General features: G+C 44.5%; 2 protein-coding genes across 2 annotated transcripts in view; both read left to right on the top strand.

Moving 5' to 3' along the window:
* LOC127909421 (uncharacterized) overlaps positions 1-5,352 on the top strand; it is a 202,774-nt gene extending 197,422 nt beyond the window's left edge. The window contains exon 2 of the mRNA XM_052470799.1: positions 4,791-5,352. Coding sequence (XP_052326759.1) covers positions 4,791-5,337 — 547 coding nt within the window. The 3' untranslated portion in view covers positions 5,338-5,352. The remainder of the gene's footprint in view (positions 1-4,790) is intronic.
* A 23,399-nt stretch (positions 5,353-28,751) lies between these two features.
* Positions 28,752-139,202, top strand: LOC118371532 (potassium channel subfamily K member 12-like). The gene is made up of 4 exons (XM_052470757.1): positions 28,752-29,989; positions 132,579-132,942; positions 136,545-136,692; positions 136,847-139,202. The coding sequence occupies exons 1-4, from the start codon at positions 29,650-29,652 to the stop codon at positions 137,240-137,242; spliced, it is 1,248 nt and encodes a 415-aa protein (XP_052326717.1). The 5' UTR covers positions 28,752-29,649; the 3' UTR covers positions 137,243-139,202.
* The last annotated feature ends 4,977 nt before the right edge of the window (positions 139,203-144,179 follow it).

The raw sequence follows: 144,179 nt of genomic DNA, 5'->3' as shown, positions 1-144,179 counted from the left end.
TATATTTCACTGGTCATCCCCAAAGCTAACACCTGCTTTGGCCGCCTTTCCTTCCAGTTCTCTGCAGCCAATGACTGGAACAAATTGCAAAAATAACTGAAGTTGGAGACTTATATCTTCCTCACTAACTTCAAGCATCAGCTGTCAGAGCAGCTTACCGATCACTGCACCTGTACACAGCCCATCTGTAAATAGCCCATCCAACCAACTACCTACCTCGTCCCCATATTTGTTTTTGTCTTTTTCTGCTCTTTCGCACTCCAGTATTTCTACTTGAACATCCTCATCTGAACATCTATCACTCCAGTGTTAATTGCTAAATTGTCATTATTCTGTTTATTGCCTTACCTCCTTAATTAATTTGCATACACTGTTTACAGATTTTATGTTGCGTTACTGACTACGTTTCTTTATCCCATGTGTAACTCTGTGTGTTGTGTTTGTCGCACTGCTTTGCATTATCTTTGCCAGGTCGCAGTTGTAAATGAGAACTTGTTCTCAACTGGCCCTCCTGGTTAAATAAAGGTGAAATATATATATTTCAAATGGGTTTTTATAACTGATTGAAGTATTTTTAGCCAGATCCAAATTGGTATGTCAAATGTTATGTTCCTTTTGATGGCATAGAAAGCCCTTCATGCCTTGTCTCTCAGATCGTTCACAGCGTTGTGGTAGTCACCTGTGGCGTTGACGTTTAGATGGAATTTGTATTTGTGGACCTGGTGACTGGACCTTTCTTGGAAAAACATTATTTTGGTCCCAGGTCTGGCAGAATCTGTGCAGAAGATCTAGGTGCTGCTGTAGGCCCTCCTTGGTTGGGGACAGGAGCACCAGATCAGATCACCAGACACTTTCCATCAATCATCAGCAAACAGTAGACATTTGACTTCAGCTTCTTCTGCTGCAGACTGTTATAGTTTTTGGAAAGCAGCTGCGGTCATCCCCCTCCATGTGTAACTCTGTGTTGTTGTATGAGTCAAACTGCTTTGCTTTATCTTGGCCAGGTCGCAATTGTAAATGAGAACTTGTTCTCAACTTGCCTACCTGGTTAAATAAAGGTGATTTTTTTTATAGTCGCCAATTCGTTGATATATATATATATATGTTGAAGAGGGTGGTGCTTAAGCTGCTTCCCTGTCTCATCCCACGTCCCTATGTGAAAAAACATTTGTTTTTATCTATTTTAACCGCACACTTTTTATTTGTGTACATGGATTATATAATGTCAAATGTTTTTCCCCCAACATTACTTTCCATCAATTTGTATAGCAGACCCTCAAGCCAAATTGAGTCGAAGGAAAATCAAATCAACAAAGCATGAGAACACCTTGCATTTGTTTTGGTTTGTTTGTTTGTCAATTAGGGAATGCAGGTTGAATACGTGGTCTGTCGTACGATAATTTGGTAAAAGGACAAATAAGACTTTTGCTCAGTACATTGTTTTCTCTGAGGAAATGTATGAGTCTGCTGTTAATGATAATGCAGAGGATTTTCGCAAGGTTGCTGGGGAAAATCCCACGGTAGTTATTGGGGTCAAATTTGCCTCCACTTTTGTGAATAGTGGTGATCAGTCCTTGGTTCCAAATATTGGGGAAGATGCCAGAGCTAAGGATAATATTAAAGAGGTTTAGTATTGCCAATTGGAATATGTTGTCTGCACTGTAGAAACTATTACACTCGACTGAACGACTTGATTAGTGTAGTGTTAGCTAGCTACATAGTTGTCTTTGCTGTCTTCGTATCCAAGATAATTGTGTAGTTTAGAGTGTGTAGTCTTAGAGTGATTATCTTAATTTACCGAGGTTAGCTAGCCAGCTATTTGTCGTCCTTAACGTAGGAGACACTGCTAGCTAGCCAACAGCTAGCCAACGTCTACCGAATAGAACTTCCCACTCAACAACCCGGTCGCATTCCGCTTCGCTCCACAGGTAGTATCACATTTTAATTTCATTTCATTACAGCACAACGGTTTGATTTGTTTGATCGTAGCTAGCTACATAGCTAGTTACATAGCCGTCTTTGTATCAAAGATAATTGTGTAGTCTAGAGCGATTTTCTAGGTTAGCTAGCCAGCTATTGTCGTTCTTTTAACGCAACGTAACGTAATCAACACTGCTAGCTAGCCAGCTAGCCCCCGAATAGCAGCATTGTAGAAACTATTACACTCAACGGAACGACTTGATTAGTGTAGTGTCAACAACGCAGCCACTGCCAGCTAGCCTACAAAGTCAACAACGCAGCCACTGCCAGCTAGCCTACTTCAGCAGTACTGTATCATTTTAATCATTTTAGTCAATAAGATTCTTGCTACGTAAGCTTAACTTTCTGAACATTCGAGACGTGTAGTCCACTTGTCATTCCAATCTCCTTGCATTAGCGTAGCCTCTTCTGTAGCCTGTCAACTATGTGTCTGTCTATCCCTGTTCTCTCCTCTCTGCACAGACCATACAAACGCTCCACACCGCGTGGCCGCGGCCACCCTAATCTGGTGGTCCCAGCGCGCACGACCCACGTGGAGTTCCAGGTCTCCGGTAGCCTCTGGAACTGCCGATCTGCGGCCAACAAGGCAGAGTTCATCTCAGCCTATGCCTCCCTCCAGTCCCTCGACTTCTTGGCACTGACGGAAACATGGATCACCACAGATAACACTGCTACTCCTACTGCTCTCTCTTCGTCCGCCCACGTGTTCTCGCACACCCCGAGCTTCTGGTCAGCGGGGTGGTGGCACCGGGATCCTCATCTCTCCCAAGTGGTCATTCTCTCTTTCTCCCCTTACCCATGTGTCTATCGCCTCTTTTGAATTCCATGCTGTCACAGTTACCAGCCCTTTCAAGCTTAACATCCTTATCATTTATCGCCCTCCAGGTTCCCTCGGAGAGTTCATCAATGAGCTTGATGCCTTGATAAGCTCCTTTCCTGAGGACGGCTCACCTCTCACAGTTCTGGGCGACTTTAACCTCCCCACATCTACCTTTGACTCATTCCTCTCTGCCTCCTTCTTTCCACTCCTCTCCTCTTTTGACCTCAACCTCTCACCTTCCCCCTACTCACAAGGCAGGCAATACGCACAACCTCATCTTTACTAGATGCTGTTCTTCTACTAACCTCATTGCAACTCCCCTCCAAGTCTCCGACCACTACCTTGTATCCCTTTCCCTCTCGCTCTCATCCAACACTTCCCACACTGCCCCTACTCGGATGGTATCGCGCCGTCCCAACCTTCGCTCTCTCTCCCCCGCTACTCTCTCCTCTTCCATCCTATCATCTTTTCCCTCTGCTCAAACCTTCTCCAACCTATCTCCTGATTCTGCCTCCTCAACCCTCCTCTCCTCCCTTTCTGCATCCTTTGACTCTCTATGTCCCCTATCCTCCAGGCCGGCTCGGTCCTCCCCTCCCGCTCCGTGGCTCGACGACTCATTGCGAGCTCACAGAACAGGGCTCCGGGCAGCCGAGCGGAAATGGAGGAAAACTCGCCTCCCTGCGGACCTGGCATCCTTTCACTCCCTCCTCTCTACATTTTCCTCCTCTGTCTCTGCTGCTAAAGCCACTTTCTACCACTCTAAATTCCAAGCTTCTGCCTCTAACCCTAGGAAGCTCTTTGCCACCTTCTCCTCCCTCCTGAATCCTCCTCCCCCTCCCCCCTCCTCCCTCTCTGCAGATGACTTCGTCAACCATTTTGAAAAGAAGGTCGACGACATCCGATCCTCGTTTGCTAAGTCAAACGACACCGCTGGTTCTGCTCACACTGCCCTACCCTGTGCTCTGACCTCTTTCTCCCCTCTCTCTCCAGATGAAATCTCGCGTCTTGTGACGGCCGGCCGCCCAACAACCTGCCAGCTTGACCCTATCCCCTCCTCTCTTCTCCAGACCATTTCCGGAGACCTTCTCCCTTACCTCACCTCGCTCATCAACTCATCCCTGACCGCTGGCAACGTCCCTTCCGTCTCCAAGAGAGCGAGAGTTGCACCCCTTCTGAAAAAACCTACACTCGATCCCTCCGATGTCAACAACTACAGACCAGTATCCCTTCTTTCTTTTCTCTCCAAAACTCTTGAACATGCCGTCCTTGGCCAGCTCTCCCGCTATCTCTCTCAGAATGACCTTCTTGATCCAAATCAGTCAGGTTTCAAGACTAGTCATTCAACTGAGACTGCTCTTCTCTGTATCACGGAGGCGCTCCGCACTGCTAAAGCTAACTCTCTCTCCTCTGCTCTCATCCTTCTAGACCTATCGGCTGCCTTCAATACTGTGAACCATCAGATCCTCCTCTCCACCCTCTCCGAGTTGGGCATCTCCGGCGCGGCCCACGCTTGGATTGCGTCCTACCTGACAGGTCACTCCTACCAGGTGGCGTGGCGAGAATCTGTCTCCTCACCACGCGCTCTCACCACTGGTGTCCCCCAGGGCTCTGTTCTAGGCCCTCTCCTATTCTCGCTATACACCAAGTCACTTGGCTCTGTCATAACCTCACATGGTCTCTCCTATCATTGCTATGCAGACGACACACAATTAATCTTCTCCTTTCCCCCTTCTGATGACCAGGTGGCGAATCGCATCTCTGCATGTCTGGCAGACATATCAGTGTGGATGACGGATCACCACCTCAAGCTGAACCTCGGCAAGACGGAGCTGCTCTTCCTCCCGGGGAAGGACTGCCCGTTCCATGATCTCGCCATCACGGTTGACAACTCCATTGTGCCCTCCTCCCAGAGCGCTAAGAACCTTGGCGTGATCCTGGACAACACCCTGTCGTTCTCAACTAACATCAAGGCGGTGGCCCGTTCCTGTAGGTTCATGCTCTACAACACCCGCAGAGTACGACCCTGCCTCACACAGGAAGCGGCGCAGGTCCTAATCCAGGCACTTGTCATCTCCCGTCTGGATTACTGCAACTCGCTGTTGGCTGGGCTCCCTGCCTGTGCCATTAAACCCCTACAACTCATCCAGAACGCCGCAGCCCGTCTGGTGTTCAACCTTCCCAAGTTCTCTCACGACACCCCGCTCCTCCGCTCTCTCCACTGGCTTCCAGTTGAAGCTCGCATCCGCTACGAGACCATGGTGCTTGCCTACGGAGCTGTGAGGGGAACGGCACCTCAGTACCTCCAGGCTCTGATCAGGCCCTACACCCAAACAAGGGCACTGCGTTCATCCACCTCTGGCCTGCTCGCCTCCCTACCACTGAGGAAGTACAGTTCCCGCTCAGCCCAGTCAAAACTGTTCGCTGCTCTGGCCCCCCAATGGTGGAACAAACTCCCTCACGACGCCAGGACAGCGGAGTCAATCACCACCTTCCGGAGACACCTGAAACCCCACCTCTTTAAGGAATACCTAGGATAGGATAAGTAATCCTTCTCTCCCCCCCCCCTAAAGGATTTAGATGCACTATTGTAAAGTGGCTCTTCCACTGGATGTCATAAGGTGAATGCACAAATTTGTAAGTCGCTCTGGATAAGAGCGTCTGCTAAATGACTTAAATGTAAATGTAAATGTCTGTATATTTTATCATTTCATTTAGGATACCATCAATACCACAGGCCTTTTTGGGTTGGAGGGTTTTTATTTTGTCCTATAGTTCATTCAAGGTCATTTGAGAATCCAGTGGGATCTGGTAGTCTTTAATGGTTGATTGTAAGATTTGTATTTGATCATGTATATGTTTTTGCTGTTTGTTCTTTGTTATAGAGCCAAAAATATTAGAGAAGTTGTAATGGTTTTCTTCATCTGAACGAGAGGCGGACCAAAGCGCAGCGTGGTTGTTTTGATTCATGCTTTAATAAATCACTACACATGAACAAACTAACAAAAACAAGAAATGTGAAAACTCAAAACAGTCCTATCTGGTGCAAACACAGAGACAGGAACAATCACCCACAAACACACAGTGAAACCCAGGCTACCTAAGTATGATTCTCAATCAAAGACAACTAATGACACCTGCCTCTGATTGAGAACCATACTAGGCCGAAACATAGAAATACCCAAAACATAGAAAAACAAACATAGACTGCCCACCCAACTCACGCCCTGACCATACTAACTAAATATAAAACACAGGAAATAAAGGTCAGAACGTGACAGAAGTGGTTTACTCATACATCTCCATTTTGGATAGATAAGTCTTCATGTTGTTGTTTGTTTAGTGTTTTCCAATTTTCCCAGAAGTGGTTTGAGTCTATGGATTCTTCAATTATATTGAGCTGATTTCTGACGTGCTGTTCCTCCTTTTTCCGTAGTGTATTTCTGTATTGTTTTAGTGATCCACCATAGTGAAGGCGTAGACTCAGGTTTTCTGGGTCTCTATGTTTTTGGTTGGACAGGTTTCTCAATTTTTTTTAGATTAGATAGGGATGCTGAGAGGTCAAATATACTGTTAAGATTTTCTACTGCCAAATTTACACCTTCACTATTACAGTGGAATTTTTTGTCCAGGAAGTTGTCTCGAAGGGATTGAATTTGATGTTGCCTAATTGTTTTTTGGTAGGTTTCCACACTATATTCCTTCCATCAATAGCATTTCTTAATATTACTCAGTTCCTTTGGCTTTGATGCCTCATGATTACGTATTGCTCTGTTCAAGTAGACTGTGATCTTGCTGTGGTCTGATACGCTCTAAGAGAACGCTCTAAGAGACTCTGGATAGAGGTCAGTGATAAAGTAGTCTACAGTACTACTGCCAAGAGATGAGCTATAGGTGTACCTACCATAGGAGTCACCACGAAGCCTATCATGGACAATGTACATATACAGTGTGACAGAGTTGTGTTGTGATCCGTTTTCGTTGGTTATATTGTCACAGTTGTGCCTATGGGGGCATATGGGGGAGGGAATGCTGTCACCTCCAGGCAGGTGTTTGTCCCCCTGTGTGCTGAGGGTTCTTGTGCGGTTCTGGCATTTAAGTCGCCACAGGCTAGAACATGTCCCTAGGCCTAGAAATGATTGATTTGCCCCTCTAGGATGGAGAAGCTGTCTTCATTAAAGCATGGGGATTCTAGTGGGGGGATATAGGGAGAACACAGGAGGACATTTTTCTCTGTTAAATAATTTCCTTTTGAATTTCTGTTTTGATTAATTTAAGGGAGTGAGTTAGGTCTGCTCTATACCCAATTAGCATACCCCCTGAGTCCCTTCCCTGTTTCACACCTGGTTTGGTGGATGAGACTACCAGCTCTCTGTAACCTAGAGGGCAACCAGTGGGTCCGTCTCCTCTATACCATGTTTCTTGTAGGATGACAATGTCTGTATTTACAATTTCTTTGATGAAGTTGATGAAGTCCAGGTTCCTGCTCTTTAGGCCAAAGGCCATCTGCCTGGGATATTCCAGGATGAGATAGTTAAGGCTTTGTGTTTCATAAAGTGTCCAATGTTGTTGATTGTGTGGTTTGGCATGAGGCCAGTAAGTGTGAGCAGAACCCGCTGAGCATCTGGTACATGCCATTGGCTTGCGCTAGAAAGAGTGAGGGTTGGGCCTGTTTGCATGCTCACGGCCTGGCCGTATGTGTGACTTCCATGTTGAGGCCTCTTTGTGGGGGTGGGGTGCATGGGGTGGGCAGGAGAGGCATAGGTCTGATCTGAAGGGGCCTAAATGGGGTGTGGGCATGGTTGACTTGGAGGAGTGTTGATTGGTTGGGATGGGGCTGGGGATGTGGCTGGTGGTGTTGTGGTCTAGATGTAGGTCCTCTCTGCGTGGGTCCTCTATGTGTAGGTCCGGGGGGGCTCGCAGGTCATAAAGGCTGTTCAAGTCCAGAGTGGAGTGGTGGGCCAGGTAAACATTTCATTTTGAGGCACAGTCACGTGAAATACTTGTTTACCCATTGTATGGTAGCAGGGTGGAAGTATTTTTGTGGTAGCAGGGTGGACATAACCACTTGTGCATTGGGGAAAGTAGAAGAAGCATTTTCAGTCACTCCCTTGATTGCTGTGGCCACACTTTCCTGCTGTGCTCTCAGGTTGTTTGTGCCTGTGTGTATTATTATGTGACTGGGTGAATCTAGTTGGTCCTCAGACGGAAGGTCTAGGGCATGTCGGGTGTTTGGACACTAGTGTTTAGACACATTATGTTTGTGAAAAAGTTCATTTTCTTTAATACTTTTCCTATTTGAGTCCATCTCCTGACCCCTCCTGTCTCAGCCTCCAGTATTTATGCTGCAGTAGTTTATGTGTCGGGGGGCTAGGGTCAGTTTGTTATATCTGGAGTACTTCTCCTGTCCTATTCGGTGTCCTGTGTGAATCTAAGTGTGCGTTCTCTAATTCTCTCCTTCTCTCCTTCTCTCTTTCTTTCTCTCTCTCGGAGGACCTGAGCCCTAGGACCATGCCCCAGGACTACCTGACATGATGACTCCTTGCTGTCCCCAGTCCACCTGGCCATGCTGCTGCTCCAGTTTCAACTGGCCTGGGCCCTAGGACCATGTCCCAGGACTACCTGACATGATGACTCCTTGCTGTCCCCAGTCCACCTGGCCATGCTGCTGCTCCAGTTTCAACTGTTCTGCCTTACTATTATTCAACCATGCTGGTCATTTATGAACATTTGAACATCTTGGCCACGTTCTGTTATAATCTCCACCCGGCACAGCCAGAAGAGGACTGGCCACCCCACATATGCTCTCTCTAATTCTCTCTTTCTTTCTCTCTCTCGGAGGACCTGAGCCCTAGGACCGTGCCCCAGGACTACCTGACATGATGGCTCCTTGCTGTCCCCAGTCCACCTGACTGTGCTGCTGCTCCAGTTTCAACTGTTCTGCCTTATTATTATTCGACCATGCTGGTCATTTATGAACATTTGAACATCTTGGTCATGTTCTGTTATAATCTCTACCCGGCACAGCCAGAAGAGGACTGGCCACCCCACATAGCCCGGTTCCTCTCTAGGTTTCTTCCTAGGTTTTGGCCTTTCTAGGGAGTTTTTCCTAGCCACCGTGCTTTTACACCTGCATTGTTTGCTGTTTGGGGTTTTAGGCTGGGTTTCTGTACAGCACTTTGAGATATCAGCTGATGTACGAAGGGCTATATAAATAAATTTGATTTGATTTGATTTGATAAGGAGAACAATCTGTGTCTTGTGTATGTCCTCAGTCGGTGTGGGGGGGTTGTCAGGCAGGCTATCAGGGTGACAGACAGGGGGGTGCTCAGAGCGAGTGAGATCCCCTGGGCTTGGGGTTCTTCACTTGTCTGTCCCGCTGTGATGTCGAAGTGGTCAGGGTCTGGGGTGGACTGTTCTGCTGTGGTGTCGAGACTTTTGTAGGGAGCTGAGGTGGGCTGTTCTGCTGGCTTCTTTCTCTGTGGGGGTGGCCACCTCTCTAGTGGGTTGTTCACTGTCACACGCCCACCCCCTCACCCTCTCCTCCAGCAGTCTGATCCTCTCCTCTAGTGCTGTTCTTCTCATGCTTCTGCTTTTTCTCCTGTTGAAGTTGTCTCACCACAGTCCAGAGTGCAGATATGTCTCTCTCCACCTCCAGCTCTCCAGGTCTGGTTAAGGGGGTGCTGGACCGTTGTCTGGGTCTGTGCTGACTGGAGTGTAATCACCTGCTGTTCCAGCTCCACCTGCCTTACCTCCGGCAAGGTTTAATATATTCTTCATTTCAATGAGGGAGTAGTACTCTGTGCTGGGAGGTTGACTTTCTGCTTGGGGTTGCTCGTCTGTAGGGTTATATAATGAAGTGGTCTGGTCTGACCCGCTCGGGGTGGGGGTATCTTTCTCAAGTGAGAGCTTCTCCTGCTGAGCTAATTCTTTGATTAGGTGAAAGTCCAGCTGAAACTGTTTGGGGTTGCCCTGTACCAATACTGTTCCAGACTTACAGAGATTTATATTAGCTGACTCAGAGTCCTCGTTGTCTAGTATCCTGAATTTCCACCCCTCATTAACACCCCCCACCCTCTTAACAAAGCACTGTGCCATGCGAGGGGCATGGTCTGTGTGGTAGATGAGGTTGCTGATGTTCCCATTTTTTAATAGTCAGCAAAAAATTGTCTCTATATTTTCCATAAGGAGCTTAATTTTGTGCTATTTTCGTGTCTTATCATTCTTTATACACACAGGGTGCTGTATTTTAATTACCCCTGAACAGCGGGAGGCAGCTTCTAAGGCCTCTCCATTTGGTTGGAGTAGACAGTGCAGCACTCCTGCCATTGTTGGGCTAAAGGACTTTGACACCTCTCACTTGACACGTCAGCGCATATTTTTGTGTTTATTTTTTATTTTACCTTTATTTAACCAGGTAGGCTAGTTGAGAACAAGTTCACATATACAACTTCAACCTGGCCAAGATAAAGCAAAGCAGTGCGACACAAACAACAACACAGAGTTACACATGGGATAAAGAAACATACAGTCAATAACACAATAGAAAAAGTCTATATACAGTGTGTGCAAAGGAGGTAATATAAGGGAGGTAATGCAAAAAAATAGGTCATAGTGGCAAAATAATGACAATTTAGCAATTAACACTGGAGTGATAGATGTGCAGATGAGGATGTTCAAGTAGAAATATTGGAGTGCGAAAGAGCAGAAAAAGACAAAAACAAATATGGGGACGAAGTAGGTAGTTGGTTGGATGGGCTATTTACAGATGGGCTGTGTACAGCTGCAGTGATCGGTAAGCTGCTCTGACAGCCGATGCTTGAAGTTAGTGAGGGAGATATGAGTCTCCAGCTTCAGTGATTTTATCAATTAGTTCCAGTCATTAGCAGAAGAAAACTGGCTTGGGGGTGACCAGTGGAATATACCTGCTGGTGCGTGTGCTACGGGTGGGTGATGCTATGGTGACCAGTGACCTGACATAAGGCAGGGCTTTACCTACCAAAGACTTATAGATGACCTGGAACCAGTGGGTTTGGCGATGAATATGAAGCTAGGGCCAGCCAACGAGAGCATACAGGTCGCAGTGGTGGGAAGTAGTAAATGGGGCTTTGGTGACGAGACGGGTGGCACTGTGATACACTGCATCCAATTTGCTGAGTAGAGTGTTGGAGATTATTTTGTAAATGACCTTGCTGAAGTCAATGATCGGTAGGATAGTCCGTTTTATGAGGGTATGTTTGGCAGCATGAGTGAAGGATGTTTTTTGCGAAATAGGAAGCCGATTCTAGATTTAATTTTGGATTGGAGATGCTTAATGTGAGTCTGGAAGGAGAGTTTACAGTCTAACCAGACACCTAGGTATTTGTAGTTGTCCACATATTCTAAGTCAGAACCGTCCAGAGTAGTGATGCTGGACGTGCGGGCAGGTGCGGGCAGTGATCGGCTGAAGAGTATGCATTTAGTTTTACCTGCATTTAAGAGCAGTTGGAGGCCACAGAAGGAGAGTTGTATGGCATTGAAGCTCGTTTGGAGGTTAGTTAACACAGTGTCCAAAAAAGGTCCAGAAGTATATAGAATGGTGTTGTCTGCGTAGAGGTGGATGAGAGAATCACCAGCAGCAAGAGCAACATCATTGATGTGTACAGACAAAAGAGTTGGCCCGAGAATTGAACCCTGCAGCACCTCCATAGCGACTGCCAGAGGTCCGGACAACAGGCCATCCGATTTGACACACTGAACTCTGTCTGAGAAGTAGTTGGTGAACCAGGCAAGGCAATCATTTGAGAATCCAAGGCTGTTGAGACTGTGTCCGGATGTGGTGATTGACAGAGTAGAAAGCCTTGGCAGGGTCGATGAATACGGCTACACAGTATTGTCTTTTAACGATGGCGGTTATGATATCGTTTTTGGACCTTGAGCGTGGCTGAGGTGCACCCATGACCAGCTCGGAAACCAGATTGCATAGCGGAGAAGGTACGATGGGATTCGAAATGGTCGGTGCTCTGTTTGTTAACTTGGCTTTCGAAGACCTTAGAAAGACAGGGTAGGATAGATATAGGTCTGTAGCAGTTTGGGTCTAGAGTGTCACCCCCTTTGAAGAGGGGGATGACCGAGGCAGTTTTCCAATCTTTGGGGATCTCAGACGATACGAAAGAGAGGTTGAACAGGCTAGTAATAGGGGTTGCAACAATTTCGGCAGATAATTTTAGAGAGGGTCCAGATCTTCTAGCCCGTCTGATTCGTAGGGGTCCAGATTTTGCAGCTCTTTCAGAACATCCGCAATCTGTATTTGGGTGAAGGAGAAATGGGGGAGGTTTAGGTAAGTTGCTGTGGGAGGTGCAGGGCTGTCGACCGGGGTAGGTGTAGCCAGGTGGAAAGCATGGCCAGCCATACAAAAATGTTTATTAAAATTCTCAATTGTCGTGAATTTATCGGTGGTGACAGTGTTTCATAGCCTCAGCGCAGTGGGCAGCTGGGAGGAGGTGCTCTTATTCTCCAAGGAATTTACAGTGTCCCAGAACTTTTTGAGTTTGTGCTACTGGATGCAATTTTCTGTTTGAAAAAGCTAGCCTTTGCTTTCCTAACTGCCTGTGTATATTGATTCCTAACTTCCCTGGAAAGTTGCATATCGTGGGGGCTATTCGATGCTAATGCAATACGACACAGGACGTTTTTGTGCTGGTCAAGGGCAGTCAAGTCTGGAGTGAACCAAGGGATATATCTGTTCCTGGTTCTAAACTTTTTGAATGGGGCGTGCTTATTTAAGATGGTGAGGTAAGCACTTTTAAAGAGTAACCAGGCATCCTCTACTGACGGAATGAGGTCAATATCCTTCCAGGATACCCGGGCCAGGTCTATTAGAAAGTCCTGTTCGCTGAAGTGTTTTAGGGAGCGTTTGACAGTGATGAGGGGTGGTCGTTTGACGGCAGATACATTACGGACGCAGGCAATGAGGCAGTGATCGCTGAGATCCTGGTTGAAGACAGCAGAGGTGTATTTGGAGGGCAGGTTGGTTAGGATGATGTCTATGAGGGTGCACGTGTTAGATTGTAGGATGGCTGGGGTGTTACGAATGTCCCAGTTTAGGTCACCTAACAGCACGAGCTCTGATTTGATTTGATTTGAAGATAGATGGGGGGCAACCAATTCACATATGGTGTCCAGGGCACAGCTGGGGGCAGAAAGTGGTATATAAGCAAGAGGCAACGATGAGAGACTTGTTTCTGGAATGGTGGATTTTTAAAAGTTAGAAGCTTGAATTGTTTGGACACAGACCTGGATAGTAAGATGGAACTCTGCAGGCTATCTCTGCAGAAGATTGCAACTCCGCCCCCTTTGGCAGTTCTATCTAATTAAAGTTGTATCAAGCTTGGCAGCCTTAATTTAGCATTCAGTCATTATAAAGTAATGTCATAAAATATAGCTTCAGACTAAACAATACTCACTCAGTTCTAGGTTGGATGGTGTTTTCATGTTTCTGTTTTTTTCCAGAGCATTTGCTGTATGGCTTTGGAATAATAATCTTTGGTGGTGTAAACATTCCAGATGATTCCGTAATTCCGCCTAAAATCAGGTTATAGGTTTTGAGTTTAGATTTGCCGTCTCTCTCTCCCTCTCTCGCCTGAAGTCTCTCTCTCTATAGCCAGGCAATCTCTCTCTCTCTCTCTCTCTCTCTCTCTCTCTCTCTCTCTCTCTCTCTCTCTCTCTCTCTCTAGCCAGCCATCTCTCTCTCTGTCTCTCTGTCTCTCTCTTGCTTTCTCTCTCTAGCCTGCAATCTCTCTCTCTCTCTCTCTCTCTCTCTAGCCAGCCATCTCTCTCTCTGTCTCTCTGTCTCTCTCTCGCTTTTTCTCTCTAGCCAGCAATCTCTCTCTCTATCGCCATCTCTCTCTCTCTCTGGCTGTCCCTCTCTCTCTAGACATCTCTCTCTCTCTAGCCATCTCTCTCTAGCCATCTCTCTCTCTAGCCATCTCTCTCTCACTTTCTCTCTCTCTAGCCATCTCTCTCTAGCCATCTCTCTCTCTCTCTTTAGCCATCTCTCTCTCTCTCTAGCCATCGCTCTCTCACTCTCTCTCTCTCTAGCCATCTCTCTATTTCTCTAGCCATCTCTCTCTCTCTAGCCATCTCTCTCTCTGTTTAGCCATTTCTCTCTCACTAGCCATCTCTCTAGCCATCTCTCTCTCTCTAGCCATCTCTCTCTCTCTCTCTAGCCGGTCACAAATATTGCTGCTGTGATGGCACACTGTGGTATTTCACCCAGCAGATATGGGAGTTTATCAAAATTGGGTTTGTTTTCGAATTCTTTGTGGATCTGTGTAATCTGAGGGAAATATGTGTCTCTAATATATTCATACATTGGGCAGGAGGTTAGGAAGTGCAGCTCAGTTTCCACCTCATTTTGTGGGCATTGTGCACATAGCCTGTCTTCTCTTCAGAGCCATGTCTGCCTACTGTGGCCTTTCTCAATAGCAAGGCTATGCTCACTGAGTCTGTACATAATCAAAGCTTTCCTTAAGTTTGGGTCAGTCAGAGTGGTCAGGTATTCTGCCACTGTGTACTTTCTGTTTAGGGCCATCTCTCTCTCTGTTTAGGGCCATCTCTCTCTCTGTTTCGGGCCATCTCTCTCTCTGTTTAGGGCCATCAATCTCTCTGTTTAGGGCCATCTCTCTCTCTGTTTAGGGCCATCTCTCTCTCTGTTTAGGGCCATCTATCTCTCTGTTTAGGGCCATCTATCTCTCTGTTTAGGGCAATCTATCTCTCTGTTTAGGGCCATCTATCTCTCTGTTTAGGACCATCTCTCTCTCTGTTTAGGACCATCTCTCTCTCTGTTTAGGGCCATCTCTCTCTCTGTTTAGGGCCATCTCTCTCTCTGTTTAGGGCCATCTCTCTCTCTGTTTAGGGCCATCTCTCTCTCTGTTTAGGGCCATCCCTCTCTCTGTTTAGGACCATCTCTCTCTCTGTTTAGGGCCATCTCTCTCTCTGTTTAGGGCCATCTCTCTCTTTGTTTAGGGCCATCTCTCTCTCTGTTTAGGGCCATCTCTCTCTCTGTTTAGGGCCATCTCTCTCTCTGTTTAGGGCCATCTCTCTCTTTGTTTAGGGCCATCTCTCTCTCTGTTTAGGACCATCTATCTCTCTGTTTAGGGCCATCTCTCTCTCTGTTTAGGGCCATCTCTCTCTCTGTTTAGGGCCATCTCTCTCTCTGTTTAGGGCCATCTCTCTCTCTGTTTAGGGCCATCTCTCTCTCTGTTTAGGGCCATCTCTCTCTCTGTTTAGGACCATCTCTCTCTCTGTTTAGGGCCATCTCTCTCTGTTTAGGGCCATTCTCTCTCTGTTTAGGGCCATCTCTCTCTGTTTAGGGCCATCTCTCTCTCTGTTTAGGGCCATCTCTCTCTCTGTTTAGGGCCATCTCTCTCTCTGTTTAGGGCCATCTCTCTCTCTGTTTAGGGCCATCTCTCTCTCGCTCTCTCCTCACGCTTTAATTGAGTGCACCCTTTTTGCTGTCCAAAACCTTTGTTCGTTTTTTGGAGGACATTAGGTAGTGTTGTATATTTTCCTATGTTTGACTTGATTATACATTTGAGATGATAACGAATGGAGCAGTCCTATACTCCTGACTTTGTCAGCATCCCAAATGGCACCCTGTTCCCTGTATAGTGCTCAACCCCCCCAAAAGTACTATTTTGGAGGCACCCTATCTGTTTTTTGTTTGTCATTTCCTTTGTAGATTCTCCTAATTATAATGACTGTCAATTACTGTAATTCTGAAAGGCAGGCTGATGTTGCAATTTCAGATGACAGAGCAGGCAAAGGTTAGACATTTCCCAAAGCACAAAATAAAGGAATCTTGCATCTTAAGATGAAACTCTTACGTAAAAAATATAAATATTTATATCTGAGCTGTTTTACTGCTTGCTTAAACAACAACCAAAATAGGACGCCTTTATCTCATCCTGAAAAGTGACATAATTACTGAAAACCGGTTGATTACATTCTTAATAAATTACTTTTTCTGAACCAGAAAAACTGTTTAAAACCAAAGAACAATGTCATTAGGACATCCTGTGCCAAATGTTTCCTACTGGGCCTCATCTTTGACAAACAGACCGTTAGGCCTCAGGGTACACACACACACACTGGCACACACACACACTCCCTCTCCCACTCCCTCTCGCACTGCCTCTCCCTCTCCCACTGCCTCTCCCTCTCCCACTGCCTCTCCCACTGCCTCTCCCACTGCCTCTCCCTCTCCCACTCCCTCTCCCACTCCCACTGCCTCTCCCACTGCCTCTCCCACTGCCTCTCCCTCTCCCACTGCCTCTCCCACTGCCTCTCCCTCTCCCACTGCCTCTCCCTCTCCCACTGCCTCTCCCACTGCCTCTCACTCTCCCACTGCCTCTCCCTCTCCCACTGCCTCTCCCACTGCCTCTCCCTCTCCCACTGCCTCTCCCTCTCCCACTGCCTCTCCCTCTCCCACTCCCTCTCCCTCCCACTGCCTCTCCCACTGCCTCTCCCACTCCCTCTCCCACTGCATCTCCCTCCCACTCCCTCTGCCTCTCCCACTGCCTCTCCCACTGCCTCTCCCACTGCCTCGGCCTCTCCCACTGCCTCTCCCACTGCCTCTCCCTCTCCCACTCCCACTGCCTCTCCCACTGCATCTCCCACTGCCTCTCCCTCTCCCACTGCCTCTCCCACTGCCTCTCCCACTGCATCTCCCACTGCATCTCCCACTGCCTCTCCCACTGCATCTCCCACTGCATCTCCCACTGCATCTCCCACTGCCTCTCCCACTGCCTCTCCACTGCCTCTCCCACTCCCTCTCCCACTGCATCTCCCTCTCCCACTCCCACTGCTTCTCCCACTGCCTCTCCACTGCCTCTCCCTCCCACTCCCACTGCCTCTCCCACTGCATCTCCCACTGCCTCTCCCTCTCCCACTGCCTCTCCCACTGCCTCTCCCTGCATCTCCCACTGCATCTCCCACTGCCTCTCCCACTGCCTCTCCCACTGCATCTCCCACTGCATCTCCCACTGCCTCTCCCACTGCCTCTCACACTGCATCTCACACTGCATCTCCCACTGCCTCTCCCACTGCCTCTCCCACTGCCTCTCCCTCTCCCACTGCCTCTCCCTCTCCCACTGCCTCTCCCACTGCATCTCCCACTCCCACTGCCTCTCCCACTGCATCTCCCTCTCCCACTGCCTCTCCCTCTCCCACTGCCTCTCCCTCTCCCACTGCCTCTCCCACTGCCTCTCCCACTCCCTGCCTCTCCCACTGCCTCTCCCACTGCCTCTCCCACTGCCTCTCCCTCTCCCACTGCCTCTCCCACTGCATCTCCCTCTCCCACTGCCTCTCCCACTGCCTCTCCCTCTCCCACTGCCTCTCCCACTGCATCTCCCACTCCCACTGCCTCTCCCTCTCCCACTGCCTCTCCCACTGCCTCTCCCACTGCCTCTCCCACTGCCTCTCCCACTCCCACTGCCTCCCCTCTCCCACTGCCTCTCCCTCTCCCACTGCCTCTCCCACTGCCTCTCCCTCTCCCACTGCCTCTCCCACTGCATCTCCCTCTCCCACTGCCTCTCCCACTGCCTCTCCCTCTCCCACTGCCTCTCCCACTGCATCTCCCACTCCCACTGCCTCTCCCTCTCCCACTGCCTCTCCCACTGCCTCTCCCTCTCCCACTGCCTCTCCCACTGCATCTCCCACTCCCACTGCCTCTCCCACTGCATCTCCCTCTCCCACTGCCTCTCCCTCTCCCACTGCCTCTCCCACTGCCTCTCCCTCTCCCACTGCCTCTCCCACTGCCTCTCCCACTGCCTCTCCCTCTCCCACTGCCTCTCCCACTGCATCTCCCTCTCCCACTGCCTCTCCCACTGCCTCTCCCTCTCCCACTGCCTCTCCCACTGCATCTCCCACTGCCTCTCCCTCTCCCCTTACTTGCATCCCTCATCCCTTCATTTCGGGATTGTTTGATCAGGAGAGAGTGAGACTTAAAAGAACGGGCACTATTTCAACATAAACACCCATGAGATGTGTACAGCCTGATGGTATGTATGTCCTGTGGATAGCATTTGGCTTATCTGGAGAAATAAATGCTTTGTGTGTTTATAATTCCTTTCATTTATATGTACAGTATATTCTGACCCCTTTGCTTTTTCCACATGTTGTTACATTACAGCCTTAATCCAAAATTGTCAAATACATTTTTCTTCATCAATCTCCACACAATACCCCATAATGAGAAAGCGAAAACACGGGGTCCCCTGGCACTGGTCTGAGCTATACTGGGTCCCCTGGGACTGGGTTGAGCCATACGGGGTTCCCTGGGACTGGGCTGGGCCACACGGGACCCCCGGGACTGGGCTGAGCCACATGGGTCCCCTGAGACTGGGCTGGGCCACACGGGTCCCCTGGGACTGGGCTGAGCCACACAGGGTTCCCTGAGACTGGGTTGAGCCACACAGGGTTCCCTGAGACTGGGCTGGGCCACACGGGTCCCCTGGGACTTGGCTGAGCCACACGGAGTCCCCTGGGACTGGGCCGGGCCACACAGGGTTCCCTGAGACTGGGCTGGGCCACACGGGTCCCCTGGGACTGGGCTGAGCCACACGGGGTCCCCTGAGACTGGGCTGGGCCACACGGGTCCCCTGGGACTGGGCTGGGCCACACAGGGTTCCCTGAGACTGGGCTGGGCCACACGGGTCCCCTGGGACTGGGCTGAGCCACACGGGGTCCCCTGAGACTGGGCTGGGCCACACAGGGTTCCCTGAGACTGGGCTGGGCCACACGGGTCCCCTGGGACTGGGCTGGGCCACACAGGGTTCCCTGAGACTGGGCTGGGCCACACAGGGTTCCCTGAGACTGGGCTGGGCCACACAGGGTCCCCTGGCACTGGTCTGAGCTATACTGGGTCCCCTGGGACTGGGCTGAGCCACATGGGGTCTGAAGTAGGAAAGTAAATCTGGCAGGTGCGCTAGGCGTGTGTGTGTGTGTGTGTGTGTGTGTGTGTGTGTGTGTGTGTGTGTGTGTGTGTGTGTGTGTGTGTGTGTGTGTGTGTGTGTGTGTGTGTGTGTGTGTGTGTGTGTGTGTGTGTGTGTGTGTGTGTGTGTGTGTGTGTGTGTGTGTGTGTGTGTGTGTGTGTGTGTTTTCTGTGTGTGCCTGCGTTAGTGTGTAATGTGTGTAGCTAGACTATAAATCACCAAACACTAACTGCAATAAACCAGCCACCTTGGAGAGTTCATTAGTCTGGACCTCTGACATGATGCCAAGTTATGATTGGACTATTTTCAGAACTGCTCCATGGCAAGAAATGTGCTGTGGGTCAAAAAGTATTGCACTATACGGGGAATAGGGTGCCATTTGAGACGCAGACAATGTAATCAGTTGCTGGGATGAATTCCGTGAGTTCCAGTTCCACCAGCTGTCTGTTGAGCTGTTGTCAGGCCAGTAAGTGAGTTTTCAGGCCAGTAAGTGAGTTGTTGTCAGGCCAGTAAGTGAGTTGTTGTCAGGCCAGTAAGTGAGTTGTCAGGCCAGTAAGTGAGTTGTCAGGTAAGTAAGTGAGTTGTCAGGCCAGTATGTGAGTTGTTGTCAGGCCAGTAAGTGAGTTGTCAGGCCAGTAAGTGAGTTGTCAGGCCAGTAAGTGAGTTGTTGTCAGGCCAGTATGTGAGCTGTTGTCAGGCCAGTATGTGAGTTGTTGTCAGGCCAGTAAGTGAGTTGTCAGGCAAGTAAGTGAGTTGTTGTCAGGCCAGTATGTGAGCTGTTGTCAGGCCAGTAAGTGAGTTGTCAGGCCAGTATGTGAGTTGTTGTCAGGCCAGTATGTGAGTTGTTGTCAGGCCAGTATGTGAGTTGTTGTCAGGCAAGGAAGTGGCCATGTTTCAAGCTGAACTCGTTGCAGACTCTTTCTAGATCTCACAAGGCCTGGATAGGAGTTAACATATTAGCTAACCTTATCATACAATAAGCAATCTGATGCTGAACTGTGCAGTGGATGATGTGGCCATTAGTTACCAATGTAGTCTAATTTCATTTCTCATTTTCATTTTCCCAGTGGACCAAATAAATGAATCCCGCCGCTTAAGATGAAAGTATTATGTTAAAATATAAATATTTACGTATCTGAACAAAGTTACACTGTGTACATTACCGCCTATTCATATTTTTATTGTATTACACAGTACCCAGAGTCATGATCTATATATTTCAGAAAGTATATGTATTTTTGACAGGATAGGCTGAATATAGGCCTACAAGATAATAATTGACCTTTCGATTTTTTGCTTCACCTTTCTACACACTCGCACATACAGTTAACGGTAGAAACTTTGGATGAGGCTCCAGGAAATGGCCAAGCATGGGGATGCTAGGGGACGCAGTGACGTCATCTTGACACAATAGAACTGATGGAAACCTTCCCTACCTCCTAACTCCAAAACCATCCCTACCTCCTAACTCCAAAACCTTCCCTACCTCCTAACTCCAAAACCTTCTCTACCTCCTAACTCCAAAACCTTCCCTACCTCCTAACTCCAAAACCTTCCCTACCTCCTAACTCCAAAACTTTCCCTACCTCCTAACTCCAAAACCTTCCCTACCTCCTAACTCCAAAACCATCTCTACCTCCTAACTCCAAAACCATCCCTACCTCCTAACTCCAAAACCTTCCCTACCTCCTAACTCCAAAACCTTCTCTACCTCCTAACTCCAAAACCTTCCCTACCTCCTAACTCCAAAACCTTATCTACCTCCTAACTCCAAAACCTTCCCTGCCTCCTAACTCCAAAACCTTCTCTACCTCCTAACTCCAAAACCTTCCCTACCTCCTAACTCCAAAACCTTCCCTACCTCCTAACTCCAAAACCTTCCCTACCTCCTAACTCCAAAACCTTCCCTACCTCCTAACTCCAAAACCTTCCCTACCTCCTAACTCCAAAATCTTCCCTACCTCCCAACTCCTAAATATTATCAGAATCCACGATTCATTCCCTAACAAGCTTACAAATCTAATTGACTTATTGGAGGGTAAATCCCTTTCCTTTTTGTGGAAGAAAAAAATAGTTTTTCGCCAACCCAAATAAATCGGTTATAATCGGTCATAATCGGTTACAGCACCACGGACCGTGTGCGACAGCAAACAACCCCCTTTCCACCGTCTCTGCACTTCGTTCGATGGAAAAATACATGACCCGACTTGACTGTAAAGATAAAAGACACAGTAAAGAACGGAACCTGTAAGAAGGATACTTTTTCAGTAGACTATGTGAAAGCTCTTCCATTTGTATTCTGGACGAGATATTTAAAACATGGATTATTGATGAGAACCTTTCAACATAGATGATCCATGGTTTGATGTTATAGAATATAAATAACATGTTGCGTCGTTCCAGTTTAAACTGGTGGGAATACTACTTTAAACTAAAACTAAATGGGATCAAGATGCCGTTATTACTGGCAATATTTGTAACACCTTGATCTCACGTGTTGAACAGATTCCGTAGTTATACTGGGTATAGGAAGAGGGAAGAAAGAGAGAGGAGGGCAAAATGCTACATTTTTTTGAAAGGTTATGAATTAATTTAATTAGGCACAGTTTACTAATGGTTATGAATTCAGATAATTAGGCACAGTTTACTAATGGTTATGAATTCAGATAATTAGGCACAGTTTTTGGTTTTCACAGTGGTTGAACAGACTATTATTGACACACATTTTACTGAATCTACCCTTGACCCTGATGTTTAAATGTTGCCTTTCCACATAATTGGCTCTCAGAGCACCAGAATGACAAATGAGATTCCAGATTATCTCCGTGGGCCATTTTCCACACCGTCATTCTAATCAAATTAGATCATGATGAATATTCCTATCCTAGCCTCATACCACCCTCCCACGCTTCGCCAGTCATTATAACCTGACTGATGTGCTCCAGGGCAAGACTTGGGACACGCTTTGTATTGAAATTTGGAATGTAAATGCCCAATTAAAGTTATTATGAAAGTGACATAATATGAGACGATGATTGATGTCACCATATGTTCTCACACTGGATGACAAACTATCTCAGCAACAGTCCCCATCATCAAATCAAATTGTATTAGTCACATGCGCCGAATACAACAGGACCTTACAGTGAAATGATTACTTAAGAGCCCCTAACCAACAATGCAGTTTAAAAATAAATATGGATAAGAATAAAGAGATAAAAGTAACAAGTAATTAAGGATCAGCAGTAAAATAACTACAGTGAGACTATATACAAGGGCGTACCGATAGAGTCAACGTGCGGGGGCACCGGTTAGTTGAGGTAGTATGTACATGTAGGTAGAGTTATTAAAGTGGTTGTGCAAAGATGACAATAGACAGTAGCAGTGGTGTAGGCATTTGACTAGATGTTTAGGAGTCTTAAGGCTTGGGGGTAGAAGCTGTTTAGAACCCTCTTGGACCTAGACTTGGCACTCTGGCACCGCTTGCCGTGTGATAGCATAGAGAAAAGTCTATGACTAGGGTGGCTGGAGTCTGACAATGTTTAGGGCCTTCCTCTGGCACCGCCTGGTATAGAGGTTCTGGATGACAGGAAGCTTGGTCCCGGTGATGTACTGGGCCGTTCGCACTACCTTCTGTAGTGTCTTGCAGTCGGAGGCCGAGCAGTTGCCATACCAGGCAGTGATGCAACCAGTCAGGATGCTTTCGATGGTGCAGCTGTAGAACCTTTTGAGGATCTGAGGACCCAAGCCAATTATTTTCAGTCTCCTGAGGGGGAATAGGTTTTGTCGTGCCCTCTTCACAACTGTCTTGGTGTGCTTGGATCATGTTAGTTGTTGGTGATGTGGACACCAAGGAATTTGAAGCTCTCAACCTTCTCCACTGCAGCCCCTTCGATGAGAATGGGGGCAAACTCTGTCCTCTTTTTCCTGTAGTCCACAATCATCTCCTTTCTCTTGATCACTTTGAGGGAGTGGTTGTTGTCCTGGCATCACACGGCCAGGTCATCACACGACCTCCTCCTTATATCCTTATAGCCTGTCTCGTCGTTGTCGGTGATCAGGCCTACCACTGTTGTGTAATTGGCAAATGTAATGATGGTGTTGGAGTCGTGCCTGGCCGTGCAGTCACGAGTGAACAGGGAGTACAGGACGGGACTGAGCACGCACCCCTGAGGGTCCCCTGTGTTGAGGATCAGCGTGGCGGATGTGCTGTTTATCTACCCTTACCACCTAGGGGTGACCCGTCAGGAAGTCCTGGATCCAGTTGCAGAGGGAGGTGTTTAGTCCCAGGTACTTTAGCTTACTGATGAGCTTTCAGGGCACTATTGTGTTGAAAGCTGAGCTGTAGTCAACAAATAGCATTCTCACCTATGTATTCCTTTTGTCCAGGTGGGAAAGGGCAGTGTGGAGTACAATATAGATTGCATCATCTGTGGATCTGTTGGGAGGTATGCAAATTGGAGTGGGTCTAGGTTTTCTGGGATGATGGTGTTGAAGTGAGCCATGACCAGCCTTTTGCCTGTTTGATTGTTCGTCGGAGGGCATAGCTGGATTTCTTATAAGCTTCCGGGTTAGAGTTCCGCTCCTTGATGTACGTACGATCACTGTGGGGATGATGTCATCAATGCACTTATTGATGAAGTCAAAGACTGACGTGGTGTACTCCTCAATGCCATCGGCAGAATCCCGGAACATATTCCAGTCTGTGATAGCAAAACAGTCCTGTAGCTTAGCATTTGCTTCATCTGACCACTTTTTTATTGATCTAGTCACTGGTGCTTCCTGCTTTAATTTTTGCTTATGAGCAGGAATCAGGAGGATAGAATTATGGTCAGATTTGCCAAATGGGGAGCGAGGGAGAGCATTGTATGCGTCTCTGTGTGTGTGAAGTATAGGTCGTCTAGAGTTTTTTCCCCCTCTGGTTGCACATTTAACATGTTGTTAGAAATTTTGGTAAAAATGGATTTAAGTTTCCCAGCATTAAAGTCCCGACTACTAGGAGCGCTACCTCTGGGTGAACGTTTTCTTGTTTGCTTATGGCAGAATACAGCTCATTCAATGCTGTTGTAGTGCCAGCCTCTGACTGTGGTGGTATGTAAACAGCTATGAAGAATACAGATGGGTTATGTGGTCTTCAGCTTATCATGAGATACTCTACCTCAGGCGAGCAATAGCTCGAGACTTCCTTAGATATCGTGCAACAGCTGTTATTTACAAAAATACATAGTCCGCCGCCCCTTGTTTTACCAGACACCGCTGTTCTATCCTGCCGGTCCATCATATAACCAGCCAGCTGTATGCTGATATGGTCGTCATTCAGCCACGACTGCGTGAAGCATAAGATGTTTCAGTTTTGAATGTCACGTTGGTAGTTTAATCTTCTGTATAACTCTACGATTTTATTCTCCAAAGGTTGCACGTTTGCTAGCAGAATGGAGGGAAGTGGGGATTTATTAGATCGCCTCACCTACGAATTCTCAGAAGACAGTCTGCCCTTCGGCCCCTCTTTCTCCACCTCCTCTTCGCGCAGATCAAGGGAATCTGGGCCAGTTCCCAAAGAAGCAGTATATCCTTCACGTCAGGTTCCTCAGAGTCGTGAAAGGAAAAAAAGGATTCTGCTAGTTCATGGTGAGTAATCACAGTCCTAATGTCTAGAAGTTATTCTCGGTCATAAGAGACGGTTGCGGCAACATCATGTACAAAATAAGTAAAAAAATAAGTTAGAAACAACGCAAATAAACACAATCGGCTGGGGGCACGGACAACAACTACCTTCTTCTCTGACGCCATCTTCTTCATTCTCTCCCCTGCCTCCCTTTCTCCCTTTCTCCCTGTCTTGTAATGTGTGTGCTCCTCTCTTTCCTCGCATCTCCTCTACCTCCCCTCCCCTCCAAACCTCTCTTTCCTCTCCCTTCCTCTCCTCACATCTCCTTCCCCTCCCTTCCTCTCTTCTCCTTCCTCTCTCCTCTCACCTCTCCTTCCTGTGTACAGGTTCCTCCACCCTCTTTGCAGGACAGGCAGGGCAAACCGGTGACAGAGTGACAGTGAGTCAGGGTTGCATCCCAAATGGCACCCTATTCCCTATATAGTGCATTACTTTAGACCAGAGCCCTATACACCATACTGACAGTGAGTCAGGGTAAGGTATATGGCCCTTTCACCTTAGCACACTCTCACAGCACTTACAGTAATGACAGCACTGCAGCACATGATCTCACTATTTAACATCTCTCATCATTATTCACATCATCATTCTCCTTTTCGTTCTTCCTCTTCCTCATCACCATCATAATTCTTCTTCTTGTTCTCCCTCCTCCTCCTCTTCATCACTATTCTCCTTCTCATTCTCCCTCTCCCTCCTCCTCCTCCTCCCCATCATCATTCTCCTTCACATTCTCCCTCCTCTTGATCACCATCATTCTCCTCCTCCCCTTTCTCCTCCTCGTCATTATTATTGTGTGTGTCTGTGCATATGAGTGTGTGATAATTAAGTTTCTGTTTACTTTGATTAGTTAAGCTAATGGTGCAGGGCTTAGTAGCAGGGGATCCCCTGAACCAGAATCTGGGCTTTCAGGAGACGTTGAATATGGCAATTCTCCAGGAAGCAGCCATTCGACTTGCCATTCACCATATTTTCAAGCTTAATAATAAAAAATACATTTGGTTCTTCACAAAGAACGAAGTTTCGCTGAGCAGCTATCCTCATTACTATCGTTACGGCTGGTGTGTACTTCCAAATAAGTTCTAATTAAAAAGTTACCTGCATCCGTAAAAATGCCTAGAAAGAATTTAAGTATTATTTTTAATCAAGTGCATAGGCGCAAATCCACCTCTTCTGCACCTCCAATAAAATCCATCATTACTGCCATGCACAGGTTGGCTGATCCAGCAGCAGGAAAGGTCATTGATTTTATCACCTACAACAGTGTATGGACGTCATATCAATCTGTGGTTTCACCCGCTCTAAACAGAATGTAATAATATTTTATGTCAGTAGATTTAGTAGACACAATAGGGTATGTTTTTACAGTATATTTCTAGATAGGCTTTATTTGTGTATTTTAATTCCGAGAGGCAGATTTGGCGCATGCGCTGAGGGGACAATGAGAGGGTGGAGGAGACGCCTGCACACAGGAAGGAGAGATGAGAGGAGAGAAAATAAGAAAGGTAGGACTCAGACTCAGAGTAATTGGTTAGTTTGATTTGTAGTTAAAGGAAAGGGCAAGGAAAGGCACTGATACGTACAGGTGGCCCCTTTAAGGGAAAGCAAGGGGGTTGCAACCCCCCCAACCCAATGTTAGGAAGGTGTTCCTAATGTGTTGTATACTCAGTGTATATATCTGTTAAGTGAGGCTTACTTTTCATCCCTCACCTCCCTCATCCCTTCTTCCTGTATCACACTGATGTCTCCTTCCTCCTGTGTCAGAGACAGCATCCTGAGAAGAACAACAAAGCTATTCAGGGAGCTTAGATAACTGGATAATTGGTCTCAAGTTTTTTGCTCTGCATTCTATCTCAATCTTTATTCCCTAATTGGATTAGAGATAGTATCATTCATATTCCTTATTATTATGCAACCTACAGGGGTGAATGAGCTCCAGTCCAGTATAACTGGAGTCACTGTGCTAGCTCATCATATAACGTTGCCTCCCTATATAGGGCTGTCCTCTACCTCAAGAACACACGTGATTTCCCGCTTGACAACATGGAAACTAATTGAGCTATAGAAAAGGATCTCAGTCGATAGATCCATTAACGACATTTCAAGCTAGCACATTTGTCACGGTTTTCTTCTGTTGAAGGAGAGGCGGACCAAAACGCAGCGTGGTTATTTTGATACATCTTTAATAAAGATGAAAATGGAACAATATACAAAAACAAGAAACAGCAGGCGAACCGGGGACACCGTGCGCAAGGCTGGTGCCATGTAAGCCAGCCCAAGGAGACGCACTGGAGACCAGATGCGTAGAGCCGGCTTCATGGCGCTTGGCTCGATGCTCACTCTAGCCCGGCCGATACGCGGAGCTGGTATGTACCGCACTGGGCTATGCACCCACACTGGGGACACCGTGCGCTCCACAGCATAACACGGTGCCTGCCAGTTCTCTCTCGCCCCCCAGTAAGCACAGGAAGTTGCCGCAGGTCTCCTACCTGGCTTCGCCATACTTCCTGTGTGCCCCCAATACATTTTTGGGGCTGCCTCTCGGGCTTCCTTGTCAGCCGTGTTGCCTCATATCGCCGGCTCCTCTCTCCGGCTGCCTCTGCTCTCCTAGCTGCCTCCACCTGTTCCCATGGAAGGCGATCCTTTCCCGCCAGGATCTCCTCCCATGTGTAGCAACCCTTGCCGTCCAACACATCATCCCATGTCCATTCCTCCTTGCGCTGCTCCTGCTACCGCTGCCTGTCACCACGCCGCTTGGTCCTGTTGTGGTGGGTGATTCTGTCACGGCTGTCTTCTGTTGAAGGAGAGGCAGACCAAAACGCAGCGTGGTTATTTTGATACATCTTTAATAAAGATGAAAATAGAACAATATACAAAAACAAGAAACGTGAAAAACCAAAAACAACCCTATCTGGTGTAACAAACACAAAGACAGGAACAATCACCCACAAAACCCAACACAAAACAGGCTACCTAAATATGGTTCCCAATCAGAGACGATGACTAACACCTGCCTCTGATTGAGAACCATATCAGGCCAAACACAGAAACAGACAAACAAGACATCCAACATAGAATGCCCCTCAGATCACACCCTGACCAACCAAAACATAGAAACATACAAAGCAAACTATGGTCAGGGTGGGACAAAATTCTCAACTCTGTTACACCAGGAAACAAGTAACTTTAAATGCAGACCTATAAGATTAATAAGAGGGCTGAAGTCGCTCTAGATCAGAGATTCTGCTCAATGACCTAAAGGTAAATGTAATGTCCTTTAAAAGTCCTTTAAAAGACATCTATAGGGATTGCCTGCAGCAGGAGGTGGAAATGTTTCGCCACATTAGGCAACTTGACCTATTGGATATAGAACGATTCATACCATCAAATACAATTGTGGGAAACATTGGGAGTCAACATGAGCCAGCATCCCTGTGGAACGCTTTCCACGCCTTGTACAGTCCATGCCCCGACAAATTGAGGCTGTTCTGAGGGCAAAAGGCAGGGTGCAACTGAATATTAGGATGGTATTCTTACATTCTTATATTCAATGTATAACCCAATACCACATAATAATGGCCTAATATACTGCAGTTGAAAATAGTTGGAACAGAATAATATTGGATTGGAATATAATGATGTTCCAATCCGCACATGACATGACATGACTCTACGATGACGCCCGCAGTGAGGTTGTTTGGAGCTGGAGCTTATTGGATGCATCTCCCCGCATCCTTTCTTTTTTGAGCATTCGGGAACGCCTGTGGCACATGATGCGCGGCAGAAGCCAAGTCCGGGACAGGGTGTATCTGATTTGGTGTTTCATGGAGCCTATATTATCGGACCTTATTTTCATTTTTAATTGACAGTCGATATTATAGTATATGTTTTTCTTAAACGATTGCTGATATTTATCTGTGTCAAAGACTTTGGAAAGACACAGTAGCCTACTTTAAAAGTGTCGCTCGTCGCAGAGTGCTGGCTAATTGTTGCTAGTGGGGATTCATGCGTTAAGCATCGGGAACTCTCCAGTGTCGCTCTCCATAGACACATGTACTGAAGATGCATTGAAGAGAAAGACCACTGAGAGTTACTATGAATCATGTCTCGGGACCCTATGTATCCATGGGATTTAGTCAAACTGTAGTCAAGAAAAAAAGATAAACCTAAAGTTGGTTTGTGCTCATAGGGCCATAGACTAAACTATAAAGGACGTATCCGTTCAACTGCCATCAACTAAACCGCCCACGAATGTCTCATAACAGAATATCACCTCAAGTTTGACTGCTGATGTTTCGTCAGTGAATATTATTTTTCAACTGTGGTGTCCTCTTCAGGCTCTCCTCTCATCGGCTGTATCCTACGTGGACGCTGCTGCTAGCTATGCTGCACGGGACACTATATTCTCCGGCATAGCATAGCACAGCATGATCTCAGCACTGGTCCACAGATCCGATGCGATGTGCTGCCAGTGTCTGTTCTCGACTATCACTGGCTCATTAGGACTGCAGCTCCGCGTTAGACCAGCATCAGATAGCCTGTCATGGGAAGATAGATTGAGGAGCTGAGTAGGGTAAGGGAAAGAGGGGGAGGGAGATGAAGGAGATGCGCCCGCAGACTTCTTTCTATGTGTAGTAATTCGACCATGTCAAATGGTAGTGACAGAAAGTGATATAATAGCCCACCGCGATGAGCGGTTTGGTGCAGCTACCCAGCGGAGGACTCACATATCCGCTCCTATAGATTCCACAATGGACAAGGGGAACAGGAATAGCCGTACGGATGATTAGATTGGTTTTTGTTGCATTACCACTACTTAATGTAAAGATAATTCGATTGTTTTTGGATTGGGGGTTGATGAGTAGCCTTGCACTGACGTGGTATGCTCTGGATACCGCCCAAAAAGTCGTCGGTCCCAAACGAACACATAATAATAAGGTTCTAGCTAAGTAGGTTGGTTCTTCTCAGTTGTCCAGGTTAGCCTATACAATTAATAAGAAGGGAGATTGACTTGTGTAAATGTCCTAGAACGTTTTTGGAATGAGCTCTGAGCCCGTGGCAATATCAGTTGATATTTTCTAAAGATTCTAAAGTAGGACCATAAAGTGATTGTATGCCCCGTCTGTCGCGGGGTGGGTTGCTATCCGACGGGGAGGGGGTCGCCATCCGACACGGAGTGGGTCGCTGTCCGTTGAGCTAGTGGTGCTGAAGTCTGGATGATGCCTGTTCAGCGACTGCAAGGCTGCCGCTCCCTCCACTTAAACGAAGACAACGGCCGCTTCTTGCTACTAGCCATCCTGATCGTTCTGTATCTGCTGTGCGGTGCCGTGGTGTTTTCTGCTATAGAGCGTCCTTCGGAGGTGCAGGCGCACGGCAAATGGAACATAACACTTTTCAACTTCAGTGACACGTTCAATATCAGTTTGGAGGATCTGAACTCTTTCCTGCGGGAGTATGAGACTGCTATTGCCGCGGGCATCCGAGCTGATGCTCTCAGGCCGCGATGGGATTTTACAGGTGCTTTTTATTTTGTTGGGACTGTGGTGTCAACTATTGGTGAGTATAAGAAGCAATCTTATCAGTGATGTAATGCATTCCTGTCATTCAGACAGAAAGTGATGGCACGAGGAACATGAGGAACATGAGGAACAAAGAAACATATGCGAGCGTCAGTCTAATTTAATTAATGAATACGCTACAACTGTAGACATTATCCTGCTTTGCTCACAAGAGAGTGTGTACAATATCACACTACTCTTCGGGAATTTGCTGTACTGACTATGGCAACATATTCTTCCAGTCTTTAGATATTCAATGATTGATGTATATTTTATTTACGGTTTAATGTAATGCAACATCTAATGTTGCTATTAGCTATGCCTGGACAGTGTCCACAGATGTTCTCCAAATCGTTCTGTTTTGTTTACAGTACAGTTAGCCATCATATTGCATTAATGCATTGCTTTAAGTTTCAGTGTTTAAGATTTCACTGACTTTCTAGGAACCATCTTCATATCTCCATAAACAATGTATGTGTGCTGAACAGTGAGATGTGTGAGAGGGCTTCGGCATTGCATGTGTCCGTTCAACACAGAGAGATGATGACGTCTAAAATGGCAAGGGTGGCAGTAAGGGATGAACCATGGAGGGTTGTCCTCACCCAGAAAGGGGTGTCTTGTCCAAAAAGACAAAAACTCAATATGTAGAGACAGAAGCCCTCATGATAGCCGATTGTTCATCTGGCTTTCCTTAGGACGTTGTCATAATAGACCAACTCTATAATTATATCATCATTTACTAGACCTACTGTAAAAAGGGATGTATCAACACTGATCCTGCACCACCTCAGCCTCAGAATGCTTTCTCCAGATATTATTGCTAGACCCTCAATGATACTCCTCCTTACACAGTAAAATGACTGCATCATCACAATCTGGCTCAGAATCCTGTTTTTTCATTGGCTTGTAGCCTGAACATTGTCATAGGCCTACTACAACTATATAGTGCATCATAGTTGTCTGTAAATTTACCATATCATCAGCCTCATATTGTCATGACAAACTTCACCTTCTGTACATCTGGCATGCAGGCTGGCACACACACACACACACACACACACACACACACACACACACACACACACACACACACACACACACACACACACACACACACACGCACACACACACACACACCCAAATCTGGAAACCAGGCTGGTAAAGTATAATATGATTCGCAACTCCTCCTCCATGTAAAATGGCTGCGTCATCATCTTCCTTCAACCTCACAATCCTATTTTTTCCACTGGCTTTCACCCAGAACACCAGATTAGCAATTTTTCCATTCATGTGTTACATCTTAGCTGTGGAGGAGTCTTTGGCACGCAGGCGACATCCTATTTCTCTGCCATTTGGCTTGGCTCAGTTAGCTCTGCTCTCCATTCAGCGAGCTCTCCATTTTCCATTCTGAGAGGCAATGCACGTAAATCTGTATAGGACAGGACTCTCGGGTGCGTTTCAGGAACATTTTGAGCAATAGGAAAAAGAATGTTAATGAGAATCCCCCTCTGCTCCCCCTCATTTAACATTTCCTCCTGATAGGTCACTAAAGAGCAACTGTCCCCCCAGTACAGCCTGAGGGTTGGTGACGGCTGTGTGGCATAGCTGATGGTGACTGAGGTCTGATGGATACTGTGTGTGTGTGTGTGTGTGTGTGTGTGTGCGTGCGTGCGTGTGTGTGTGTGTGTGTGTGTGTGTGTGTGCGCGCGTGCGTGCGTGTGTGTGTGTGTGTGTGTGTGTGTGTGTGTGTGTGTGTGTGTGTGTGTGTGTGTGTGTGTGTGTGTGTGTGTGTGTGTGTGTGTGTGTGTGTGTGTGTGCGCGTGTGTGCGTGCGTGTGTGTGTGTGTGTGTGTGTGTGTGTGTGTGTGTGTGTGTGTGTGCGCGTTGCGTGCGTGCGTGTGTGTGTGTGTGTGTGTGTGTGTGTGTGTGTGTGTGTGTGTGTGTGTGTGTGTGTGTGTGTGTGTGTGTGCGTGTGTGCGTGTGTGTACCCTAACAGTCTGTGTGTCAAAGATGATGCCCAGTGGGAAACGTGGCATACAGGATGTCCTAATGACATTCTTCTCTGGTTTTTAAACCGTTTTTCTGGTTCAGAAAAAGTTATTTATTAAGAGTGTAATCAACGTGTTTCAGAAATTATGCCATTTTTCACGATGAGATCATGACATCATATTTTGGTTGTTATCTGGTCAGGTAATGTATTTTTCTGGTTGCTCAAAAAGACGTTAACAACACTTCTTCATACAACCTGTCCAATCCCAATTCATACCGTCCTCGTTCTGCTCCAGTGCACATTCTTGGGCTCTTCGTGTGTGTGTGATAAATACTTATTTTCTGTGTATTTTATTATTTTCAAATAATGGTGTCTGAATCAACGACTTCTATTGGAAGTATTTTAAAATAATTTCCAAATACATAGCTTACTTTTTGGGAGTATTTGAATATTTGTATAAATACTGTGTAATTTAATATTTTTGTAAAGCTCGTCTGAAGAAGAGGACCGAAGCGCAGCATGGTACGTGTCCAAGATAATTTATTCAAACTGAATACTGACGCAAAGTTGAACAAAATGAAACAGTTCTGTCTGGTGCAGACACAAAACAGACCCACATAACACAGGTGGGAAAAGGCTACCTAAGTATGGTTCTCAATCAGAGACAACGATAGACAGCTGTCCCTGATTGAGAACCATACCCTTCCAAAACAAAGAAATACAAAACCTAGACAAATGAACATAGAATGCCCACCCAAATCACACCCTGACCAAACCAAAATAAGAGAGCGAAGAGAGCAGAGAGCGAGAGAGGAAGAGAGAGAGTGGAGCAAAAGTGAAAGATAGAGAGGAGTGATAGAAAGAGAGAGAGATCAAGAGAGAGAGAGAAACAGACAGAAAGTGGGAGAGAGCGAGAAAGAGAGAGAGAGAGACAGAAAGTGGGAGAGAGAGGAAGAGAGAGAGAGAAGCGATAGAGAAAGAGAGAGGGGGAGAGAGAAAGAGAGTAAAGAGTGCGAGAGAGAAAGGAGCAATAGAGAAAGAGAAAGAGAAAAAGAGAGAGAGAGAGAGAGCGAAGAGAGATAGAGAGGAACAATAGCGAGAGAGAGTGAGAGAGCGAGAGCGAGAGAGCGAGAGAGAGAGACAAGCCAAGAGTGAGCTCTCCAAGGTTCTGACTCTAAAGAAGCTGGTGTTCTCAGGCCCCACAGGAGCTCAGTGTGTGTTAAAGCATTTTCTGTATGTCTATATCTACACCCAGCGCTATGAGAGAGCCTTGACATATCCCATTATTTGGTTTAGAAGAGGAGGTGGCATTTCTCTCTCACACAGATACAGACTCAGTCTGTCTCAGTAAAGAGCATAAAGTCAGAAGTTCTGCACTGAGCTCTATGTCTGTACTGCTCACATCATGGGAGAGAAGGTTGATGATCAAAGGGGGTTTTGGGTTGCCCCAAACACCCTGCTGCTTGAGACACCCCTGTAGAAGAGCTCTCTAAGATTCTACATAGATACACAGTGAGATAGATACAGAGACTGACATTTATAGTAACACTCAGTCAATAACCAAAACTAATCTCCCACCTGTTTAACCTACCCCTTTGAAAACTCTCAAGTACTCTCTCAAGTACTCTCTCTCTGTCTCAAGTACTCTCTCCCTGTCTCAAGTACTCTCTCAGTGTCTCAAGTACTCTCTCAGTGTCTCAAGTACTCTCTGTGTCTCAAGTACTCTATCTGTCTCAAGTACTCTCACAGTGTCTCAAGAACTCTCTGTGTCTCAAGAACTCTCTGTGTCTCAAGTACTCTCTCAGTGTCTCAAGTACTCTCTCAGTGTCTCAGTGTCTCACAGTGTCTCAAGAACTCTCTCATTGTCTCAGAACTGTCTCAAGTACTCTCTCAGTGTCTCAAGTACTCTCACAGTGTCTCAAGACTCTCTCAGTGTCTCAAGTAACTCTCTGTGTCTCAAGTACTCTCTGTGTCTCAAGTACTCTATCTGTCTCAAGAACTCTCTGTGTCTCAAGAACTCTCTGTGTCTCAAGAACTCTCTGTGTCTCAAGTAATCTCTCAGTGTCTCAAGTACTCTCTCAGTGTCTCAAGTACTCTCACAGTGTCTCAAGAACTCTCTCATTGTCTCAAGAACTCTCTGTGTCTCAAGTACTCTCTCAGTGTCTCAAGTACTCTCTCAGTGTCTCAAGTACTCTCAGTGTCTCAAGAACTCTCTCAGTGTCTCAAGTACTCTCTCAGTGTCTCAAGTACTCTCTCAGTGTCTCAAGTACTCTCTCAGTGTCTCAAGTACTCTCACAGTGTCTCAAGAACTCTCTCAGTGTCTCAAGAACTCTCTGTGTCTCAAGTACTCTCTCAGTGTCTCAAGTACTCTCTCAGTGTCTCAAGTACTCTCTCAGTGTCTCAAGAACTCTCTGTGTCTCAAGTACTCTCTCAGTGTCTCAAGTACTCTCTCAGTGTCTCAAGTACTCTCTCAGTGTCTCAAGAACTCTCTCAGTGTCTCAAGAACTCTCTGTGTCTCAAGTACTCTCTCAGTGTCTCAAGTACTCTCTGTGTCTCAAGACCTCTCTGTGTCTCAAGAACTCTCTGTGTCTCAAGTACTCTCTCAGTGTCTCAAGAACTCTCTCAGCGTCTCAAGAACTATCTGTGTCTCAAGTACTCTCTGTGTCTCAATAACTCTCTCAGTGTCTCAAGAACTCTCTGTGTCTCAAGAACTCTCTGTGTCTCAAGAACTCTCCGTGTCTCAAGTACTCTCTCTGTGTCTCAAGTACTCTCTCTGTGTCTCAAGTACTCTCCCAGTGTCTCAAGTACTTTCTCAGTGTCTCAAGTACTCTCTCAGTGTCTCAAGTACTCTCTCAGTGTCTCAAGAACTCTCTCAGTGTCTCAAGAACTCTCTGTGTCTCAAGTACTCTCTCAGTGTCTCAAGAACTCTCTCAGTGTCTCAAGAACTCTCTGTGTCTCAAGTACTCTCTCAGTGTCTCAAGTACTCTCTCAGTGTCTCAAGACCTATCTGTGTCTCAAGAACTCTCTGTGTCTCAAGTACTCTCTCAGTGTCTCAAGAACTCTCTCAGCGTCTCAAGAACTATCTGTGTCTCAAGTACTCTCTGTGTCTCAATAACTCTCTCAGTGTCTCAAGAACTCTCTGTGTCTCAAGAACTCTCTGTGTCTCAAGAACTCTCCGTGTCTCAAGTACTCTCTCTGTGTCTCAAGTACTCTCTCAGTGTCTCAAGTACTCTCTCAGTGTCTCAAGTACTCTCTCAGTGTCTCAAGTACTCTCTCAGTGTCTCAAGAACTCTCTCAGTGTCTCAAGAACTCTCTGTGTCTCAAGTACTCTCTCAGTGTCTCAAGAACTCTCTCAGTGTCTCAAGAACTCTCTGTGTCTCAAGTACTCTCTCAGTGTCTCAAGTACTCTCTCATTGTCTCAAGAACTCTCTGTGTCTCAAGTACTCTCTCAGTGTCTCAAGTACTCTCTCAGTGTCTCAAGTACTCTCTCAGTGTCTCAAGTACGCTCTCAGTGTCTCAAGTACGCTCTCAGTGTCTCAAGTACTCTCTGTGTCTCAAGTACTCTCTCAGTGTCTCAAGTACTCTCTCAGTGTCTCAAGAACTCTCTCAGTGTCTCAAGTACTCTCTCAGTGTCTCAAGTACTCTCTCAGTGTCTCAAGTACTCTCTCAGTGTCTCAAGAACTCTCTCAGTGTCTCAAGAACTCTCTGTGTCTCAAGTACTCTCTCAGTGTCTCAAGAACTCTCTCAGTGTCTCAAGAACTATCTGTGTCTCAAGAACTCTCTGTGTCTCAAGTACTCTCTCAGTGTCTCAAGAACTCTCTCAGTGTCTCAAGAACTCTCTGTGTCTCAAGAACTCTCTGTGTCTCAAGTACTCTCTCTGTGTCTCAAGTACTCTCTCTGTGTCTCAAGTACTCTCTCTGTGTCTCAAGTACTCTCTCAGTGTCTCAAGTGCTCTCTCAGTGTCTCAAGTACTCTCTCAGTGTCTCAAGAACTCTCTCAGTGTCTCAAGAACTCTCTGTGTCTCAAGAACTCTCTGTGTCTCAAGTACTTTCTCAGTGTCTCAAGTACTCTCTCAGTGTCTCAAGTACACTCTCAGTGTCTCAAGAACTCTCTGTGTCTCAAGTACGCTCTCAGTGTCTCAAGTACTCTCTGTGTCTCAAGTACTCTCTGTGTCTCAAGTACTCTCTCAGTGTCTCAAGAACTCTCTGTGTCTCAAGAACTCTCTGTGTCTCAAGTACTCTCTCAGTGTCTCAAGTACTCTCTGTGTCTCAAGTACTCTCTGTGTCTCAAGTACTCTCTGTGTCTCAAGAACTCTGTGTCTCAGAACTGTCAGTGTCTCAAGTACTCTCTCAGTGTCTCAAGTACTCTCTCTCTCTGTCTCAATTACTCTCACAGTGTCTCAATAACTTTCTTGCCAGGTCTCCCAGGCCTCGTCAGTTCCATTTCACTTCAGTCATTTCAGTTTACTTCCTGAATTGAAATGGAATCAGGAGGAATCTTCTGGAAAGTCAATGCACATGGAGTCAGTGCACTCAAACATTAATTTTAGGAGTTAACAGAACAGACCAGACCAGACAGACCAGACAGTCACACACACGCTGATGCTTGAGACACCCCTGTAGAAGAGCCTCTAAGCTCTCTGGTTGGACCATTTCCAAGGTGACAGACTGACTAAGTCGCTAATAATATAACTGTAGTTTATGGCCAACAGAGCCGTAAATAATTAACCACAGTGTGTGTGTGTGTGTGTGTGTGTGTGTGTGTGTGTGTGTGTAGAGCCCACATTGGTTGATTGTTAACTACAGGTAATTGGGACAATTTTTCTGAGTCTGTTCACTGACCGTCAGTCCATCACTAAATAGTTGGTTGTCTTGTTGTAAGTGCCATTACGTTGCAGTGCAGCAGTACTGTGTGCACGCATGCATGTGTGTGTTTGTATGTGTGTGTATGCATGCATGGTTGATTGTGTACAGGTAATGTGTGACAATTTTTCTGTGTGTGTTCACTGACCGTGTCCATCACTAAATAGTTGGTGTGTCTTGTTGTGTGCCATTACGTTGCAGTGCATGCAGTGTGTGTGTGTGTATGCGTGTGTGTGTTTGTGTGTGTGTGTGTGCATGCATGCATGTGTGTGTTTGTATGTGTGTGTGTGTGCATGCATGTGTGTGTTTGTATGTGTGTGTGCATGCATGCATGTGTGTATGTGTGTATGTGTGTGTGTGTGTGTGTGTGTGTGTGTGTGTGTGTGTGTGTGTGTGCATTTGTATGTGTGTGTGTGTGTGCATGCATGCATGTGTGTGTTTGTATGTGTGTGTGTGCCATTAAGTTGCAGTGGTGCGGTGCTGTGGTGGCAGGCAAGTAATGACGGGAAAATATTGACATTGGCATAAACAAACTCACAGGGACTCAAATGGACCATAAAGTGTGTTTAATGGAGGTTTGAGTTAGGGCCTTTGGTCTGAGCACAGTTAAGATCTATAGTTAGAAAGGAAAAATCATTGCCCATATGTCACCTTCCTCCAAGGTGCATGACCAAATAATCAAACTGGAGATAAGGATAAGAGATAAGCCATTTTTGGAGCACAGTGGAAGTTCATTTGAATAAACATTAGTATTCGTAAAATCAACATGTGCAGTGGATTAAAGTGCCAACCCACTGGGCACAGACGTCAGTTCAATGTCTAGTTTTGATTGCGTTGTCAACTAACGTTAATTCAAAGTGAAATCAACACAAATTTGAACCATCATTAGATTTACATATTGATATTGAGATATCAGCTGATGTACGAAGGGCTATATTATATTTTTTTGATTTGATTTGATTTAGGTCAAAGTTTGGAAAAGGAAAATACATCAACTCTCGGCGCTGATTCATGTAATCAGAAGGAATAAGTCTCTGTGTTACTGTCGGCAATAAAAAGTCCTCAGAAACATGCGTCTTCTCCCTTATGACAATGATAACACACCTGAGTGGGCGGGTGTAGTGTCCAGATGCACATTGCCAAGCACTCTGATTGGTTGGGAATGGCAGGGCTATGGTGGGTGATGGGTAGGTAGGCTGAGCAGCCAAACTAAGGAACTTCTGCTAGCCTTGCACATTTACAACCATGCTTGTTTCCCCAGGCAGAGTCAATGTCAATCAAGGTAAATGGTGGAGTTTAGATGAGGACGGACTAAGAATGGAAAAGGGAAGGACATCTAGCTTGCCTTCCCCTTAACCCCAGGTTTATGGAGGCGTTATGGAGCCCCTTAACCTCAGGTTTATGGAGGCGTTATGGAGCACCTTAACCCCAGGTTTATGGAGGCGTTATGGAGCCCCTTAACCCCAGGTTTATGGAGGCGTTATGGAGCACCTTAACCCCAGGTTTATGGAGGCGTTATGGAGCCCCTTAACCCCAGGTTTATGGAGGCGTTATGGAGCCCCTTAACCTCAGGTTTATGGAGGCGTTATGGAGCCCCTTAACCCCAGGTTTATGGAGAAGTTATGGAGCACCTTAACCTCAGGTTTATGGAGGCGTTATGGAGCCCCTTAACCCCAGGTTTATGGAGGCGTTATGGAGCCCCTTAACCCCAGGTTTATGGAGGCGTTATGGAGCCCCTTAACCCCAGGTTTATGGAGGCGTTATGGAGCCCCTTAACCCCTGGTTTATGGAGCTGTGGAATGGGTTGGGATGATAGAGCTCCCTGGTTCCTCTCCTGTCCTCTCTTAGTAAGCATTAATGCAATACAGCCCCACTTTCCTCTCCTCTCCTCTCCTCTCCTCTCCTCTCCTCTCCTCTCCTCTCCTCTCCTCTCCTCTCCTCTCTTCTCTCCTCCATTAGTAAGCAGTAGTGATATAGAGCCCCTCCCCTCTCCTCTCCCCTCTTGTCTTCTCCACCTGTCCCCTTTCCTCACCTCTCCTCCATTAGTAAGCAGTAGTGATATAGAGCCCCTCTCCTCTCCTCTCCTCTCCCCTCTTGTCCTCTCCACCTGTCCCCTTTCCTCTCCTCTCCTCTATTAGTAAGCAGTAGTTATATGGAGGCCCTCCCCTCTCCCCCCTTGCCCTCTCCAATCTCCTCCCTTCCTGTCTCCACTGTTGTCCTCTCCACTCCACCCCTCTCCAATCTCTTCCCCTCTTGTCCTCTCCACTCGAAACCACTCCACTCCACCCCTCTCCAATCTCAACCCCTCCCCTCCTGTCTCCCCTCTTCTCCTCTCCATCTCCACCCCTCCTCTCCCATCTTCTCTCCTTCCCCAGTTAGTTGCAGCAGCAACAGTACAAACTGAGGCCCTATAGAGCTTGCCAGGATGTAGTCCTAAAAAACAGGAATGAATTACCTCTGGTTCGCTCAGACATTCCTATGGGGAAAGTGAATTGGGGAAATAACAGGGTTTTGTGGTGAACACCAAAAATAAGGAGATCTAATACATTTTGTTCTCTGAGATAATATCAGTCAGTTAACATGACCTTCATTATTATGAAGCCTTTATGTGCTTGTATAAATTCCATAAATACATAGGGTTAGGCTTAAACTCAAAAAGTGATGTTAGCTTATGAAGAATATCTCATGGAACAAAACGTATAAGATCTCCTAGGCATGTGATTATTATAGACCAGTGTAGATCAGTGTTTATCCCAAAACCCTACAGAAACTCTGTTCATTTCTCCATAGACTTTGGCCAACAAACCATGGTCAGGTTAGTGCCTATAAAAAGACTCCATTACTATTGCATATTAGATTGGCTCTGTGTACTGGGCGTGTGTTTGTGTGTGTGTTGTGCATGTGTGTGTGTGTACTGGCCGCTGCTGGGCGGCAACAAGTAATCCAGGAGTCTATGAGGCTTTACAAGACTGAAAAATGTCAGATGTCAACTCCTCAACCTGGCAGATATTGAACTTCTGGATTTTGGAATTTATTTCTGTCTACGTTCCGTGTTGTAAAAGTCACATGAAGCCTGTCAAATCTGTGACATTGACTGCCAGAGGGTATACTGTATTTTGATGTATTATTTGGCTGTTCTGAGGTGTTTGATAAAGTGCTATTCTGCTGTGCTGTTCTGAGGTGTTTGATAAAGTGCTATTCTGCTGTGCTGTTCTGAGGTGTTTGATAAAGTGCTATTCTGCTGTGCTGTTCTGAGGTGTTTGATAAAGTGCTATTCTGCTGTGCTGTTCTGAGGTGTTTGATAAAGTGCTATTCTGCTGTGCTGTTCTGAGGTGTTTGATAAAGTGCTATTCTGCTGTGCTGTTCTGAGGTGTTTGATAAAGTGCTATTCTGCTGTGCTGTTCTGAGGTGTTTGATAAAGTGCTATTCTGCTGTGCTGTTCTGAGGTGTTTGATAAAGTGCTATTCTGCTGTGCTGTTCTGAGGTGTTTGATAAAGTGCTATTCTGCTGTGCTGTTCTGAGGTGTTTGATAAAGTGCTATTCTGCTGTGCTGTTCTGAGGTGTTTGATAAAGTGCTATTCTGCTGTGCTGTTCTGAGGTGTTTGATAAAGTGCTATTCTGCTGTGCTGTTCTGAGGTGTTTGATAAAGTGCTATTCTGCTGTGCTGTTCTGAGGTGTTTGATAAATTCTGCTGCTGTTCTGATTCTATTCTGCTGTGCTGTTCTGAGGTGTTTGATAAAGTGCTATTCTGCTGTGCTGTTCTGAGGTGTTTGATAAAGTGCTATTCTGCTGTGCTGTTCTGAGGTGTTTGATAAAGTGCTATTCTGCTGTGCTGTTCTGAGGTGTTTGATAAAGTGCTATTCTGCTGTGCTGTTCTGAGGTGTTTGATAAAGTGCTATTCTGCTGTGCTGTTTGAGGTGTTTGATAAAGTGCTATTCTGCTGTGCTGTTCTGAGGTGTTTGATAAAGTGCTATTCTGCTGTGCTGTTCTGAGGTGTTTGATAAAGTGCTATTCTGCTGTGCTGTTCTGAGGTGTTTGATAAAGTGCTATTCTGCTGTGCTGTTCTGAGGTGTTTGATAAAGTGCTATTCTGCTGTGCTGCTCCGAGGTGTTTGATAAAGTGATATCGTTGGGTCAAACCATCTGTGTTGTTGTAATTGTTGCTGAGATAGAGAAAGGAGTCAGAGGAGTTGTGTGTAAAGTACTCTCAATCTCTGAAGAGGTGGGTGTGAAATACTCTCAATCTCTGAAGATGTGGGTGTGAAATACTCTCAATCTCTGAAGAGGTGGGTGTGAAATACTCTCAATCTCTGAAGATGTGGGTGTGAAATACTCTCAATCTCTGAAGATGTGGGTGTAAAGTACTCTCAATCTCTGAAGAGGTGGGTGTGAAATACTCTCAATCTCTGAAGAGGTGGGTGTAAAGTACTCTCAATCTCTGAAGAGGTGGGTGTGAAATACTCTCAATCTCTGAAGATGTGGGTGTAAAGTACTCTCAATCTCTGAAGAGGTGGGTGTGAAATACTCTCAATCTCTGAAGATGTGGGTGTAAAGTACTCTCAATCTCTGAAGAGGTGGGTGTGAAATACTCTCAATCTCTGAAGAGGTGGGTGTAAAGTACTCTCAATCTCTGAAGAGGTGGGTGTGAAATACTCTCAATCTCTGAAGAGGTGGGTGTGAAATACTCTCAATCTCTGAAGATGTGGGTGTGAAATACTCTCAATCTCTGAAGATGTGAGTGTGTAATACTCTGAGGAGGAGGGTGTGATATACTCTGAGGAGGTGGGTGTGATATACTCTGAGGAGGTGGGTGTGAAATACTCTGAGGAGGAGGGTGTGATATACTCTGAGGAGGTGGGTGTGATATACTCTGAGGAGGAGGGTGTGATATACTCTGAGGAGGTGGGTGTGAAATACTCTGAGGAGGAGGGTGTGATATACTCTGAGGAGGAGGGTGTGATATACTCTGAGGAGGAGGGTGTGATATACTCTGAGGAGGAGGGTGTGATATACTCTGAGGAGGAGGGTGTGATATACTCTGAGGAGGAGGGTGTGATATACTATGAGGAGGAGGGTGTGATATACTCTGAGGAGGTGGGTGTGAAATACTCTGAGGAGGAGGGTGTGATATACTCTGAGGAGGTGGGTGTGAAATACTCTGAGGAGGTGGGTGTGAAATACTCTGAGGAGGTGGGTGTGAAATACTCTGAGGAGGTGGGTGTGAAATACTCTGAGGAGGAGGGTGTGATATACTCTGAGGAGGTGGGTGTGAAATACTCTGAGGAGGTGGGTGTGAATTACTCTGAGGAGGTGGGTGTGAATTACTCTGAGGAGGTGGGTGTGAAATACTCTCAATCTCTGAAGAGGTGGGTGTAAAGTACTCTCAATCTCTGAAGAGGTGGGTGTGAAATACTCTCAATCTCTGAAGAGGTGGGTGTGAAATACTCTCAATCTCTGAAGATGTGGGTGTGAAATACTCTCAATCTCTGAAGATGTGAGTGTGTAATACTCTGAGGAGGAGGGTGTGATATACTCTGAGGAGGAGGGTGTGATATACTCTGAGGAGGAGGATGTGATATACTCTGAGGAGGTGGGTGTGAAATATTTGCAATCTCTTGGAGGTGGGTGTGAAATACTCTTTGAGCAGGTGTGTGTGAAATACTAGCAATCTCTTAGAAATAGTGTGAAATACTCTGAGGAGGAGGGTGTGAAATATTTGCAATCTCTTGGAGGTGGGTGTGAAATACTCTCAATCTCTTGGAGGTGGGTGTGAAATACACTCAATCTCTTGGAGGTGGGTGTGAAATACTCTCAATCTCTTGGAGGTGGGTGTGAAATACTCTCAATCTCTTGGAGGTGGGTGTGAAATACTCACAATCTGTTTTTGGAGGAGTTAGCACTGCAGTGTCTCTCGCTTTTCTTCAAGATGCAGTCTCCCCATTCTGTCTTCACCTCTCTCATGCCAACTCTGTCTCTCCCTCTGTCTCTCCTCTTTTCCAATGGTGTCTGCACAGTAGATGGCCTGTTAAGGCCTGGTGAACCCAAACACAACTATTTGATTGGATCATGTATCACTGTTGTCAGCCAACCTCTATCCCATTGTTCATGTCTGAGCTGAGGTTAGACAATCTTGTCTACGCAGGCTAAATTCCAAACAGAACCATATTTCCTAGTCACTAGACATTCCTGTCGATCTTAGAGGATCCTATAGATCTGAAAGGTAGAAACATTTTAAGATGTAACTATAAACATAATAAATATGCAGATGCATTTAGATACACACACACACACACACACACACACACACACACACACACACACACACACACACACACACACACACACACACACACACACACACACACACACACACACACACACACACACACACACACACACACACACACACACACACTAACAACCATGTGTTCTCTCTCTACCTCTCTCTTTCTCTCTCCCCATCATTCTCTCAATCTCTACTTCTGTAACTAACAAGCAGGGAGAAAGGTTTGAGACATACTCTTTCTCTACCTCTCTTTCTCTCTCCCCATCATTCTCTCAATCTCTACTTCTGTAACTAACAAGCAGGGAGAAAGGGTTGAGACATACTTTTTCTCTACCTCTCTCTTTCTCTCTCCCCATCATTCTCTCAATCTCTACTTCTGTAACTAACAAGCAGGGAGAAAGGGTTGAGACATACTCTTTCTCTACCGCTCTCTCTCTCCCCATCATTCTCTAAATCTCTACTTCTGTAACTAACAGTGGTCCTTCTGTAGCTCAGTTGGTAGAGCATGGCGCTTGTAACGCCAGGGTAGTGGGTTCGATTCCCGGGACCACCCATACGTAGAATGTATGCACACATGACTGTAAGTCGCTTTGGATAAAAGCGTCTGCCAAATGGCATATATTATTTTATATTATAACTAACAAGCAGGGAGAAAGGGTTGAGACATACTCTTTCTCTTGCCGTGTCTCTCTCTCCCTTTTATCTATATAGTGCACTACTTTTGAATCAAAGCCCTATGGGCCCTGGTAAATAGTATTTCACTATGTAGGACTATGTCATTTGGGACACAAGCTTTAACAGTCAGGAAGAATAGCTGACAGAGGATTGTGGGTGTAAAGATGCCTCACAGCTATTTAGCACATCTGTGGGTAAATAGAAACCGAATTAGAGCCTGTTATCTTTATATCACCACAACAATTTGATATTGTATTTCTACAATATCAGACATTTTCCCCACACAGTTCTTTCTTACTCTTTGTAATTGGAACATGTATTGTACTGTAGTCAATTTTAAAAACATGCAATGTAGGTCAGGACAGGGGAAGCTTTTCACTAAGCCACATTTATCTAAAATCTCTGTTTCTGGAACACAGAGGTTCTGACAAACAAGCAAAGATTCTCAAACACTCATAGGTTTTGGAGCACTCATAGGTTCTGGAGCACTCATAGGTTCTGGAGCACTCATAGGTTCTGGAACACTCATAGGTTCTGACAAACACTACAGCATGCTATAGCACTGCGTGTCTGAATAGATTAAGTCTGCGAGAATAAAAACCTTACAAAGTTCTCCTGTGTGATCTATACTATCAACCTTTGCAGTTTCCTTTCCAAGGTTTTTTCAAAGTCTCTGGGAGGCCCTGAGAGTAGAAGAAGGTAGCTGGGGTGAGAGACTCACACCAGACTTGGGCTGCTACTAAATAGAAAAGCCACATAGGGCTCTGGTCAAACGTAGTACACCATATAGGGAAGAAGGGGCCATTTGGGAAGTAGACTTGGTTTATCTGTGAACGACAGAGCATTGTTAAGAGTGTTGAAATGCCTTCCCTCTTCACTGTGAATGCCGGCTGGTCCTGGTTTGTGTATGATGAGACAAGATCATTATTAGTGCTGTCAGCAGCCTAGCAGGCCATGAAAGAGATTGGGTTTGCACAGTCACATTTCAGGGCCCTCTACTCACACATTAGGCATGATAAACAATCATCAGACAGATAGGCTGTTGACTCAACTGAGTATCAAGTTCTGCAAGGTAAGCCTCTGATCAATTTTTGTTGTTGTATTTTATCAGGATCCCATACTCTTCCTGAGGTCCACACAAAACATGACAAAATAAATCAAATCAAATATTATTAGTTACATACACATGGTTAGCAGATGTTAATGTGAGTGTAGCGAAATACTTGTGCTTCTAGTTCCGACAGTGCTGTAATATCTAACAAGTAATCTAACAATTCCCCAAAAACGGTGCCGATAGAGATGGCAACTTCTCTTCTAGTCCTTAGGACACTGTGCAGCATTTTGTTTTTTATGAATTATTTCTTACATTGTTAGCCCAGAAAACCTTAAGTGTTATTACATACAACCGGGAAGAGCTATTGGATATCCTTTGTCTGCACCTCCCAGGGCATTTGAACTGATTCCAGAGGCCGACCCAAAACAACGCCGCCAGAGGAGGGTGCCAGAGCGGTCTTCTATTGAGGCTTGTGCGCAATTCCACTACGCATACAAGGCCCTTCCCCGTCCTCCCTTTGGCAAATCTGACCATGACTCCATCTTGTTGCTCCCCTCCTATACGCAGAAACTAAAACAGGAAGCGCCCGTGCTTAGGTCTATCCAACGTTGGTCTGACCAATCAGATTCCACGCTTCAAGATTGCATCGATCACATGGACTGGGATATGTTCTGGGTAGCCTCAGATAATACCACTGACGTATATGCTGACTCAGTGAGAGAGTTTATTAGGAAGTGTATAGGAGATGTTGTACCCACTGTGACTATTAAAACCTTCCCTAACCAGAAACCGTGGATTGTTTGCAGCCTTCGTGCAAAACTGAAAGCACGCACCACTGCATTTAATCATGGCAAGACGACTGGAAATATGGCAGAATACAAACAGTGTAGTTATTCCCTCCGCAAGGCAATCAAACAAGCAAAGTGTCAGTATAGAGACAAAGTGGAGTTGCAATTCAACAGCTCAAACAGGAGACGTATGTGGCAGGGTCTACAGACAATCATGGATTACAAAAATAAATCCATCCCCGTCACGGACATCAGTGTCTTGCTTCCAGACAAATTAAACACCTTCTTTGAGGACAGCACAGTGCCACCGACGCGGCCTGCTACCAAAGACTGTGGGCTCTCCTTCTCCGTGGCTGACGTGAATCAAACATTTAAACGTGTTAACCCTCGCAAGGCTGCCGGCACAGACGGCAACCTTGCATACTCAGAGCGTACTCAGAGCATGCACAGACCAGCTGGCTGATGTGTTTTCGGACATGTTCAATCAATCCCTATCCCAGTCTGCTGTCCCCACATGCTTCAAAATGGCCACCATCGTTCCTGTTCCCAAGAAAGCTAAGGTAACTGAACTAAATGACTCGACAATAGCACTCACTTCTGTCATCATGAAGTGCTTTGAGAGACTAGTCAAGGATCATATCACCTCCATCCTACCTGTCACCCTAGACCCACTTCAATTTGCTTACTGCCCCCAATTGGTCCACAGACGATGTAATCGCCATCACACTGCACACTGCCCAATCCCATCTGGACAAGAGGAATACCAATGTAAGAATGCTGTTCATTGACTACAGCTCAGCATTCAACACCATAGAACCCTCCAAACTCAATAATAAGCGTGAAGCATAAACCTTTAATTTGGTGAAGGTAGGAAACAACATCTCCACTCCACTGATCCTCAACACTGGGGCCCCACAAGGGTGCGTTCTCAGACCCCTCCTGTAGTCCCTGTTCACCCACGACTGCGTGGCCATGCACGCCTCCAACTCAATCATCAAGTTTGCAGACGACACAACAGTGGTAGGCTTGATTAGCAACAACAATGAAACAGCCTAAAGGGAGGAGGTGAGGGCCCTCGGAGTGTGGTGTCAGGAAAAGAACCTCTCACTCAATGTCAGCAAAACAAAGAGATGATCGTGGAAGTTTTGAATGCCTATGTGTATATATCACCGACAAACTTAAATGGTCCACGTACACAGACAGTGTGGTGAAGAAGGCGCAACAGCGCCTCTTCAACCTTAGGATGCTGAAAAAAATGTGTTTTGTCACCGAAAACCCTCACTGACTTTTACAGGTACACAATTGAGAGCATCCTGTCCAGCTGTATCATCGCCTGGTATGGCAACTGCACTGCCCACAACCGCAAGGCTCTCCAGAAGGTGGTGCGGTCTGCACAACGCATCACAGGGGGCAAACTACCTGCCCTAATCATCAAGGACAATAACCACTCAAGCCACTGCCTGTTCACCCTGCTTCAATCCAGAAGGCGAGGTCAGTACAGGTGCATCAAAGCTGGGACCGAGAGACTGAAAAACAGCTTCTATCTCAAGGCCATCAGATTGTTAAAAAGCCACCACGAGCACAGAGAGGCGGATGCCTACCTCAGACTTGAAATCATTGGCCAATTGAATAAATGGATCACTAGTCACTTTAGTAATGGCACTTGTTTACATGTAATGGCAATGTTTACATATCTGGTATTACTCATCTCATATGTATATAATGTATTCTGTATACTACACTATCTATTCTCCACTATCTACTGCATCTTAGCCACTCTGTCACTGCTCATCCATATATTTTATACTTATATATTCTTTTCCCATTCCTTTACTAGATTGTGTGTATCAGGTTTTGTTGTGGAATTGTTAGATATTACCTGTTATACCTATACCTGTCGGATCTAGAAGCATAAGCATTTCACTACACTCGCAATAACATCTGGAAACCATGTGTATGTGAACAATAAAATTTGATTTGATTTGATACACATATGTAAAGAGAGGAATAAGAATATGTACATGTAAATATATGGATGAGCGGCATAGGCATGGTGCAATAGATGGTATAAGGTACAGTATATAAACTCAGCAAAAAAAGAAACGTCCCTTTTTCAAGACCCTGTCTTTCAAATATAATTTGTAAAAAATCTAAATAACTTCACAGATCTTCATTGTAAAGGGTTTAAACACTGTTTCCCATGCTTGTTCAATGGACCATAAACATTGAATTAACATGCACCTGTGGAACCGTCGTTAAGACACTAACAGCTTACAGACAGTAGGAATTTAAGGCCACAGTTATGAAAACTTAGAACATGAAAGAGGCCTTTCTACTGACTCTGAAAAACACCAAAAGAAAGATGCCCAGGGTCCCTGCTCATCTGCATGAACGTGCCTTAGGCATGCTGCAACGAGGCATGAGGACTGCAGATGTGGCCAGGGCAATAAATTGCAATGTCCGTACTGGGAGATGCCGAAGACATTGCTAGAGGGAGACAGGATGGACAGCTGATCGTCCTCGCAGTGGCAGACCACGTTTAACAACACCTGCACAGGATCGGTACATCGGAACATCACACCTGTGGGACAAGTACAGGATGGCAACAAAAACTGCCGGAGTTACTCCAGGAACGCACAATCCCTCCGTCAGTGCTCAGACCGTCCGCAATACGCTGAGAGAGGCTGGATTGAGGGCTTGAAGGCCTGTTGTAAGGCAGGTCCTCACCAGATATCACCGGCCACAACGTTGCCTATGGGCACAAACCAACCGTCGCTGGACCAGACAGGACTGGCAAAAAGTGCTCTTCACTGACTAGTTGACAGGCTCGTTTTGTCTCACCATGGGTTGATGGTCGGATTCCTGTTTATCGTCGAAGGAATGAGCATTACACCGAGGCCTGTACTCTGGAGGAGGATCGATTTAGAGGTGGAGGGTCCGTCCTGGTCTGGGGTGGTGTGTCCCAGCATCATCGGACTGAGCCTGTTGTCATTGCAGGCAATTTCAACGCTGTGCGTTACAGGGAAGACATCCTCCTCCCTAATGTGGTACCCTTCCTGCAGGCTCATCCTGACATGACACTCCAACATGACAATGCCACCAGCCATATTGCTCATTCTGTGCATGATTTCCTGCAAGACAGGAATGTCAGTGTTCTGCCATGGCCAGCGAAGAGTCTGGATCTCAATCCCATTGAGTACGTCTGGGACCTATTGGATCGGAGGGTGAGGGCTGGGGCCATTCCCTCCAGAAATGTCTGGGAACTTGCAGGTGCCTTGGTGGAAGAGTGGGGTAACATCTCACAGCAAGAACTGGCAAATCTGGTGCAGTCCATGAGGAGGAGATGCACTGCAGTACTTAATGCAGCTGGTGGCCACACCAGATACTGACTGTTACTTTTGATTTTGACCCTCCCCCTTTTTTTCAGGGACACATTCCATTGCTGTTAGTCATATGTCTGTGGAACTTTTTCAGTTTATGTCTGTTGTTGAATCTTGTTATGTTCATACAAATATTTAAACATGTTAAGTTTGCTGAAAATAAACGCAGCTGACAGTGAGAGGACATTTCTTTTTTTGATAATTTTACATATGAGATGAGTAATGAATGTAAGTTATTATTAAAGTGGCATTGTTTAAAGTGACTAGTGATCCATTTATTAATAGTCAGAGTGGGTACAACATCTTCAATGCACTTCCTTATAAACTCACTCACTGAGTCCACGTATAGAACGATGTTGTTCTCTGAGGCTGTCTGGAACATATCCCAGTCCGCGTGATCAAAACAATCTTGAAGTGTGGATTCCGATTGGTCAGACCAGCATTCTGCATATAAGACTGTATAAGCAAGATGGAGTCATGGTCGGAAAAATCAAAGGGAGGGCGAGGGAGGGCCTTGTATAAATCGGAGAAGTTAGAGTAGCAGTGATCGAGTGTATTGCCGTGCGAGTGGTGAAATCAATATGCTGATAGAATTTAGGTTGCCTTGTTCTCAAATTTGCTTTGTTAAAACTTCTTTGGGATAGGGGGCAGCATTTTCACTTTTGGATAAATAGAGTGCCCAAATTCAACTTCCTGCTGCTCATCCCCAGAATATAAGATATGCATATTATTAGTAGATATGGTTAGAAAACACTCTGAAGTTTCTAAAACTTCATGTCTGTGAGTATAACATCTTATGTAGCAGGCAAAACTCCGAGGACAAAGCATTCAGATTTAGTTTTTTGAGGTCACTGTCTATTCAATGAGATTTCATTGGGAAACTAGATTTCTAAGGGACTTGTTTGCATTTCATACCGCTTCCACTGGATATTACCAGTCTTTAGAAATTGGTTGAGGTTATTCCTTTGTGTAATGGAGAAGTACGGCCATTTTGAATGTGTGTCATTTGAAGTGTACTTTTTGAGAAGGCGCATGACTAGAAAAGTAGTGTGAGTTTGTTGTCTTCCTGTATTGAACACAGATTGTCCCGTCTACAATTTGATTGATTATTAACGTGTAAAAATACCCAAAGTTGTATTACAAAAGTAGTTTGAAATGTTTTGGCAAAGTTTACAGGTAACTTTTGAGATATTTTGTAGTGATGTTGCTCAAGTTGGAACCGGTGTTTTTCTGGATCAAACGCACCAAATAAATGGACATTTTGGATATATATCGATGGAATTAATCGAACAAAAGGACCATTTGTGATGTTTATGGGACATATTGGAGTGCCAACAAAAGAAGCTCGTCAAAGGTAAGGCATGATTTATATTTTATTTCTGCGTTTTGTGTGGTGCCTGCAGGGTTGAAATATGCTATTCTCTCTTTGTTTACTGTTGTGCTATCATCAGATAATAACTTCTTATTCTTTCGCCAAAAAGCCTTTTTGAAATCTGACATGTTGGCTGGATTCACAAAGAGTGTAGCTTTAATTTGGAATCTTACATGTGTGATTTAATGAACATTTGATTTTTATAGCATTTTATTTGAATGTGGCTCTCTGCATTTTCCCTGGCAATTGGCCAAGCGGGATGCGACTGTCCCACCTATCCCAGAGAGGTTCAAATCCACAGCTATAATAAATGCAGCCTCAGGATATATGGTTTCCAGTTTGCATACAGTCCAGTGAAGTTCCTTGAGGGCCATTGTGGTGTCTGCTTGAGGGGTATAATAATATGTTGAGGATGAGAGGACGAGAGTACTAAAAACAGAGTCCTAATGGTCAATAGGGAATTGTCAATAGGAGTTGGCTTTCAGTTCAACAGCTGTTTAGAATATGTTATATGTCACTCCTGAACTCAGAGCTACTTTTGCTACGTTCTGCACATTGAGTCAGGAGCAGGATACTTGTTATTTAGTCATTTGGCCAAGTTGTACTGCAAGGACTTCTGTTTGGTCATCCCCAGGCTAGGGTGGGGGATAAATAACATCCTGTTCCTTTGTTCAGTGGAGAAAAGCTGAGGACAGTGGAGACTGAACATCTACCTCCCAACATAACATCTTGATTTATGTTGGGGAAAAAAAAAATCTCCCCCAGATTTGCTTTGGAGTTTGTGCTATTGAAGAATAACATAAATTGCTAACAGGGGGTATATACACAGCTCTGACTTTAACTGACAATAATTTTCTTGGAGATAATATGGCCGGCATTTGATTGTAAGGAATTCTAGGTTGGGTGACCAGAAGGACTTGAGTTCCTATATGTTTTCATGATTACACCATGAGTCGTTAATCATGAAGCCTCCAACCCTACCCTTCCTGTTCACAGAGAGGTGTTTATCGCTGTCGGCGTGACGCATTAAGAAGCACGGTGGCTGAACTGACTCCAACAACGTATCCCGAGAGAGCCATGGTCCTGTGAAACATTCTCTGATGTCTCTCTGGAAGGCAACCCTTTCTCTAATTTCATCTACCTTGTTGTCAAGAGACTGGACATTGGCGAGTAGTATACTCTGAAGCGATGGACAGTGTGCATGCCATTGATTTGGGTCGGCTTCTGGGATTATATCCACTGTCCTGGGTGGTGGTCCGAACAAAGGATCTGCTCCGGGATAGTCGCATTCCTGGTCGTAATGTTGGTAAGTTGAAGTCGCTCTTATATCCAATAGTTCTTCCCGGCTGTATGCAATAACACTTAAGAAGATTTTCTGGGCTAACAATGTAAGAAATAATAAATAAAAAACTAAAACCTGCACCTCCTCAGGACTCGAAGTGAGGCGATCACCTCTGTTGGCGCCATCTTGCTAATATAGAACATTAATTAATAACCTCTTAGAGCTCCCCCTCTATACTGCCCCCGTTGGAGAAAGTGCGTGCCCATAGTAAACTGAAAATATTTTTTCCCAAAATTGCTAATATATGCATATAAAAAATATTATTGAATAGAAAACACTATAAAGTTTCTAAAACCGTTTAAATTATGTCTGTATGTAAAGCAGAACTCTCAGGGCAGCCTTTCTCCCAAACTCTCTCTTGTGAAGAGAAAAGTAGGGTCAACTTTGACGTCATGGCCCCCCCCCCCTTGCCCAGGCAGCTACCGATCCAGGAACAGTCTCTATCTCTTCAGTGCGATGTCTGCTTTCAAATGGCACGTTCATTGTGAGAATCCCACGAGCCCTGCACGTTTGGCGGGCGAAATTGCTCATATCCCTCTGAAAAACATGCACTCTATTGCGCGCGGCCGATTTGGAGTACGTCTTTTTCCATGATCCAGCATTTTAAGCCGGTTTGTCTGTTAGCGCTGCTCTTTGTTCTACATGCTAAAAACATCATAAAGCTCGATTTTGCACATCGTTTGACCAGTTTAATCGACATATAATATGTAAATTGGAAGTTTTGATGCGCAAGAGTGCTGGACCAGAAGTCATTTTTGACGCATTTCATCTGAAGCTGTTAGCATATGCTAATACAGGGACACACATCGTGAAACCAAACAATGTATTGGGTAAGTATGACCCCTTCTACGTCTTCTGATGGAAGAACATCAAAGGTAAGGGAATATTTATGTGGTTATTTGGGGTTTCTGTGGACTCCAAACGTAGAGGAGACATAATGCTAATATCTGAGCGCCGACTCATAGTATAGCCCAGTGAACGATGTCTGTAACGTTAAAAATAAATGTAATACAGCGGTTGCATTAAGAAGAAGTGTATCTTTGTAAATATATGTAGAACATGTATATTTAGTCATGTTTATTGCTTGTTATCTGACGTTATCTGTCGGAGCTATCATCATTTCTCCGGACATTTGAGTAGCATTTTTTTTTTTTAAATGTCGTCAACCGAGATTTATGGATATAAATGGCATATTATTGAAAAAAAAAAAATGTACTGTGTAACATGTAATATTACTGTCATCTGATGAAGATTTTCAAAAGGTTAGTGAAGTATTTATTTTTTAATCCTACTTTTAAATTTTATTTTTTCTGGGACAAAATGGCCGCCGCTTGCCTTTTGTTTCGGTGGTGATCTAATATAAATATGTGCTATGTTTTCGCCGTAAAACATTTTAGAAATCTGACTTGCTGGGTAGATTAACAAGATGTTTATCTTTCATTTGAGCTATTGGACTTGTTAATGTGTGGAGGTTAAATATTTTTAGGAATATTTTTTCGCATTGTGCGTTATGCTAATGAGCTTGAGCCGTAGTCACGATCCCGGATCCGGGATGGGGAGTTCTAAGAGTTAATAGACAAAAGCTCAAGGACAGAACTACTTCAAAACATTTTTTTATACAAAACTTACACGTAGCCTACATATCAATACATTCACACAAACTATCTAGGTCACATGGGGAGGCGCTGTGCCGTGAGGTGTTGCTTTGTCCATTTTTTTAAACCATGTTTGCTGTTCATTTGAGCAATATGAGATGGAACGGAGTTCCATGCAATAATGGCTCCATATAATACTGTACGCTTTCTTGAATTTGTTCTGGATTTGGGGACTGTGAAAAGACCCCTGGAGGCATGTCTGGTGGGGTAAGTGTGTGTGTCAGAGCTGTGTGTAAATTGACTATGTAAAACATTTGAGATGTTCAACATATTAATGTTTCTTATGAAAAGAAGTGATGCAGTCAGTCTCTCCTCAACTCTTAACCAAGAGAGAGCTGCATGCATAGTATTTATGTCAGCCATCTGATTAAAATGAACAGCAAGATGTGACGCTCTGTTCTGGGCCAGCTGCTGCTTAACTAGGTCTTTCCTTGCAGCACTCGACCACATGACTGGACAATCATTTAGTTGGGGTGCCAGGTAGGTATTAAAATGTCTTAAGGGCAGGTGGGACGGTAGCATCCCACCTGGCCAACATCTGGTGAAATTACAGAGAGCAAAATTCAAACTACAGAATTATAAATATTTACCTTTCATAAAATCACAAGTGTAAATACATCAAAATAAAGCTTAACTTCTTGTTAATCCAGCCGCTGTGTCAGATTTCAAAAAGGCTTTAGGGCGAAAGCACATCATGCGATTATCTGAGGACAAAAGCATGAAAAACATATTTCAGGAAGGTTCGCCACGGAAGTCAGAAATAGCGATATAATAAATGCTTTAATATATGCCACTTAGCAGACGCTTTTATCCAAAGCAACTTACAGTCATGTGTGCATACATTCTACGTATGGGTGGTCCCGGGAATCGAACCCACTACCCTGGCGTTACAAGCGCCATGCTCTACCAACTGAGCTACAGAAGGACCACTGTTAGTTACAGAAGTAGAGATTTAGAGAATGATGGGGAGAGAGAGAGCGGTAGCTTTAACTTTGATGATCTTCTTCTGTTGGCACTCCAAAATGTCCCAGTTACATCACAAATTGTATTTTTGTTCGATAATGTCCTTCTTTACATCCATAAAAAATCAGTTTATTTGACACACTTCAGTCAATAATAACCCAGTTTCCCTCCATCAAAATGCATACAAAATGAATCCCATATGTTACTAATGAACTTTTCCAAACAAGTCAAACAATGTTTATAATCTAACCTTAGGTACCCTAATACATAAATAAACGCTAAAAGTTAAGATGGAGAATCATTACCGGAGAAGAATACCAAAGAATACGCTCTCCCAAAATGGGAGCCACCTAGAAAAACTACAATTTCTCGCTCATTTTTCCTAAAACCAGCATGAAACTCTTTCTAAAGACTGTCGACATCTAGAGGAAGCCATAGGAACTGCAATCGGGTAGGTTTTCGCCTTATAATAAAAGTGACAGCCATTGAAAACAGGAGTAGGCACATTTTGTTGGGATGGTTTGTCCTCGGGGTTTCGCCTGCAATATCAATTCTGTTATACTCACAGACATAATTTTAACAGTTTTAGAAACATTAGAGTGTTTTCTAACCAAATCTACCAGTATATGCATATCCTAGCTTCTGGGCCTGAATAACAGGCAGTTTACTTTGGGAACACTTTTCATCCGGATGTGAAAATACTGCCCCCGACCCAAGAGAGGTTAACCCTGCTGAAAGGGAAAGAGTAGGATAGATAGAGTACAACTATCTGGACACTGATCAGCAAAAGAGACTCCCTGGAGTGTAAGTCTGTTTGCCAAATAGCCAGTGGAGAGGAATGATAAGACAAACCATATAAAACACACGTCACAGCACAGGGGTAACCCAACCAAGAATACCTCATACAATAATAATGGCAGAGCAATTTAACGGCAACATCATAGAAGCAACTGACAAGAATGTTGCTACTACTCCATGCAAACAATGACAGGAGCGGTCCCAAAAGATTACAACCACTACCTAGAGAGGTAACACAGGCGATCGACTTAAACACTTTACAACTAAGCACGCTGAAAAAATATACAAGACTTCTTCAGAGTTGCACACACTGTCAAACTTCCGCTCCAACCGAGATCTCCACATAGAGAACCTGAAGAACTATATTTATTTCCTCCTTCCTGACTGCTGATGCATTCTTACAGTGGCTGCACACAGTGAAGGTTTCGTGCACGATTTCGCCACAACCTCTCCCCATCTTTACAACCATTGAATCTATATGTTTTGACCATGACAGTTTACAATTTTTATTTTTTATTTAACCTTTATTTAACCAGGTAGTTGAGAACAAGTTCTCATTTACAACTGAGACCTGGCCAAGGTAAAGCAAAGCAGTGCAACACAAACAACAATAACACAAACAACAACACAGAGTTACACATGGAATAAACAAACATACAGTCAATAATACAATAGAGAAAGTCTATATACAGTGTGTGCAAATGAGGTTGGATTTTTATTTTTTTATTTTTTATTTATTTAACCAGGCAAGTCAGTTAAGAACAAATTCTTATTTTCAATGACAGCCTAGGAACAGTGGGTTAACTGCCTGTTCAGGGGCAGAACGACAGATTTGTACCTTGTCAGCTCGGGGATTTGAACTTGTAACCTTGCGGTTACTAGTCCAACGCTCTAACCACTAGGCTACCCTGCCGCCCGGATAAGGGGGGTGAGGCAATAAATAGGCCATAGTGGCGAAATTGTTACAGTATGGCGAATGAAACACTGGGGTGATAGATGTGCAGAAGATGAGTGTGCAAGTAGCGATACTGGGGTGCAATGGAGCAAAATAAAAATAAAAATTACAATATGGTGATTGGATGGGCTATTTACAGATTGGCTATGTACAGGTGCAGTGATCTGTGAGCTGCTCTGACAGCTGGTGCTTAAAGCTAGTGAGGGAGATATGAGTCTCCAGCTTCAGTGAGGTCTAGAACTTAGGGAATGATTTGTACCAAATGCAATGCTCTGAGTTTTAGAGATGTTCAGGACCAGTTCATTACTGACCACCAATTCCAAAACAGACTGAAACTCTTTGTTAAGGGTTTCGGGTACTTAATTAGCTGTGGTTGCTGATGCGTATATGGTTGAATCATCAGCATACATAGACACATGCTTTGTTTAATGCCAGTGGCATGTCATTGGTAAAAATGCAAAAGAGTAGAGGGCCTAGAGAGCTGCCCTGTGGTACACCACACTTTACATGTTTGACATTAGAGAAGCTTCCGTTAAATAAAAGCCTTTGAGTTCTATTAGATAGATAGCTCTGAATCCACGATATGGCAGAGGTTGAAAAGCCATAACACATACGTTTTTTTCAACAACAGGTTATGGTCAATCATATCAAAGGCTGCACTGAAATCTAACAGTGCAGCTCACACAATCTTCTTATTATCAATTTATTTCAACCAATCAGCAGTAATTTGTGTCAGTGCAGTACATGTTGAGTTCCTCTCTATAAGCATGCCGAGTCTGTTGTTTCCAGAGAAATAGCATTGTATTTGGTCAAACACTCTTTTTCAAAAGTTTAGTAAGACCTGGCAGCAAGCTTATAGGTTTTCTGTTAGAACCAGTAAAGGCCACTTTACCACTCTTTGGTAGTGTTAGAGTTGCGTAAATTCGAATCTGGTATCACGATAAATATAACAATGAGTCACCGATTTTATATTATGTATTTTCTATTAGCTATGTAATAAATGGCAAATGCAACTTTCGTATATACGGGCTCACTGTAATACCACGCAGGGCAGAACAGAGAACTGACAAGATGTATGTAAACAGTATTCTTTATACTGTGATAGACACTTCCAACCCGTCTGTTGGCCTATCACAGTAGAGACTGGGCGTGGTTTAAACCTGCTCAGCCTATTGCAGGCGCTCAGGCGGGTCCCCCGCCTCTTGGCGCTTCTGTTGATAGATGTAACTGTTGCTGCGAAGAACATCCATGTGCTCATACCGTTATTTCGCACCTGGCTCCTGTTATCTAACAAAAGACCACTTGTTCTCGCAACACCCCGCTCTGAATGTGCCCCCCCAACTCATTGCGTCTTCTGTATTTTTCCATCTCAGTTAAAGCTTGTGATGACCACCCCTCCCTATTACAACTTTGTAAGATACAGCAAGTCACACCATGTGCTCAATATTGTTACATACAAACGTAAGGACAAAGCATCTGCTGGGCTGTTATCTACAGTTTTGCAACATGCAGGTCACACCATGTTACTCAGTTCTTGTCACACGCTAACAGGCAAGGAGCAAGCAGTTGTTTAATCTCATAATGATGCTCCAGTGCACAAATGCAGACACCTCACACAACCAACATCAGATAATACTTAATCATATATATCTAATGGCTATAATGTAAAATACAGGATCCAACAGTAGGTGAATTACTTTGACTTCCCTCCATGCCTGAGGACAAATACTTTTCTCTAGGCTCAGATTAAAGATATGACAGATAGGAGTCAGTCAGCTACCATCCTCAGTAGCTTTCCATCTAAGTTTTCAATGCCAGGAGGTTTGTCGTTATAGATCAATAGCAATAATTTTTCAACTCTCCCACGCTAACTTTACAAAATTCAAGCTCCTTATTAATCACATCAGACCAACAAATATTTTTTTCAAATATTCATGGTTACCTCTGTCTGGACATGGGTTCAAATATATTTGAAATATTTCAAAAACTTTTGCGTTAGAGTACCAGATGGGCGGGGTACCAGATGGACGGGGTACCTAGAGTCCCAGATGGACGGGGTACCTAGAGTCCCAGATGGGCGGGGTACCTAGAGTCCCAGATGGGCGGGGTACCTAGAGTCCCAGATGGGCGGGGTACCTAGAGTCCCAGATGGGCGGGGTACCTAGAGTCCCAGATGGGCGGGGTACCTAGAGTCCCAGATGGGCGGGGGTACCTAGAGTCCCAGATGGGCGGGGTACCTAGGTCCCAGATGGGCGGGGTACCTAGAGTCCCAGATGGGCGGGGTACCTAGAGTCCCAGATGGGCGGGGTACCTAGAGTCCCAGATGGGCGGGGTACCTAGAGTCCCAGATGGGCGGGGTACCTAGAGTCCCAGATGGGCGGGGTACCTAGAGTCCCAGATGGGCGGGGTACCTAGAGTCCCAGATGGGCGGGGTACCTAGAGTCCCAGATGGGCGGGGTACCTAGAGTCCCAGATGGGCGGGGGTACCTAGAGTCCCAGATGGGCGGGGTACCTAGAGTCCCAGATGGACGGGGTTTGCCGGTTCCATTGCGTCAGGAAAGCTCAAGCAATCCATTATAAAGTATTTTAAATTATTTCAAACAGTATATGAACCCTGGTCTGCTTCTGTCCTCAGGAAGACAAGGGTATGATAGACATGATATTATATGATATAATAGATATGATATTATAGATATTATATGATATGATAGATATGATATTATATGATATGATAGATATGATGTGATAGATATGATAGATATGATATGTTATGATAGATATGATATGATATATATTATATGATGGATACAGTGCCTTGCAAAATTAGTCATCCCCCTTGACATTTTTCCTATTTTGTTGCATTACAACCTGTAATTAAATGGTGTAACGTCTGCTTCCAACTCACACCCTCAAACACGTAGATCCCCTGAACGCAGCTCACTTTCCAGCCACTTTCCAGTTCACACTATCAAAAACCGAGATCCCCTGAACGCAGCTCACTTTCCAGCCCACTTTCCAGCTCACACTCAAACACATAGATCCCCTGAACACAGCTCACTCTCCAGATCCCAATCACCTGAATTCTAATCACCTGTTCACACACCTGTATGTCATTATCACACACTATTTAATTCAGTTCCTTGCACCCCCATCACTGTGAGGTATTATTTGTTTTGTGACACGTCTTTCTGAGCTGTGGGGTTTCCCGTGATTTACACCTCTCGTGTATGATAGTTTTTGCCTGCCTCACAAACGATCGGATTTCCAATCGGATTTCCTGTTATCCACCATTTACCTGATCTCCCACGACTACGTTACTAGCCTTTTCCCTGCCTGTACTGTTGCCCTTTTGTACCTCCTGTGTATAGCCTTCTGCCTGCCCCTGGACCCAGCTACCTGCCGCTTTCCTGTGGTCTTTTACAATAAACACCTGCTGCACCCTGCGCTTGAAACCAGCTCTCTGTCTCCCCTTGTGTTCAATACAAATATATTTCTATTTGGATTTAATGTAATGGACATACACAAAATAGTGTTTTTTTTTTAAATGGCTTGTTTCAAAGATTTTTCAACTGAAAAGTGGTGAGTGCATATGTACTCACCCCCCTTTGCAAAGAAGCCCCTAACTAAATATGGTGCAACCAATTACCTTCAGGAGTCACATAATTAGTTAAATAAAGTCAACCTGTGTGCAATCTAAGTGTTACATGATCTCTGTATATATACCTGTTCAGAATGGTCCCAGAGTCTGCAACACCACTAAGCAAGGTGCACCACCAAGACAATGTCACCATTAAGGCCAAGGAGCACTCCAAACAGGTCAGGGACAAAGTTGTGGAGAATTAAAGATCAGGGTTGGGTTCCAAAGAAATATCAGAAAGATTGAACATCCCACAGAGAACCATTAAATCCATTATTTAAAAAATGAAATAATATGGCACCACAACAGACCTGCCAAGAGAGGGCCGCCCACCAAAACTCATGGACCAGGCAAGGAGGGCATTAATCAGAGAGGCAACAAAGACACCAAAGATACCCTGAAGGAGCTACAAAGCTCCACAGCAGAGATTGGAGTATCTGTCCATAGGACCACTTTAAGCAGTATACTCCACAGAGCAGGGCTTTACGGAAGAGTGTCCAGAAAAATAGACATTGCTTAAAGAAAAAAATTAGCAAACGTGTTTGATGTTCACCAAAAGGCATATATGGGAGACTCCCCAAACATATGGAAGAAGGTATTCTGGTCAGAAGAGACGAAAATTAAGCATTTTGGCCATCAAGGAAAACGCTATGTCTGGCGCAAACCCAACATCTTTCATCAACCAGAGAACACCATCTCCACAGTGAAGCATGGTGGTGGCAGCATCATGCTGTGGGGATGTTTTTCATCGGCAGGGACTGGGAAACTGGTCAGAATTGAAGGAATGATGGATGGCACTAAATACAGGGAAGTTCTTGAGGGAAACCTGTTTCAGTCTTCCAGAGATTTGAGACTGGGACGGAGGTTCACCTTCCACCAGGACAATGACCCTAATCATACTGCTAAAGCAATACTTGAGTGGTTTAAGGGGATACATTTAAATGTCTTGGAATGGCCTAGTCAAATCCCAGACCTCAATCCAATTGAGAATATGTGGTATGACTTAAAGATTGCTGTACATCTGCGGAACCCATCCAACTTGAAGGAGCTGGAGCAGTTTTGCCTTGAAGAATGGGCAAAATTCCCAGTGGCTAGATGTGCCAAGCTCATAGGGACATTCCCCAAGAGACTTGCAGCTGTATTTTCTGCAAAAGGTGGCTCTACAAAGTATTGACTAGGGAGGGGGGGGGTGAATAGTTTTGCACGCTCAAGTCTTCAGTTTTTTGTCTTTTTCTTGTTTGTTTCATAATAAAACATATTTAGCATCTTCATTTGCATGTTTTGTAAAGTATTCACACCCCTGAGTCAATGCATGTTAGAATCACCTTTGGGAGTAACTACAGCTGTGAGTCTATCTGTGTAAGTCTCTAAGAGCTTCACACACCTGAAATGTACAATATTTGCACATTATTCTTTAAAAAATTTAGAAATCTCTGCCGAGTTGGTTGTTGATTATTGCTAGACAGACATTTTCAAGCTGATTTAAGTCAAAACTGTAACTCGGCCTCTCAGGAAAATTCAATGTCATCTTGGTAAGTAACTTTTAGGCTATTGTCCTGCTGAATAGTGAATTTGCCTCCCAATGTCTTTTGAAAAGCAGACTGAACCGTGTTTTCCTCTAGGATTTTGCCTGTGCTTAGCTCTATTCCGTTAATTTTTTTATCATAAAAACTCCCTAGTCCTTGCTGATGACAATCATTCCATTACATGATGCAGCAAGCCCCATGCTTGAAAATATGAAGAGTGGTACTCGGTGATGTGTTGTGTTGGATTTGCCCCAAACATAACACTTTGTATTCAGGACATGAGGTTAATTTCTTTTTGCCACATTGTTTGCAGTTTCACTTTAGTGCCTTATTGCAAACAGGATGCATGTTATGGAATATTTCTATTCTGTACATGTACAGGCTTCCTATTTTGTCTCTGTCATTTAGGTTGGCATTGTGAAATACCTATCATGTTGTGGATCCATCCTCAGTTTTCTCCTATTACAGCCATTAAACTCTATAACTGTTTTAAAATCACCATTGGCCTCATGGTGAAATCCCTGAGCGGTTTCCTTCCTCTCCAGCAACTGAGTTAGGAAGGACGCCTGTATCTTTGTAGTGACTGGGTGTATTGATACACCATTCAAAGTGTAATTAATAACTTCACCATGCTCAAAGGGATATTCAATCTCTGTTTTTTTTTACCCATCTACCAATAGGTGCCCTTCTTTGCAAGGCATTGGAAAACCTCCCTGGTCTTTGTGGTTGAATTCACTGTTTGCCTTAAGGACCTTATAGACAATTGAATGTGTGGGGTACAGAGATGAGGTAGTCATTCAAGAATTATGTTAAACATTATTTTTGCACGCAGAGTCCATGCAATTTATTATGCGACTTTAAGAAATGTTTTACTCCTAAACTTATTTAGGCCATAACAAAGGGGTTGAATCCTTATTGACTCAAGGCACTTCAGCTTTTCATTTTTTTTATTTATTTGTAAAAATGTCTAAAAACATAATTCCACTTCGACCTTATGGTGTGGAGTGTGTAGGTCAGTGAGTCCTTTTTAAATTCAGTAAAACAACAACATTTGGAGAAAGTCAAGGGGTGTGAATACTTTTTGAAGCCACTGTCACAAACACCTTTAATTACAGTTGTGAGTCTCTAAGTGTTTGAACACCTGGATTGTGTAATATTTTCCCATTATTCTTTTCAAAATTATTCAAGCTTTGTCAAGCTGTTGGGGATCATGGCTGGACAGCCATTTTTAAGTCTTGCAATAGATTTTCAAGCAGATGTAAGTCAAAACGGTAACTTGGCCACTCAGGAACATTCACTGTCTTCTTGGTAATCAAGTCCAATGTAGATTTGGCCTTGTGTTGTAGGTTATTGTCCTGCTGAAAGGAGAATTTCACTTCAAGTATCTGGTGGACTGAAGCATGTTTTCCTCTGGAGTTTTGCTCATGCTTAGGCCATCCCATTTACTTTTATCCTGAAAAACTTCCCAGTATTTGCCGATGTCAAGCATATCCACTGTGTATGGCTTGTTCCACGAAAAGAGTGTCTTTTTCGTACGTTGGATATTTTAAGTTGAAATTGTTTCCAAAATTCAGCATTTTGACATGTCCGTCCAGCAGCCTCTGTGACTTCAAGGAAGATTTTAACCCACTGAACCCGACATATCTAAACATGTTCTTTGACAGTAATTTTTTGTTGCTTTAACAGTAAAGGCTATTATTTATTTTATGTGATTAGTGATTAATTTACATCGGTCCCTCATTTTATCAAGGTTATGTGAACTGAATTCTCGATTATATAAAAAACAAAATTCTAGAGAAACATTGAACATCTCATAGTCAAATCATAGGGTTAATGCCGGTGAGCTGGTTCTACTCTTTTTGGCCATTGTCTGGTGTTTTGTGGTGGACAACTGAGCGGGTCGAGCGTTACACGTCAACCCTGTTACCCATAGATAGACAGACTGAAAATGTTTTAACAATTTCATTTTTGGGGGGTGGGGACACACACACAAACATTAAGGCACTTACATTACGTATAAAACAAAAGACAAAACAGTACATTACATAACATTACATAACATTATGTGCATTATGTGCAATCTGGTTTCCGAGCCGGTCACGGATGCACCTCAGCCACGCTCAAGGTACTAAACGATATCATAACCGCCATCGATAAAAGATTGTACTGTGCAGCCGTCTTCATCGACCTTGCCAAGGCTTTCGACTCTGTCAATCACCATATTCTTATCGGCAGACTCAGTAGCCTCGGTTTTTCTGATGACTGCCTTGCCTGGTTCACCAACTACTTTGCAGACAGAGTTCAGTGTGTCAAATCGGAGGGCATGCTGTCCGGTCCTCTGGCAGTCTCTATGGGGGTGCCACAGGGTTCAATTCTCGGGCCGACTCTTTTCTCTGTATATATCAATGATGTTGCTCTTGCTGCGGGCGATTCCCTGATCCACCTCTACGCAGACGACACCATTCTATATACTTCCGGCCCGTCCTTGGACACTGTGCTATCTAACCTCCAAACGTGATTCAATGCCATACAACACTCCTTCCGCAGCCTCCAACTGCTCTTAAACGCTAGTAAAACCAAATGCATGCTTTTCAACCGTTCGCTGCCTGCACACGCACGCCTGACTAGCATCACCACCCTGGATGGTTCCGACCTTGAATATGTGGACATCTATAAGTACCTAGGTGTCTGGCTAGACTGTAAACTCTCCTTCCAGACTCATATCAAACATCTCCAATCGAAAATCAAATCTAGAGTCGGCTTTCTGTTCCGCAACAAAGCCTCCTTCACTCACGCCGCCAAACTTACCCTAGTAAACTGACTATCCTACCGATCCTCGACTTCGGCGATGTCATCTACAAAATTGCTTCCAACACTCTACTCAGCAAACTGGATGCAGTTTATCACAGTGCCATCCGTTTTGTCACTAAAGCACCTTATACCACCCACCACTGCAACTTGTATGCTCTAGTCGGCTGGCCCTTGCTACATATTCGTCGCCAGACCCACTGGCTCCAGGTCATCTACAAGTCCATGCTAGGTAAAGCTCCACCTTATCACAGTTCACTGGTCATGATGGCAACACCCACCCGTAGCACGCGCTCCAGCAGGTGTATCTCACTGATCATCCCTAAAGCCAACACCTCATTTGGCCGCCTTTCGTTCCAGTTCTCTGCTGCCTGTGACTGGAACGAATTACAAAAATCGCTGAATTTGGAGACTTTTATCTCCCTCACCAACTTCAAACATCTAATATCTCAGCAGCTAACCGATCGCTGCAGCTGTACATAGTCTATCGGTAAATAGCCCACCCATTTTTACCTACCTCATCCCCATACTGTTTTTATTTATTTACTTTTCTGCTCTTTTGCACACCAATATGTCTACCTGTACATGACAATCTGATCATTTATCACTCCAGTGTTAATCTGCAAAATTGTAATTATTCGCCTACCTCCTCATGCCTTTTGCACACAATGTATATAGATCCCTTTTTTTCTACTGTGTTATTGACTTGTTAATCGTTTACTCCATGTGTAACTCTGTGTTGTCTGTTCACACTGCTGTCCTTTATCTTGGCCAGGTCGCAGTTGCAAATGAGAACTTGTTCTCAACTAGCCTACCTGGTTAAATAAAGGTGAAATTAAAAAAAATAATAATAATAATAATTACAGCACTAAATATCTACTATACAAAATGTATAATACCACCATACAACAATATTACAATGTGCGTGTGTGCTAGCGTTTGTGTGCGTATGCATGTGTCTGTACTTTTGTGTGTGTCTCTTCACAGTCCCTGCTGTTCCATAAGGTGATTCTACTGCTTGCATCAGTTACCTGATGTGGAATAGAGTTCCATGTCGTCATGGCTCTATGTAGTACTGTGTGGCTCCCATAGTCTGTTCTGGACTTGGGGACAGTGAAGAGACCTCTTTGTGGCATGTCTTGTGGGGTATGCATGGGTGTCCGAGCTGTGTGCCAGGAGTTCAAACAGACAGCTTCGTGCATTCAACATGTCAATACCTCCCATAAATACAATCAGTGATGAAGTCACTTTGAGCCATGAGAGATTGACATGCATATCATTAATGTTAACTCTCTGTGTACTTTTAAGGGCCAGTCATACTGACCTGTTCTGAGACAATTGCACCTGACCACATGACTGAACAGTAGTCCAGGTGAAACAAATCTAGGACCTGTTGGACTTGCCTTGTTCATAGTGTTGTTAAGAAGGCAGAGTAGCGCTTTATTATGGACAGACTTCTCTCCATCTTAACTACTGTATCAATATGTTTTGACCATGACAGTTTACAATCCAGTGTTACTCCAAGCAGTTTAGTCACATCAACTCGCTCAATTTCCACATTATTCATTACAAGATTTAGTTGAGGTTTTAGGGTTTAGGTTTCCATTCCCCCTGTCACTAGGAGATTTATGGCTGATTACAGTCAACCTTGTTACTTTATTTGGCACTAAAAAGCCATTTTTATTTAACCTTATGAGATGGAAAAACATATATTTTTTAATAAAGTTGAACATGTGCTCTTTATGAGAGAATGTTGACCAAGTTAAACTTCTCAAAAGACACCGAGTTGTCCACAGAGAAAATAAAACAAATGAACGCCAAGACAGATTCTGAGGCGAGGCAGCAACATCTTCTTGACAATAAATCAATGTAGAGGCTGGCAGTGGTATCGGTTGTATACTGTTTGGAGCCGGATTCTCTCTAGCAGTGAATTAAATACAGCAAACAATTGCAGACACTGGACTGGACTGCATGCTAGATGCATGACCCGGACATTCAATAACAGGAGACAGGAGAACCAAAATATATATTTACAGAGAGAGAAAGATAATTTATCTTTGCTTTTTTGTGCAAACTGTAATTGATCGTTGTGCTGTTGTGTGTGTGTGTGTGTGTGTGTGTGTGTGCGTGTGTGTGTGTGCGTGTGGGCATGTGCTGTTCCCTCTACGAGCACTTTGGCCTACCATCCCTCACAAGCAGACAACAAATTCACTGGTTCACCCTCATTTACAAAACCCTTACTAGCAAAGCCCCACTCTACCTCTCTAAACTCCTCTCCTTCTCCCAGTCCTACAGCCTACGTTCCACTAAATAAGCTCCCTGTCTGTTCCCACATCCTGCTCCAACTCTGGCTCCAAAACATTTCAACACTGCTTCTACTGACTGGAACAAACTCCAACAGGATTTAAATCTCAACCAATTCGTCTTTATCCCTGGTTGCATTACCAGTTTAAATGACCTGGTTATCCACCACTGGGGCTGATATGACCTGGTTATCCACCACTGGGACTGATATGACCTGGTTATCCACCACTGGGACTGATATGAACTGGTTATCCACCACTGGGGCGGATATGACCTGGTTATCCAACACTGGGACTGATATGAACTGGTTATCCACCACTGGGACTGATATGAACTGGTTATCCACCACTGGGACTGATATGACCTGGTTATCCACCACTGGGACTGATATCACCTGGTTATCCACCACTGGGGCTGATATGACCTGGTTATCCACCACTGGGACTGATATGAACTGGTTATCCACCACTGGGGCTGATATGACCTGGTTATCCACCACTGGGGCTGATATGACCTGGTTATCCACCACTGGGACTGATATGACCTGGTTATCCACCACTGGGACTGATATGACCTGGTTATCCACCACTGGGGCTGATATGACCTGGTTATCCACCACTGGGACTGATATGACCTGGTTATCCACCACTGGGACTGATATGAACTGATATGACCTGGTTATCCACCACTGGGACTGATATGAACTGGTTATCCACCACTGGGGCTGATATGACCTGGTTATCCACCACTGGGACTGATATGAACTGATATGACCTGGTTATCCAACACTGGGACTGATATGAACTGGTTATCCACCACTGGGACTGATATGAACTGGTTATCCACCACTGGGGCTGATATGACCTGGTTATCCACCACTGGGACTGATATGACCTGGTTATCCACCACTGGGACTGATATGACCTGGTTATCCACCACTGGGGCTGATATGACCTGGTTATCCACCACTGGGACTGATATGACCTGGTTATCCACCACTGGGGCTGATATGACCTGGTTATCCACCACTGGGGCTGATATGACCTGGTTATCCACCACTGGGACTGATATGAACTGGTTATCCACCACTGGGGCTGATATGACCTGGTTATCCACCACTGGGACTGATATGACCTGGTTATCCACCACTGGGGCTGATATGACCTGGTTATCCACCACTGGGACTGATATGAACTGGTTATCCACCACTGGGGCTGATATGACCTGGTTATCCACCACTGGGGCTGATATGACCTGGTTATCCACCACTGGGACTGATATGAACTGGTTATCCACCACTGGGATTGATATGACCTGGTTATCCACCACTGGGACTGATATGACCTGGTTATCCACCACTGGGACTGATATGACCTGGTTATCCACCACTGGGACTGATATGACCTGGTTATCCACCACTGGGGCTGATATGACCTGGTTATCCACCACTGGGACTGATATGACCTGGTTATCCACCACTGGGGCTGATATGACCTGGTTATCCACCACTGGGACTGATATGAACTGGTTATCCACCACTGGGGCTGATATGACCTGGTTATCCACCACTGGGACTGATATGACCTGGTTATCCACCACTGGGACTGATATGACCTGGTTATCCACCACTGGGGCTGATATGACCTGGTTATCCACCACTGGGACTGATATGAACTGATATGACCTGGTTATCCACCACTGGGGCTGATATGACCTGGTTATCCACCACTGGGACTGATATGAACTGGTTATCCAACACTGGGACTGATATGAACTGGTTATCCAACACTGGGGCTGATATGAACTGGTTATCCACCACTGGGGCTGATATGAACTGGTTATCCACCACTTGGGCTGATATGAACTGGTTATCCACCACTGGGGCTGAAATGACCTGGTTATCCACCACTGGGACTGATATGACCTGGTTATCCACCACTGGGGCTAATATGACCTGGTTATCCACCACTGGGACTGATATGAACTGGTTATCCACCACGTGGGCTGATATGAACTGGTTATCCGCCACTGGGACTGATATGACCTGGTTATCCACCACTGGGACTGATATGACTTGGTTATCCACCACTGGGCCTGATATGACCTGGTTATCCACCACTGGGGCTGATATGAACTGGTTATCCACCACTGGGACTGATATGACCTGGTTATCCACCACTGGGGCTGATATGACCTGGTTATCCACCACTGGGGCTGATATGAACTGGTTATCCACCACTGGGCCTGATATGACCTGGTTATCCACCACTGGGGCTGATATGACCTGGTTATCCACCACTGGGACTGATATGACCTGGTTATCCACCACTGGGACTGATATGACCTGGTTATCCACCACTGGGACTGATATGAACTGGTTATCCACCACTGGGGCTGATATGACCTGGTTTTCCACCACTGGGACTGATATGACCTGGTTATCCACCACTGGGGTTGATATGACCTGGTTATCCACCACTGGGGCTGATATGACCTGGTTATCCACCACTGGGACTGATATGAACTGGTTATCCACCACTGGGGCTGATATGACCTGGTTATCCACCACTGGGATTGATATGACCTGGTTATCCTTATTATATATTATTATCCACCACTGGGGCTGATATGACCTGGTTATCCACCACTGGGACTGATATGACCTGGTTATCCACCACTGGGGCTGATATGACCTGGTTATCCACCACTGGGACTGATATGAACTTGTTATCCACCACTGATTGATATGACCTGGTTATCCACCACTGGGACTGATATGACCTGGTTATCCACCACTGGGACTGATATGAACTGGTTATCCACCACTGGGGCTGATATGACCTGGTTATCCACCACTGGGACTGATATGACCTGGTTATCCACCACTGGGACTGATATGACCTGGTTATCCACCACTGGGGCTGATATGAACTGGTTATCCACCACTGGGACTGATATGAACTGGTTATCCACCACTGGGGCTGATATGACCTGGTTAACCACCACTGGGACTGATATGACCTGGTTATCCACCACTGGGGCAGATATGAACTGGTTATCCACCACTGGGACTGATATGACCTGGTTATCCACCACTGGGACTGATATGACCTGGTTATCCACCACTGGGGCTGATATGACCTGGTTATCCACCACTGGGGCTGATATGACCTGGTTATCCACCACTGGGACTGATATGAACTGGTTATCCACCACTGGGGCTGATATGACCTGGTTATCCACCACTGGGACTGATATGACCTGGTTATCCACCACTGGGACTGATATGAACTGGTTATCCACCACTGGGGCTGAAATGACCTGGTTATCCACCACTGGGATTGATATGACCTGGTTATCCACCACTGGGGCTGATATGACCTGGTTATCCACCACTGGGACTGATATGACCTGGTTATCCACCACTGGGACTGATATGACCTGGTTATCCACCACTGGGATTGATATGAACTGGTTATCCACCACTGGGATTGATATGACCTGGTTATCCACCACTGGGGCTGATATGACCTGGTTATCCACCACTGATATGACCTGGTTATCCACCACTGGGGCTGATATGACCTGGTTATCCACCACTGGGACTGATATGAACTGGTTATCCACCACTGGGACTGATATGAACTGGTTATCCACCACTGGGACTGATATGAACTGGTTATCCACCACTGGGACTGATATGACCTGGTTATCCACCACTGGGGCTGATATGACCTGGTTATCCACCACTGGGACTGATATGACCTGGTTATCCACCACTGGGACTGATATGAACTGGTTATCCACCACTGGGATTGATATGACCTGGTTATCCACCACTGGGACTGATATGAACTGGTTATCCACCACTGGGACTGATATGACCTGGTTATCCACCACTGGGACTGATATGACCTGGTTATCCACCACTGGGACTGATATGAACTGGTTATCCACCACTGGGATTGATATGACCTGGTTATCCACCACTGGGACTGATATGAACTGGTTATCCACCACTGGGGCTGATATGACCTGGTTATCCACCACTGGGACTGATATGACCTGGTTATCCACCACTGGGGCTGATATGACCTGGTTATCCACCACTGGGCCTGATATGACCTGGTTATCCACCACTGGGGCTGATATGACCTGGTTATCCACCACTGGGGCTGATATGAACTGGTTATCCACCACTGGGCCTGATATGACCTGGTTATCCACCACTGGGGCTGATATGACCTGGTTATCCACCACTGGGGCTGATATGAACTGGTTATCCACCACTGGGCATGATATGACCTGGTTATCCACCACTGGGGCTGATATGACCTGGTTATCCACCACTGGGGCTGATATGAACTGGTTATCCACCACTGGGACTGATATGACCTGGTTATCCACCACTGGGGCTGATATGACCTGGTTATCCACCACTGGGCCTGATATGAACTGGTTATCCACCACTGGGCCTGATATGACCTGGTTATCCACCACTGGGGCTGATATGACCTGGTTATCCACCACTGGGGCTGATATGAACTGGTTATCCACCACTGGGCCTGATATGACCTGGTTATCCACCACTGGGGCTGATATGACCTGGTTATCCACCACTGGGGCTGATATGAACTGGTTATCCACCACTGGGCATGATATGACCTGGTTATCCACCACTGGGGCTGATATGAACTGGTTATCCACCACTGGGCCTGATATGACCTGGTTATCCACCACTGGGGCTGATATGAACTGGTTATCCACCACTGGGACTGATATGAACTGGTTATCCACCACTGGGGTTGATATGAACTGGTTATCCACCACTGGGGCTGATATGACCTGGTTATCCACCACTGGGGCTGATATGACCTGGTTATCCACCACTGGGACTGATATGACCTGGTTATCCACCACTGGGGCTGATATGACCTGGTTATCCACCACTGGGGCTGATATGACCTGGTTATCCACCACCGGGACTGATATGACCTGGTTATCCACCACTGGGGCTGATATGACCTGGTTATCCACCACTGGGACTGATATGACCTGGTTATCCACCACTGGGACTGATATGACCTGGTTATCCACCACTGGGACTGATATGAACTGGTTATCCACCACTGGGACTGATATGAACTGGTTATCCACCACTGGGACTGATATGAACTGGTTATCCACCACTGGGACTGATATGACCTGGTTATCCACCACTGGGGCTGATATGACCTGGTTATCCACCACTGGGACTGATATGACCTGGTTATCCACCACTGGGGCTGATATGACCTGGTTATCCACCACTGGGATTGATATGAACTGGTTATCCACCACTGGGATTGATATGAACTGGTTATCCACCACTGGGGCTGATATGACCTGGTTATCCACCACTGGGACTGCTATTAGAGCCAGTAGCTAGCTACTAGTGTCCCCTGTCTTTTAATAACAGGTGTTGTAAAATTGGATTTTTCTGTTTTTAAGAAATATCTGCTTGTCTGTATGTTGTCAATTGTCTGCTGTGCAGCAGCAATATTGCCCTGTAAAGATCAGGTTGTTATTATGAACTAAGTAACTTATGTTATATGGGCATTGGATTGGTGAAGGAGCAACATAGGGGAGGAGATAGGTATCTCCAAAGAGAGATTACTTCTCCAAAGAGAGACGTTTTGGACAGACCACTTGGCCACTTGCCCCAGCAGGCCTTAATAACGAATTGTATTTTTCTTGTGTGTTGTAGGAGGTTCTAATTCAGCCAAACATTTAGGTAATGACATCATTGTGTATTTGTATTGTGTGTCTATCTTTCTCTTAATTACTTTTTCATTGGCAAGATAAGCAAACGTAGGGTAATGACATGCCAGCAACAAACTCTGACACTACACATCCAAGTATATTGGACCAAATCATGAAAGACAATAATTTTACTTTTGAATTCAGTAAGTAAATTAAGTAAGTAAGTGTGGAAGAGGTGAAAAAAGTATTATTGTCTATCAACAATAACGAGCCACTGGGGTCTGACAATCTGGATGGGAAATTACTGAGGATAATAGCAGATGATATTGTCACTCCTATTTGCCACATCGTCTATTTAAGCCTACTAGAGAGCGTGTGCCCTTGGGCCTGGAGGGAAGCTAAAGTCATTCCGCTACCCAGGAATAGTAAAGCCCCCTTTACTGGCTCAAATAGCTGACCAATCAGCCTATTACCAACCCTTAATAAACTTCTGGGATAAAATGTGTTTGATCAGATACAGTGCCCTGCGAAAGTATTCGGCCCCCTTGAACTTTGTGACCTTTTGCCACATTTCAGGCTTCAAACATAAAGATATAAAACTGTATTTTTTTGTGAAGAATCAACAACAAGTGGGACACAATCATGAAGTGGAACAACATTTATTGGATATTTCAAACTTTTTTAACATATCAAAAACTGAAAAATTGGGCGTGCAAAATTATTCAGCCCCTTTACTTTCAGTGCAGCAAACTCTCTCCAGAAGTTCAGTGAGGATCTCTGAATGATCCAATGTTGACCTAAATGACTAATGATGATAAATACAATCCACCTGTGTGTAATCAAGTCTCCGTATAAATGCACATGCACTGTGATAGTCTCAGAGGTCCGTTAAAAGCGCAGAGAGCATCATGAAGAACAAGGAACACACCAGGCAGGTCCGAGATACTGTTGTGAAGAAGTGTAAAGCCGGATTTGGATACAAAAAGATTTCCCAAGCTTTAAACATCCCAAGGAGCACTGTGCAAGCGATAATATTGAAATGGAAGGAGTATCAGACCCCTGCAAATCTACCAAGGCCTGGCCGTCCCTCTAAACTTTCAGCTCATACAAGGAGAAGACTGATCAGAGATGCAGGCAAGAGGCCCATGATCACTCTGGATGAACTGCAGAGATCTACAGCTGAGGTGGGAGACTCTGTCCATAGGACAACAATCAGTCGTATATTGCAAAAATCTGGCCTTTATGGAAGAGTGGCAAGAAGAAAGCCATTTCTTAAATTTATCCATAAAAAGTGTCGTTTAAAGTTTTCCACAAGCCACCTGGGAGACACACCAAACATGTGGAAGAAGGTGCTCTGGTCAGATGAAACCAAAATTGAACTTTTTGGCAACAATGCAAAACGTTATGTTTGGCGTAAAAGCAACACAGTGCATCACCCTGAACACACCATCCCCACTGTCAAACATGGTGGTGGCAGCATCATGGTTTGGGCCTGCTTTTCTTCAGCAGGGACAGGGAAGATGGTTAAAATTGATGGGAAGATGGATGGAGCCAAATACAGGACCATTCTGGAAGAGACTGGGACGGAGATTTGTCTTCCAACAAGACAATGATCCAAAACATAAAGCAAAATCTACAATGGAATGGTTCAAAAATAAACATATCCAGGTGTTAGAATAGCCAAGTCAAAGTCCAGACCTGAATCCAATCGAGAATCTGTGGAAAGAACTGAAAACTGCTGTTCACAAATGCTCTCCATCCAACCTCACTGAGCTCGAGCTGTTTTGCAAGGAGGAATGTGAAAAAATTTCAGTCTCTCGATGTGCAAAACTGATAGAGACATACCCCAAGCGACTTACAGCTGTAATCGCAGCAAAAGGTGGCGCTACAAAGTATTAACATAAGGGGGCTGATTAATTTTGCACGCCGAAATGTTCAGTTTTTGATTTGTTAAGTTTGAAATATCCAATAAATGTCGTTCCACTTCATGATTGTGTCCCACTTGTTGTTGATTCTTCACAAAAGAATACCGTTTTATATCTTTATGTTTGAAGCCTGAAATGTGGCAAAAGGTCGCAAAGTTCAATGGGGCCGAATACTTTCGCAAGGCACTGTATAATGCTATTTCACAGTAAACAAATTGACAACAGACTTTCAGCACATTTCTAGGAAAGGACACTCAACAAGCACAGCACTTACACAAATGACTGATGATTGGCTGAAAGAAATTGATGATAAAATGATTGTGGGGGCTGTCTTGTCAGACTTCAGTGCAGCTTTTGACATTATCGATCATTGTCTGCTGCTGAAAAATCTTATGCGTTATGGCTTTCCATCTCCTGCTATAATGTAGATAAAGAGTTACTCGTCTAACAGAACACAGAGGGTGTTCTTTGTTGTGACGTTGTATTGGTTAATGTGATGATTATACGTTTCTAATTACGTGATTAACTGAATCTAGCAATTATGAACTCATTAACCTGGGGCACCATGGGAAAACTAGTTTTTATTGAGTTTCTATTTCCCAAATTAACTCAAAGAATATCAGAATATCGATTTTACAACAGCCGCTGATAGTTTCCTCTATCAGTCTCATAATCTGATCGTCGTATATCGCCCTTGAATCTGCACGGACCCGGGTTCCACTAATGAATTCGTACCACACCAATCTTAATTGAATATTTATTTACTAAAAAGCTAAAATGATGATAAAAGATACAGATAGACAAAACATATTATAGGCTATTGATTAGAACTTAGTATAACGGGCCAATACACTATGGCTAGTGTTACCCACAATGGGAATTTCAGAAGAGAGAGAAAAAGTACACGAGAAATGTACATTTGGCGGAATTTGTCAGCTATGCTATTCTAACCCTAGCCTTGCCTCAAACTGCCGCCCTCATGGGTCAGAATATATAATGAGGTAATTACGTGGGAGGTGATCTCCGGGGATTCTCTGCGTGGACCGTTCCGTTGTTCGATGACGCACTTCTCCTGCGCAACTCGTTGCTCGTCCTCCCGGTATCCGTGTCCTTTGTGGCTTAGGAGTCTGTTACCTCACCCCTTTCTCTGGAAGGGGTCTTCTGAGGACAGACAGCTCTGTAGCTCAGAGCTCACAGCATAGGAATGAAACCCTTTAGATACCACAATTCGATGGGAGATGGAGGCTAGGTGGTTTGACTTGAATTCACCCGCTTAGACACAGCTACTCATCCGTAGCTTGGGTAGAAAAGGATTTCTTTGTCCTCGAACTTGCGTTGCGTTCTGGGTTGTTTGACTTTTCAGACCCTACTGCAGCTGGGGTCACGTAGTCTTGTCGTAAATTCTATACTCACAGGTTTTATACCCTTGGGTCAGAAGTGGGCGTAACCGCCTTTAGGGCAATTCTCTGGGCGTACCAAGTTAATGAGGCAAGGCTAGATTTCCTCAAATCTCATTTTAGACAACTAACTTAACATTTCATCTTCCCCAAAACATTCTCTTTGATTTGGATATTTTCCATACAACGTACCATGTATAAACATCAAACATGTACACATATATTAGGAAAACCTTCACATTACAATGTTTTCGTAATAACGTCATCTATTAACCTTTAATAACAAAACAAACATGACATATATTTTCATAGTCCACCTATCGTCATGACCATCATTGTGGCTGATGGAAACCATTGTTCAAAAGTCCCTTTATTTCATGTTTAATGTTCTGAGGTTGGTTCTCCATGGTAACAGGACAAAGGAATTTGTCTGTGGCCCGAGATTTACAAGGGGCGTGGGGGCAATAAAAAAAAACATGTCTTCAGACCCACAGATCTCTCCTCCTCTGTTGTGGTTGAGAGAGATAATCTGTAGGGTTGTGGTCTTCTGTAACCTGACCTGATCAAGACAGTCATGACATCTTTAATGAAAGCCTCTCAAACATAATAGAGGTAGAAAGAGGAATTCCCCAGGGTAGCTGTTTAGGCCCCTTGCTTTTTAAAATCTTTACTAACGACATGCCACTGACTTTGAGTAAAGCCAGAGTGTCTATGTATGCCGATGACTCAACACTATACACGTTAGCTACTACAGTGACTGAAATGACTGCAACACTTAACAAAGAGCTACAGTTTGTCTCAGAGTGGGTGGGAAGGAATAAGTTAGCCCTAAACATTACTAAAACTAAAAGCATTTTATTTGGGACAAATCATTCACTAAACCCTAAACCTCTGGGGCGGCAGGTAGCCTAGTTGACAGAGCGTTGGACTTGTAACTGAAAGGTTCAGATTGAGTCACCGAGCTGACAAGGTAAAAATCTGTCGTTCTGCCCCTGAACAAGGCAGTTAACCCACTGTTCCTAGGCCGTCATTGAAAATAAGAATTTAAAAATAATAATAAATTAAACCTAAACCTAAATCTTGTAATAAATACTGTGGAAACTGCCATGGTCAAAACATATTGATACAACAGTAGCTAAAATGGGGAGAAGTCTGTCCATAATAAAGCGCTGCTCTGCCTTCTTAACAACACTATCAACAAGGCAGGTCCAACAGGTGCTAGACTTGTCTCACCTGGACTACTGTTCAGCCGTGTGGTCAGGTGCCACAAAGAGGGAAAAATTACAATTGTCTCAGAACAGGTCAGGACAACTGGCCCTTAAAAGTACACAGAGAGCTAACATTAATGATATGCATGTCAATCTCTCAGGCTCAAAGTGGAGGAGAGATTGACTTCATCACTGATTGAATTTATGGGAGGTATTGACATGTTGAATGCACGAAGCCGTCTGTTTGAACTACTGGCACACAGCTCGGACACCCATGCATACCCCACAAGACAAGCCACCAGAGGTCTCTTCACAGTCCCAGAACAGACTATGGGAGGCACACAGTACTACATAGAGCCATGACTACATGGAACTCTATTCCACATCAAGTAACTGATGCAAGCAGTGAAATTAGATTTAAAAAACAGATAATAAACACCTTATGGAACAGCGGGGACTGTCAAGCAACACAAACATTGACACAGACATGCATACACACTCACATGATAACATACGTAGTATACACACCCATACACATGGATTTAGTACTGTAGATATGTTGTAGTGGTAGAGTAGGGGGCTGAGGGCACACAGTGTGTTGTGTAGTCTGTGAATGTATTGTAATGTTTTTAAAATTGTATGAATTGCCTTTATTTCACTGGAACACAGGAAGAGTAGCAGCTGCCTTGGCAGCAGCTGAATGGGGATCCAAAACAAATACAAATACAGATTTCATTGTTATGTTTCCCCACGGCTTGATTTCTTAATTTAAGTTTGTTTACAGGAGTGTTGTCCTATTTCTGTTCCTTCGTAATTAAGAAAGAAAATATGATTTACATGGTTACATAAAGGTTAAATGAATAAAAAAATGTTGTTTCTCTGTGTGTGTGCGTGTGTAACACAGATCAGCATACATGTAATTATTCTCTACAGCAGTTGTTTTCGAGGCAACATTCATGGTTTTGTTGTACTCTGATTCAGTTTCTGCAGTCACTGACAGACTAGTAGACCAACAACGCTGTTCATTTCATGGCTCCTACCCCAATGTGTGTGTGTGTGTGTGAACTGCCTGCTTGTCCTATACTGTAGCATAAGCTTTAGAATTCACTAACACCTCTAAATATAAAACGTACTGGTTTACTGAGACCATATGCTGCAGCTCTGTGAGTATTATATTATCTAAACTAGTTAATGAGGTGCAGTGTTGACAGTATGAATCAAAAACACACACACACACACACACACACACACACACACACACACACACACACACACACACACACACACACACACACACACACACACACACACACACACACACACACACACACACACACACACACACACACACACACACACACACACACACACACACACACACACACACACACACACACACACACACAGATAGAACGATCACACACTGCTGCTGTCTATTACGATCCTGTGTTGTCTCCAGTCAGTCCGCTATTATGATCCTGTGTTGTCTCCAGTCAGTCTGCTATTATGATCCTGTGTTGTCTCCAGTCAGCCTACTATTATGATCCTGTGTTGTCTCCAGTCAGCCCACTATTGTGACCTGTGTTGTCTCCAGTCAGCCTACTATTATGATCCTGTGTTGTCTCCAGTCAGTCTGCTATTATGATCCTGTGTTGTCTCCAGTCAGTCTGCTATTATGACCTGTGTTGTCTCCAGTCAGTCTGCTATTATGATCCTGTGTTGTCTCCAGTTAGTCCACTATTATGATCCTGTTATGTCTCCAGTCAGTCCACTATTATGACCTGTGTTGTCTCCAGTCAGTCCACTATTATGATCCTGTGTTGTCTCCAGTCAGTCCGCTATTATGATCCTGTGTTGTCTCCAGTCAGTCTGCTATTATGATCCTGTGTTGTCTCCAGTCAGTCTGCTATTATGATCCTGTGTTGTCTCCAGTTAGTCTGCTATTATGATCCTGTGTTGTCTCCAGTTAGTCCACTATTATGATCCTGTTATGTCTCCAGTCAGTCCACTATTATGACCTGTGTTGTCTCCAGTCAGTCCACTATTATGATCCTGTGTTGTCTCCAGTCAGTCCGCTATTATGATCCTGTGTTGTCTCCAGTCAGTCTGCTATTGTGACCTGTGTTGTCTCCAGTCAGTCTGCTATTATGATCCTGTGTTGTCTCCAGTCAGTCCACTATTATGATCCTGTGTTGTCTCCAGTCAGCCCACTATTATGACCTGTGTTGTCTCCAGTCAGTCTACTATTATGATCCTGTGTTGTCTCCAGTCAGTCTGCTATTATGATCCTGTGTTGTCTCCAGTCAGTCCACTATTATGATCCTGTGTTGTCTCCAGTCAGCCCACTATTATGACCCTGTGTTGTCTCCAGTCAAACTGCTATTATGATCCTGTGTTGTCTCCAGTCAGTCTGCTATTATGATCCTGTGTTGTCTCCAGTCTGTCTGCTATTATAACCTGTGTTGTCTCCAGTCAGCCCACTTTTATGATCTGTGTTGACTCCAGTCAGCCTACTATTATGATCCTGTGTTGTCTCCAGTCAGCCCACTATTATGATCTGTGTTGTCTCCAGTCAGTCTGCTATTATGATCCTGTATTGTCTCCAGTCAGTCCACTATTGTGATCCTGTGTTGTCTTCAGTCAGCCCACTATTATGATCCTGTGTTGTCTCCAGTCAGTCTGCTATTATGACCTGTGTTGTCTCCAGTCAGCCCACTATTATGATCTGTGTTGTCTCCAGTCAGCCTACTATTATGATCCTGTGTTGTCTCCAGTCAGCCCACTATTGTGACCTGTGTTGTCTCCAGTCAGCCCACTATTATGATCTTGTGTTGTCTCCAGTCAGTCCACTATTATGACCTGTGTTGTCTCCAGTCAGCCCACTTTTATGATCTGTGTTGTCTCCAGTCAGTCCACTATTATGACCTGTGTTGTCTCCAGTCAGTCCACTATTATGATCCTGTGTTGTCTCCAGTCAGTCTGCTATTATGATCCTGTGTTGTCTCCAGTCAGTCTGCTATTATGATCCTGTGTTGTCTCCAGTTAGTCTGCTATTATGATCCTGTGTTGTCTCCAGTTAGTCCACTATTATGATCCTGTTATGTCTCCAGTCAGTCCACTATTATGACCTGTGTTGTCTCCAGTCAGTCCACTATTATGATCCTGTGTTGTCTCCAGTCAGTCCACTATTATGATCCTGTGTTGTCTCCAGTCAGTCCGCTATTATGATCCTGTGTTGTCTCCAGTCAGTCTGCTATTGGGACCTGTGTTGTCTGTCTCCAGTCAGTCTGCTATTATGATCCTGTGTTGTCTCCAGTCAGTCCACTATTATGATCCTGTGTTGTCTCCAGTCAGCCCACTATTATGACCTGTGTTGTCTCCAGTCAGTCTACTATTATGATCCTGTGTTGTCTCCAGTCAGTCTGCTATTATGATCCTGTGTTGTCTCCAGTCAGTCCACTATTATGATCCTGTATTGTCTCCAGTCAGCCCACTATTATGACCCTGTGTTGTCTCCAGTCAAACTGCTATTATGATCCTGTGTTGTCTCCAGTCAGTCTGCTATTATGATCCTGTGTTGTCTCCAGTCTGTCTGCTATTATAACCTGTGTTGTCTCCAGTCAGCCCACTTTTATGATCTGTGTTGACTCCAGTCAGCCTACTATTATGATCCTGTGTTGTCTCCAGTCAGCCCACTATTATGATCTGTGTTGTCTCCAGTCAGTCTGCTATTATGATCCTGTATTGTCTCCAGTCAGTCCACTATTGTGATCCTGTGTTGTCTTCAGTCAGCCCACTATTATGATCCTGTGTTGTCTCCAGTCAGTCTGCTATTATGACCTGTGTTGTCTCCAGTCAGCCCACTATTATGATCTGTGTTGTCTCCAGTCAGCCTACTATTATGATCCTGTGTTGTCTCCAGTCAGCCCACTATTGTGACCTGTGTTGTCTCCAGTCAGCCCACTATTATGATCTTGTGTTGTCTCCAGTCAGTCCAATATTATGACCTGTGTTGTCTCCAGTCAGCCCACTTTTATGATCTGTGTTGTCTCCAGTCAGCCTACTATTGTGACCTGTGTTGTCTCCAGTCAGTCTGCTATTATGATCCTGTGTTGTCTCCAGTCAGTCTGCTATTATGACCTGTGTTGTCTCCAGTCAGCCCACTTTTATGATCTGTGTTGTCTCCAGTCAGCCCACTATTGTGATCCTGTGTTGTCTCCAGTCAGTCCACTATTGTGATCCTGTGTTGTCTTCAGTCAGCCCACTATTATGATCCTGTGTTGTCTCCAGTCAGTCTGCTATTATGATCCTGTGTTGTCTCCAGTCAGTCTGCTATCATGACCTGTGTTGTCTCCAGTCAGCCCACTTTTATGATCTGTGTTGTCTCCAGTCAGCCCACTATTGTGATCCTGTGTTGTCTCCAGTCAGTCCACTATTGTGATCCTGTGTTGTCTTCAGTCAGCCCACTATTATGATCCTGTGTTGTCTCCAGTCAGTCTGCTATTATGATCCTGTGTTGTCTCCAGTCAGCCCACTATTGTGACCTGTGTTGTCTCCAGTCAGTCTGCTATTATGACCTGTGTTGTCTCCAGTCAGTCTTTATTATGATCCTGTGTTGTCTCCAGTTAGTCCACTATTATGATCCTGTTATGTCTCCAGTCAGTCTGCTATTATGATCCTGTGTTGTCTCCAGTCAGCCCACTATTGTGACCTGTGTTGTCTCCAGTCAGTCTGCTATTATGACCTGTGTTGTCTCCAGTCAGTCTTTTATTATGATCCTGTGTTGTCTCCAGTCAGTCCGCTATTATGACCCTGTGTTGTCTCCAGTCAAACTGCTATTATGATCCTGTGTTGTCTCCAGTCAGTCTGCTATTATGATCCTGTGTTGTCTCCAGTCTGTCTGCTATTATAACCTGTGTTGTCTCCAGTCAGCCCACTTTTATGATCTGTGTTGACTCCAGTCAGCCTACTATTATGATCCTGTGTTGTCTCCAGTCAGCCCACTATTATGATCTGTGTTGTCTCCAGTCAGTCCACTATTGTGATCCTGTGTTGTCTTCAGTCAGCCCACTATTATGATCCTGTGTTGTCTCCAGTCAGTCTGCTATCATGACCTGTGTTGTCTCCAGTCAGCCCACTTTTATGATCTGTGTTGTCTCCAGTCAGCCCACTATTGTGATCCTGTGTTGTCTCCAGTCAGTCCACTATTGTGATCCTGTGTTGTCTTCAGTCAGCCCACTATTATGATCCTGTGTTGTCTCCAGTCAGTCTGCTATTATGATCCTGTGTTGTCTCCAGTCAGCCCACTATTGTGACCTGTGTTGTCTCCAGTCAGTCTGCTATTATGACCTGTGTTGTCTCCAGTCAGTCTTTTATTATGATCCTGTGTTGTCTCCAGTTAGTCCACTATTATGATCCTGTTATGTCTCCAGTCAGTCTGCTATTATGATCCTGTGTTGTCTCCAGTCAGCCCACTATTGTGACCTGTGTTGTCTCCAGTCAGTCTGCTATTATGACCTGTGTTGTCTCCAGTCAGTCTTTTATTATGATCCTGTGTTGTCTCCAGTCAGTCCGCTATTATGACCCTGTGTTGTCTCCAGTCAAACTGCTATTATGATCCTGTGTTGTCTCCAGTCAGTCTGCTATTATGATCCTGTGTTGTCTCCAGTCTGTCTGCTATTATAACCTGTGTTGTCTCCAGTCAGCCCACTTTTATGATCTGTGTTGACTCCAGTCAGCCTACTATTATGATCCTGTGTTGTCTCCAGTCAGCCCACTATTATGATCTGTGTTGTCTCCAGTCAGTCTGCTATTATGATCCTGTATTGTCTCCAGTCAGTCCACTATTGTGATCCTGTGTTGTCTTCAGTCAGCCCACTATTATGATCCTGTGTTGTCTCCAGTCAGTCTGCTATTATGACCTGTGTTGTCTCCAGTCAGCCCACTATTATGATCTGTGTTGTCTCCAGTCAGCCTACTCTTATGATCCTGTGTTGTCTCCAGTCAGCCCACTATTGTGACCTGTGTTGTCTCCAGTCAGCCCACTATTATGATCTTGTGTTGTCTCCAGTCAGTCCACTATTATGACCTGTGTTGTCTCCAGTCAGCCCACTTTTATGATCTGTGTTGTCTCCAGTCAGCCTACTATTGTGACCTGTGTTGTCTCCCGTCAGTCTGCTATTATGATCCTGTGTTGTCTCCAGTCAGTCTGCTATTATGACCTGTGTTGTCTCCAGTCAGCCCACTTTTATGATCTGTGTTGTCTCCAGTCAGCCCACTATTGTGATCCTGTGTTGTCTCCAGTCAGTCCACTATTGTGATCCTGTGTTGTCTTCAGTCAGCCCACTATTATGATCCTGTGTTGTCTCCAGTCAGTCTGCTATTATGATCCTGTGTTGTCTCCAGTCAGTCTGCTATTATGATCCTGTGTTGTCTCCAGTCAGTCTGCTATTATGACCTGTGTTGTCTCCAGTCAGCCCACTTTTATGATCTGTGTTGTCTCCAGTCAGCCCACTATTGTGATCCTGTGTTGTCTCCAGTCAGTCCACTATTGTGATCCTGTGTTGTCTTCAGTCAGCCCACTATTATGATCCTGTGTTGTCTCCAATCAGTCTGCTATTATGATCCTGTGTTGTCTCCAGTCAGTCTGCTATCATGACCTGTGTTGTCTCCAGTCAGTCCACTATTATGACCTGTGTTGTCTTCAGTCAGCCCACTATTATGATCCTGTGTTGTCTCCAGTCAGTCTGCTATTATGACCTGTGTTGTCTCCAGTCAGCCCACTATTGTGACCTGTGTTGTCTCCAGTCAGCCCACTATTATGATCCTATGTTGTCTCCAGTCAGCCCACTATTGTGACCTGTGTTGTCTCCAGTCAGCCCACTATTATGATCCTGTGTTGTCTCCAGTCAGCCCACTATTGTGACCTGTGTTGTCTCCAGTCAGCCCACTATTATGATCTTGTGTTGTCTCCAGTCAGTCCACTATTATGACCTGTGTTGTCTCCAGTCAGTCTGATATTATGACCTGTGTTGTCTTCAGTCAGTCCACTATTATGATCCTGTGTGGTCTCCAGTCAGTCCACTATTATTATCCTGTGTTGTCTCCAGTCAGCCCACTATTATGACCTGTGTTGTCTCCAGTCAGCCCACTATTATGACCTGTGTTGTCTCCAGTCAGCCCACTATTATGATCCTGTGTTGTCTCCAGTCAGTCTGCTATTATGATCCTGTGTTGTCTCCAGTCAGTCCGCTATTATGACCTGTGTTTTCTCCAGTCAGTCTGCTATTATGATCCTGTATTGTCTCCAGTCAGCCCACTATTATGACCTGTGTTGTCTCCAGTCAGCCCACTATTATGATCTGTGTTGTCTCCAGTCAGTCTGCTATTATGATCCTGTGTTGTCTCCAGTCAGTCCGCTATTATGACCCTGTGTTGTCTCCAGTCAAACTGCTATTATGATCCTGTGTTGTCTCCAGTCAGTCTGCTATTATGATCCTATGTTGTCTCCAGTCTGTCTGCTATTATAACCTGTGTTGTCTCCAGTCAGCCCACTTTTATGATCTGTGTTGTCTCCAGTCAGTCTGCTATTATGATCCTGTATTGTCTCCAGTCAGTCCACTATTGTGATTCTGTGTTGTCTTCAGTCAGCCCACTATTATGATCCTGTGTTGTCTCCAGTCAGTCTGCTATTATGATCCTGTGTTGTCTCCAGTCAGTCTGCTATTATGATCCTGTGTTGTCTCCAGACAGTCTGCTATTATGACCTGTGTTGTCTCCAGACAGTCTGCTATTATGACCTGTGTTGTCTCCAGTCAGTCTGCTATTATGATCCTGTGTTGTCTCCAGTTAGTCCACTATTATGATCCTGTTATGTCTCCAGTCAAACTGCTATTATTATCCTGTGTTTTCTCCAGTCAGTCTGCTATTATGATCCTGTGTTGTCTTCAGTCAGCCCACTATTATGATCCTGTGTTGTCTCCAGTCAGTCTGCTATTATGACCTGTGTTGTCTCCAGTCAGCCCACTATTATGATCTGTGTTGTCTCCAGTCAGCCTACTATTATGATCCTGTGTTGTCTCCAGTCAGCCCACTATTGTGACCTGTGTTGTCTCCAGTCAGCCCACTATTATGATCTTGTGTTGTCTCCAGTCAGTCCACTATTATGACCTGTGTTGTCTCCAGTCAGCCCACTTTTATTATCTGTGTTGTCTCCAGTCAGCCTACTATTGTGACCTGTGTTGTCTCCAGTCAGTCTGCTATTATGATCTTGTGTTGTCTCCAGTCAGTCTGCTATTATGACCTGTGTTGTCTCCAGTCAGGCCTCTTTTATGATCTGTGTTGTCTCCAGTCAGCCCACTATTGTGATCTTGTGTTGTCTCCCGTCAGGCCACTATTTTGATCCTGTGTTGTCTTCAGTCAGCCCACTATTATGATCCTGTGTTGTCTCCAGTCAGTCTGCTATTATGATCCTGTGTTGTCTCCAGTCAGCCCACTATTGTGACCTGTGTTGTCTCCAGTCAGTCTGCTATTATGATCCTGTGTTGTCTCCAGACAGTCTGCTATTATGACCTGTGTTGTCTCCAGTCAATCTTTTATTAAGATCATGTGTTGTCTCCAGTTAGTTCACTATTATGATCCTGTTATGTCTCATGTCAAACTGCTATTATGATCCTGCGTTGTCTCCAGTCAGTCTGCTATTATGATCCTGTGTTGTCTCCAGTCAGTCTGCTATTATGACCTGTGTTTTCTCCAGTCAGTCTGCTATTATGATCCTGTATTGTCTCCAGTCAGTCCACTATTGTGATCCTGTGTTGTCTTCAGTCAGCCCACTATTATTATCCTGTGTTGTCTCCAGTCAGTCTGCTATTATGACCTGTGTTTTCTCCAGACAGTCTGCTATTATGACCTGTGTTGTCTCCAGTCAGTCTGCTATTATGATCCTGTGTTGTCTCCAGTTAGTCCACTATTATGATCCTGTTATGTCTCCAGTCAAACTGCTATTATGATCCTGTGTTGTCTCCAGTCAGTCTGCTATTATGATTCTGTGTTGTCTCCAGTCAGTCTGCTATTATGATCCTGTGTTGTCTAAAGTCAGTCTGCTATTATGACCTGTGTTTTCTCCAGTCAGTCTGCTATTATGATCCTGTATTGTCTCCAGTCAGTCCACTATTGTGATCCTGTGTTGTCTTCAGTCAGCCCAATATTGTGATCCTGTGTTGTCTCCAGTCAGTCTGCTATTATGACCTGTGTTTTCTCCAGTCAGTCTGCTATTATGATCCTGTGTTGTCTCCAGTCAGTCCACTATTATGATCCTGTGTGGTCTCCAGTCAGTCCACTATTATGACCTGTGTTGTCTTCAGTCAGCCCACTATTATGATCCTGTGTTGTCTCCAGTCAGTCCACTATTATGATCCTGTGTGGTCTCCAGTCAGTCCACTATTATTATCCTGTGTTGTCTCTAGTCAGCCCACTATTGTGACCTGTGTTGTCTCCAGTCAGTCTGCTATTATGATCCTGTGTTGTCTCCAGACAGTCTGCTATTATGACCTGTGTTGTCTCCAGTCAGTCTTTTATTATGATCCTGTGTTGTCTCCAGTTAGTCCACTATTATGATCCTGTGTTGTCTCCAGTTAGTCCACTATTATGATCCTGTGTTGTCTCCAGTCAAACTGCTATTATGATCCTGTGTTGTCTCCAGTCAGTCTGCTATTATGATCCTGTGTTGTCTCCAGTCAGTCTGCTATTATGACCTGTGTTTTCAACAGTCAGTCTGCTATTATGACCCTGTGTTGTCTCCAGTCAGTGTGCTATTATGATCCTGTGTTGTCTCCAGTCAGTCCACTATTATGATCCTGTGTTGTCTCCAGTCAGTCCACTATTGTGATCCTGTGTTGTCTCCAGTCAGTCTACTATTATGACCCTGTGTTGTCTCCAGTCAGTCCACTATTATGACCCTGTGTTGTCTCCAGTCAGTCCACTATTATGATCCTGTGTTGTCTCCAGTCAGTCCACTATTATGATCCTGTGTTGTCTCCAGTCAGTCTGCTATTATGATCCTGTGTTGTCTCCAGTCAGTCTGCTATTATGATCCTGTGTTGTCTCCAGTCAGTCTGCTATTATGATCCTGTGTTGTCTCCAGTCAGTCTGCTATTATGATCCTGTGTTGTCTCCAGTCAGTCTGCTATTATGATCCTGTGTTGTCTCCAGTCCTCCCACTATTATGATCCTGTGTTGTCTCCAGTCAGTCTGCTTTATGATCCTGTGTTGTCTCCAGTCAGTCTGCTATTATGATCCTGTGATGTCTCCAGTCAGTCTACTATTATGACCCTGTGTTGTCTCCAGTCAGCCCACTATTATGACCCTGTGTTGTCTCCAGTTAGCCCACTATTATGACCTGTTATGTCTCCAGTCAAACTGCTATTATGATCCTGTGTTGTCTCCAGTCAGTCTGCTATTATGATCCTGTGTTGTCTCCAGTCAGTCTGCTATTATGATCCTGTGTTGTCTCCAGTCAGTCTGCTATTATGACCTGTGTTTTCTCCAGTCAGTCTGCTATTATGATCCTGTGTTGTCTCCAGTCAGTCCACTATTATGATCCTGTGTTGTCTCCAGTCAGTCCACTATTATGACCTGTGTTGTCTCCAGTCAGCCCACTATTATGACCTGTGTTGTCTCCAGTCAGCCTACTTTTATGATCCTGTGTTGTCTCCAGTCAGTCTGCTATTATGATCATGTGTGGTCTCCAGTCAGTCTGCTATTATGATCCTGTGTTGTCTCCAGTCAGCCCACTATTATGATCCTGTTATGTCTCCAGTCAAACTGCTATTATGATCCTGTGTTGTCTCCAGTCAGTCTGCTATTATGATCCTGTGTTGTCTCCAGTCAGTCTGCTATTATGATCCTGTGTTGTCTCCAGTCAGTCTGCTTTTATAATCCTGTTATGTCTCCAGTCAAACTGCTATTATGACCTGTATTTTCTCCAGTCAGCCCACTATTATGACCCTGTGTTGTCTCCAGTTAGTCCACTATTATGATCCTGTTATGTCTCCAGTCAAACTGCTATTATGATCCTGTGTTGTCTCCAGTCAGTCTGCTATTATGATCCTGTGTTGTCTCCAGTCAGTCTGCTATTATGACCTGTGTTTTCTCCAGTCAGTCTGCTATTATGATCCTGTGTTGTCTCCAGTCAGTCTGCTATTATGATCCTGTGTTGTCTCCAGTCAGTCTGCTATTATAATCCTGTTATGTCTCCAGTCAAACTGCTATTATGACCTGTGTTTTCTCCAGTCAGCCCACTATTATGACCCTGTGTTGTCTCCAGTTAGTCCACTATTATGATCCTGTTATGTCTCCAATCAAACTGCTATTATGATCCTGTGTTGTCTCCAGTCAGTCTGCTATTATGACCTGTGTTTTCTCCAGTCAGTCTGCTATTATGATCCTGTATTGTCTCCAGTCAGTCCACTATTGTGATCCTGTGTTGTCTCCAGTCAGCCCACTATTATGATCTGTGTTGTCTCCAGTCAGCCTACTATTATGATCCTGTGTTGTCTCCAGTCAGCCCACTATTATGATCTTGTGTTGTCTCCAGTCAGTCCACTATTATGACCTGTGTTGTCTCCAGTCAGTCTGCTATTATGATCCTGTGTTGTCTCCAGTCAGTCTGCTATTATGATCCTGTGTTGTCTCCAGTCAGCCCACTATTGTGATCTGTGTTGTCTCCAGTCAGCCCACTATTATGATCTTGTGTTGTCTCCAGTCAGTCCACTATTATGACCTGTGTTTTCTCCAGTCAGCCCACTATTATGACCCTGTGTTGTCTCCAGTCAGTCTGCTATTATGATCCTGTATTGTCTCCAGTCAGTCCACTATTGTGATCCTGTGTTGTCTCCAGTCAGCCCACTATTATGATCTGTGTTGTCTCCAGTCAGCCTACTATTATGATCATGTGTTGTCTCCAGTCAGCCCACTATTGTGACCTGTGTTGTCTCCAGGCAGTCCGCTATTATGATCCTGTGTTGTCTCCAGTCAGTCTGCTATTATGATCCTGTGTTGTCTCCAGTCAGTCTGCTATTATGATCCTGTGTTGTCTGCAGTCAGTCTGCTATTATGATCCTGTGTTGTCTCCAGTCAGTCTGCTATTATGACCTGTGTTTTCTCCAGTCAGTCTGCTATTATGATCCTGTATTGTCTCCAGTCAGTCCACTATTGTGATCCTGTGTTGTCTCCAGTCAGCCCACTATTATGATCTGTGTTGTCTCCAGTCAGCCTACTATTATGATCCTGTGTTGTCTCCAGTCAGCCCACTATTGTGACCTGTGTTGTCTCCAGACAGTCTGCTATTATGACCTGTGTTGTCTCCAGTCAGTCTGATATTATGATCCTGTGTTGTCTCCAGTTAGTCCACTATTATGATCCTGTTATGTCTCCAGTCAAACTGCTATTATGATCCTGTGTTGTCTCCAGTCAGTCTGCTATTATGATCCTGTGTTGTCTCCAGTCAGTCTGCTATTATGATCCTGTATTGTCTCCAGTCAGTCCACTATTGTGATCCTGTGTTGTCTCCAGTCAGCCCACTATTATGATCTGTGTTGTCTCCAGTCAGTCTGCTATTATGATCCTGTGTTGTCTCCAGTCAGTCTGCTATTATAATCCTGTTATGTCTCCAGTCAAACTGCTATTATGACCTGTGTTTTCTCCAGTCAGCCCACTATTATGACCCTGTGTTGTCTCCAGTTAGTCCACTATTATGATCCTGTTATGTCTCCAATCAAACTGCTATTATGATCCTGTGTTGTCTCCAGTCAGTCTGCTATTATGACCTGTGTTTTCTCCAGTCAGTCTGCTATTATGATCCTGTATTGTCTCCAGTCAGTCCACTATTGTGATCCTGTGTTGTCTCCAGTCAGCCCACTATTATGATCCTGTGTTGTCTCCAGTCAGCCTACTATTATGATCCTATTCTCCAGTCAGCCCACTATTATGATCTTGTGTTGTCTCCAGTCAGTCCACTATTATTATCCTGTGTTGTCTCTAGTCAGCCCACTATTGTGACCTGTGTTGTCTCCAGTCAGCCCACTATTATGATCTTGTGTTGTCTCCAGTCAGTCCACTATTATGACCTGTGTTGTCTCCAGTCAGCCCACTTTTATGATCTGTGTTGTCTCCAGTCAGCCTACTATTGTGACCTGTGTTGTCTCCAGTCAGTCTGCTATTATGATCCTGTGTTGTCTCCAGTCAGTCTGCTATTATGACCTGTGTTGTCTCCAGTCAGCCCACTTTTATGATCTGTGTTGTCTCCAGTCAGCCCACTATTATGATCCTGTGTTGTCTCCAGTCAGTCCACTATTGTGATCCTGTGTTGTCTTCAGTCAGCCCACTATTATGATCCTGTGTTGTCTCCAGTCAGTCTGCTATTATGATCCTGTGTTGTCTCCAGTCAGTCTGCTATTATGATCCTGTGTTGTCTCCAGTCAGTCTGCTATTATGACCTGTGTTGTCTCCAGTCAGCCCACTTTTATGATCTGTGTTGTCTCCAGTCAGCCCACTATTGTGATCCTGTGTTGTCTCCAGTCAGTCCACTATTGTGATCCTGTGTTGTCTTCAGTCAGCCCACTATTATGATCCTGTGTTGTCTCCAATCAGTCTGCTATTATGATCCTGTGTTGTCTCCAGTCAGTCTGCTATCATGAACTGTGTTGTCTCCAGTCAGTCCACTATTATGACCTGTGTTGTCTTCAGTCAGCCCACTATTATGATCCTGTGTTGTCTCCAGTCAGTCTGCTATTATGACCTGTGTTGTCTCCAGTCAGCCCACTATTGTGACCTGTGTTGTCTCCAGTCAGCCCACTATTATGATCCTATGTTGTCTCCAGTCAGCCCACTATTGTGACCTGTGTTGTCTCCAGTCAGCCCACTATTATGATCCTGTGTTGTCTCCAGTCAGCCCACTATTGTGACCTGTGTTGTCTCCAGTCAGCCCACTATTATGATCTTGTGTTGTCTCCAGTCAGTCCACTATTATGACCTGTGTTGTCTCCAGTCAGTCTGCTATTATGACCTGTGTTGTCTTCAGTCAGTCCACTATTATGATCCTGTGTGGTCTCCAGTCAGTCCACTATTATTATCCTGTGTTGTCTCCAGTCAGCCCACTATTATGACCTGTGTTGTCTCCAGTCAGCCCACTATTATGACCTGTGTTGTCTCCAGTCAGCCCACTATTATGATCCTGTGTTGTCTCCAGTCAGTCTGCTATTATGATCCTGTGTTGTCTCCAGTCAGTCCGCTATTATGACCTGTGTTTTCTCCAGTCAGTCTGCTATTATGATCCTGTATTGTCTCCAGTCAGCCCACTATTATGACCTGTGTTGTCTCCAGTCAGCCCACTATTATGATCTGTGTTGTCTCCAGTCAGTCTGCTATTATGATCCTGTGTTGTCTCCAGTCAGTCCGCTATTATGACCCTGTGTTGTCTCCAGTCAAACTGCTATTATGATCCTGTGTTGTCTCCAGTCAGTCTGCTATTATGATCCTATGTTGTCTCCAGTCTGTCTGCTATTATAACCTGTGTTGTCTCCAGTCAGCCCACTTTTATGATCTGTGTTGTCTCCAGTCAGTCTGCTATTATGATCCTGTATTGTCTCCAGTCAGTCCACTATTGTGATTCTGTGTTGTCTTCAGTCAGCCCACTATTATGATCCTGTGTTGTCTCCAGTCAGCCCACTATTGTGACCTGTGTTGTCTCCAGTCAGTCTGCTATTATGATCCTGTGTTGTCTCCAGACAGTCTGCTATTATGACCTGTGTTGTCTCCAGACAGTCTGCTATTATGACCTGTGTTGTCTCCAGTCAGTCTGCTATTATGATCCTGTGTTGTCTCCAGTTAGTCCACTATTATGATCCTGTTATGTCTCCAGTCAAACTGCTATTATTATCCTGTGTTTTCTCCAGTCAGTCTGCTATTATGATCCTGTGTTGTCTTCAGTCAGCCCACTATTATGATCCTGTGTTGTCTCCAGTCAGTCTGCTATTATGACCTGTGTTGTCTCCAGTCAGCCCACTATTATGATCTGTGTTGTCTCCAGTCAGCCTACTATTATGATCCTGTGTTGTCTCCAGTCAGCCCACTATTGTGACCTGTGTTGTCTCCAGTCAGCCCACTATTATGATCTTGTGTTGTCTCCAGTCAGTCCACTATTATGACCTGTGTTGTCTCCAGTCAGCCCACTTTTATTATCTGTGTTGTCTCCAGTCAGCCTACTATTGTGACCTGTGTTGTCTCCAGTCAGTCTGCTATTATGATCTTGTGTTGTCTCCAGTCAGTCTGCTATTATGACTTGTGTTGTCTCCAGTCAGCCCACTTTTATGATCTGTGTTGTCTCCAGTCAGCCCACTATTGTGATCCTGTGTTGTCTCCGGTCAGTCCACTATTGTGATCCTGTGTTGTCTTCAGTCAGCCCACTATTATGATCCTGTGTTGTCTCCAGTCAGTCTGCTATTATGATCCTGTGTTGTCTCCAGTCAGCCCACTATTGTGACCTGTGTTGTCTCCAGTCAGTCTGCTATTATGATCCTGTGTTGTCTCCAGACAGTCTGCTATTATGACCTGTGTTGTCTCCAGTCAGTCTTTTATTATGATCCTGTGTTGTCTCCAGTTAGTCCACTATTATGATCCTGTTATGTCTCATGTCAAACTGCTATTATGATCCTGTGTTGTCTCCAGTCAGTCTGATATTGTGATCCTGTGTTGTCTCCAGTCAGTCTGCTATTATGACCTGTGTTTTCTCCAGTCAGTCTGCTATTATGATCCTGTATTGTCTCCAGTCAGTCCACTATTGTGATCCTGTGTTGTCTTCAGTCAGCCCAATATTGTGACCTGTGTTGTCTCCAGTCAGTCTGCTATTATGATCCTGTGTTGTCTCCAGTCAGTCTGCTATTATGATCCTGTGTTGTCTCCAGTCAGCCCACTATTGTGATCTGTGTTGTCTCCAGTCAGCCCACTATTATGATCTTGTGTTGTCTCAGTCAGTCCACTATTATGACCTGTGTTTTCTCCAGTCAGCCCACTATTATGACCCTGTGTTGTCTCCAGTCAGTCTGCTATTATGATCCTGTATTGTCTCCAGTCAGTCCACTATTGTGATCCTGTGTTGTCTCCAGTCAGCCCACTATTATGATCTGTGTTGTCTCCAGTCAGCCTACTATTATGATCATGTGTTGTCTCCAGTCAGCCCACTATTGTGACCTGTGTTGTCTCCAGGCAGTCCGCTATTATGATCCTGTGTTGTCTCCAGTCTGCTATTATGATTGTGTCTCCAGTCAGTCTGCTATTATGATCCTGTGTTGTCTGCAGTCAGTCTGCTATTATGACCTGTGTTGTCTCCAGTCAGTCTTTTATTATGATCCTGTGTTGTCTCCAGTTAGTCCACTATCCTGTTATGTCTCCAGAGTCCTGATCCTGTGTTGTCTCCAGTCAGCCCACTATTGTGACCTGTCTCCAGTCAGTGCTATTATGACCTGTGTTGTCTCCAGTCAGTCTTTTATTATGATCCTGTGTTGTCTCCAGTCAGTCCGCTATTATGACCCTGTGTTGTCTCCAGTCAAACTGCTATTATGATCCTGTGTTGTCTCCAGTCAGTCTGCTATTATGATCCTGTGTTGTCTCCAGTCTGTCTGCTATTATAACCTGTGTTGTCTCCAGTCAGCCCACTTTTATGATCTGTGTTGACTCCAGTCAGCCTACTATTATGATCCTGTGTTGTCTCCAGTCAGCCCACTATTATGATCTGTGTTGTCTCCAGTCAGTCCACTATTGTGATCCTGTGTTGTCTTCAGTCAGCCCACTATTATGATCCTGTGTTGTCTCCAGTCAGTCTGCTATTATGATCCTGTGTTGTCTCCAGTCAGCCCACTTTTATGATCTGTGTTGTCTCCAGTCAGCCCACTATTGTGATCCTGTGTTGTCTCCAGTCAGTCCACTATTGTGATCCTGTGTTGTCTTCAGTCAGCCCACTATTATGATCCTGTGTTGTCTCCAGTCAGTCTGCTATTATGATCCTGTGTTGTCTCCAGTCAGCCCACTATTATGACCTGTGTTGTCTCCAGTCAGTCTGCTATTATGACCTGTGTTGTCTCCAGTCAGTCTTTATTATGATCCTGTGTTGTCTCCAGTTAGTCCACTATTATGATCCTGTTATGTCTCCAGTCAGTCTGCTATTATGATCCTGTGTTGTCTCCAGTCAGCCCACTATTGTGACCTGTGTTGTCTCCAGTCAGTCTGCTATTATGACCTGTGTTGTCTCCAGTCAGTCTTTTATTATGATCCTGTGTTGTCTCCAGTCAGTCCGCTATTATGACCCTGTGTTGTCTCCAGTCAAACTGCTATTATGATCCTGTGTTGTCTCCAGTCAGTCTGCTATTATGATCCTGTGTTGTCTCCAGTCTGTCTGCTATTATAACCTGTGTTGTCTCCAGTCAGCCCACTTTTATGATCCTGTGTTGACTCCAGTCAGCCTACTATTATGATCCTGTGTTGTCTCCAGTCAGCCCACTATTATGATCTGTGTTGTCTCCAGTCAGTCTGCTATTATGATCCTGTATTGTCTCCAGTCAGTCCACTATTGTGATCCTGTGTTGTCTTCAGTCAGCCCACTATTATGATCCTGTGTTGTCTCCAGTCAGTCTGCTATTATGATCCTGTGTTGTCTCCAGTCAGCCCACTATTATGATCTGTGTTGTCTCCAGTCAGCCTACTCTTATGATCCTGTGTTGTCTCCAGTCAGCCCACTATTGTGACTAGTCAGCCCACTATTATGATCTTGTGTTGTCTCCAGTCAGTCCACTATTATGACCTGTGTTGTCTCCAGTCAGCCCACTTTTATGATCTGTGTTGTCTCCAGTCAGCCTACTATTGTGACCTGTGTTGTCTCCCGTCAGTCTGCTATTATGATCCTGTGTTGTCTCCAGTCAGTCTGCTATTATGACCTGTGTTGTCTCCAGTCAGCCCACTTTTATGATCTGTGTTGTCTCCAGTCAGCCCACTATTGTGATCCTGTGTTGTCTCCAGTCAGTCCACTATTGTGATCCTGTGTTGTCTTCAGTCAGCCCACTATTATGATCCTGTGTTGTCTCCAGTCAGTCTGCTATTATGATCCTGTGTTGTCTCCAGTCAGTCTGCTATTATGATCCTGTGTTGTCTCCAGTCAGTCTGCTATTATGACCTGTGTTGTCTCCAGTCAGCCCACTTTTATGATCTGTGTTGTCTCCAGTCAGCCCACTATTGTGATCCTGTGTTGTCTCCAGTCAGTCCACTATTGTGATCCTGTGTTGTCTTCAGTCAGCCCACTATTATGATCCTGTGTTGTCTCCAATCAGTCTGCTATTATGATCCTGTGTTGTCTCCAGTCAGTCTGCTATCATGACCTGTGTTGTCTCCAGTCAGTCCACTATTATGACCTGTGTTGTCTTCAGTCAGCCCACTATTATGATCCTGTGTTGTCTCCAGTCAGTCTGCTATTATGACCTGTGTTGTCTCCAGTCAGCCCACTATTGTGACCTGTGTTGTCTCCAGTCAGCCCACTATTATGATCCTATGTTGTCTCCAGTCAGCCCACTATTGTGACCTGTGTTGTCTCCAGTCAGCCCACTATTATGATCCTGTGTTGTCTCCAGTCAGCCCACTATTGTGACCTGTGTTGTCTCCAGTCAGCCCACTATTATGATCTTGTGTTGTCTCCAGTCAGTCCACTATTATGACCTGTGTTGTCTCCAGTCAGTCTGCTATTATGACCTGTGTTGTCTTCAGTCAGTCCACTATTATGATCCTGTGTGGTCTCCAGTCAGTCCACTATTATTATCCTGTGTTGTCTCCAGTCAGCCCACTATTATGACCTGTGTTGTCTCCAGTCAGCCCACTATTATGACCTGTGTTGTCTCCAGTCAGCCCACTATTATGATCCTGTGTTGTCTCCAGTCAGTCTGCTATTATGATCCTGTGTTGTCTCCAGTCAGTCCGCTATTATGACCTGTGTTTTCTCCAGTCAGTCTGCTATTATGATCCTGTATTGTCTCCAGTCAGCCCACTATTATGATCCTGTGTTGTCTCCAGTCAGTCTGCTATTATGATCCTGTGTTGTCTCCAGTCAGTCTGCTTTTATAATCCTGTTATGTCTCCAGTCAAACTGCTATTATGACCTGTATTTTCTCCAGTCAGCCCACTATTATGACCTGTGTTGTCTCCAGTTAGTCCACTATTATGATCCTGTTATGTCTCCAGTCAAACTGCTATTATGATCCTGTGTTGTCTCCAGTCAGTCTGCTATTATGATCCTGTGTTGTCTCCAGTCAGTCTGCTATTATGACCTGTGTTTTCTCCAGTCAGTCTGCTATTATGATCTTGTGTTGTCTCCAGTCAGTCCACTATTATGACCTGTGTTGTCTCCAGTCAGTCTGCTATTATGATCCTGTGTTGTCTCCAGTCAGTCCACTATTATGACCTGTGTTGTCTTCAGTCAGCCCACTATTATGATCCTGTGTTGTCTCCAGTCAGTCCACTATTATGATCCTGTGTGGTCTCCAGTCAGTCCACTATTATTATCCTGTGTTGTCTCCAGTCAGCCCACTATTATGACCTGTGTTGTCTCCAGTCAGCCCACTATTATGATCCTGTGTTGTCTCCAGTCAGCCTGCTATTATGATCCTGTGTTGTCTCCAGTCAGTCTACTATTATGATCCTGTGTTGTCTCCAGTCAGTCCACTATTATGACCTGTGTTGTCTCCAGTCAGTCTGCTATTATGATCCTGTGTTGTCTCCAGTCAGTCTGCTTTTATAATCCTGTTATGTCTCCAGTCAAACTGCTATTATGACCTGTATTTTCTCCAGTCAGCCCACTATTATGACCCTGTGTTGTCTCCAGTTAGTCCACTATTATGATCCTGTTATGTCTCCAGTCAAACTGCTATTATGATCCTGTGTTGTCTCCAGTCAGTCTGCTATTATGATCCTGTGTTGTCTCCAGTCAGTCTGCTATTATGACCTGTGTTTTCTCCAGTCAGTCTGCTATTATGATCCTGTGTTGTCTCCAGTCAGTCTGCTATTATGATCCTGTGTTGTCTCCAGTCAGTCTGCTATTATAATCCTGTTATGTCTCCAGTCAAACTGCTATTATGACCTGTGTTTTCTCCAGTCAGCCCACTATTATGACCCTGTGTTGTCTCCAGTTAGTCCACTATTATGATCCTGTTATGTCTCCAATCAAACTGCTATTATGATCCTGTGTTGTCTCCAGTCAGTCTGCTATTATGACCTGTGTTTTCTCCAGTCAGTCTGCTATTATGATCCTGTATTGTCTCCAGTCAGTCCACTATTGTGATCCTGTGTTGTCTCCAGTCAGCCCACTATTATGATCTGTGTTGTCTCCAGTCAGCCTACTATTATGATCCTGTGTTGTCTCCAGTCAGCCCACTATTATGATCTTGTGTTGTCTCCAGTCAGTCCACTATTATGACCTGTGTTGTCTCCAGTCAGTCTGCTATTATGATCCTGTGTTGTCTCCAGTCAGTCTGCTATTATGATCCTGTGTTGTCTCCAGTCAGCCCACTATTGTGATCTGTGTTGTCTCCAGTCAGCCCACTATTATGATCTTGTGTTGTCTCCAGTCAGTCCACTATTATGACCTGTGTTTTCTCCAGTCAGCCCACTATTATGACCCTGTGTTGTCTCCAGTCAGTCTGCTATTATGATCCTGTATTGTCTCCAGTCAGTCCACTATTGTGATCCTGTGTTGTCTCCAGTCAGCCCACTATTATGATCTGTGTTGTCTCCAGTCAGCCTACTATTATGATCATGTGTTGTCTCCAGTCAGCCCACTATTGTGACCTGTGTTGTCTCCAGGCAGTCCGCTATTATGATCCTGTGTTGTCTCCAGTCAGTCTGCTATTATGATCCTGTGTTGTCTCCAGTCAGTCTGCTATTATGATCCTGTGTTGTCTGCAGTCAGTCTGCTATTATGATCCTGTGTTGTCTCCAGTCAGTCTGCTATTATGACCTGTGTTTTCTCCAGTCAGTCTGCTATTATGATCCTGTATTGTCTCCAGTCAGTCCACTATTGTGATCCTGTGTTGTCTCCAGTCAGCCCACTATTATGATCTGTGTTGTCTCCAGTCAGCCTACTATTATGATCATGTGTTGTCTCCAGTCAGCCCACTATTGTGACCTGTGTTGTCTCCAGACAGTCTGCTATTATGACCTGTGTTGTCTCCAGTCAGTCTGATATTATGATCCTGTGTTGTCTCCAGTTAGTCCACTATTATGATCCTGTTATGTCTCCAGTCAAACTGCTATTATGATCCTGTGTTGTCTCCAGTCAGTCTGCTATTATGATCCTGTGTTGTCTCCAGTCAGTCTGCTATTATGATCCTGTATTGTCTCCAGTCAGTCCACTATTGTGATCCTGTGTTGTCTCCAGTCAGCCCACTATTATGATCTGTGTTGTCTCCAGTCAGTCTGCTATTATGATCCTGTGTTGTCTCCAGTCAGTCTGCTATTATAATCCTGTTATGTCTCCAGTCAAACTGCTATTATGACCTGTGTTTTCTCCAGTCAGCCCACTATTATGACCCTGTGTTGTCTCCAGTTAGTCCACTATTATGATCCTGTTATGTCTCCAATCAAACTGCTATTATGATCCTGTGTTGTCTCCAGTCAGTCTGCTATTATGACCTGTGTTTTCTCCAGTCAGTCTGCTATTATGATCCTGTATTGTCTCCAGTCAGCCCACTTTTATGATCTGTGTTGTCTCCAGTCAGTCCACTATTATGATCCTGTGTTGTCTCCAGTCAGTCCGCTATTATGATCCTGTGTTGTCTCCAGTCAGTCTGCTATTATGATCCTGTGTTGTCTCCAGTCAGTCTGCTATTATGATCCTGTGTTGTCTCCAGTTAGTCTGCTATTATGATCCTGTGTTGTCTCCAGTTAGTCCACTATTATGATCCTGTTATGTCTCCAGTCAGTCCACTATTATGACCTGTGTTGTCTCCAGTCAGTCCACTATTATGATCCTGTGTTGTCTCCAGTCAGTCCACTATTATGATCCTGTGTTGTCTCCAGTCAGTCCGCTATTATGATCCTGTGTTGTCTCCAGTCAGTCTGCTATTGGGACCTGTGTTGTCTGTCTCCAGTCAGTCTGCTATTATGATCCTGTGTTGTCTCCAGTCAGTCCACTATTATGATCCTGTGTTGTCTCCAGTCAGCCCACTATTATGACCTGTGTTGTCTCCAGTCAGTCTACTATTATGATCCTGTGTTGTCTCCAGTCAGTCTGCTATTATGATCCTGTGTTGTCTCCAGTCAGTCCACTATTATGATCCTGTATTGTCTCCAGTCAGCCCACTATTATGACCCTGTGTTGTCTCCAGTCAAACTGCTATTATGATCCTGTGTTGTCTCCAGTCAGTCTGCTATTATGATCCTGTGTTGTCTCCAGTCTGTCTGCTATTATAACCTGTGTTGTCTCCAGTCAGCCCACTTTTATGATCTGTGTTGACTCCAGTCAGCCTACTATTATGATCCTGTGTTGTCTCCAGTCAGCCCACTATTATGATCTGTGTTGTCTCCAGTCAGTCTGCTATTATGATCCTGTATTGTCTCCAGTCAGTCCACTATTGTGATCCTGTGTTGTCTTCAGTCAGCCCACTATTATGATCCTGTGTTGTCTCCAGTCAGTCTGCTATTATGACCTGTGTTGTCTCCAGTCAGCCCACTATTATGATCTGTGTTGTCTCCAGTCAGCCTACTATTATGATCCTGTGTTGTCTCCAGTCAGCCCACTATTGTGACCTGTGTTGTCTCCAGTCAGCCCACTATTATGATCTTGTGTTGTCTCCAGTCAGTCCAATATTATGACCTGTGTTGTCTCCAGTCAGCCCACTTTTATGATCTGTGTTGTCTCCAGTCAGCCTACTATTGTGACCTGTGTTGTCTCCAGTCAGTCTGCTATTATGATCCTGTGTTGTCTCCAGTCAGTCTGCTATTATGACCTGTGTTGTCTCCAGTCAGCCCACTTTTATGATCTGTGTTGTCTCCAGTCAGCCCACTATTGTGATCCTGTGTTGTCTCCAGTCAGTCCACTATTGTGATCCTGTGTTGTCTTCAGTCAGCCCACTATTATGATCCTGTGTTGTCTCCAGTCAGTCTGCTATTATGATCCTGTGTTGTCTCCAGTCAGTCTGCTATCATGACCTGTGTTGTCTCCAGTCAGCCCACTTTTATGATCTGTGTTGTCTCCAGTCAGCCCACTATTGTGATCCTGTGTTGTCTCCAGTCAGTCCACTATTGTGATCCTGTGTTGTCTTCAGTCAGCCCACTATTATGATCCTGTGTTGTCTCCAGTCAGTCTGCTATTATGATCCTGTGTTGTCTCCAGTCAGCCCACTATTGTGACCTGTGTTGTCTCCAGTCAGTCTGCTATTATGACCTGTGTTGTCTCCAGTCAGTCTTTTATTATGATCCTGTGTTGTCTCCAGTTAGTCCACTATTATGATCCTGTTATGTCTCCAGTCAGTCTGCTATTATGATCCTGTGTTGTCTCCAGTCAGCCCACTATTGTGACCTGTGTTGTCTCCAGTCAGTCTGCTATTATGACCTGTGTTGTCTCCAGTCAGTCTTTTATTATGATCCTGTGTTGTCTCCAGTCAGTCCGCTATTATGACCCTGTGTTGTCTCCAGTCAAACTGCTATTATGATCCTGTGTTGTCTCCAGTCAGTCTGCTATTATGATCCTGTGTTGTCTCCAGTCTGTCTGCTATTATAACCTGTGTTGTCTCCAGTCAGCCCACTTTTATGATCTGTGTTGACTCCAGTCAGCCTACTATTATGATCCTGTGTTGTCTCCAGTCAGCCCACTATTATGATCTGTGTTGTCTCCAGTCAGTCCACTATTGTGATCCTGTGTTGTCTTCAGTCAGCCCACTATTATGATCCTGTGTTGTCTCCAGTCAGTCTGCTATCATGACCTGTGTTGTCTCCAGTCAGCCCACTTTTATGATCTGTGTTGTCTCCAGTCAGCCCACTATTGTGATCCTGTGTTGTCTCCAGTCAGTCCACTATTGTGATCCTGTGTTGTCTTCAGTCAGCCCACTATTATGATCCTGTGTTGTCTCCAGTCAGTCTGCTATTATGATCCTGTGTTGTCTCCAGTCAGCCCACTATTGTGACCTGTGTTGTCTCCAGTCAGTCTGCTATTATGACCTGTGTTGTCTCCAGTCAGTCTGCTATTATGATCCTGTGTTGTCTCCAGTCAGTCTGCTATTATGATCCTGTGTTGTCTGCAGTCAGTCTGCTATTATGATCCTGTGTTGTCTCCAGTCAGTCTGCTATTATGACCTGTGTTTTCTCCAGTCAGTCTGCTATTATGATCCTGTGTTGTCTCCAGTCAGTCTGCTATTATGATCCTGTATAGTCTCCAGTCAGCCCACTATTATGATCTGTGTTGTCTCCAGTCAGCCTACTATTATGATCCTGTGTTGTCTCCAGTCAGCCCACTATTGTGACCTGTGTTGTCTCCAGACAGTCTGCTATTATGACCTGTGTTGTCTCCAGTCAGTCTGCTATTATGATCCTGTGTTGTCTCCAGTTAGTCCACTATTATGATCCTGTTATGTCTCCAGTCAAACTGCTATTATGATCCTGTGTTGTCTCCAGTCAGTCTGCTATTATGATCCTGTGTTGTCTCCAGTCAGTCTGCTATTATGATCCTGTGTTGTCTCCAGTCAGTCTGCTATTATAATCCTGTTATGTCCTCAAACTGCTATTATGACCTGTGTTTTCTCCAGTCAGCCCACTATTATGACCCTGTGTTGTCTCCAGTTAGTCCACTATTATGTCCTGTTATGTCTCCAATCAAACTGCTATTATGATCCTGTGTTGTCTCCAGTCAGTCTGCTATTATGACCTGTGTTTTCTCAGTCAGTCTGCTATTATGATCCTGTATTGTCTCCAGTCAGTCCACTATTGTGATCCTGTGTTGTCTCCAGTCAGCCCACTATTGTGACCTGTGTTGTCTCCAGACAGTCTGCTATTATGACCTGTGTTGTCTCCAGTCAGTCTGATATTATGATCCTGTGTTGTCTCCAGTTAGTCCACTATTATGATCCTGTTATGTCTCCAGTCAAACTGCTATTATGATCCTGTGTTGTCTCCAGTTAGTCTGCTATTATGATCCTGTGTTGTCTCCAGTTAGTCCACTATTATGATCCTGTTATGTCTCCAGTCAGTCCACTATTATGACCTGTGTTGTCTCCAGTCAGTCCACTATTATGATCCTGTGTTGTCTCCAGTCAGTCCACTATTATGATCCTGTGTTGTCTCCAGTCAGTCCGCTATTATGATCCTGTGTTGTCTCCAGTCAGTCTGCTATTGGGACCTGTGTTGTCTGTCTCCAGTCAGTCTGCTATTATGATCCTGTGTTGTCTCCAGTCAGTCCACTATTATGATCCTGTGTTGTCTCCAGTCAGCCCACTATTATGACCTGTGTTGTCTCCAGTCAGTCTACTATTATGATCCTGTGTTGTCTCCAGTCAGTCTGCTATTATGATCCTGTGTTGTCTCCAGTCAGTCCACTATTATGATCCTGTATTGTCTCCAGTCAGCCCACTATTATGACCCTGTGTTGTCTCCAGTCAAACTGCTATTATGATCCTGTGTTGTCTCCAGTCAGTCTGCTATTATGATCCTGTGTTGTCTCCAGTCTGTCTGCTATTATAACCTGTGTTGTCTCCAGTCAGCCCACTTTTATGATCTGTGTTGACTCCAGTCAGCCCACTATTATGATCTTGTGTTGTCTCCAGTCAGTCCACTATTATGACCTGTGTTGTCTCCAGTCAGTCTGCTATTATGATCCTGTGTTGTCTCCAGTCAGTCTGCTATTATGATCCTGTGTTGTCTCCAGTCAGCCCACTATTGTGATCTGTGTTGTCTCCAGTCAGCCCACTATTATGATCTTGTGTTGTCTCCAGTCAGTCCACTATTATGACCTGTGTTTTCTCCAGTCAGCCCACTATTATGACCCTGTGTTGTCTCCAGTCAGTCTGCTATTATGATCCTGTGTTGTCTCCAGTCAGTCCACTATTGTGATCCTGTGTTGTCTCCAGTCAGCCCACTATTATGATCTGTGTTGTCTCCAGTCAGCCTACTATTATGATCATGTGTTGTCTCCAGTCAGCCCACTATTGTGACCTGTGTTGTCTCCAGGCAGTCCGCTATTATGATCCTGTGTTGTCTCCAGTCAGTCTGCTATTATGATCCTGTGTTGTCTCCAGTCAGTCTGCTATTATGATCCTGTGTTGTCTGCAGTCAGTCTGCTATTATGATCCTGTGTTGTCTCCAGTCAGTCTGCTATTATGACCTGTGTTTTCTCCAGTCAGTCTGCTATTATGATCCTGTATTGTCTCCAGTCAGTCCACTATTGTGATCCTGTGTTGTCTCCAGTCAGCCCACTATTATGATCTGTGTTGTCTCCAGTCAGCCTACTATTATGATCCTGTGTTGTCTCCAGTCAGCCCACTATTGTGACCTGTGTTGTCTCCAGACAGTCTGCTATTATGACCTGTGTTGTCTCCAGTCAGTCTGATATTATGATCCTGTGTTGTCTCCAGTTAGTCCACTATTATGATCCTGTTATGTCTCCAGTCAAACTGCTATTATGATCCTGTGTTGTCTCCAGTCAGTCTGCTATTATGATCCTGTGTTGTCTCCAGTCAGTCTGCTATTATGATCCTGTATTGTCTCCAGTCAGTCCACTATTGTGATCCTGTGTTGTCTCCAGTCAGCCCACTATTATGATCTGTGTTGTCTCCAGTCAGTCTGCTATTATGATCCTGTGTTGTCTCCAGTCAGTCTGCTATTATAATCCTGTTATGTCTCCAGTCAAACTGCTATTATGACCTGTGTTTTCTCCAGTCAGCCCACTATTATGACCCTGTGTTGTCTCCAGTTAGTCACTATTATGATCCTGTTATGTCTCCAATCAAACTGCTATTATGATCCTGTGTTGTCTCCAGTCAGTCTGCTATTATGACCTGTGTTTTCTCCAGTCAGTCTGCTATTATGATCCTGTATTGTCTCCAGTCAGTCCACTATTGTGATCCTGTGTTGTCTCCAGTCAGCCCACTATTATGATCTGTGTTGTCTCCAGTCAGCCTACTATTATGATCCTGTGTTGTCTCCAGTCAGCCCACTATTATGATCTTGTGTTGTCTCCAGTCAGTCCACTATTATTATCCTGTGTTGTCTCTAGTCAGCCCACTATTGTGACCTGTGTTGTCTCCAGTCAGCCCACTATTATGATCTTGTGTTGTCTCCAGTCAGTCCACTATTATGACCTGTGTTGTCTCCAGTCAGCCCACTTTTATGATCTGTGTTGTCTCCAGTCAGCCTACTATTGTGACCTGTGTTGTCTCCCGTCAGTCTGCTATTATGATCCTGTGTTGTCTCCAGTCAGTCTGCTATTATGACCTGTGTTGTCTCCAGTCAGCCCACTTTTATGATCTGTGTTGTCTCCAGTCAGCCCACTATTGTGATCCTGTGTTGTCTCCAGTCAGTCCACTATTGTGATCCTGTGTTGTCTTCAGTCAGCCCACTATTATGATCCTGTGTTGTCTCCAGTCAGTCTGCTATTATGATCCTGTGTTGTCTCCAGTCAGTCTGCTATTATGATCCTGTGTTGTCTCCAGTCAGTCTGCTATTATGACCTGTGTTGTCTCCAGTCAGCCCACTTTTATGATCTGTGTTGTCTCCAGTCAGCCCACTATTGTGATCCTGTGTTGTCTCCAGTCAGTCCACTATTGTGATCCTGTGTTGTCTTCAGTCAGCCCACTATTATGATCCTGTGTTGTCTCCAATCAGTCTGCTATTATGATCCTGTGTTGTCTCCAGTCAGTCTGCTATCATGACCTGTGTTGTCTCCAGTCAGTCCACTATTATGACCTGTGTTGTCTTCAGTCAGCCCACTATTATGATCCTGTGTTGTCTCCAGTCAGTCTGCTATTATGACCTGTGTTGTCTCCAGTCAGCCCACTATTGTGACCTGTGTTGTCTCCAGTCAGCCCACTATTATGATCCTATGTTGTCTCCAGTCAGCCCACTATTGTGACCTGTGTTGTCTCCAGTCAGCCCACTATTATGATCCTGTGTTGTCTCCAGTCAGCCCACTATTGTGACCTGTGTTGTCTCCAGTCAGCCCACTATTATGATCTTGTGTTGTCTCCAGTCAGTCCACTATTATGACCTGTGTTGTCTCCAGTCAGTCTGCTATTATGACCTGTGTTGTCTTCAGTCAGTCCACTATTATGATCCTGTGTGGTCTCCAGTCAGTCCACTATTATTATCCTGTGTTGTCTCCAGTCAGCCCACTATTATGACCTGTGTTGTCTCCAGTCAGCCCACTATTATGACCTGTGTTGTCTCCAGTCAGCCCACTATTATGATCCTGTGTTGTCTCCAGTCAGTCTGCTATTATGATCCTGTGTTGTCTCCAGTCAGTCCGCTATTATGACCTGTGTTTTCTCCAGTCAGTCTGCTATTATGATCCTGTATTGTCTCCAGTCAGCCCACTATTATGATCCTGTGTTGTCTCCAGTCAGTCTGCTATTATGATCCTGTGTTGTCTCCAGTCAGTCTGCTTTTATAATCCTGTTATGTCTCCAGTCAAACTGCTATTATGACCTGTATTTTCTCCAGTCAGCCCACTATTATGACCCTGTGTTGTCTCCAGTTAGTCCACTATTATGATCCTGTTATGTCTCCAGTCAAACTGCTATTATGATCCTGTGTTGTCTCCAGTCAGTCTGCTATTATGATCCTGTGTTGTCTCCAGTCAGTCTGCTATTATGACCTGTGTTTTCTCCAGTCAGTCTGCTATTATGATCCTGTGTTGTCTCCAGTCAGCCCACTATTATGATCCTGTGTTGTCTCCAGTCAGTCTGCTATTATGATCCTGTGTTGTCTCCAGTCAGTCCACTATTATGACCTGTGTTGTCTCCAGTCAGTCTGCTATTATGACCTGTGTTGTCTTCAGTCAGTCCACTATTATGATCCTGTGTGGTCTCCAGTCAGTCCACTATTATCCTGTGTTGTCTCCAGTCAGCCCACTATTATGACCTGTGTTGTCTCCAGTCAGCCCACTATTATGACCTGTGTTGTCTCCAGTCAGCCCACTATTATGATCCTGTGTTGTCTCCAGTCAGTCTGCTATTATGATCCTGTGTTGTCTCCAGTCAGTCTGCTATTATGATCCTGTGTTGTCTCCAGTCAGTCTGCTATTATGATCCTGTGTTGTCTCCAGTCAGTCTGCTTTTATAATCCTGTTATGTCTCCAGTCAAACTGCTATTATGACCTGTATTTTCTCCAGTCAGCCCACTATTATGACCCTGTGTTGTCTCCAGTTAGTCCACTATTATGATCCTGTTATGTCTCCAGTCAAACTGCTATTATGATCCTGTGTTGTCTCCAGTCAGTCTGCTATTATGATCCTGTGTTGTCTCCAGTCAGTCTGCTATTATGACCTGTGTTTTCTCCAGTCAGTCTGCTATTATGATCCTGTGTTGTCTCCAGTCAGTCTGCTATTATGATCCTGTGTTGTCTCCAGTCAGTCTGCTATTATAATCCTGTTATGTCTCCAGTCAAACTGCTATTATGACCTGTGTTTTCTCCAGTCAGCCCACTATTATGACCCTGTGTTGTCTCCAGTTAGTCCACTATTATGATCCTGTTATGTCTCCAATCAAACTGCTATTATGATCCTGTGTTGTCTCCAGTCAGTCTGCTATTATGACCTGTGTTTTCTCCAGTCAGTCTGCTATTATGATCCTGTATTGTCTCCAGTCAGTCCACTATTGTGATCCTGTGTTGTCTCCAGTCAGCCCACTATTATGATCTGTGTTGTCTCCAGTCAGCCTACTATTATGATCCTGTGTTGTCTCCAGTCAGCCCACTATTATGATCTTGTGTTGTCTCCAGTCAGTCCACTATTATGACCTGTGTTGTCTCCAGTCAGTCTGCTATTATGATCCTGTGTTGTCTCCAGTCAGTCTGCTATTATGATCCTGTGTTGTCTCCAGTCAGCCCACTATTGTGATCTGTGTTGTCTCCAGTCAGCCCACTATTATGATCTTGTGTTGTCTCCAGTCAGTCCACTATTATGACCTGTGTTTTCTCCAGTCAGCCCACTATTATGACCCTGTGTTGTCTCCAGTCAGTCTGCTATTATGATCCTGTATTGTCTCCAGTCAGTCCACTATTGTGATCCTGTGTTGTCTCCAGTCAGCCCACTATTATGATCTGTGTTGTCTCCAGTCAGCCTACTATTATGATCATGTGTTGTCTCCAGTCAGCCCACTATTGTGACCTGTGTTGTCTCCAGGCAGTCCGCTATTATGATCCTGTGTTGTCTCCAGTCAGTCTGCTATTATGATCCTGTGTTGTCTCCAGTCAGTCTGCTATTATGATCCTGTGTTGTCTGCAGTCAGTCTGCTATTATGATCCTGTGTTGTCTCCAGTCAGTCTGCTATTATGACCTGTGTTTTCTCCAGTCAGTCTGCTATTATGATCCTGTATTGTCTCCAGTCAGTCCACTATTGTGATCCTGTGTTGTCTCCAGTCAGCCCACTATTATGATCTGTGTTGTCTCCAGTCAGCCTACTATTATGATCCTGTGTTGTCTCCAGTCAGCCCACTATTGTGACCTGTGTTGTCTCCAGACAGTCTGCTATTATGACCTGTGTTGTCTCCAGTCAGTCTGATATTATGATCCTGTGTTGTCTCCAGTTAGTCCACTATTATGATCCTGTTATGTCTCCAGTCAAACTGCTATTATGATCCTGTGTTGTCTCCAGTCAGTCTGCTATTATGATCCTGTGTTGTCTCCAGTCAGTCTGCTATTATGATCCTGTATTGTCTCCAGTCAGTCCACTATTGTGATCCTGTGTTGTCTCCAGTCAGCCCACTATTATGATCTGTGTTGTCTCCAGTCAGTCTGCTATTATGATCCTGTGTTGTCTCCAGTCAGTCTGCTATTATAATCCTGTTATGTCTCCAGTCAAACTGCTATTATGACCTGTGTTTTCTCCAGTCAGCCCACTATTATGACCCTGTGTTGTCTCCAGTTAGTCCACTATTATGATCCTGTTATGTCTCCAATCAAACTGCTATTATGATCCTGTGTTGTCTCCAGTCAGTCTGCTATTATGACCTGTGTTTTCTCCAGTCAGTCTGCTATTATGATCCTGTATTGTCTCCAGTCAGCCCACTTTTATGATCTGTGTTGTCTCCAGTCAGTCCACTATTATGATCCTGTGTTGTCTCCAGTCAGTCCGCTATTATGATCCTGTGTTGTCTCCAGTCAGTCTGCTATTATGATCCTGTGTTGTCTCCAGTCAGTCTGCTATTATGATCCTGTGTTGTCTCCAGTTAGTCTGCTATTATGATCCTGTGTTGTCTCCAGTTAGTCCACTATTATGATCCTGTTATGTCTCCAGTCAGTCCACTATTATGACCTGTGTTGTCTCCAGTCAGTCCACTATTATGATCCTGTGTTGTCTCCAGTCAGTCCACTATTATGATCCTGTGTTGTCTCCAGTCAGTCCGCTATTATGATCCTGTGTTGTCTCCAGTCAGTCTGCTATTGGGACCTGTGTTGTCTGTCTCCAGTCAGTCTGCTATTATGATCCTGTGTTGTCTCCAGTCAGTCCACTATTATGATCCTGTGTTGTCTCCAGTCAGCCCACTATTATGACCTGTGTTGTCTCCAGTCAGTCTACTATTATGATCCTGTGTTGTCTCCAGTCAGTCTGCTATTATGATCCTGTGTTGTCTCCAGTCAGTCCACTATTATGATCCTGTATTGTCTCCAGTCAGCCCACTATTATGACCCTGTGTTGTCTCCAGTCAAACTGCTATTATGATCCTGTGTTGTCTCCAGTCAGTCTGCTATTATGATCCTGTGTTGTCTCCAGTCTGTCTGCTATTATAACCTGTGTTGTCTCCAGTCAGCCCACTTTTATGATCTGTGTTGACTCCAGTCAGCCTACTATTATGATCCTGTGTTGTCTCCAGTCAGCCCACTATTATGATCTGTGTTGTCTCCAGTCAGTCTGCTATTATGATCCTGTATTGTCTCCAGTCAGTCCACTATTGTGATCCTGTGTTGTCTTCAGTCAGCCCACTATTATGATCCTGTGTTGTCTCCAGTCAGTCTGCTATTATGACCTGTGTTGTCTCCAGTCAGCCCACTATTATGATCTGTGTTGTCTCCAGTCAGCCTACTATTATGATCCTGTGTTGTCTCCAGTCAGCCCACTATTGTGACCTGTGTTGTCTCCAGTCAGCCCACTATTATGATCTTGTGTTGTCTCCAGTCAGTCCAATATTATGACCTGTGTTGTCTCCAGTCAGCCCACTTTTATGATCTGTGTTGTCTCCAGTCAGCCTACTATTGTGACCTGTGTTGTCTCCAGTCAGTCTGCTATTATGATCCTGTGTTGTCTCCAGTCAGTCTGCTATTATGACCTGTGTTGTCTCCAGTCAGCCCACTTTTATGATCTGTGTTGTCTCCAGTCAGCCCACTATTGTGATCCTGTGTTGTCTCCAGTCAGTCCACTATTGTGATCCTGTGTTGTCTTCAGTCAGCCCACTATTATGATCCTGTGTTGTCTCCAGTCAGTCTGCTATTATGATCCTGTGTTGTCTCCAGTCAGTCTGCTATCATGACCTGTGTTGTCTCCAGTCAGCCCACTTTTATGATCTGTGTTGTCTCCAGTCAGCCCACTATTGTGATCCTGTGTTGTCTCCAGTCAGTCCACTATTGTGATCCTGTGTTGTCTTCAGTCAGCCCACTATTATGATCCTGTGTTGTCTCCAGTCAGTCTGCTATTATGATCCTGTGTTGTCTCCAGTCAGCCCACTATTGTGACCTGTGTTGTCTCCAGTCAGTCTGCTATTATGACCTGTGTTGTCTCCAGTCAGTCTTTTATTATGATCCTGTGTTGTCTCCAGTTAGTCCACTATTATGATCCTGTTATGTCTCCAGTCAGTCTGCTATTATGATCCTGTGTTGTCTCCAGTCAGCCCACTATTGTGACCTGTGTTGTCTCCAGTCAGTCTGCTATTATGACCTGTGTTGTCTCCAGTCAGTCTTTTATTATGATCCTGTGTTGTCTCCAGTCAGTCCGCTATTATGACCCTGTGTTGTCTCCAGTCAAACTGCTATTATGATCCTGTGTTGTCTCCAGTCAGTCTGCTATTATGATCCTGTGTTGTCTCCAGTCTGTCTGCTATTATAACCTGTGTTGTCTCCAGTCAGCCCACTTTTATGATCTGTGTTGACTCCAGTCAGCCTACTATTATGATCCTGTGTTGTCTCCAGTCAGCCCACTATTATGATCTGTGTTGTCTCCAGTCAGTCCACTATTGTGATCCTGTGTTGTCTTCAGTCAGCCCACTATTATGATCCTGTGTTGTCTCCAGTCAGTCTGCTATCATGACCTGTGTTGTCTCCAGTCAGCCCACTTTTATGATCTGTGTTGTCTCCAGTCAGCCCACTATTGTGATCCTGTGTTGTCTCCAGTCAGTCCACTATTGTGATCCTGTGTTGTCTTCAGTCAGCCCACTATTATGATCCTGTGTTGTCTCCAGTCAGTCTGCTATTATGATCCTGTGTTGTCTCCAGTCAGCCCACTATTGTGACCTGTGTTGTCTCCAGTCAGTCTGCTATTATGACCTGTGTTGTCTCCAGTCAGTCTGCTATTATGATCCTGTGTTGTCTCCAGTCAGTCTGCTATTATGATCCTGTGTTGTCTGCAGTCAGTCTGCTATTATGATCCTGTGTTGTCTCCAGTCAGTCTGCTATTATGACCTGTGTTTTCTCCAGTCAGTCTGCTATTATGATCCTGTATTGTCTCCAGTCAGTCCACTATTGTGATCCTGTGTTGTCTCCAGTCAGCCCACTATTATGATCTGTGTTGTCTCCAGTCAGCCTACTATTATGATCCTGTGTTGTCTCCAGTCAGCCCACTATTGTGACCTGTGTTGTCTCCAGACAGTCTGCTATTATGACCTGTGTTGTCTCCAGTCAGTCTGATATTATGATCCTGTGTTGTCTCCAGTTAGTCCACTATTATGATCCTGTTATGTCTCCAGTCAAACTGCTATTATGATCCTGTGTTGTCTCCAGTCAGTCTGCTATTATGATCCTGTGTTGTCTCCAGTCAGTCTGCTATTATGATCCTGTATTGTCTCCAGTCAGTCCACTATTGTGATCCTGTGTTGTCTCCAGTCAGCCCACTATTATGATCTGTGTTGTCTCCAGTCAGTCTGCTATTATGATCCTGTGTTGTCTCCAGTCAGTCTGCTATTATAATCCTGTTATGTCTCCAGTCAAACTGCTATTATGACCTGTGTTTTCTCCAGTCAGCCCACTATTATGACCCTGTGTTGTCTCCAGTTAGTCCACTATTATGATCCTGTTATGTCTCCAATCAAACTGCTATTATGATCCTGTGTTGTCTCCAGTCAGTCTGCTATTATGACCTGTGTTTTCTCCAGTCAGTCTGCTATTATGATCCTGTATTGTCTCCAGTCAGTCCACTATTGTGATCCTGTGTTGTCTCCAGTCAGCCCACTATTGTGACCTGTGTTGTCTCCAGACAGTCTGCTATTATGACCTGTGTTGTCTCCAGTCAGTCTGATATTATGATCCTGTGTTGTCTCCAGTTAGTCCACTATTATGATCCTGTTATGTCTCCAGTCAAACTGCTATTATGATCCTGTGTTGTCTCCAGTTAGTCTGCTATTATGATCCTGTGTTGTCTCCAGTTAGTCCACTATTATGATCCTGTTATGTCTCCAGTCAGTCCACTATTATGACCTGTGTTGTCTCCAGTCAGTCCACTATTATGATCCTGTGTTGTCTCCAGTCAGTCCACTATTATGATCCTGTGTTGTCTCCAGTCAGTCCGCTATTATGATCCTGTGTTGTCTCCAGTCAGTCTGCTATTGGGACCTGTGTTGTCTGTCTCCAGTCAGTCTGCTATTATGATCCTGTGTTGTCTCCAGTCAGTCCACTATTATGATCCTGTGTTGTCTCCAGTCAGCCCACTATTATGACCTGTGTTGTCTCCAGTCAGTCTACTATTATGATCCTGTGTTGTCTCCAGTCAGTCTGCTATTATGATCCTGTGTTGTCTCCAGTCAGTCCACTATTATGATCCTGTATTGTCTCCAGTCAGCCCACTATTATGACCCTGTGTTGTCTCCAGTCAAACTGCTATTATGATCCTGTGTTGTCTCCAGTCAGTCTGCTATTATGATCCTGTGTTGTCTCCAGTCTGTCTGCTATTATAACCTGTGTTGTCTCCAGTCAGCCCACTTTTATGATCTGTGTTGACTCCAGTCAGCCCACTATTATGATCTTGTGTTGTCTCCAGTCAGTCCACTATTATGACCTGTGTTGTCTCCAGTCAGTCTGCTATTATGATCCTGTGTTGTCTCCAGTCAGTCTGCTATTATGATCCTGTGTTGTCTCCAGTCAGCCCACTATTGTGATCTGTGTTGTCTCCAGTCAGCCCACTATTATGATCTTGTGTTGTCTCCAGTCAGTCCACTATTATGACCTGTGTTTTCTCCAGTCAGCCCACTATTATGACCCTGTGTTGTCTCCAGTCAGTCTGCTATTATGATCCTGTATTGTCTCCAGTCAGTCCACTATTGTGATCCTGTGTTGTCTCCAGTCAGCCCACTATTATGATCTGTGTTGTCTCCAGTCAGCCTACTATTATGATCATGTGTTGTCTCCAGTCAGCCCACTATTGTGACCTGTGTTGTCTCCAGGCAGTCCGCTATTATGATCCTGTGTTGTCTCCAGTCAGTCTGCTATTATGATCCTGTGTTGTCTCCAGTCAGTCTGCTATTATGATCCTGTGTTGTCTGCAGTCAGTCTGCTATTATGATCCTGTGTTGTCTCCAGTCAGTCTGCTATTATGACCTGTGTTTTCTCCAGTCAGTCTGCTATTATGATCCTGTATTGTCTCCAGTCAGTCCACTATTGTGATCCTGTGTTGTCTCCAGTCAGCCCACTATTATGATCTGTGTTGTCTCCAGTCAGCCTACTATTATGATCCTGTGTTGTCTCCAGTCAGCCCACTATTGTGACCTGTGTTGTCTCCAGACAGTCTGCTATTATGACCTGTGTTGTCTCCAGTCAGTCTGATATTATGATCCTGTGTTGTCTCCAGTTAGTCCACTATTATGATCCTGTTATGTCTCCAGTCAAACTGCTATTATGATCCTGTGTTGTCTCCAGTCAGTCTGCTATTATGATCCTGTGTTGTCTCCAGTCAGTCTGCTATTATGATCCTGTATTGTCTCCAGTCAGTCCACTATTGTGATCCTGTGTTGTCTCCAGTCAGCCCACTATTATGATCTGTGTTGTCTCCAGTCAGTCTGCTATTATGATCCTGTGTTGTCTCCAGTCAGTCTGCTATTATAATCCTGTTATGTCTCCAGTCAAACTGCTATTATGACCTGTGTTTTCTCCAGTCAGCCCACTATTATGACCCTGTGTTGTCTCCAGTTAGTCCACTATTATGATCCTGTTATGTCTCCAATCAAACTGCTATTATGATCCTGTGTTGTCTCCAGTCAGTCTGCTATTATGACCTGTGTTTTCTCCAGTCAGTCTGCTATTATGATCCTGTATTGTCTCCAGTCAGTCCACTATTGTGATCCTGTGTTGTCTCCAGTCAGCCCACTATTATGATCTGTGTTGTCTCCAGTCAGCCTACTATTATGATCCTGTGTTGTCTCCAGTCAGCCCACTATTATGATCTTGTGTTGTCTCCAGTCAGTCCACTATTATTATCCTGTGTTGTCTCTAGTCAGCCCACTATTGTGACCTGTGTTGTCTCCAGTCAGCCCACTATTATGATCTTGTGTTGTCTCCAGTCAGTCCACTATTATGACCTGTGTTGTCTCCAGTCAGCCCACTTTTTATGATCTGTGTTGTCTCCAGTCAGCCTACTATTGTGACCTGTGTTGTCTCCCGTCAGTCTGCTATTATGATCCTGTGTTGTCTCCAGTCAGTCTGCTATTATGACCTGTGTTGTCTCCAGTCAGCCCACTTTTATGATCTGTGTTGTCTCCAGTCAGCCCACTATTGTGATCCTGTGTTGTCTCCAGTCAGTCCACTATTGTGATCCTGTGTTGTCTTCAGTCAGCCCACTATTATGATCCTGTGTTGTCTCCAGTCAGTCTGCTATTATGATCCTGTGTTGTCTCCAGTCAGTCTGCTATTATGATCCTGTGTTGTCTCCAGTCAGTCTGCTATTATGACCTGTGTTGTCTCCAGTCAGCCCACTTTTATGATCTGTGTTGTCTCCAGTCAGCCCACTATTGTGATCCTGTGTTGTCTCCAGTCAGTCCACTATTGTGATCCTGTGTTGTCTTCAGTCAGCCCACTATTATGATCCTGTGTTGTCTCCAGTCAGTCTGCTATTATGATCCTGTGTTGTCTCCAGTCAGTCTGCTATCATGACCTGTGTTGTCTCCAGTCAGTCCACTATTATGACCTGTGTTGTCTTCAGTCAGCCCACTATTATGATCCTGTGTTGTCTCCAGTCAGTCTGCTATTATGACCTGTGTTGTCTCCAGTCAGCCCACTATTGTGACCTGTGTTGTCTCCAGTCAGCCCACTATTATGATCCTATGTTGTCTCCAGTCAGCCCACTATTGTGACCTGTGTTGTCTCCAGTCAGCCCACTATTATGATCCTGTGTTGTCTCCAGTCAGCCCACTATTGTGACCTGTGTTGTCTCCAGTCAACCCACTATTATGATCTTGTGTTGTCTCCAGTCAGTCCACTATTATGACCTGTGTTGTCTCCAGTCAGTCTGATATTATGACCTGTGTTGTCTTCAGTCAGTCCACTATTATGATCCTGTGTGGTCTCCAGTCAGTCCACTATTATTATCCTGTGTTGTCTCCAGTCAGCCCACTATTATGACCTGTGTTGTCTCCAGTCAGCCCACTATTATGACCTGTGTTGTCTCCAGTCAGCCCACTATTATGATCCTGTGTTGTCTCCAGTCAGTCTGCTATTATGATCCTGTGTTGTCTCCAGTCAGTCCGCTATTATGACCTGTGTTTTCTCCAGTCAGTCTGCTATTATGATCCTGTATTGTCTCCAGTCAGCCCACTATTATGACCTGTGTTGTCTCCAGTCAGCCCACTATTATGATCTGTGTTGTCTCCAGTCAGTCTGCTATTATGATCCTGTGTTGTCTCCAGTCAGTCCGCTATTATGACCCTGTGTTGTCTCCAGTCAAACTGCTATTATGATCCTGTGTTGTCTCCAGTCAGTCTGCTATTATGATCCTGTGTTGTCTCCAGTCTGTCTGCTATTATAACCTGTGTTGTCTCCAGTCAGCCCACTTTTATGATCTGTGTTGTCTCCAGTCAGTCTGCTATTATGATCCTGTATTGTCTCCAGTCAGTCCACTATTGTGATTCTGTGTTGTCTTCAGTCAGCCCACTATTATGATCCTGTGTTGTCTCCAGTCAGCCCACTATTGTGACCTGTGTTGTCTCCAGTCAGTCTGCTATTATGATCCTGTGTTGTCTCCAGACAGTCTGCTATTATGACCTGTGTTGTCTCCAGACAGTCTGCTATTATGACCTGTGTTGTCTCCAGTCAGTCTGCTATTATGATCCTGTGTTGTCTCCAGTTAGTCCACTATTATGATCCTGTTATGTCTCCAGTCAAACTGCTATTATTATCCTGTGTTTTCTCCAGTCAGTCTGCTATTATGATCCTGTGTTGTCTTCAGTCAGCCCACTATTATGATCCTGTGTTGTCTCCAGTCAGTCTGCTATTATGACCTGTGTTGTCTCCAGTCAGCCCACTATTATGATCTGTGTTGTCTCCAGTCAGCCTACTATTATGATCCTGTGTTGTCTCCAGTCAGCCCACTATTGTGACCTGTGTTGTCTCCAGTCAGCCCACTATTATGATCTTGTGTTGTCTCCAGTCAGTCCACTATTATGACCTGTGTTGTCTCCAGTCAGCCCACTTTTATTATCTGTGTTGTCTCCAGTCAGCCTACTATTGTGACCTGTGTTGTCTCCAGTCAGTCTGCTATTATGATCTTGTGTTGTCTCCAGTCAGTCTGCTATTATGACCTGTGTTGTCTCCAGTCAGCCCACTTTTATGATCTGTGTTGTCTCCAGTCAGTCCACTATTGTGATCCTGTGTTGTCTCCGGTCAGTCTGCTATTATGATCATGTGTTGTCTCCAGTCAGTCTGCTATTATGATCCTGTGTTGTCTCCAGTCAGTCTGCTATTATGATCCTGTGTTGTCTCCAGTCAGTCTGCTATTATGATCCTGTGTTGTCTCCAGTCCTCCCACTATTATGATCCTGTGTTGTCTCCAGTCAGTCTGCTTTTATGATCCTGTGTTGTCTCCAGTCAGTCTGCTATTATGATCCTGTGATGTCTCCAGTCAGTCTACTATTATGACCCTGTGTTGTCTCCAGTCAGCCCACTATTATGACCCTGTGTTGTCTCCAGTTAGCCCACTATTATGACCCTGTTATGTCTCCAGTCAAACTGCTATTATGATCCTGTGTTGTCTCCAGTCAGTCTGCTATTATGATCCTGTGTTGTCTCCAGTCAGTCTGCTATTATGATCCTGTGTTGTCTCCAGTCAGTCTGCTATTATGACCTGTGTTTTCTCCAGTCAGTCTGCTATTATGATCCTGTGTTGTCTCCAGTCAGTCCACTATTATGATCCTGTGTTGTCTCCAGTCAGTCCACTATTATGACCTGTGTTGTCTCCAGTCAGCCCACTATTATGACCTGTGTTGTCTCCAGTCAGCCTACTTTTATGATCCTGTGTTGTCTCCAGTCAGTCTGCTATTATGATCATGTGTGGTCTCCAGTCAGTCTGCTATTATGATCCTGTGTTGTCTCCAGTCAGCCCACTATTATGATCCTGTTATGTCTCCAGTCAAACTGCTATTATGATCCTGTGTTGTCTCCAGTCAGTCTGCTATTATGATCCTGTGTTGTCTCCAGTCAGTCTGCTATTATGATCCTGTGTTGTCTCCAGTCAGTCTGCTTTTATAATCCTGTTATGTCTCCAGTCAAACTGCTATTATGACCTGTATTTTCTCCAGTCAGCCCACTATTATGACCCTGTGTTGTCTCCAGTTAGTCCACTATTATGATCCTGTTATGTCTCCAGTCAAACTGCTATTATGATCCTGTGTTGTCTCCAGTCAGTCTGCTATTATGATCCTGTGTTGTCTCCAGTCAGTCTGCTATTATGACCTGTGTTTTCTCCAGTCAGTCTGCTATTATGATCCTGTGTTGTCTCCAGTCAGTCTGCTATTATGATCCTGTGTTGTCTCCAGTCAGTCTGCTATTATAATCCTGTTATGTCTCCAGTCAAACTGCTATTATGACCTGTGTTTTCTCCAGTCAGCCCACTATTATGACCCTGTGTTGTCTCCAGTTAGTCCACTATTATGATCCTGTTATGTCTCCAATCAAACTGCTATTATGATCCTGTGTTGTCTCCAGTCAGTCTGCTATTATGACCTGTGTTTTCTCCAGTCAGTCTGCTATTATGATCCTGTATTGTCTCCAGTCAGTCCACTATTGTGATCCTGTGTTGTCTCCAGTCAGCCCACTATTATGATCTGTGTTGTCTCCAGTCAGCCTACTATTATGATCCTGTGTTGTCTCCAGTCAGCCCACTATTATGATCTTGTGTTGTCTCCAGTCAGTCCACTATTATGACCTGTGTTGTCTCCAGTCAGTCTGCTATTATGATCCTGTGTTGTCTCCAGTCAGTCTGCTATTATGATCCTGTGTTGTCTCCAGTCAGCCCACTATTGTGATCTGTGTTGTCTCCAGTCAGCCCACTATTATGATCTTGTGTTGTCTCCAGTCAGTGCTATTATGACCTGTGTTTTCTCCAGTCAGCCCACTATTATGACCCTGTGTTGTCTCCAGTCAGTCTGCTATTATGATCCTGTATTGTCTCCAGTCAGTCCACTATTGTGATCCTGTGTTGTCTCCAGTCAGCCCACTATTATGATCTGTGTTGTCTCCAGTCAGCCTACTATTATGATCATGTGTTGTCTCCAGTCAGCCCACTATTGTGACCTGTGTTGTCTCCAGGCAGTCCGCTATTATGATCCTGTGTTGTCTCCAGTCAGTCTGCTATTATGATCCTGTGTTGTCTCCAGTCAGTCTGCTATTATGATCCTGTGTTGTCTGCAGTCAGTCTGCTATTATGATCCTGTGTTGTCTCCAGTCAGTCTGCTATTATGACCTGTGTTTTCTCCAGTCAGTCTGCTATTATGATCCTGTATTGTCTCCAGTCAGTCCACTATTGTGATCCTGTGTTGTCTCCAGTCAGCCCACTATTATGATCTGTGTTGTCTCCAGTCAGCCTACTATTATGATCCTGTGTTGTCTCCAGTCAGCCCACTATTGTGACCTGTGTTGTCTCCAGACAGTCTGCTATTATGACCTGTGTTGTCTCCAGTCAGTCTGATATTATGATCCTGTGTTGTCTCCAGTTAGTCCACTATTATGATCCTGTTATGTCTCCAGTCAAACTGCTATTATGACCTGTGTTTTCTCCAGTCAGTCTGCTATTATGATCCTGTGTTGTCTCCAGTCAGTCCGCTATTATGATCCTGTGTTGTCTCAAGTCAAACTGCTATTGTGACCCTGTGTTGTCTTCAGTCAGTCTGCTATTATGATCCTGTGTTGTCTCCAGTCAGTGTGCTATTATGATCCTGTGTTGTCTCCAGTCAGTCCGCTATTATGATCCTGTGTTGTCTCAAGTCAAACTGCTATTGTGACCCTGTGTTGTCTTCAGTCAGTCTGCTATTATGATCCTGTGTTGTCTCCAGTCAGTGTGCTATTATGATCCTGTGTTGTCTCCAGTCAGTCCACTATTATGATCCTGTGTTGTCTCCAGTCAGTCCACTATTGTGATCCTGTGTTGTCTCCAGTCAGTCTACTATTATGACCCTGTGTTGTCTCCAGTCAGTCCACTATTATGACCCTGTGCTGTCTCCAGTCAGTCCACTATTATGATCCTGTGTTGTCTCCAGTCAGTCCACTATTATGATCCTGTGTTGTCTCCAGTCAGTCTGCTTTTATGATCCTGTGTTGTCTCCAGTCAGTCTGCTATTATGATCATGTGTTGTCTCCAGTCAGTCTGCTATTATGATCCTGTGTTGTCTCCAGTCAGTCTGCTATTATGATCCTGTGTTGTCTCCAGTCAGTCTGCTATTATGATCCTGTGTTGTCTCCAGTCCTCCCACTATTATGATCCTGTGTTGTCTCCAGTCAGTCTGCTTTTATGATCCTGTGTTGTCTCCAGTCAGTCTGCTATTATGATCCTGTGATGTCTCCAGTCAGTCTACTATTATGACCCTGTGTTGTCTCCAGTCAGCCCACTATTATGACCCTGTGTTGTCTCCAGTTAGTCCACTATTATGATCCTGTTATGTCTCCAGTCAAACTGCTATTATGACCCTGTGCTGTCTCCAGTCAGTCCACTATTATGACCTGTGTTGTCTCCAGGCAGTCCGCTATTATGATCCTGTGTTGTCTCCAGTCAGTCTGCTATTATGATCCTGTGTTGTCTCCAGTCAGTCTGCTATTATGATCCTGTGTTGTCTCCAGTCAGTCTGCTATTATGATCCTGTGTTGTCTCCAGTCAGTCTGCTATTATGACCTGTGTTTTCTCCAGTCAGTCTGCTATTATGATCCTGTATTGTCTCCAGTCAGTCCACTATTGTGATCCTGTGTTGTCTCCAGTCAGCCCACTATTATGATCTGTGTTGTCTCCAGTCAGCCTACTATTATGATCCTGTGTTGTCTCCAGTCAGCCCACTATTGTGACCTGTGTTGTCTCCAGACAGTCTGCTATTATGACCTGTGTTGTCTCCAGTCAGTCTGATATTATGATCCTGTGTTGTCTCCAGTTAGTCCACTATTATGATCCTGTTATGTCTCCAGTCAAACTGCTATTATGATCCTGTGTTGTCTCCAGTCAGTCTGCTATTATGATCCTGTGTTGTCTCCAGTCAGTCTGCTATTATGACCTGTGTTTTCTCCAGTCAGTCTGCTATTATGATCCTGTGTTGTCTCCAGTCAGTCCGCTATTATGATCCTGTGTTGTCTCAAGTCAAACTGCTATTGTGACCCTGTGTTGTCTTCAGTCAGTCTGCTATTATGATCCTGTGTTGTCTCCAGTCAGTCCACTATTATGATCCTGTGTTGTCTCCAGTCAGTCCACTATTATGATCCTGTGTTGTCTCCAGTCAGTCCACTATTATGATCCTGTGTTGTCTCCAGTCAGTCTGCTATTATGATCCTGTGTTGTCTCCAGTCAGTCTGCTATTATGATCCTGTGTTGTCTCCAGTCAGTCTGCTATTATGATCCTGTGTTGTCTCCAGTCAGTCTGCTATTATGATCCTGTGTTGTCTCCAGTCAGTCTGCTATTATGATCCTGTGTTGTCTCCAGTCAGTCTGCTGTAATCCAGGATGCTACTCGGCAGATGATGCTGATGATTAAGATGATGATGATCTCTGTGTGTGTGTGTGTGTGTGTGTGTGTGTGTGTGTGTGTGTGTGTGTGTGTGTGTGTGTGTGTGTGTGTGTGTGTGTGTGTGTGTGTGTGTGTGTGTGTGTGTGTGTGTGTGTGTGTGTGTGTGTGTGTGTGTGTGTGTGTGTGTGTGTGTGTGTGTGTGTGTGTGTGTGTGTGTGTGTGTGTGCGTACTCCAAGTCACTCTGACTAATAATTTCCTGTTCCTCACAGAGACATCAAAGAGGGGTCGCTCTAGAATTACAGTGGCATTTGGGCATAGCATTTTTGGAAAATATTGACTACCTTTTTCTAGATTCATTTTACATTCAAATGTATTTGGGAACATCTTTCCAATCTCAATCAACTAATATGGCAGCTTAATGAATTAAAATATGGTGTACCATAAAAATAACATTGTGCCACTAGTAGGAACCAGCAGTAGTAACAATTTAACATTTTAGGTCAATTAGGATTTTCTGAAATGGGGGCCCAAAATGCTCAAAATCTAAGGTGATCAATCCTTTAAAATTAATTTTCTAAAGTGATATGATTAATAATTTTTGTCACAATGTAATTTCTCTTCACTTAAATGGACTAACACCACGTGACACCTTGGATTGACACACCACATGATCAATGGAAACATCACGTCTCTGACATCTAAAATGGTGGGATTAGCTCATAATCTTCTTTCATCTAGACCCTCTCCCCCAATAATAGTTTGCCACTGGAGGGAATGCTCAAGGTCCTTGAATATTTTTCTAATCCGTGATTTTTAAGGCAGTAACACCAATTTCATGAACTGAGTGACACATTATTCTAGTTTTAAAAAAGTATTTTAATAGCCTTCTTGGTTTTTATTGATCTAAAAAATATATTAATGACTTTTGTTCACTGTCTAGCATTCATAATAATAGATAATAGATATATCTAAATCCCCAAACATGTGTGTACTTGTGCTTTGCCATTTTTACTGTCAGCCTGGAGTGCCATTCCGATTCTACTGGAGCTGGCCCGAAGCCTGGTGAAATAACAGCCCCCGTTTGAGGCCCACATGGCCTCAAAAATAGGTCACAACAGTATGCCATTTGGGGCTCTTTGGCCTGGAGTGGGGGAAATGTTTTATAATGACAGGGTTACTGTTGATGTGTGCATTTGAGATGGGTTGATAGGTTTGTGTATAGTATGGGGTTGCTGTTCAGTCAGAGAACACTGTGTGTGTCACGCCTGCTCCTGCTCCTGCCACCCCTCTTTGCGGGCGCCAGGCGGCCCATCATTACGCACACCTGTCACCATCATTATTATTCTTTTTTTGTACCTTTATTTAACCAGGCAAGTCACTTAAGAACACATTCTTATTTTCAATGACGGCCTAGGAACAGTGGGTTAACTGCCTGTTCAGGGGGAGAATGACAGATTTGTACCTTGTCAGCTCGGGGGTTTGAACCCTGCCGCCCAATATGAGCTCCATACGCGCATATGAGCAATAGTGGACTCAACTGGACTCCATTACCTTGTTGATTGGCCCTCTATATCTTTCTGCTCCTCAGTTTGTTCCCTGTGTCAGCATTATTGTCGTTATGTTTTCCCTGTCCAGATGCTGTCCTTGTTTGTTTCTTGTCGGTTTTATTAAATGTTCTCTCCCTGTACTTGCTTCTCGTCTCCCAGCGTCTGTCCTTGGGTGTGTGTACTCTCCGTCTCATGCTGTACTGACCCACCACTAGAAGGAAAAATGTTCACATACTTCCCATTGTTGTTGCCAGTCCTCTCAACCCTTCTGTTGCTCTCTGTGTCATACTGTAGTGTTTTAAATGTTATAGTAGTCATATTGGTGTTCATATTGTAGAGGGAAACAATGTCTCCTCTACACACACACACACTTACGCACACACACGCACACTTACGCACACTTACTTACACACCCACACACTCGAGAGAGAGAGAGAGAGAGAGAGAGAGAGAGAGAGAGAGAGAGAGAGAGAGAGAGAGAGAGAGAACAGACACTTGTTCCTCCTCACAGACATCAGTTAGCTTCCTCTACACTGACTGACCTTGCTCTCATTACATCCAAACAGCAGTGTTCCATTTTCCTTTCTGTTCCTCATAGTGTGTACTTCCTATGACCTACTCTCCCCAAACAGTGCACTTATAGTAAAATCTGTCTTTGAGACCATTAGCCTGAAAGATACAGGGTTTCATAATGACATCTGGGAGGTTTGACCTGTTGAGCATGTCTGTCTTTTCTCTATAGTGGATCAGAGTGCTCTTTGTCTCCAGAACAAAGACCAATTCTATGTCCCAAATGGAACCCTATTCCCAATGTAGTGCTCTCTACGGGGCCTAGTCAAAAGTAGTGCACTATATAGGAAATAGTAGGGTGTCATTTGGAATGCACTCAAAGACTCTCCCTCCTGAAGACAGAGCTGTCAGATGGACAGGACCTGGTATTCTGTTCTCTACTTGTCTGTCTTGTACTCACACTTGCACCTGTCTTTAATTATTAGCACTGATTTTGCAGATAAACTACTGAGTTTATGAAGTGGTTTAGTCTTCGGACAGGTGTGGAAAATCTGCACCTGATATACAGTGTGCTCAGTTATACACCCTTAAAATATACCAAGTCGCTCTCGCGCTCTCTTGCTGTCTTGCTCTCTTGCTCTCTCGCTCTCTCTCTTGCTCTCTCTCTTGCTCTCTCTCTCATCTTCTCACTGTCTGGCTTTGGCATACTGTATAGGTGGGGGGAAGTTTATGGTCAACTCTCAGGTTTGTCTCCAAGCTAGTTTGCTGCAAGGCCCTTTCTCTCTGTGAGGAATGCATCCTCCCATCCTCTATACTATGCTGTTTTCATTCCAAGCTGCGTCTCTGCCCTAGAATATAGGCCAACTTTGGTCAATACTAATGCTATTGTATAGTACTTTGATGTGCCCAGCTGTTGACATTTTCTATTGCCCTATTGTTTTGTATGTGTGCCTATGCACTATAGAGTAATATGATTCAGTATATCATGTTCAATATATCATGCCAGAAGAAATGTTCCAATTAGATTACGGAAGTTTACTGGAAAATATAGTAAGTACATCAAAAGGCCATTGAACTACAGTCCCAGGGATGTATGAAATGTTCTGTACGTTTCTATTATTTCCTTCCATTCAGTAATTAAACTGATCTGGCTTATCACATTCATTAATTGATTCATTAACTGGCAGGTTGTCACGTTCTGACCTTTATTTCCTTTGTTTTGTCATTATTTAGTATGGTCAGGGCGTGAGTTGGGGTGGGCAGTCTATGTTTGTTTTTCTAGGTTTTGGGTATTTCTATGGTTCTCAATCAGAGGCAGGTGTCATTAGTTGTCTCTGATTGAGAATCATACTTAGGTAGCCTGGGTTTCACTGTGTGTTTGTGGGTGATTGTTCCTGTCTCTGTGTTTGCACCAGATAGGACTGTTTTTGGTTTTCCACATTTATTGTTTTGTTAGTTATTTCACGTCTAGTTCCTTTATTAAAGAACATGAATAACCACCATGCTGCATTTTGGTCCGCTTCTCCTTCACCACAGGAAAACCCTTACACAGGTGTAAAAGTAAAGGAGTAGTACTTCAGCCCTCGAAGGCTGGTAGTTGAATAACTCTGACCTTTATAGTAACTTCACATTGTGTACACTTCTCATACCCCAGGCACTTCTGTAGGCTCTTTTCATATGTTAGCTTTCTTGTAAAGGCTCAAAGAGTGAAGCACTCTATCAGATAATTACTCAGCTAGTTTTGTTTAATAACAGAAAAGGCAACCGGATGCATAAGTGAATGGTGTATTAAATCAAGTTGTCCGCTCTGTATGGAATGGCGTTTGGGTCTTTGCAAACTGGAGGTAAGCTATTCTCCTACTATGTTGACTTCCGTTTGCAGGATGACAAAGTAACTCACAAATATCTTTGATACAGATGTTATTAGCAATTTCTGGGGACAGTTTTGGGGACCAAGCTTTAGCTTGACCAGAAACTGCAATAATTTCAATATTCTTAGCAATGATTTAGGAATCCATGTGACTAAGTATTAAGGCAGACACTTGTTGTTCTCCTATTGAAATTGAACTTCAGTACATGAAAATAACTAGCTAGCTAGAAAACAAAAAAAGCTAGCCAGCTACCTAGCCCTGTGGCCCCAAGCTAACATTATAAGCAATTCGCTTAATCTGGCTAGTGTAGCTTGACCGAACCAGGTTGACCATCATCAACCAAATACGAAAACAGACATATTTGGGGTATTTTAGATGATGCACCTAACTAGCTATGTTTTGGGGGGAGAAAATTGTTAGCATCCATGAGGTAGCTACGCTTTTGTATGATGAGCACTGTCCCAGAGCTTGGGGGAGTGTGTTTCTGACCAGCACTGTCCCAGAGCTTGGGGAAGTGTGTTTCTGACTAGCACTGTCCCAGAGCTTGGGGAAGTGTGTTTCTGACCAGCACTGTCCCAGAGCTTGGGGGAGTGTGTTTCTGACTAGCACCGTCCCAGAGCTTGGGGGAGTGTGTTTCTGACCAGCACTGTCCCAGAGCTTGGGGGAGTACGTTTCTGACCAGCACTATCCCAGAGCTTGGGGAAGTGTGTGTCTGACCAGCACTGTCCCAGAGCTTGGAGAAGTGTGTGTCTGACCAGCACTGTCCCAGAGCTTGGGGAAGTGTGTTTCTGACCAGCACTGTCCCAGAGCTTGGGGAAGTGTGTTTCTGACCAGCACTGTCCCAGAGCTTGGGGAAGTGCGTTTCTGACCAACACTGTCCCAGAGCTTGGGGAAGTGTGTTTCTGACTTGTGGAGCCTGCCTGCCTGCCTGCCTTACTCCGTTTAATGAGATGTGCTGATATGTAATTGGGGCGCAATGAGAGCTGTTCATTTCTGTTGGGGACAAGTTGGAACTCCTTCAGAACGACAAGGGGTAACCCAGTGGACACTGACGTCAATTCAACGTTTATTCCACGATAGTTCAACGTAATTTCAATGAAATGATGTGGAAACAACGTTGATTCAACCTGTGTGTGTCAATAACCATTGATAAATATCAATTGTTGTCAGACTTTTGTATACAAAACATTAAGAACACCTGCTATGATCACTTATTGATGTCACTTGTTAAATCCACTTCAAATATGTAGATGAAGGGGAGGGGACGGGTTAAATAAGGATTTGTAAGCCTTGATACAACTGAGACATGGATTGTGGATGTGTGCCATTCAGAGGGTGAATGGGTAAGACAAAAGATTGAAGTGTCTTTGAATGGGGTATGGTATTGGGTGCCAGGCGCACCGGTTTGAGTGTGTCAAGAACTGCAACGCTACTGGGTTTTTCACCTTCAACAGTTTCCCGTCTTTCACGAATAGTCCACCACCCAAATTACATCCAGCCAACTTGACACACCTGTGGGAAGCATTGGAGTCAACATGGTCCAGCATCCCTGTGGAATGCTTAAGACATCTTGTAGGGTCCATGCCCCAATGAATTCAGGCTGTTCTGAGGGTAAAAGTGTGGGGTTGGAAGGGCTGAGAATGTTTTGTTGATCGGCCGGGGACCTGGACAAATCTGTTTGCCCATGCTGGGGCTGCAGACTGCTATATCAGTCCACTAATACACTATTAAAGGCCCAGTGAAAGTTACCTTTAATAAAAACCGGAGGGTGGATAGCACTTGGATGTTCACCGGAATTGCATGTCTTTCTCTTTTTAAAGTAGGTTTTAAATCCTCGCAAAGATCCTATAAAACTGGTTCTGGGAAACAATATCTGATGTGCCAATCTGTACTTTCTGCAAAAAAAGTCCCACCTGTCTCTAAAAACACTCTCTGTGAAATTCAACGTGTGCCAAATCACCCAACAGAGCAAGATCAGCCATCATCCAACAGAGCAAGCAAAGATCAGCAATCATCCAACAGAGCAAGGAGAGATCAGCTATCATCCAACAGAGCAAGATCAGTCATCATCCAACAGAGCAAGGAAAGATCAGCTATCATCCAACAGAGCAAGATCAGCCATCATCCAACAGAGCAAGATCAGCCATCATCCAACAGAGCAAAGAAAGTTCAGCTATCATCCAACAGAGCAAGATCAGCCATCATCCAACAGAGCAAGGAAAGATCAGCCATCATCCAACAGAGCAAGATCAGCCATCATCCAACAGAGCAAGCAAAGATCAGCCATCATCCAACAGAGCAAGATCAGCCATCATCCAACAGAGCAAGATCAGCCATCATCCAACAGAGCAAGCAAAGATCAGCCATCATCCAACAGAGCAAGGAAAGATCAGCCATCATCCAACAGAGCAAGATCAGCCATCATCCAACAGAGCAAGGAAAGATCAGCCATCATCCAACAGAGCAAGGAAAGATCAGCTATCATCCAACAGAGCAAGGAAAGATCAGCTATCATCCAACAGAGCAAGATCAGCCATCATCCAACAGAGCAAGGAAAGATCAGCCATCATCCAACAGAGCAAAGAAAGTTCAGCTATCATCCAACAGAGCAAGATCAGCTATCATCCAACAGAGCAAGATCAGCCATCATCCAACAGAGCAAGGAAAGATCAGCCATCATCCAACAGAGCAAGATCAGCTATCATCCAACAGAGCAAGGAAATATCAGCTATCATCCAACAGAGCAAGGAAAAATCAGCTATCATCCAACAGAGCAAGGAAAGATCAGCCATCATCCAACAGAGCAAGGACAGATCAGCTATCATCCAACAGAGCAAGGAAGGATCAGCTGTCATCCAACAGAGCAAGATCAGCCATCATCCAACAGAGCAAGGACAGATCAGCTATCATCCAACAGAGCAAAAACAGCCATCTAATGGATCTTGATACATTGGCCTGGAATAATGGCTCTGAAACAGCACCCCCTATTCCCTATATAGTGTACTACTTTCTAATCAGAGCCAATAGTTTTTAGATTTGAGTATTTTTTTATTTTTCACCTTTATTTAACTAGGCAAATCAGTTAAGAACAAATTCTTATTTTCATTGACGTCCTAGGAACAGTGGGTTAAACTGCCTTGTTCAGGGGCAGAACGACATATTTTTACCTTGTTTGCCAGGAGATTCGATCTTGCAACCTTTCGGTTACTAGTCCAATGCTCTAACCACTAGGCCACCTGACGTCCCTTCCTATTTAGCAGATGCTCTTATCCAGAACGACTTACATTTTCGTGTGCATACATTTTTGTACTGGTCCCCCGTGGGAATCGAAACCAAAACCCTGCAAGCGCCATGCTCTACCAACTGAGCCACACGAGACCATAGTGCATCCACCATATAGGGAATAGGATGCCATTCGGGACGCATCCTGAATCAATGCCATAGAGAGGCTAGTTAGTAATGACAGCTGGAACAAAAGGGAAGGAGAGATTTAATCTGGTTTCCTTTGGAGCTTCTTCAGGTCCAGGAGGAGAGAGACAATTAATTAACAACGAAACACTGAGACACTCAGACATGTCTTCATTGAATCTTTTAATTTGAGCTGCCCCTCTACTCTCTAGCAACTCACCCTCTTCCCTCAGTTCACAACCACACCACTGTCACGTAGAACTCCACTACTACAACCACACCACTGTCATGTAGAACTCCACTACTACAACCACACCACTGTCCTGAAGAACTCCACTACTACAACCACACCACTGTCCTGTAGAACTCCACTAGTACAACCACACTACTGTTCTGTAGAACTCCACTACTACAACCACAACACTGTCATGTAGAACTCCACTACTTACAACCACACCACTGTCCTGTAGAACTCCACTACTACAACCACACCACTTTCCTGTAGAACTCCACTACTACAACCACACTACTGTCCTGTAGAACTCCACTACTACAACCACACCACTGTCATGTAGAACTCCACTACTACAACCACACCACTGTCCTGTAGAACTCCACTACTACAACCACACCACTGTCCTGTAGAACTCCACTACTACAACCACACCACTGTCCTGTAGAACTCCACTACTACAACCACACCACTGTCCTGTAGAACTCCACTACTACAACCACACCACTGTCATGTAGAACTCCACTACTACAACCACACCACTGTCCTGTAGAACTCCACTACTACAACCACACCACTGTCCTGTAGAACTCCACTACTACAACCACACCACTGTCCTGTAGATCTCCATGACTACAACCACACCACTGTCCTGTAGAACTCCACTACTACAACCACACCACTGTCCTGTAGAACTCCACTACTACAACCACACCACCGTCCTGTAGATCTCCACTACTACAACCACACCACTGTCCTGTAGAACTCCACTATTACAACCACACCACTGTCCTGTAGAACTCCACTACTACAACTACACCACTGTCCTGAAGAACTCCACTACTACAACCACACCACTGTTGTGTGGAACTCCACTACTACAACCACACCACTGTCCTGTAGATCTCCACAACTACAACCACACCACTGTCCTGTAGATCTCCACAACTACAACCACACCACTGTCCTGTAGATCTCCACTACTACAACCACACCACTGTCCTGTAGGACTCCACTACTACAACCACACCACTGTCCTGTAGATCTCCACTACTACAACCACACCACTGTTCTATAGAACTCCACTAATACAACCACACCACTGTCATATATAACTCCACTACTACAACCACACCACTGTCCTGTAGAACTCCACTATTACAACCACACCACTGTCATGTAGAACTCCACTACTACAACCACACCACTGTCCTGTAGAACTCCACTACTACAACCACACCACTTTCCTGTAGAACTCCACTATTACAACCACACCACTGTCATGTAGAACTCCACTACTACAACCACACCACTGTCCTGTAGAACTCCACTATTACAACCACACCACTGTCATGTAGAACTCCACTACTACAACCACACCACTGTCCTGTAGATCTCCACAACTACAACCACACCACTGTCCTGTAGATCTCCACTACTACAACCACACCACTGTCCTGTAGGACTCCACTACTACAACCACACCACTGTCCTGTAGATCTCCACTACTACAACCACACCACTGTTCTATAGAACTCCACTAATACAACCACACCACTGTCATATATAACTCCACTACTACAACCACACCACTGTCCTGTAGAACTCCACTATTACAACCACACCACTGTCATGTAGAACTCCACTACTACAACCACACCACTGTCATGTAGAACTCCACTACTGCAACCACTCCACTACTACAATCACACTACTGTCCTGTAGAACTCCACTACTACAACCACACCACTGTTCTATAGAACTCCACTACTACAACCACACCACTGTTCTATAGAACTCCACTACTACAACCACACCACTGTCCTGTAGATCTCCACAACTACAACCACACCACTGTCCTGTAGATCTCCACTACTACAACCACACCACTGTCCTGTAGATCTCCACTACTACAACCACACCACTGTCCTGTAGATCTCCACTACTACAACCACACCACTGTCCTGTAGATCTCCACAACTACAACCACACCACTGTTCTATAGATCTCCACTACTACAACCACACCACTGTCCTGTAGATCTCCACTACTACAACCACACCACTGTCCTGTAGATCTCCATGACTACAACCACACCACTGTCCTGTAGATCTCCACTACTACAACCACACCACTGTCCTGTAGATCTCCATGACTACAACCACACCACTGTCCTGTAGAACTTCACTACTGCAACCACTCCACTACTACAACCACACCACTGTTCTGTAGAACTCCACTACTACAACCACACCACTGTTCTATAGAACTCCACTACTACAACCACACCACTGTTCTATAGAACTCCACTACTACAACCACACCACTGGCCTGTAGATCTCCACTACTACAACCACACCACTGTCCTGTAGATCTCCACTACTACAACCACACCACTGTCCTGTAGATCTCCACAACTACAACCACACCACTGTTCTATAGATCTCCACTACTACAACCACACCACTGTCCTGTAGAACTCCACTACTACAACCACACCACTGTTCTATAGAACTCCACTACTACAACCACACCACTGGCCTGTAGATCTCCACAACTACAACCACACCACTGTCCTGTAGATCTCCACTACTACAACCACACCACTGTCCTGTAGATCTCCACTACTACAACCACACCACTGTCCTGTAGATCTCCATGACTACAACCACACCACTGTCCTGTAGATCTCCACTACTACAACCACACCACTGGCCTGTAGATCTCCACAACTACAACCACACCACTGTCATGTAGATCTCCACTACTACAACCACACCACTGTCATGTAGATCTCCACTACTACAACCACACCACTGTCCTGTAGATCTCCACTACTACAACGACACCACTGTCCTGTAGATCTCCACTACTACAACCACACCACTGTCCTGTAGATCTCCATGACTACAACCACACCACTGTCCTGAATCAATGCCATAGAGCGTCCCGAATGTCGCCACTATTATTTACGGCTTTTCTTTAATCATTCGTTAATCATATCTCTTACTTTTTGGGGGGTATTGTCTTAAAACTGCATTGTTGGTTAAGGGCTTGTAAGTAAGCATTTCACTGTAAGGTCTACTACACCTGTTGTATTCAGCTCATGTGACTAATAACATGTGATACGTGTGTGAGCCACTGCACTGGACTGATGGTAGAGGGGAACATGTCAGTGGTTGTGTGGGTGTCTATGTGTGTGTGTGTGTGTGTGTGTGTGTGTGTGTGTGTGTGTGTGTGTGTGTGTGTGTGTGTGTGTGTGTGTGTGTGTGTGTGTGTTTCTGCCTTTTTCCATGAGTGTGTGTTTGCTCTATTAATAACAATCATATTTGAGTGGTTTCCAATTTGAACGACGAGGTAAATATAACATTGTGAGTCGTATAGGGAGCTCATCACATTAGTATCATTTATTACTGTAGTTATTAAAGGGATGGAACACCTACTAAGCCCTGTGTAGAAAGAAATAGTACCCAAAAATGGTACCCTATTGCCTATATATTGCACTACTTTTGACCAGAGACGATTTAGAAAATAGCGTGCCATTTGGGACGCAGACAAAAAAAGACAACGATGGAAAAATAATTTCACCTTGAAACAGAATCTCACTCCATGATCTCCTTGCACTTTGTTTTTTGCTTGACAGAATACACCACAACAATCACTTATCCAATCAGTTACAATATGTACTGACAGATAGAATTGAGTGGCCACAACTACTATACACTTTGGCTGGTGAGCATAGATGTGTGTCAGCTGCAAAGTCTGTCTCTGACCTCTGACTTCCCAACATAGGAAGTGTCCTTGTTTTGTTCCTATATAACTCAACAAATGCCACACACACACACACACACACACACACACACACACACACACACACACACACACACACACACACACACACACACACACACACACACACACACACACACACACACACACACACACACACACACACACACACACACACACACACACACACACACATCTAATCCTGATCTTTCGTCACCTCTCACAACTTCTCCACTTATCTTTAACACCTAATTGACCAGGAAATGAGTTGACGGAACAAAGGGCCAGATCATGTATCTGTATCTGTCAATCATTTACAGAGCTTAGCTTCATTACTGTGTTACTCACACACCCTCCCAAATACTGATGGCCTTGTCTTCTGAGGATGTTCAGAGGAAGTTCAGAGGAAGTAGAAAGATGTGCCACGTCTAATGCTAATAGAATGTTGCCAGATATTTCAGTTGCAAAATGTCACTCACTTTATTTAACTCATCCAATGCTGGTACAGTGCTGTTAATATACATGCTGGTATGTACGGAGTAGAGTCTAAAACATATTACCCCAGGCCAGGACTCACTTGGGTTGCATTTACACATGGAGCCCAAATCCTATCTTTACACATCAGATTTTTTTGAGCTGATCTGATTGGTCAAAAGACCAATTACTGAAAAACATATCAGAATTGGGCTGACTGTGTAACCGCAGCCTTAGTGTCTACCACAGAAGAAGGAAATGAGGCATTCAGATACCTGCAATGACCTGAGAATTATTCGGAACAGACAAACAGACTTACATTGTGGTATGTAAAATGCCTTCCTCTGGGCCTTCAGTAGTACAATCTTCTTTCATCAATCAATCAACCAATCATCCAGTCAATCAATCAACCATTCAATCAATTAAGCAATCCATTACCCTAACCCCATCTCTCTGTCGCCACCTGTAGGTTTCGGGATGTCCACTCCAGTGACAGTAGCAGGGAAGGTGTTCCTGATCTTCTACGGTCTCCTCGGCTGCGCAGCCACCATCTTGTTCTTTAACCTCTTCCTGGAACGCATTATCACCCTCCTGGCTGTGGTCATGAAGGCCGTGAGGGAACGGCGCATTCGGAACTCCGGCCTCCTCCCGCCGGGTATCCGCCATGACTTCTCAGCGTGTTCTTTCCCGGGGTGGAAGCCGTCTGTCTACCACGTCATGTTGATCCTGGGGCTATCCGCCATCATCATCTCCTGCTGCGCCTCGGCCATGTACACCCCCGTGGAGGGATGGGCCTACCTCGACTCACTCTACTTCTGCTTCGTCACATTCAGGTAAGGTCGGAGCTCGGAGAGGTGGGCCAGATAGTAACTGGCTGGAGGGTTCTCTTTACGAATCTTGAGTCTGACTGAAGGGAAAATCTAATGGGTAGAGTAACTATCGTGTCGTTTTTCCCTTCATCAAGGCACTGCACTGTGGCTGGTCCTGTTCTTCAACCTCTTCTTTTGTGTGTGTATGTGTATGTCTCTTCCCTAAACTTATCTGGTTTTCCAGAAATCCCTGTTGGAAGATTCCTGTGTAGAACTTTATAATAACTCAACATAATGAAGGATTTATAATTTATTACTAAATCGTTATTAATCATTACTTTCACATTTGTAAGTGATAGTAACCTAGTTATTCACACATTTGTAAACCACTTTTAAAGCATTTAATAATGATTTATAAGATCATTCATAAGATATTTAATATAGGTCCTTATAAACCATTTCCTAATCGTTATTCAAGTATTTTTTGCGTAGCCTCATCTAAAGTGTGGGCCATTTATACTTTATAAATATAAATGTCTCGAGTGAACAGTGTAATTTCTCATCAAAAGATGGACATTCCAGCAGTACCTGATGCTCCTTAAAATGAGCCACCCATGTGGCACAGTGTTCTGGGCCACTAGAGATTCTGGGTTCATGTCCAGGCTCTGTCGCAGCCGGCCCTGACCGGAAGACCCATGGGGCGGTGCACAATTGGCCCAGCGTCATCCGAGTTAGGGGAAGGTTTGGCTGGCAAGGATGTCCTTGTCCCATTACGCACTAGGTCTCAAAATGTCCCCTAGAACACAGAGGATGTTAAGTTAAGAAAATATATAGAAAATGTGCATTTTTTGGAAGTGAGTTTTCTACTGAAACTAAAGTGAATGTAAACAGTCACACTTAGACCCTAGAACATATCAATGGTTAAATAATAATCACAAATGCACAGAATGTTAAACTAAAAATATTTTCTAATAAAATCATGAGCTGGAGCACACCCAGAGAAAATGTTTTAATGTAGAGGTGCTGACTAAAGTTTTTTTTTACCCAATAAATGACTGGGAGGTTATACATATGGAGTGTGCGCCAGCTCATGATTTTTATTAGACAATTTGTTGCATTACAACCTGTAATTTAAATGGAATTTTATTTGTATTTCATGTAATGGACATACACAGAATGGTCCAAATTGGTGAAGTGAAATGAAAAAAATGTACTTGTTTCAAAAAAAAAATTAAAATTAAAACCACACAAGTGGTGTGTGCAACGCATATGTTTTCACCCTCTTTGCTATGAAGCCCTAAATAAGATCTGGTGCAACCAATTACCTTCAGAAGTTACATAATTAGTTAAATAAAGTCTACCTGTGTGCAATCTAAGTGTCACATGATCTGTCACATGATCTCAGTATACATACACCTGTTCTGAAAGGCCCCAGAGTCGGCAACACCACTCAGCAAGGGGCACCACCAAGCAAGCGGCACCATGAAGACCAAGGAGCTCTCCAAACAGGTCAGGGACAAAGTTGTGGAGAAGTAAAGATCAGGGTTGGGTTATTAAAAAATATCAGAAAATTTGAACATCACACAGAGCACCATTAAATCCGTTATTAAAAAATTGAAAGAATATGTGTCACGTTCTGACCTTAGTTCTTTTGTTATGTCTTTCTTTTAGTATGGTCAGGGCGTGAGTTGGGTGGGTTGTCTGTTAGTTTTTCTATGATTTGGTATTTCTGTTTGGCCTGGTATGGTTCTCAATCAGAGGCAGCTGTCAAATCGTTGTCCCTGATTGAGAACCATACTTGGGTAGCCTGTTTTTCACCCTTGAGTTGTGGGTGATTGTTTTCTGTTTTGTGTCTACACCAGACAGGACTGTTTCGTTTCATTCATTCTCCTTTGTTATTTTGTTTAGTGTTCTCGTGATAATAAATGATCAATATGGACACTTACCACGCTGCGCATTGGTCCTCCTCTTCTCCTTCATACGACGACCGTTACAATATGGCACCACAACAAACCTGCCAAGAGAGGTCCACCCACAAAAACTCACGGACCAGGCAAGGAGGGCATTAATCAGAGAGGCAACAAAGACACCAAAGATACCCTGAAGTAGCAGCAAAGCTCCACAGCGGGGATTGGAGTATCTGTCCACAGGACCATTTTCAGCCGTACACTCCACAGAGCAGGGCTTTACGGAAGAGTGGCCAGAAAAAAATACATTGCTTAGAAACATAATAAGCAAACACATTTGGTGTTCGCCAAAAGGCATGTGGGAGACTCCCCAAACATATGGAAGAAGGTACTCTGGTCAGATGAGACAGAAGTGTAGCTTTTTGGCCATCAAGGAAAACGCTATGTCTGGCGCAAACCCAACACATCTCATCACCCAGAGAACACCATCCCCACAGTGAAGCATGATGGTGGCAGCATCATGCTGTGGGGATGTTTGTCATCGGCAGGGACTGGGAGACTGGTCAGAACTGAAGGACTGATGGATGGCGCTAAATACAGGGAAATTCTTGAGGGAAACCTGTTTCAGTCTTCCAGAGATTTGACACTGGGACGGGGACGGTCTTGAAATGGCCTAGTCAAAGCCCAGACCTCAATCCAATTGAAAATCTGTAGTATGACTTCTTAGGGATAGGTGTCCTGCTAGTGCGCAATTCAAATAAATAATCGTAATATTAAATATTCATTAACATACAAGAATCTTGTATCATTTAAATGCTTAAATTCTTGTTAATCTAACTGCATTGTCCGATTTACAATTGGCATTACAGCGAAAGCATACCATGCGATTGTCTGAGGGAGAATTGTCATCAACTACACTAATTAGCATAGCACAACGGTCAAAAAATATTACTAGAAAATATTCATATTCATGAAATCACAAGTGAAATATAGTTAAACACAGTTTAGCCTTTTGTTAATCGCCCTGTCATCTCAGATTTTGAAATTATGCTTTATAGCCAAAGCAAGACAAACGTTTGTGTAAGTTTTTCGATAGCCTAGCATAGCATTATGTCCAGCTAGCAGCAGGAATCTTGGTCACGAAAATCAGAAAAGCAATCAAATTAACCGTTTACCTTTGATGTTCTTCGGATGTTTTCACTGACGAGACTCCCAGTTAAACAGAAAATGTTCCTTTTGTTCCATAAAGATTATTTTTATACCCAAAATAACTCCTTTTGTTGGTCACATTATGTTGAGATATCCACAGGAAATAGTGGTCACAACAACGCTGAAAAAAAATCAAAATTATGTGTATAATATCGACAGAAACATGGCAAACGTTTTTTATAATCAAACCTTAAGGTGTTTTTCAAATATCTATTCGATAATATATCAACTGAGACAATTGGCTTTTCAGTAGGAGCGAGAAGAAAAATGACTATCTGATTCATCAATTAATAATAAACTCTTTAATAATCCATTATTGATGCTTTATTAAGTGGAGTTGTCATAAAGTGCTACCGATTCCTGGAATTAGGAGGTAATAAGTAGGAAATCCTCCAACAGGACTTCTGGGGAATTTGGGGAAAGTTACTGGGATTCTGAACCCTAGTCTCAGGGGGATAAATACAGGCAATAAAGCCACTCTTCTTCTTTTTCTTCCTCCTCCTCCTCCAGTACCATCGGCTTTGGGGACCTGGTGTCGAGCCAGAGAGCAGACTATGAGTACCAGCCACTGTACCGTCTAGCCAACTGCCTGTTCATCCTTATGGGCGTGTGTTGCATCTACTCTCTGTTCAACGTCATCTCCATCGTCATCAAACAGGTAAATGTTGAACATTGGAAATGAGTCTGTCGACAATATTGTATTTTTAATCCTCTGTCATTTTGTATGTATGCATTGTTGTACTCAAATGTCTCAGGCAACTCTCTGTATTTGAAATGTCTAATCAAATTCCCTCCATGCTTCTTTCATTCAGGTGCTCAACTGGATGCTTCAGAACTTATGCTGCCAGCGGTGTAAAATCAAGTCCAACTCTTTCCCATTGGGTCGCCGCAATGCCATCCGGCCTGGTTCGAGAATCCGTAAAGGTCGCTTCCGAATCAAACGCACGCCGGACTCGGGGGATTCGGGACCCTGCGAAAGCGACATGGAGGGAGGAGGACGCAGACTCTCGGGAGAGATGATTTCAATGAAGGACCTGACGGCCTCGAATAAGGTCTCACTGGCACTCATGCAGAAGCAGTTATCAGAGTCCGCTAACGGTTATCCCAGGACGGTGTGTGGCGGCTCGAGACATAACGGGTTCTCTGGAGGAGTGGGCGCTCTGGGGATCATGAACAACAGGCTGGCAGAGACCAGCAACTCCAGGTAGAACTGAGCAGTGTTTCTCGTCTTCTAGTCCGTGGACAGGCACTGGTCTGTGGGATGGGACTTTCAGTCCAAGAGATGAGTAGCTGACTTAATTTAAGCGCTCCCTCATGGAGTAAAGACCATAGACTGCTTGTCTTAATGAAAAGGTTGAGACACACTGGAGAGAACCCTGCAGGAAAATGTGCTTAAGAAGACATACTGATGGAGAGAAACAGAGGCGCTTAAAGATTCTGCAAAGTTTCATGTGATGAACTATACTTGCTATCACTCTTGTCATGCTTGATTATGTCTGGTCCTTCGTTGGAAGAGCATGATGATATGCATGACATTTTTAGGGATGTAATCAACATCCTGTGATGATGATGATGATGATGATGATGATGATGATGATGATGATGATGATGATGATGATGATGATGATGATGATGATGGACAGTTGTAGTGATACTGTGGGAAGGAAAGTAACCTTCTTGTAACTGAACTTTGGAAGGTCAAAACACTACATTTTGCTCTCTGACTCAAAGCAACCGGAGAACATTTTCACTGATATAGCAGTGGTATTCTTCAGGATAATTAGTTAGCCATACCTGAGTAGATCTCTGAGGCTGTATGTATCATGCGTCTTAGATACAGAGAGACAGAAAGTGAGATAGATCCTAGATCAGCACTCCTCCTCTGAGACTTGATACATTTTGACTTCTACAGTGTACTGTACTGGAAGAGGCAACTCTGTGTGATCATTATTAGGCTACATCATTATCGCTTCCCCAATAATTCTGACATTTATAAGTAGATTTGAATGTAAAGGTTGAGTTGGTACTGTAGCTGTCATCTCTGTATGGTATAACTATGCATTCCATGTCTCATGGTGGAGAACAATAGGAACTCATCTACATATCAGATCCACGTACAGATCTGTCCTGAAGTATGGAAGCTGAACCATAGAGAGACTAACCTTACAGACCTGTCCTGAAGTATGAAGCTGAACCATAGAGAGACTAACCTTACAGACCTGACCTGAAGTATGGAAGCTGAACCATAGAGAGACTAACCTTACAGACCTGTCCTGAAGTATGAAGCTGAACCATAGAGAGACTAACCTTACAGACCTGTGCTAAAGTACGGAAGCTGAACCATAGAGTGACTAACCTTACAGACCTGTCCTGAAGTAGGGAAGCTGAACCATAGAGACTAACCTTTACAGACCTGTCCTGAAGTATGGAAGCTGAACCATAGAGTGACTAACCTTACAGACCTGTCCTGAAGTATGGAAGCTGAACCATAGAGCGACTAACCTTACAGACCTGTCCTGAATTATGGAAACTGAACCATAGAGAGACTAACATTACAGATCTGTCCTGAAGTAGGGAAGCTGAACCATAGAGAGACTAACCTTACAGACCTGTCCTGAAGTATGGAAGCTGAACCATAGAGAGACTAACCTTACAGATCTGTCCTGAAGTATGGAAGCTGAACCATAGAGAGACTAACCTTACAGACCTGTCCTGAAGTATGGAAGCTGAACCATAGAGCGACTAATCTTAAAGATCTGTCCTGAAGTATGGAAGCTGAGCCATAGAGAGAATAACCATAGGGATGGCAAACCTAGTCTCAACTACTATATGAATAGAATGACTTGAATGGAGAGTCAAGCCATTCATGTCAATGTTCTGTGATGGGTGGGCCGGCGACCATATGGATTGTACCCATGCGAGGAAGTACAAGCAAGAAATCATTATATTTCTATGGTCTCAAGCAATCATCTTGATACTAGTCTCATCTTAAGCTCAGGTGACTGATTCTGTTGGGGAAGAGGAGACAGGTTCAGCACGACCCTAATCACCCCTCAACCCTTCCCTCTGGCCCTAGCGCTTTGATGTTTAACAATCTGTAAGGTAGAAGCAATATGGTGGAAGCTCCAACACTTCACTGTTGATACCTATCCAAACCCTTCAGATCTGCCAATTTAGGGCCAACGGGAAGGGTAAAACAAATCATTCAGACAGACTGGCTGGTGTTTTCGTATGGGGTTCATGCTACTGCTGTACTGTGATGCTACTGCTGTACTGCAGACCAGCTCTGTTATGTCAGTCAGTTCAGTGAGCTCCTAGTAAGATATTCCGCAACTGAGCCTGAGTGCAGGTCTTCAAACAGTCATTTCCTTTTCTCAAGATGGATTTGTGCAGCGAGGAGAGGGGAGGTAGGGAGCTCAGATCATGTTTCAGGTCAAAGAACATTCTACTTACTTTATGTATGTCTGCAGGCTAGAACTCCTCTCCTCCTCCTCCCCTCCTCTTCTCCTCCTCCTCCTCTCCTCCTCTTCTCCCCCTTCCCTCCTCTTCTCCTCCTCTTCTCCTCTTGCCTGTAAGAAAGAGAAAAAAAGACAGGAAAAAGAACCAAGGCTAAAAGTGTGCAACCTGATAATTACAGTGAACATTAAATAAGATGTATTTCTGTAAAATGACTAATGAAGAAGAGACTCATAGCCAGAGCAAGGTGTAGCTACTGTAGTGAATAAGTGGATCCTATACAACAGGGATCATCAACTAGATTCAGCCGAGGGCTGATTTTTTTCCCTTGAGCGGATGGTCGGGGACCCGGAACATAATTACAAATCATTCGTAGACTACAAATTGACTGCAAGAAGCCCAAACAGATATAATGTTTGACTAAAACGTAATAATTTTAAAACGTACATTTGTATACAATCACGTCGTATCTCTCTGTTTTGGGTGGGAAAACTTGGGAGCCAATTTCTTAAATTAAAATCACTTGGAGCTGATTTCCTGGTGTTTTTTATATCCAACAGTGAAAATTGGATCTGCGGGCCGCCAGTTGGGGTAACCTTCTATACAGATACTTTAACATTTGAAATGGAGAAACTCTGGGAGAAGGAGAGTCACTTAAAGAGGAACATTTGTCTTGTAGCATTTCATCGAAAAGGATTCTCACACTTCACTGTCATTGTTTCTGAGAAAGAGAAAACGAGAGAAAGAGAGAAAGAAAGAGAACAGAATACCAGCTACTGTCCATCTGACAGTCTTGAGGAGGGAGGAGGAGACAGAGAAAGAAAAGGAGAAAGAGAGAGAACAGAATACCAGGTCCTGTCCATCTGACAGCACTGTCTTCAGGAGGGAGAGTCTTTGAGTGCATTCCAAATGACACCCTACTATTTCCTATATAGTGCACTACTTTTGACTAGGCCCCGTAGAGAGCACTACATTGGGAATAGGTTTCCATTTGGGACATAGATTTGGTCTTTGTTCTGGAGACAAAGAGCACTCTGATCCACTATAGAGAAAAGACAGACATGCTCAACAGGTCAAACCTCCCAGATGTCATTATGAAACCCTGTATCTTTCAGGCTAATGGTCTCAAAGACAGATTTTACTATAAGTGCACTGTTTGGGTAGAGAAAGTCATAGGAAGTACACACTATGAGGAACAGAAAGGAAAATGGAACACTGCTGTTTGGATACAATGGGGGAGAGAGAGAGAAAAAGAGAGACACCATCCGAGATACACAGAACAGCCAAGAGCTTAACTCAGTCTGGCATCCGTCGTTAGCATCTCTCTCTCTCTCGTCCACCAATGCCTACTACTGCTAGCAGGCTCTGCCATCTCTGCATTCAGCACAGTCACACACACACACCGTACCCTCTCCGACCATCCTGCTAGGTTTGTCTTTCTTATCAGTCAGTCAGCACACTGTACATATAGCACCATGAGTGGAAATATAGCAAATCAAAGTGTTTGGTTGCGTACACAGTTCATCAGATGTTGTAGGAGGTGCAGCGAATTGCTTATGTTACTAGCTCCTAACAGTGCAGCAAAAATGTCAAACAAGTACACAAATAATAATATAACAAGAAATCAGGAATGTCAGAACGAGTCCAGTTAACAACCCAAACATCACTGTATCAGTAATCCAAATGCAATCTATGTTTATATACTCCAACAAGATATACTTAGAATGATATGTACAGCAGTAGATATATTACAGTGAGCGATGTTGAGAATTCAGCGTATAAATTAACAGTGGAACTAAATACAATGTACAGTGGTAGCATATATTAGAATGAGCCATGTGGAGAATCCAGTGCACGAATACACAGTTAGAAAACATTAAGAAACTATCCCATGTTTAATGTCTCTACAGTATATACACATGGGACAGCAGAGTTGTGTTTGTGTGTGCGTGTGTTTGTGAGTATTGGAGTATGCATGTTTTTGAGTGTATATGTGAGTACAAGAGTTTGCGTGTGTATGAGGTGTGTGTGTGAGAGCTTGTGTGAGTGAGTCTTTGTCTCTTATTACAGAAGATGGTGCGATAACTGTTTAACAGTCTGATGGTCTGGAGATAGAAGCTGTTCAACAGTCTGATAGTCTGGAGATAGAAGCTGTTTAACAGTCTGATGGTATGGAGATAGAAGCTGTTTAACAGTCTGATGGTCTGGAGATAGAAGCTGTTCAACAGTCTGATAGTCTGGAGATAGAAGCTGTTTAACAGTCTGATGGTCTGGAGATAGAAGCTGTTTAACAGTCTGATGGTCTGGAGATAGAAGCTGTTCAACAGTCTGATGGTCTGGAGATAAAAGCTGTTCAACAGTCTGATGGTCTGGAGATAGAAGCTGTTGAACAGTCTGAAGGTCTGGAGATAGAAGCTGTTGAACAGTCTGAAGGTCTGGAGATAGAAGCTGTTCACCAGTCTGATGGTCTGGAGATAGAAGCTGTTGAACAGTCTGAAGGTCTGGAGATAGAAGCTGTTGAACAGTCTGAAGGTCTGGAGATAGAAGCTGTTCAACAGTCTGAAGGTCTGGAGATAGAAGCTGTTGAACAGTCTGAAGGTCTGGAGATAGAAGCTGTTCACCAGTCTGATGGTCTGGAGATAGAAGCTGTTGAACAGTCTGAAGGTCTGGAGATAGAAGCTGTTGAACAGTCTGAAGGTCTGGAGATAGAAGCTGTTCAACAGTCTGAAGGTCTGGAGATAGAAGCTGTTGAACAGTCTGAAGGTCTGGAGATAGAAGCTGTTCAACAGTCTGATAGTCTGGAGATAGAAGCTGTTGAACAGTCTGATGGTATGGAGATAGAAGCTGTTTAACAGTCTGATGGTCTGGAGATAGAAGCTGTTCAACAGTCTGATAGTATGGAGATAGAAGCTGTTTAACAGTCTGATGGTCTGGAGATAGAAGCTGTTTAACAGTCTGATGGTCTGGAGATAGAAGCTGTTCAACAGTCTGATGGTCTGGAGATAAAAGCTGTTCAACAGTCTGATGGTCTGGAGATAGAAGCTGTTGAACTGTCTGAAGGTCTGGAGATAGAAGATGTTGAACAGTCTGAAGGTCTGGAGATAGAAGCTGTTCACCAGTCTGATGGTCTGGAGATAGAAGCTGTTGAACAGTCTGAAGGTCTGGAGATAGAAGCTGTTGAACAGTCTGAAGGTCTGGAGATAGAAGCTGTTCAACAGTCTGAAGGTCTGGAGATAGAAGCTGTTGAACAGTCTGAAGGTCTGGAGATAGAAGCTGTTGAACAGTCTGAAGGTCTGGAGATAGAAGCTGTTCAACAGTCTGAAGGTCTGGAGATAGAAGCTGTTGAACAGTCTGAAGGTCTGGAGATAGAAGCTGTTCAACAGTCTGAAGGTCTGGAGATAGAAGCTGTTCAACAGTCTGAAGGTCTGGAGGTAGAAGCTGTTGAACAGTCTGAAGGTCTGGAGATAGAAGCTGTTCAACAGTCTGAAGGTCTGGAGGTAGAAGCTGTTGAACAGTCTGAAGGTCTGGAGATAGAAGCTGTTGAACAGTCTTATGGTCTGGAGATAGAAGCTGTTGAACAGTCTTATGGTCTGGAGATAGAAGCTGTTTAATAGTCGGATGGCCTGGAGATAGATGCTGTTTTTCACTCTCTTGTTCCCAGCTTTTGATGCACCTGTACTGTATCCTCCTTCTAGAAGGTAGCGGGGTGAACAGGCCATGACTTGGGTGGCTGAGTTGCCGTTCCAAGGGGTGATGCAAACCTCCCTGACCGAGGCCCTCTACCCCGATTGCTCAGTTTGGCCGGGCGGCCAGCTCTAGGAAGAATCTTGGTGGTTCCAAACTTCTTCCATTTAAGAATATGAAGGCCACTGTGTTCTTGGGGACCTTCAATTCTGGTACCCTTCCCCAGATCTCCGACTCGACACAATCCTGTCAACATTTTGAGTCTCATAGCAAAGGGTCTGAATACTTATGTAAATAAGGTATTCCATATACTGTACAGTACCAGTCAAAAGTTTGGACACACCTACTCATTCAAGGGTTTTTCTTTATTTTTGCTATTTTCTACATTGTAGAATAATAGTGAAGACATTAAAACCATAAAATAACACATATGGAAACATGTAGTAACCAAAAGAGTGTTGTAAAAATCAAAATAGTAGCCATCCTTTGCATTGATGACAGCTTTGCACAATCTTGGCATTCTCTCAACCAGCTTCACCTGAAATGCTTTTCCAACGGCCTTGAAGGAGTTCCCACATATGCTGTGCACTTGTTGGCTTCTTTTCCTTCACTCTGCAGTCCAACTCATCCCAAATCATCTCAACTGGGTTGAGGTCGGGTGATTGTGGAGGCCAGATCATCTGATACAGCAATCCATCAATCTCCTTCTTGGTGAAATAGCCCTTACACAGCCTGGAGGTGTGTCCTGTTGAAAAACAAATGATAGTCTCACTATCGATGCTGAATGCTGTGGTAGCCATGCTGGTTAAGTATGTCTTGAATTCTAAATAAATCACTGACAGATTTCCACCTGTCTGATGTCCATTGCTTGTGTTTCTTGGCCCAAGCAAGTATCTTCTTATTATTGGTGTCCTTTAGTAGTGGGTTCTTTGCAGCAATTCGACCATGAAGGCCTGATTCATGCAGTCTCCTCTGAATCGTTGATTTTGAGATGGGTCTGTTACT

Source organism: Oncorhynchus keta, chromosome 2, assembly GCF_023373465.1.
Source record: "Oncorhynchus keta strain PuntledgeMale-10-30-2019 chromosome 2, Oket_V2, whole genome shotgun sequence".
Classification (NCBI taxonomy): Eukaryota; Metazoa; Chordata; class Actinopteri; order Salmoniformes; family Salmonidae; genus Oncorhynchus; species Oncorhynchus keta.
The sequence above is the reverse complement of the archived record's forward strand: the minus strand, read 5'-3'. Positions and strand labels throughout refer to the sequence as shown.

What these genes read in the sequence shown, in the direction of transcription:
- LOC118371532 (XM_052470757.1), top strand. Translation starts at nt 29,650, where the DNA reads ATGATGCCTGTTCAGCGACTGCAAGGCTGCCGCTCCCTCCACTTAAAC. An exon ending in GACTGTGGTGTCAACTATTG is followed by an intron (nt 29,990 to 132,578) that starts GTGAGTATAAGA and finishes CGCCACCTGTAG; the next exon opens with GTTTCGGGATGTCCACTCCA. An exon ending in TCTCCATCGTCATCAAACAG is followed by an intron (nt 136,693 to 136,846) that starts GTAAATGTTGAA and finishes TCTTTCATTCAG; the next exon opens with GTGCTCAACTGGATGCTTCA.